The sequence below is a fragment of the Manis javanica genome, chromosome 11, assembly GCF_040802235.1.
Source record: "Manis javanica isolate MJ-LG chromosome 11, MJ_LKY, whole genome shotgun sequence".
NCBI lineage: Eukaryota > Metazoa > Chordata > Mammalia > Pholidota > Manidae > Manis > Manis javanica.
The window spans coordinates 30,303,423-30,435,086 of record NC_133166.1 but is presented as its reverse complement, the minus strand read 5'-3'; the positions used below and the strand labels follow the sequence as shown (position 1 = coordinate 30,435,086).

Genomic DNA, 131,664 nt, shown 5'->3' with positions numbered 1-131,664 from the left:
AAATATCCTGCCTTGCTTTCTCCAGAGGCTCTCACCTTATTCTAAGCCTATGGTCCCTGTCTCATTTTCCCCTCTACAGATAGAGACTCTAGCTGCTGCTAGGAAAAGGGGCGACAACCGCTCTGGCTGCTTCATGCTGAGAGGGGGCACAGTAAAGGGTGCAGCTAGGTCTCCATTACTGGTCAGTGAGAGGGCCTTGGAAGGTTGGCGCTTCCATTCTGGGTTTCATTTCTATTAATATTTGCAGTTTCGTGGCTTCTAGGCAAGATAGAACAAATTGTTGTTAAGTAGCAACATCTGGAGTTGGATTTTCCATTCTGGAAGGACAAACTTGACGAGATTAAGAATGCATGGCTGAATATGAGAACTATAAATATGAAGAGTCTAATTGAGAATCATAGCCAGGTATCATGGGGAAACGAATTCTGGATCGAGTTTACATCTCAATGACTAGTATTAGGATTTAGTATAGATAAGACTGCATTATTGAAACAATACTTTTCTCTAAAATCACCCTCATTTTTATTAGAAGTATCCAGATTAAGAAAACAGTTAACAGTTGGCTTGATTATTTGCATAAGTGCAGCAAGAAGAGCAATTGGTTACATGGGATCTTTTAAATGTGCTTTGCTGGAACTTCTTGTAAGGAATCTCAGATTGAACTTTTAAAGGCTTCTCGAGGCCAGACAGCTAAGCCAGACTTGCTATCAGGTTGTGCCTGCAGTACCTGTAGATTTGGGTGAATTCCTCTCTTCCTGAGGTTCCTGCACCTGCCAGGAAGTGACCTTCCTTACTCACCTAGTAAGGCTGCTGGGAACTATGTAAGCAAGGTACCAGGCCAGTTCTTCCAAGGGGCTTTGTTGGCTTTATAAAATCAATCTTAGTTCCTTAAAGCTGTCGGTTCATATGTGAGTTTACACATGTGTCTCTCAGGTATGACGTTCCAGTCAAAGCCTTGGTAATATAACCAGTGTTTTTAATTAGTCCTCTTACAAGGAAAGCAGATTCTTATTGAACTTGTGCAAATACTGTCATGAAATATAAAAATACTGAAAGCTTTTAAATTCTTGAGGGGTCAGGTAGAAAGATAAATGTTTCAATTCTGCTTAAAGGTATTGTCATTTTACAAAACTGTTGTCAGTCAGCTTAAGAGAAAAAAAAGCTTAAAACACTTTATCAACAACATTTGAAACAAAAATCCACAAAATATCTTCCTTAGTTTACTTAATCCTATGTAACTAATACCTGTTCTGCTGAAATCTAGTTTTTTACTAGTTTAGGAGTAATAAAACAGTGACTACAGACAACAAAAGACTTACAAATGACAATGGTTAAAGATCTGATGAGAACTTACTGTAAGACAGTTGTCATAAGGAAATTTGGATCTTTCTGTAACACAAAACATCCAGTAACAGAGTTTAGCATCATTCTCTGTGACAGTGCCTTCTAGGTAATTAAGCAGGTAAATAATCCAAATTAGCCAAATATTTTCTCCAATGAGAAAAAATTCCTCTGACATGTTCCAGGGGCCCTCTGGAAAATATCAGAGTGAACTAGAGGTAAAAAGCACCTTTTTGAATTTGATTTTGGGAAGCTGTTAAAAGTTTTAAGGCACTTGCTTAAATAGTTACTCGCATTAGACAAAGCTACACTTCACTTCAAGCATTTTTTCTTTGAAAGATTTAATAGATACTATCAACTTAAATGACTTTAGGTAAACTTAGGTAGCTGATAACCATAAGGACATGTCTATTCAGTTCAACTTAAATTAGCATTAATGCTTAATATCTTCTATTAGAATTTTCTGGAAATTTTAGAATGCCCAATTTTTACAAGCGCTTGTCTTTAAATCAGTTTTTATTAATACCATCCGGAGGTAGAAAAATATTTTTCATTTACACACTAAGACACAAACATACAGATTGAGACATAATGATACAGTGAGAGGACAGACAGAGCTCCTGGCATGAGCCAGGAGGGGACAAGAGAGCCCGTGGTGGTGCATTATCTAGGGGTTTTATAGGCAGTTGAGGATATTTGGGAATGTGAAAAAAGCTTAGGGATATGGACTTTAAGGCAAGTAGTAGGTGTTTAGGATTGCAGGGGAGACAGAGAGAAAGCTTGGTTTGGAGGTAGGAGAAAGCCTGGATATATGGGATCTCTTTCCATTTGCCCGTACGCTCACAGAAGTTGTATAAGTCACGGAGAATTTTAGGATCTAAAGAGCCATTTGGAGGCCATTTAGACTGATTGTCTAAGGGATATTGTGGCCAGACCTCATTACAGTAGCGAAAAGGTTTGAGGTTTGGAGTGAGGTGGAGGGGCTTTAGATTATTGAGTAAGCACCCTAGTGGTGAATCTGCGGGAACGGAGGGGCCAGATCCCATGGTGAAAGGAGTCCATTCAGAAGTCGCTGAGGCGTCCCAGAACAATTGAGAAGGTCGCGGAGAAGACCAGGCACAGGTAGGGGGTCGTCACCACCTCTAACTGTGGGGTCGAGGCGAAAACGCCAGGGAGGCCCGGTACCTGGTACCAGGAGTTTTCGAGTCGAATAGAAACATACATAAAGGGAGACCGGGCCTCAGTGGATGAGGATTCTCGCCATGGGGAGGCAGAGAAGGGTCGACTATGGGGATCAACCGTGACTCTGAAAGTCGTGGTTGAGGGTACCCCTGTCCCAGAGGAGCCCTTGGGGGTGCCAGACACTCAATGGTCACTTCCCAGGTTCCAAAGGGACATTTAAGTCGACCATGAAGGGGAGACTCACCAAATCGAAGGCCAGTGTTGGGCGAGAAGACGAGGACTGGGGAAATGGATGGTGAGCCCGTGGAGGAGGATCGGGCAGTGAGGGTTCCCAAAGCAGCTCAGATTCCCGGAGGAAAAGCAAAGTCAATGGGAGAACCTCAGCCGAATCACGGCACCAATGAAAGGGTATCTTACCGCTACCCTCCTTACCCAGAATGACTCAGGAGACACGGGCCCACGCAAGAGATTTTATTATCTTAAGGAGAGAGTGGCTGCCCCCAGAGGGGGTGGTGGGGAGAGAGAGAGAGGGAGCAGCAGAGAGAGCAGTGGGACAGAGAGAGAGCAGGGAGAGCAGGGGGACAGAGACAACGAGAGAGACAGACAGACAGAGGGAGAGAGCAGCAGAGACAGACAGGGGGCAGCAGAGAGAGCAGTGGGACAGAGCAGAGACAGAGAGCTGGGGGACAGAGAGAGACAAAGAGAGACAGAGAGAGGGAGAGAGCAGCAGAGAGACAGACAGAGACACAGAGAGAGGGGGCAGCAGCGTGGTGCCTTTTATTGTGGGGGATCCGCTCAGCCTGTTGCCTTGGGGGAGGGTCGGGATGTTTAGAGATAAAGCCAGGTAAACCCAGGCAAGTCCCAGGTGTAATTCTCACCGGCTTGTGGAGGATAAATTACTATAATCTTACAGTACTTGGTCAAATTGTGATTTAATCTTTCCTTTTTGGTCGCACAGACAAGTTACTAACAGTTTTCCAGTTGCAAATAACCCCGTGATGAATATTCTTCCTTCTATTGTTTTTTTTCTTCTGCGTTGTTTGTGGGAGGGTTTATTCTTCAGGGTACATTTATAAAAGTGAGAATTACCAAGTCAAGGGATATAAATTGCCAAACTGCCCACCAGGGTAAAAAAAAAAGCGATTTAAATTCTCACTAGCAGTGGACACTTCTATGTGAATTCTGGACGTCAGTGGGTATTTGTTTCTTAACCTAGTTTTGTTGTTTTGAGTCATATTGAATGCTTAATCGCCATTTATTTACATTCTGTTTTTCTTAACACTTTATGACTATTAACACTTTGCCATATATATTGTTATTACACTTTTCAAAAGCTAAACTCACGCTGGATTTTTTATAATGGAAACACATTTTGTTTATACACATGGAGACTTCCCTGAAATCACATACCTGAAGAGGTAGTGAAGATTAAACAGCTGCCTTCTCCAAACATTTTACTAACTGATGTATAAATGTGTCTTTTTTGCATGTTAATCCAAATTTAATTTTAAGCTCTTGGGAGACAGGACCTCTACTCTTTTCTGTTTGAAGGAGTGTCATTCTCATTCACTTTCTCACCTTCCCTCCAACACCTCCTCTCCTGATAACAAATAGAATTCTTTGATATGGATAGTTGACATTTTCCCAATTTCATGTGAAATGTAAATAAAAATACCTTTAGGAAACTAATAATCTTAAAGATCTGAGTTGTAAGTAAAACCAACGTCTTTCCTAAGTAAGCAAAAACCCAGAAGACCCCTCTCCCAACTTGACCATTGTTCCTAAGTCCCTCCTACAAAGGAATTCTGTATCCCCTGTTGCTGTCCTTGTAAGCTCATGTCCCCTCCCCCTTCACTCTTCACAACACCCTGCTTTATTTCCTTAACAGACTTATATCTATCAAGCAGCCTGCCTTGGCCCCTGAAAAAGTACTTCGTAAATGTTTCTGGAATAACTGAATAAAGATCAAGTGTTTTTTAAAACCTCATAAATGTTTCTGGAATAATTGAATAAAAATTGAGTGTTTTTTCAAACAAAAGTGTCAAAATAAGTAAGTAACCTAGGCCCTGCTTCCTGCAGCTGAGAACATGGCACAATGTAACGGTTTAACTGTTTATTACTAGCCTCTTCTAAAGTGAAGTCCCTGAATGTAGAGACATTTTCTATTTTATTACAGTATTCTGATGAGTCGTAGGGGCTCAAGATGTTCTGAGTGATAATAGAGCCCTTCATTAAATATTTGTTGATTGGCTTACTTTTCTCTCTCAGTATAAATTCAAGTAGTACAGAAGTCTCCCACCTACCCCTTCAAACCCCAGCCCAAGTTCCCTTCCAGGAGGTAAACACTCTTTTAAACATTCTTTGTTTTTTTTCAACTCAACTTTGCTACCCGTCTGCTTCCCTAAAGTGGGAGGTCCTTGAAGCTGCCTGGGGCAAAAGGGCCTGGATTCTGGATGGAAAGGAAAGAGTTCTTGGTCCATAGCCCCAGTACATTGAATTCTTGGCACCCATATCCTCAAACAGAATGGAACAGGTGAATTCCCAACTAATGTATAGAACGACTAGGGGAAAGAAAGATTTCCTCAAAAGCTGAAAAGAAGACTCAGTGCAAGAACTATTCCCTGTAGATAGCCTTGACTTTCTCCACTTCCAAGTAAGACAAGATTCCCTGCACCAGGTTTTCCATGACACCTGGCTTGGACTGTTCAACACATTTTGTTTATTTGTCTGGCTTCCCTCCCACCCAGGACTGAGATCAAGTTTTATTTGTCTTTAGAGCTCAAGCAGCCAGCCTTGGCCCCTGAGAAGGCACTTCATAAATGTTTTGGAATAATTGAATAAAAATTGAGTGTTTTTTAAAACAAAAGTGCCAAAATGAGTGAGAAACCTAGTTCCTGCTTCCTCCAGCTGAGAACATGGCACAATGTTATGGTTTAACTGCAGCAATGTCCTAACTGAAATTCTAAATGATTGTTCTGATTCTTAAAATTTCATGTTCCCCAGAGTCCAGCACTCATTCTGCTGGAGAGACGGGTTACACCCACCTGTCCAGGACATATCTAATTCAAATATCCTGTTCTTTCCCCATAAAGTGATTCTTACTGTAGTATTGCTAGGCAATTTTTGCAGAATCCACACTTTGTGTTAATGTTGTAATAACAGTAAAAATCTTGCCTCTGGCTGTTGGAAGAACCAGCTTAACCTGTTTTTATCCTCTTTGTAGACAGATGACTTAGCAAGTAAAAGGTTTTAATACCACTATTGTCAGCCCATTCACCTTCCTTAGTTGAGAAATAAGCAAGATCCTGTCCTAAAGATTTATAATTGAGATTCCTAATCATCATCTCAAATACTTCTAATATATACAAGCACATGAATATATATATGCATACTCTTATTAACATAAGCCTTGTGCTTTGGAATTAAAGACTTTCGTCAGTACTAGAAACTAATTTTTCATAATCTGTAGGAATGTTTCATGAGACTAGCCAGGCTTTACCCAAAGCTCAATCTTTTCTAGTTTATGCTTTTGATTCTGGAGAAATAACTTTCTCTAAACAATAACCTACTCTGATAGATTTCTAATTAAAAAAAAAGCCACGTTGATCAAATCTATTTTTTACTTAAAAAACAAATAATATGCCTAAAAAGTTCAACTGTCTTGCTTCATCCTCGTTAAGTTCACCTTTCCCCTTGTGCTGGTTCTCTCAGCAATTGTATCCCTCACCTTACTTCAGCCCACCTCTAACTGTTATCAACTGCCAGTTGGCCCTAGGAATCCAGATCTCAAGCTAGAATGTGGTAACTCCTACCACTGCTCCTGTTTGACTTCTCAGGTATAGAATGGATTTCTCTCTTCTGTCACTTGCCTTAACACCCTCTGACGAACAACATTGTTTTACCATTTCACCACATGCTCAGCAGCTCACCCTGAGAATGCAGTTCAATTAAAATCAATTCCTTCTTAGTTAGTCAATGGATTAAATGAGACCAGCATTGTCCCTTATAAATAGTGTTCAATAAATGTTATATGTGCTTCTTTTTACAAAAGCCAAGATATGGAAGCAACCTAAGTGTCCATCAGTAGATGAATGGCTGAAGAAGATGTGGTACATATACACAATGGAATACTATTCAGCCATAAGAAAGAAACAAATCCTACCATTTGCAACAACATGGATGGAGCTGGAGGACATTATGCTCAGTGAAATAAGCCAGGCAGAGAAAGACAAATGCCAAATGATTTCCCTCATTTGTGGAGTATAACAATGAAGCAAAACTGAAGGAACAAAATAGCAGCAGACTCAGAGACTCCAAGAATGAACTAGTGGTTACCAACGGGGAGGTGTGTGGGAGGGCGGGTGGGGAGAGAGGGAGAAGGGGATTGAGGGGTATTTTGCTTAGTACACATGGTGTGGGGGTTCACGGGGAGAACAGTGTAGCACAGAGAAGGCACATAGTGGATCTGTGGCATCTTGCTGCACTGATGGACAGTGACTGCATTGGGGTATGGGTGGGGACTTGATAATATGGGTAAATGTAGTAACCACATTATTTTTTCATGTGAAACCTTCATAAGAGTGTATATCAATCATACCTTAATAAAAAAAGTTATGTATGCTTTTAATCATAGCAATATTGCTTGAGAATAATCCACACTTGTTAATGGCCTTACTGTCAGTAAATACAACATGTAACCCCTGATGTCCCCAAAATAAGTTTGCTTCATATGGATAGATGGTTGAGTTTGTGTACCAGCAAGGACAATCAAATCAGAACAGAAACAGTAGCAATATAATAAGAACTTTAGAAGTATGGTTCAGGGAAAGTGACCAGTTGAAAGTTTTCATTCAAATGAAATAAACATTATTTCTTGTCATGCCTAACTAATCTTTAAGGACTACTAACATACTATATCTATTTATCCTTCTAACATTTATATAAGGTAGATCAAGGGCAGATTTCATTTTATCCTTTAGGTGTGGACTATATCAGTTACAAGGATTACATGCAAAAAGTTTTGAGGATCTAAGATTCTCATTTAGTTTTTGCCTAGAGCTTTCAGCTTTGAGAAACCATGCTAGGGAACTTAAGACTTGTGTCTGTACATACACAACACCTTAGCTATCACCAGCCTTATTAGTGAAAGAAGCTTTCAGGTCTGCTCCCAGTTATCTCAGCCCATACACAGGCCCTTAATCTTGAAAGACAGAATAGCCTGCTGCAATTAGTCAGGCCTGCAGCAACGATAGTAACTTCAAGACTTTCTCCAAGAGAAAATACTGACCACTGACCATATTATTCCTAGATAACAGAGGAGTTCTCAACCAAGATACTTAAAACTATAGCTCTGTGAAACTGTTAGCCAAAACATCATGCTTCCTATTTGCTATTTTAAAACTCCTTTCTCCTGGAATGGAACCAAGTAGCTTCACTTTCTCCAATATTCATTTTTTCTCTTTACAGAGGCACAAAGGGCTGCTTTTCTGTATATTCTCAGGGAGTTTCAATAACTGAAAAGTTCACTTTACAGAAATGCTATAAACAGGAGAAATTGTGAGTGCCCAACAGAATGCACAATACACCTTCGGGTGATCGATTAATTGCCTCTCCTCTTGGGTTAGTGACATACACAGGAAATGACCTGGATGACCACAAGGACTGCCAGTTGTTTGCTGGCCACACTGTGATTATTTAAACCAGCTTTGTTCAGATTACTGCAGCACAAAAGATGTGATGACTCTTCTCCAGTGAGTCAAGGGGCCCTGTCTCATTAGGAGAGAGAAAGGAGATAAGGCAGACATCCCATGCTGGTCTTTTGTGTAGCAACAGAAGTGTGTTTGGGTATTGCCTATGTATTGATGACTCAGAGGTGAGTCAGTTTTAAAGTTCTGTAAAAGGCCTGGTTCAGTTCAGACAGGACTGAAAGATGAGTTCATCCAGTAGCATATGGTACTCTCAGCTGATTGGTGGTGTAAATACGTACATGGAAAAGTCCTATCAGCGAGGACAAACTAGCTTCTGAATGCACAAATTAGCTGTACTTGGCAGTCAACTATTGAGTGCCTGCTATGTTCAAGCACCATCATGTCCTACCACTCCTTGTTACCTTTATACAGGTCAGAATATGAGAAATGTCCTAAGTGCTACAAAGAGCTGGGGTGCTTTTGAGGGAGTTGGGAAAGGCATAGTGCCAGCCATATGATAGGCACTGAGCCAGATACTTTACATATTTATCTTCCGTAATCTCTACAGGAACTCTCCAAGAAAGAGAGTTCCTGTAGAGAACTGTATATTTTATAATACCAAAAATTTTTATTCACATTTTACAGATGAAGGAAATGAAACCCAGATAGGTTAAATGCTTGCATCACACATTCGTAGAGCTTGTATTACTGAAACTTCTGAGTTTTTGTATTACTGAGACTGTATTACTGGCTTAAAGACTAGCTCTTTCTACCCCAGCAAGAATGGGGTAAAGTGAGATGAGAACTGAGTGACTTGATGGAAACAGGGTCCCGGACCCCACTGGTAGGCCAGAATAGTTATGCAGTGTGAAGCTAGAGTCACCCGGACATAAAGGCATACAGCTCGTACACTGGGAATGAGGGAAGAGGGATCCAGAGACAGGTTTGTGCCTTTTTTTTTGTTTTACCATAAAACCCATGTGTATTTTAAATTCTAAAATCAAAAGAGAAGATTATAAAGATTGGTATTATTGTGTGTTGTGGGGAAATGCATTCTCATCAATGGTGAGGGTGGGTGTAAATTGGTACAATTTTTTTTTAAAGATTGTTTTGATAATTTCTGTTACAATTTAAATATTTTATACGTTAACTAACAATTCTGCTGAAATGTTTGTACAGATTTACAAAAATATAAAAGAATATTTAATCATTTGTTAGTTCATTCATTAAATATTTAAGGAGATTCTCCTGTGAGCTGGGCACCCCTCTAGGCACTGGGAACACAGCAGTGAAGCAAAACAAAGTCCACCCTTTCATGAAACTTTTGAGGCCTCTGACAGGGACAGACAATACTTAAGTAAGCAAATAAATATACAAAAAAAAATCAAATAATGGTAAGTGCTATAAAAAAGCAGGGAGGAGTGACTGGGTAAGAACTGGTGGAGAGCCAGAGGGAAGTGCTGTTTTACATGTGATCTAGGAAGGCCTTTCTGAGGAGGCAGCATTTGAGCAGGAACCTGTATGAATCAAATGGAGATCTTGGGGAAGTGTATTCTATACATTCTTTATAATACCAAAAATCAGGAACTATCCAATGTCCATTAAATACATTAACCACAGTGTGCAAAGTAATGAGACAGTTATATGTACAATATGAAAATTTTCTAAGATATAAAAAAAATTTGCAAGACTGCATAATGATTCCATAAAATTTAAAAAAAAGAATGAAAGAAAGAAAGAAAAGTAACCTAAAGCAAATATATTTACCACAGGGAAGACATCTGGAAAAAGACACAAAATTGTCAAAAACCTCACTTCAGAGGGTTGTAAGGATTGAATGAGAAAATAAGTCAAAGTGCCTTGGTGCCAACAAAGAGAGAACCAGAAGGAAGGCTTTTTCAAATAATTCATGCCTCTACAACAGGATAGGACAGATGGAATTATGACATAATTCCTGAAGACCCATACCCTTGCCTCTTCTGACCTATGTGGAGCTCTCCTCTTCCAGTTACCCATTCATGAGCTCTCCTTCCCTTTCTTCACTTCCCCGTATACACATCTCCCTCTGCAAGCAGTACTCGTGGAAAAGGAGCCCATGCTTCTGTTTTCCTCACCTGGCCACTTCACCCGGACTGGTCTTCCCGCCAGTCTCAGACAGGCAACTCTGTGCTCTGGCTGCAATCTTGTGTTCAGGTACTGATAAGGAAGAGGGCTTCCAGGATCCATCTGATTTATTGTAGGCTCACTTCTAAGTACGGAAGGAAAGCTTCATCCCTGGTTAGCAGCTTCAAAATATTAATTGATCCAGGAACTCAGATTGGGGAATAGGATTGCTCACACTCCTGCCAGTGTTGACTGAATCATCTGCCTTGCCTTCAAGGTTTTTTAAAGCTGCCAAGCCTTAAGTTTTTTTTTTTTTTTTTTGAGAGGGCATCTCTCATATTTATTGATCGAATGGTTGTTAACAACAATAAAATTCTGTATAGGGGACTCAATGCACAATCATTAATCAACCCCAAGCCTAGTTCTCAACAGTCTCCAATCTTCTGAAGCATAACGAACGAGTTCTTAAATGGTGAACAAATTCTTACATAGTGAATAAGTTCTTACATGGTGAACAGTGCAAGGGCAGTCATCACAGCAACTTTCGGTTTTGATCATGCATCATGAACTATAAACAATCAGGTCAAATATGAATATTTGTTTGATTTTTATACTTGATTTATATGTGAATCCCACATTTCTCCCTTATTATTATTGTTATTATTATTATTTTTTTAAATAAAATGCTGAAGTCCAAGCCTTAAGTTTTTGATGCCCACACACACTCCCACCCACCACTACCAAGCTCTGTTGACTTCCATGGCCCTGTGTGTCCATATGCTAGTCAACTAATTATTAGAAACAACACAGAACAAAAAAAGGCCAGGATAAAATAAAATCACAAAAACTGTTACGTGCTCTTACATTGTTTCTAACAATTTTTCAGTTGATTATTTTGGATTTCTAGGTAGAAATCCAAATCATATAATTGATAATAATTCTCTCCTTCTTCCTTATATTTGTAACTCTTAGTTTGTTTTATTGTCTAATTGCATTAACTAGCACTTTCAGAACAACAGGACAGGTGTTCAGTGGCTGGTTAGCTCAGCTAGTTAGAACATGGTGCTAACAATAGGATGGGTAGTGAACATCCTTGTCTTGCTCTTGACTTTAATGGGGATATTAAGAATAATACTGACTGATAAAAGTATATACATGTATGTGCACATATGCATGGGATTTATATTTGTTATATTAAAGAAGTATTCTTTGTTGTATCAGAATATTTATGAGGAATGAATATTAAATTGTATCAAATTTTTAGCATTTAATTATTTTTCCTCTACTTATTTATTTACATGGCAAATTACATTAATGGCTTTGTTTACATTATACCACTCTATCCTTCCTGAAATATACTTACTCGTTTTCAAAATATACTGCAAAATTATGTTCATTATTTCAAGGAATTTTGCATTTATATTCATATATGGGATTGGTCCATAGTTTTTCTATTATACAATTTTTGTAAGATTTTGGCTCCATGAAACACTTGAATGTCTTTCTCTATGCCTTGGAATAGCTTTAAGTGTCTAAGAATGATTGATTCCCTGAAAGTTTGAAAGAAATTGTTCATTAACATATCTAAGTTCAGCATTTCTGAGGTATAGCTTTCAACAGCTTTTGTCCATGATTATTTATCTGTTTAGGTTTTCTACTTCGAGTGCCTATTGATAATTTATACTTTTTTGAGTATTATTCATAGGATCAGACAAAGTATTCCCTTGTATTTTTCATTTCCTCTGTACCCACGGCTACAAACCCTTTCTCATTCTTTATTTGCATATTATGTTTTGTCTCTCTTTTTCATTATGTTAGCTAGTGGTTTATCAGTTTTGTTTGCTTCCTCCCACCCCAAAGAACTGGATCTTAGAATTATTCATCAATTACATTATTTGACTGATTTTTAAAGAATTCATTTTGCTTTTATCTTTATTAACTTCTTCCTTTTGTTTTCTTTAAAGTTTGCTTTGCTATGACTTTTTTCTTCCCTTCTAATTTCTTTAGTTGTCTGCTTTGTTAATGAGCTTTTACTTTTTCTTATTCCTCAATAAAAGTATTTAAGGCCATGCATTTCCCTGGGAATACAACTTTGGCTGCATTCCATTAGCAATGTTTCACTGAGTTATTCTTAAAATAGTCCATAATTCAGGTTTTTAAACTTTGTATTGAAGTATAATACACATACAGAAAAGCAAACATATAAAAATATGAACAATTTCGTGAATGTTCACAAATTACACCCAGATTAAGAAACAGAACATTACTTACACCCAGTACCTGCTACATAATTTACAGGGCCTCATGAGAAATGAAAATTTAATGTTCAAGTTTTATTAAGAACTCTAAGATGGTGACAGCAGAGCATTAAACTACCTACAGGGTCTAAGTTCAGGGCCCTGTGCACACACCCTTGAAGCTGGCCCTGCCAGTATTCCCGTGGGCTCTCTCCTCATCCCTAAACCTACCTCCCCACCAAGGGTATCCACCATCCTGACTTTAAATAGTGAAAATAGTTTTGCCCATACTCTTGTGGCTAGCCTCTTAGGTTCAGCATTATATTTTGAGGATTATCTATAGTTTTACATGTAGGGAAGATCATACATTCTCATTGCTAGATAGTTAAAACTAGTGTGCAATTTGCCCAGTTTGAAAAAGACAGATGCACCCCTATGTTTATCGCAGCACTACTTATAATAGCCAAGAAATGGAAGCAACCTAAGTGTCCATCAGCAGATGAATGGATAAAGAAGATGTGGTACATACACACAATGGAATATTATTCAGCCATAAGAAGAAAACAAATCCTACCATTTGCAACAACATGGATGGAGCTAGAGGGTATTATGCTCAGTGAAATAAGCCAGGTGGAGAAAGACAAATACCAAATGATTTCACTCATATGTGGAGTATAAGAACAAAGAAAAACTGAAGGAACAAAACAGCAGCAGACTCACCAAACCCAAGAATGGACTAACAGTTACCAAAGGGAAAGGGACTGGAGAGAATGGGAGGGTAGGGAGGGATAAGGGTGGGGAAAAAGAAAGGAGGTATTACGATTAGCATGTATAATGTTGGGGGGGGCATGGGAAGGGCTGTGCGACACAAAGAAGACAAGTAGTGATTCTACAACATCTTACTACACTGATGGACAGCAACTGATGGGGTTGGTGGGGGGGACTTGGTGAAGGGGGACCCTAGTAAACATAATGTTCTTCATGTAATTGTAGATTAATATAACAAAATGAAAAAAAATCATCATCCTATTGATTGTGAATGTTAGACACAAAGAGGCCCTGTAGATAGTTTACTCCTCTTTAAAAAAAAAACAAACAAGTGTGCAATTCAGTTTTGATTTGTCACTGAGTTGTTTCAGAGAACTTGAAAACTGTTCCTAGTGCATGAGCTCATTAGCTGACTCAGGACTAACTTCCTGGGTTCAGGTTCTTTTTCCTCTAAATGAGTGGGCCCTTCCTCATAGAACATATAGTATGAGTAAAAAACAGTGAGCTTCATTGCTTCCTCATGTTCGTCTGATACCCAATGAGGAAGAAAGCTAGCCAAGGAGGGTAGCTAAAGGCAATAGTTTGTTTTTTAACCTCTCCAGGCAGAGTTTTTCAAAACTTCTCCAGAGTAGTAGCCCACTCTGACTGTAGACAAAGGGGCTCACGTTGTCCTGTCAGCCTGTGAGTTGCAAGGAAACCAACAAAACTGGGGAGGCACAGCACTTCTGTCCTGTATCTGAACAGGGTCTGGGTCCCTGTGCATGTCCAATACCTCAGGCTGCCCTGGAGAAGGGACCAATGGGCCCTTTCTATTTATAGGGACAGCTGGGTACAATCCTGAAATGAGAATGGCTGGATATTCAGGGATGAGTAGCCCAGAGAAGTGGTCCACCAGTCTTTAAAGAACATATCAGTAAAAGCCAATCACACTTTTACATTTCAAACCTGATGTTGAAGTCTAAATTCAAACTATTTTACTATAATCAACCTGTATCAGCCAGCCTTATATTTAAGGCCTATAGCTCAAATTTGATGACCAAACATAGAAAATCTTTTAACAAAGTGCTATTTGTTTGAGAAAGAGGACCTGTCATTGAGATTCTTTCCTGAAAACAAACAACTTTGTTTTCACATAGATAATAAAAAACTCACAATACAAAATTCAAAGGTGCAAAAAGGTATATAGTGAAAAGGAAGTCTCTTTCTCACTCCAGTTTCCAGTCTATTTCCCAGAGGCTACCAATATTACTGTTTTCTTATATATCCTGTCAGAAATGTCTATGCAAATATATGTAATCTTTCAAATATTTTAACAAGAAATTGTTGCATATTATACAAACTGTTCTGCACTTTGCCTTTTCACTTCATATTTCTTAGAGGTTGCCTCATATTAATGTATATAGGATTGTCTCATTCTTTTTAAAGGCTTCATAGTATTCTAGTCTGGATAAATCACAATTTTTAAAACAAGGTTTCTTTTTTTCTTTGTAAGAGCTTCACTGAAGTACGTTTATGTTAGTAAAACATTCCACAATCCAGCTTTTGGACATTTCTATCACCCTGAAAAAATTTCTTAGGCCCATAATTTATCTTCTATTTATTTAATTAAATTTTGTCTACCCTTTTCCTGGGCAAAGTAATTCCCTTTAAAAGGTATTTCCCTGAGGTCATGATCCTGTGTTTTACAATAGGATTTGGAATGGTGAAGAAGTGTTAGGAGAGCATTTCAAACCTCACATACTATTGGTCCTCTTTTAAAGAGTAGCTATTTTTTTCATTCAAGGCTGCTGTGAATTTGGAGAGTGAGATGTAGGAGATCCTGAATGTTCTGCCCACCAGTGAGCTGCTTGCTTTCCCTCCTCCTTTCTCTCTTCCCCAAAATTAGTAGGGTCACAAGAACAATAGATAGGTTGGAGAAGCTGGGCAAGCATCGGCAAGCATCGGCACTCTTGCTCCAGATGACTGGTTGTGATAAAATGTAGCTAAGTTACTATGGCTGTAGATTGCCCTGAGAGAAGTGTGAAATAGAAGGCAGGTGGTCTCCCCATATTTACTAGCACGCCATTTCGGACAGACGCCCTTCATTTAGCTGATTGTCACCAGGGCTGATCAGAGTGTGTGTGTGTGTGCTGTTTTACCCACAGCCCACGGCAAGCGCACACACGCGCAGTGGAATAGGTGGCAGCAGAAGGCTACATACCTGCAAGAGAACAAAAGATTGGTGGTAGCACTGTTGCCGCACAGTCCTGAATGTGAAGACACTGCAGGGTGGCCCATTGGGAGGGTTTTGCATTTCTTATCTTGCTTCCATTCTACTCATGACTCTCTTGCCTAAGATATAAGGCTGTCCATAATTAGTGCTCCAGAATGGGAAATATCACACTGAAATACATTGAAAATAAAAATTACTTTTTCTGATCCTGTTCTTCCAAAATTAGAGCATCCCCCACCTTCCAGACCTTTTTTTCCTCCTTGTTTTAAAAAGAAGTGTTACGTACCTATCTGTTACTGTTTTAGTTTTATTTTCAAAACCAATAGTTCTCCAGTCAAAAATTAAGTAGGTCGATCCTGTTCTCTTCATCTGTAACAGGAAAGAGAGAAGAGGGCCCCCCACACAAAATAGGGCGCTGGGGGAAGGATGGAAGACAGACTATTGTGCCTTCCTCACATTGTGCTGGTTCTGACTGCGATGTCTGCGTTCCCAGGCTGTCAAGGGAGGCAGAGCGTCTGCAGGAGTAAGTCATTGCCAGCTCGTCCTCGAGTCCTCCTTGTGAGGGTGCCCTCCCTCCTGCCAGGAAGCACTCTGGTGACTCAACTTGCAGAAAAGATGACCATCCAACCAAAGCATCCATATGCTCTAGAAATCTAAACTCAGGGGCCAGAAAGAACGGAAACCTGAGGATGTCTTTGTATAGGTGGAGATGCCAATGGACCACTTCATACAGATCCCTGTGAGAGCTGCTAGTACAGATGGAGGCCTTTTGGTACCTTCTCATGAATTAATCTCTGAGTAGAAAATCCTGGTCGCTGTTTCCTAGGGTCCTGGACATCTGTGGTATGACTTCTTTATAGACTGTCCTGCTCCTTAAAGGAGGTCAAACTCCAGTGCCAATGAATGGATGGGGGTATAGAGAACTAGAGCACAGATGAGATTTCCCGTTCAGTGGGCACTTTCATCAGAAGGTCTCCTGGTCCTTGGGCCAGATGGGAGTGGATCAGTGGCTCTGAACTGTCAAGGCTAGAATACCCTGTGTATTAGTTTCCTGTTGCTACTGCAACAAATTACCACCAACTTGTGATTTAAAATGACACAAATTTATTCCATTACACTTCTGGAGGTCAGAAGTCAGAAATTAGTTTCACTGGGTTAATATCAAGGTGTCAACTAGGCTGGTTCCTTCTGGAAGCCCAGAGGTGATCATCTATTTCCTTGCCTTTTTCAGCTTCTAGTGGCCACACTTCTTTGGCTTCTGGTTCCTTCTTCCTTCTTCAAGGCACATCACTCCCTTCTATCACCACAGCACCTTCTCTTCTGTCTTCTGGCTTCCCAGACTAGGACCACACTAGGTCCACACAGCTAATTCAAGATATTCTCCCCATCTCAGGATCCTTAATCACATCTGCAAAGTCCCTGTTGCCATTTAAAAAAAAATTAACAGATTCTGGGGATTAAGACATGGGGGGTTGTTATTCAGTCTACCACACTGTGTGACCAATCCATCCCAGGACTCCCCAAGGAAGCCCACCCAGAACTGTCCCATACAATGCTGAGGCTTGGATGAAGGAGTCCAAGTCTGCAGGACTCTCTCATAATTTATCTAAGCAGTCCTCCATTAAGTTGTTTTCAAACTTTTGCTGTTATGAGCAATGCTGCAATAAGCACTCTTGATATTTCTCTACAGGTGAGTATATCCTTATGATACATTATTAGGAATAGAATTGCTGGGTCAAATGATTTGTGCACCTTAAACCTATTTCCCTCTATCCATGCAAACAACATACACACAAAATTTTTCTTTATATTTACCAACTTGAAAAAAGGAATCTTGGCTTTTTAAATTTTTTATTTTGAAATAATTCTGGTAGAATTTTTAATTATAATTTTTCTTATTACAAGTGAGGTTGTGTATCTTTTCTTATCTTTAAAATGACATTTCCTAATCAGACAAGACAAAGAGATAAAAGGCATCCAAATTGGTATGGAAGAAGTTAAACTGCCACTATTTGCAGATGACATATTATACACAGAAAACCCTAAAGACTCCACCAAAAACACTATTAGAACTAATAACTGGATTCAGATAAGTTGCAGGATACAAAACTGATACACCAAAATCTGTTGCATTCTTATATACTAACAATGAACTATCAGAAAGAAATCAGGAAAATAATTCCATTTATAATTGCATCAAAAAGAATAAAATACCTAGGAATAAACCTAACCAAGGGGTGAAAGACCTGTACTCTGAAAACTATAAGACACTTATGAGAGAAATTAAAAAAGGGACAAATAAGTGGAAATCTATCCCATGCTCATGGATAGGAAGAAATAATATTGTCAAAATGGCCATCCTGTCCAAAGCAATTTATAGATTCAATGCAATCCTTATCAAAATACCAACAGTATTCTTCAATGAACTAGAACAAATAGTTCTAAAATTCATACAGAACCACAAAAGACCCCAAATAGCCAAAGTAATCCTGAGAAAGAAGAACAAAGCTAGGGGGATTATGCTCCCCGACTTCAAGCTCTATTACAAAGCCACAGTAATCAAAACAATTTGGTGCTGGCACATGAACAGACCATAGATCAAAAGAACAGAATGGAGAGCCCAGATATAAACCCAAGCACATATGGTCAATTAATATACAATAAAGGAGCCACACATATACAATGGGGAAATGACAGCCTCTTCAACAACTGGTGTCGGCAAAACTGTACAGCTACATGTAAGAGAATGAAACTGGATTACTACCTAACTCCATACACAGAAGTAAACTCAAAATGGATCAAAGACCTGAATGTAAGTCATGAAGCCATAAAACTCTTAGAAGAAAACATAGGCAAAAATCTTGAACATAGCATGAGCAATTTTTTCCTGGATACGTCTTCTCTAACAAGGGGAATGAAATAAAAAAATGAACAAGTGGGACTACATCAAACTAGAAAGGTTCTATACAGCAAAGGACACCATCAGCAGAACAAAAAGTCAACCTACAGTATGGGAGAAGATATTCATAAACAAGTCATCCAATAAGGGGTTAACATTCAAAATATATAAAGAACTCATACAATTCAACACCAAAAAAATAAATAACCCAATTAAAGAATGGGTGTAGGACCTGAACAGACATTTCTCCAAAGAAAAAATACAGAGGGCCAACAGGCACATGAAAAGGTGCTCCACATTGCTAATCATCAGAGAGACACAAACCAAAACCACAATGAGATAACCTCATACCAGTTAGAATGGCCACTATAAAGAAATAACAAGTGTTGATGAGGATGTGGGAAATGGGGAAACTCCTACACTGTTGTGTAAACCCTCCTACACTGGGAGTGTAAATTGGTACAACTGCTGTGGAAAGAAGTATAGAGGTTCCACAAAATGTAAAAATAGAAATATCATTTGACCCAGGAATTCCACTCCTAGGAATTTACCCAAAGGAAGCAAAATCCCTGATCCAAAAAGACATATGCACCCCTACGTTTATCGCAGCACTATTCACAATAGCTGAGATATGGAAGCAACCTAACCATCAGTAGATGAATGGATAAAGAAGATGTGGTACATATACATGATGGAATATTATTCAGCCATAAGAAGAAAACAAATCCTACCATTTGCAACAACATGGATAGAACTAGAGGGTATTATGCCCAGTGAAATAAGCCACACAGAGAAAGTCAAGTACCAAATGATTTTACTCATTTGTGGAGTATAACAACAAAGCAAAAACTGAAGGAACAAAACAGAAGCAGATTCACAGACTCCAAGAAGGGACTAGTGGTTACCAAAGGGGAGAGGATGGGGAGAGTGAGTGGGGAGGGATGCAGAAGGGGATTAAGGGACATTATGATTAACATACATAATGTATGGGGTTCACAGGGAAAAGAGTATAGCACAAGAAGACAAGTGACTCTACAGCATCCTACTATGCTGATGGACAGTGACTGCAATGGGATGTGGAGGAGGACTTGATAATACGGGTGAATGTAGTAACCACAATGTTGCTCATGTGAAACCTTCATAGATTGTGTATCAATGATACCTTAAAAAATTAAGGAATGAATGAATACAGACATACATGAATACATAAATAAATAAATAAAATGCCATTTCCATTTCTTTCTTGTGATTCATTGGTCCCTCATGCAAAACGCTGTATCTGAAGGTGGCAATCAGGCAAAGAAGTGGTGTCATAGAACTAAAAAAAGCCCCTCTGGAGGGTGATAATAGGGATGGAAAATTCTGGGGCACACTGAGAGAGGTGAGTCTGTGGGAATAAGACCCCTGCTACCAGGGTGTGTTTCAGTCGCAGAGTCTTGAAGTTCTGCTGAGTTAACCACACAGTTCAAGAAGTCTGGGGGCCAGGAGAGGTCACCAAGACAGATTCAGTTCTCAGGAACAAGGTTAGAGCCCACTTTTTAGATTTGGATCCAAGAACAGGGCAGTCAAGACATTTATCCCTATAGTTGCTAAGGAACATGGGATTGGCACCCTGTTGCCTCAGGTCTTGGGGACACTGGGGCCCTGGACTGGGCTCTGCTTTGGGTGAGCAAGTGGCTTTCCCTGTAGGGATGGAGGAACATGGCCCTGTAGACCTTCCCCTGGAACTATAGAGAGTCATGCAGAATGCCAAATACTGCCAGCAGCCTCCCATCTTTTAGGACAGGGCTTAGGATGGTTGAGTGTTGCTAGGAATAGTGACTAGGGTTTGGGACTCTTTAGTATGGCAGAGATTTTCCCTGTAAATGCATGTGTGAGGATGAAATTTAGTCCTCAGCACCTTCTAATCACAAGGACTGCAACTGGAATTTCAGGACTGAATCTGAGATGTTCTCAGGGGTATTTCTTCGGTCAGCACTGGTTATAAAACCAAAAATGGTTGCCAGATTGGGCAAGGAGAAAAAATGTAGCCTCCCAGGTCTGGTGTGGGCCTGGGCCTTTCCTCCTTAGCATCAGCCCAGTGACCCAGGGAGGTTGTCAGCATCTAGTGACTTTGTTCAAAGTTAGAGAGAAGCCTGTCCTCCCCAGCCCCCCTGCCCCATCCCCTGCTCCTTTCTCCTCCCAGGCACAGTTGGTTGATTTGTTCCAGTGGAGGTGGTGAAGCCCGTGAAGCCAGCACCAGCAGGGTGTGGCTGTGGATTGCACTCTGAACCTACATGGCACCTCCTGCTGGGAACTGACTCCAGGGCTCACAGTGCCTTTTATTCATTAGGTTTTTCCTTTTTGGCTTTGAAATACCCACAGGGTTTCACCAGTTTCACAATAGTGAAGATAACCTTTGCAGAAAATAATGATCCCCATTTCTGTTGTTCCTGATTTTCTGTTTAAAACAACTTATGCAATATTTCAAGATGTTAGAAAAGCCCTAAGGCAGTGGGGGAACCACTTGCCAGATCAGTTCTATCCAGATCAAAAGATCTGGTGAGCTGCCTCCAACTGGGACCTGTTGGACTCCCAGGGTCCTCACTGGCTTGGAGCAAAATTTCTGTTTAGAAAGATAAGGCAACCCCCTTTTGGCAGCAGAGATTTTACCTCTTTGCTTTTTCCATAGAAATAGCAGAATTTGTCTAGAGGGCACTGGGACTGAGTCTGTAACCCAAATGAGAGCTGTTTTCCAAATTCCTTTCTGAGATGGGTGGGGCTTTTAGACAGGTCAGTGAAGGTGCTCAGTCTCGTGGAGAGCTTTGGATGTGTCCTGCCTGTGTCTAGGAACCCTGCAGAGGTGAGGCAAACAGGAAAACACCCGGAATTGACAAGAGAGGAATCCCATTTTCTTTCACCTGAATGCAGAAAAGTGAAAAACAAACAAAAAACACCTTTGGCCAGATGATCTCATTCCAACTATACATGAATCTTGAGCATTACTCTCTTTCCTGTCCTTCAATTTTAGCTGTGCTCTGGAAGCAAAATGAAACCCCTGCATGGAGAACTGAGGATTCTCTGTACCTTTCAAGCCAGCTGAGGGAACAGCAGGAGGTGACCTATTGCTCTGCAAGGCCTCCAGAAGTTTGGGGGAAGTTGAAGTTCCCAGTCATCCCAAGCGAGCCCATAATCTAACAGGAGAAGATAATATATTCCCAAAACACAAGTGTAAGTCTGGGGAGAGGAAATACCGGGGGAAAATACCTCTAAAAACCGAAATCAGTCTAAGGGAGAAATAAAGTTTAAAACCCTTTTATTGCTTACAAACTGCAGTCCGGCGCCATATCTCACCCCTGCTCTGTAAGAAGTAAGCCCCTCCCCTTAACCTCTCAGGTTCAGACACACCCTCCGTTGCCCAGGTTTACCCATTGACATGGAGATGAATTTTTCTACACCCTTGAGAATATGCAAATGAACCAAAGCCAGGCGAGATATTCTGGAAATGTTACAATTTTACCCATAGCAAATCACACCTCGTGTGACAACGAAAGGAGAAGGGCTAGTAGAAGAGCCTCTGTTAGGGCAGGTCAGGGTACATAACCTGGGGCTCAGTGCAAAAAGAAAATGTGGGGCCTCCTGGTGAAAAAGCAGGAAAAAAAGGTTCTGTTAAAGATACATATAAAGTCAGATGCAAAAGGACAAAAAATGTCTTGATTCCACTTCTGTGAGGTATGTAGATGAGTCAAATTCATAGAAAAAGTGGAAAGTTATGAGATGGATTAATGATTGTACATTGAGCATTGGCCCCCCTATACTGAATTTTATTGTTGTTAACAACCATTTGATCAATAAATATGAGAGATGCCCTCTCAAAAAAAAACAAAAAAACAAAAAAACAAAAAAACATCAGTGTATCTCCAGGTGCTTAAAATAGACAACTTCATATGCTTGTCTTCCTCTTGTGGTGTCTGCTTTTAAATGATCTAAAAATTTCCTAACACTAAATAAAATGCAAGGTTTCTTTAAAAAAAAAAAAAAAAAAAAAGTGGAAAGTTAGCTGCCAGACGCTGGAGTGTGGGGATATGGGAGCTAATGTTTAATGGATATAGTTTCAATTTGGGAAGATGAAAAAGTTCTGGAGATGGGTGGTGGTGAAGTTTGCACACTGTGAATGTACTTAATGACACTGAAATGTACACGCAAATATGGTTAAAGCGGTATATTTTATGTGTATTTTACACACACACAAAGCAGTATATAACCTTTTTTTCTTCTTTTGCAGTCTCTCGTGACTTCAGGTGTTTTTTATTTGCTATTTAACATCATTCTAAGTAAAGAAAAATTAAAGTCTTAAATTTTTAGTATGAATTTTACCCTTCATCTTTATATTAGACAGTGCCAACTTTAAATGAAAATATCAGGGTATTTAACTTGTTTTTTGAATCACTGCAATTACACAATTCCAAATTTTATGGTTCATCTCAAGAGAGGATCTTACCTAGCTAGGGGAGACAAACACAAGCCAGGCTCAGGAAAGGTGGAAGGAGAAAGCAAGGATCCCCCCAGGTGGTGTCTGGAGAAAGAGCCCTCCAGGACGTAGGACATCACAGGCATTTGTGGCAGGTGCTCTCTTGGGTGTGAACTGCCAGGTTCCCCTTCCCACGGGCCTGCCACCCTAGTCCACAGAGAACAGGCTACTCCCAGGGATGTTCAACTCAGACCTGGGACACACCCAGTATGGGGAGGGGCAAGAGGCTGGCCCCTATCAGGAACTGGCTAAAGCCAGTTGCTCACCAGGCGCTGTTGCGCTGCCTGCCTGGGGGGAGGATGGCTGCCACCACACCACCCTCCACAGGGTGCATGTGCCTGACATGCCCTACCTGCACTGGCAGCCAGACCCACACCAAAGGTTGGGGACACAGCACAGGTCACAGGGCGAGGGCAAGAAGGGGAGCCCTCAGTGGGTGGGACGGTGTGAGTCCAAGCTCCAAACCTCCAGCACCTGTTCCACTGCTTCCTGAGACTCACAGAACACAAATTCAAAGAGAAATTAAGAATTTCAAGATGCACCACAGTGCATTAAATTCCACGCACAGGGTCCTTTGGAGTGCAGGGTCTTGTTCAACCGCACTGGTTGTATAGCCAATGAAGCTAGCTAGCCCTGTTCCTCAGGCAAAAGAAGGTATGTGCTGGAGTATTTGAAAGATACCCTCATCCCTAAGGAAACCTAAGTTTAGGAAGTGCTTACAGCAGAGGGGCTAATGCAGCCTTTCTCCACTCCCTCTGTGCTCCCTTTCCCTCCTTGACAACAGACACCAGCCGTGGCCCTCTGTACCCTCCTGGCGCACCCCACCCCCAACTCCTGGGTCTGCCCATAGTTGACTGGCTGCAATCTTATCTGAGCCAGGAAATACTGGACAGTAAAGCTCTCGGGATGATACATGGAATCTAGTCCATTTCAGTGCCAAGTGCATGGTTTCCCGTTACGTACCTAGATTTGGGGCTGCCTTACTGGGAGGCAGCATGTGAGACTGTCCAGTTAGTTTGTTCCTGATGGCCTTGGGGCAAGGGGGCCACAGGGGTCTGGCTCTCTGGGAAGCTGCCAGCTGTGGAGGATAAGGAAGCCAAGTCTTTGTCTTACTCTAGTGTGTAAATCCTTATGAGTACAGACAGTAGGCAATGTATTTTTGATTTGTAGTGGCCTCAAGTTGTGTCTGGGATATAACAGGGGTGTTTTTCTTGGACTGACAGGTTTACCTTGAGCATTGTCTAGATCATATTCCAAAGTTTTCCTCCAACCGGCTCCATTTGCTAAAGTGTACTCTTGTTTCAGCAAGTGCCTTTGGGAACTTTGCAACTTTGAGGGCTCCTTTCCGCCTCCTGCGCTATGAAAAAAAACTCAGACCAGCTTTACTAGCACCTGTCAGCACATCAGCTGGAATCCTATCTTGGGGGAAAGACACCTCCCTAGGCTCCTGGAGTCCCTTTCCCAAGAAGGTGGGGAGGGAGGGGACAAACCAGCATGACCCTCTGCTTTTTTCTCTGGTACCAATAGGGGAGGAATAATCATGCCAGGAGCATAGGCCAGCCTGGCCCTCCCCAATTCAGCTGGTGGAGGAGCGGGGAAAGGGAGAAACACCCTGGAAACTGAGCAAATGTACAAATAAGGCACCCAGGGAGGCCAGCAGCCTGAGTTTGGACAATCAGGGAAGACACTAGGGCCCAGCAGAGGAGCTCAGGATCAGCACTGAGGTTGAGCACCACCCTGTGACTCTGCATTCTGCTCCTCCTCTCTCCCAATGGCAGCTCCTTCCTAAGCCTCAGCTAGGAGTTCTGTGTGTGTTTGAATGTCTCTGACAAGAATGAAACTGGATGGGTCGGTTGACTAAGACCTTTTCTAATGTTGACTATCTATGAAGGGCTCTGAAGGGAAAGCAACCAATCCCTGCTCAACTCTGAAGTTTCCCATTTCAAATGACTAAGCCATGACCTTTTTAGTAAGACTTCAAAGAATCTGATCAAAGATAACATTAATATTAAATAAAACAGCACATTTTTTACTTTTTACTGTAAAGCTTGAAATGAGTAACAGCTGCATCCCAGCTCTCTGGCAAACAGAGCGCACTGGATGACAGTGAAAGGAGAGAATATTGCCAGACAACCCTTCATACACACCTTTCCTTTTTTTGACCTTCGTGGACCTATTGCTCAATTTCTGACATTAGAAATGGTTTTTCAAATGCTTTGGTCATTAGACAATCAGAAATCACTACAGCTCATCTTAATCTCTGCCATAAATTATCAACTGAGAAGACAGCTGTGGTATGGTGAAAGAACACACAGGCCTTGGGAGTCACACAGTGTGAGTTCTCAAGTCTTTGCCCTGCCTCTTCATAGCTGTAAGGCCTGGGTAAGACAGTTAACTTCCGCAGACCCTCAGTTTCCTCATGTACAAATGCGGATGGTAAATCCCATGTATGTCACAAAATTGTTATGAGTACACAAAAATGTATGGAAAAGTACTTATTCTGTGCTTGATACACAATATACTCTCAATATTTATGTGTTGGGTTATAATCTATTACATTTGTGGTATTTTCTTCAACATTTCCCCCCCCCACCATTTAATAAAACAAATATAAAGATAACATTTTAAAAATTGCTGTATTCAAAATTAATAATAAACTTTAGGGTAAATAAGCTTTAAAACAAAAGTATAAGCAAAAATAAATAATTTATAGCAACCCACTAACCTAATTTTCAAAGTAAAGCCATTTCCAATTACAGCAGTGTTATCCCGGGCTCCAGCCTGTGGTTAAACTTTGAGATTTCATTATTTTTAAAAAGAAGTAACAAAAATTGAACACTAAGTAAAATCTTTAACAAAACCAAAACACTGGATTTAGCTTTTCAATTTTAAATAACCAAACTTTGTAAATTTATTCATAATCTAATGTAATGCTAATATAATTAGCATTTCAGCTTGAAGAGTTGGTATTTAACAAGGATGGAAAACTATAATGAATAGTCTTCAAACCGTGAGGTACAAATAAAAATAGACAAATATATAGTAGAACAAAAACTGCAGACATTCTACTGACTGGGGAAAATATTTTTATAAGGCTTTACATCCTTTATTATCCATGATGGCTTTTGGAATTATGATTGTTTGGCATATAGAACCTTTGACATTTTAGATACAGCCTTTATTGTCTTTTTTTCACAGTAAGTTAAAAATCCATCATAAGACTCCATAAGACATCACTGGTCTTGCATGTAGACTCTAGGAGTTTGCAATCTGATAGGAGAGTAACATGAAAATTTACTGTTTTGCCCTAATTTCATACTTGTACACAATGAATCAGTTTGGAAATCTATTCCAAGGGTAACATACACAAGTGTCAAGAATAAAATGTTCTCCACTCTTGCATAAAAATGTGTACAGTGCTTTAGAAATGGAAAACTTCTAATTTTCCCGGGCCCGGGATTCGAGGATCTCTGCTGTCTGAAGATGAAAGTTTCCTCTTGTTTTATTGCTTCACTGTTGGGAGGATTAATCATCCACCCCTGGTGTTTCCCCTTGCTGGATCCTAGATGCTATTCTGATAGCTTCTTCCAGAGATGGCTGTTCTCCAAGCTGAAACAGGACCATACACAAAGCCACAGTCAAGATAATGCCAAAGAAATATTATCTGCCAGAAATAAAACTTCTCTGTAACTATGACACCTGGGCCTGTTGAGGTACTACTGCTGATCTAATCATTAAGAGGACAAAAACAAATTCCTGCAGGGGGAGTGTAACACAGTTTCTTTAGGACTTTGATGAACCTTTACACATGCAAGGGACAAAAGATGCTCATTTAGAGAGCTTCCTGAGCCTTTAGCTTCCATGCCCATAAACTTACGTAAACAATGTCTGACATTTTCCTAAGTGTTTTCTAACTCTTTTCCAAGTAAACACAGGCAAAACAACTCTCCCCAAGGAAAGGTAATTGCCCCTAGCATTCTAAATTCTCTGCCTGAAATCTAGTAACTTTCCAGAGAATGGTTTCTTCTTACTCTTCTGACATTCCCCACTGTGAAGCAGAGCTATGCATTCTCCGAGGACTAAGGTAAGGTCTCTGTTTACACTGGATTCATTTCCAAGGAGCAACTCTTCAGTGCTTTATAGAATCTTGCCTAATTATACTTTTATTTTGAGAGTAATGATGGCTGGCTGAGTGCACCCAGGAATATATACTACTATCTTTATTTTTCTTGCTATAAATTCTTCTAGAATATACAGATAGTAGAGAACAAAGTATTGCTCTCTTAAAGTCCACCTCCAACACAGAAATTTCCCTAAAGTAAGTGATACAGATCATTCTGCCTCCTGTAAAGGGCATGCGTACAGCACAGTGTACGAGGCTGTGCACAGCGGAGTGCTTGCTGATGAGTGAAGACAGCAGCCACTGTACCCACCTGAACCGCAATCTGGGTGCCATTGGATGTTGCTACTAAGGTCAAAGGTCTGGTTTCTGTGGTTACTAAGTGATGGCTGTGCTGCTGGTGCCCCATTTCTGATGAGGCTGTATGGAATGCTGCCAAGTCCTGAGCCACAATTGCAACCTTACACAAAAGATAAACAGAAGAATTAAAATTATGATTTAAATAGGTTGAAATCCATTTAATGCAAAGGACTGCCTTCAAACTCAAGAGGAAAAACTCCCTTCTGACCATAGATCTGTAGAAGCCTAAAGCTGGGAGAGACCTTGTGTACTATCTTTCCTGGACTCCTCATTTTTATTTGGGAAAATTGAAGCTCAGAAAGAAAGGACTTACCTAAGATTATGAAGTGAGCCAATGACAAACAAGGTAGAAGCCAGCAGAGGACTGGATCTGCTACCCAGACTCCAGCACCCAGGGAAGCCACGACTGTGCTATGAGCCCTAAGCAGCTGCTTGGGAAATCACATGTGTGCGTGAACTCACATCTCAAATGTCTCTTTATTCTTCAGATTGGATCAACGGTAGACACTGTACTGTTTTCTCCTGTTTATCTGTTCTATTTAAAATAAGATTTCCATTTAACTAGGAAAGCTGAAAGGACCAGTAGCATTACTGACAAATAGCAACGTATCTTGTTATACTCATTTCCTATTTTAGATTCCATGCAATCTTTCTGTATTGTTCCTGAAGCATCTAGCCAGAGTCACTAAAAGTGCTTTTGTGGCTCTGAAACAACAAATGTAGCCTTTCCTGTATAAATAACATAGAAAATAACATCAATTACTTGTGGTCTACGACATTCTAAAATTTTGCTCATACAAACTTGGAAGAAAAATAGGTTAAAAGCTAAAATTCCTATTTTACTTGGCCATTAATTGACTAAAAATGCTAGATTTTTAAGATAATAGATATTTAGCTTGGATCAGTACCAGTAATGTTCCATAAACCTAAAAACAAGATTGCGGTCCAGCAATGGTAGGGTAACTTGTATTGGACTAACCTCTCCTGCAAATAACTATGGACAAAAATGTGAAAAAGCAACTATTGGAAGACATTAGAGAATGATAAAAAGCAGGTAGAAATTGAAGGGGATTCTCAAAAGAAAGCAAGCACACTGGGTCACATCTATGTTTAGCTTTTCCCCTGAGGGCATGCCCCAATTTGAGCAGCAGGGCAACTTAAGATATTAGATAATGGAGTCTAGGGCTGCTGGAATGGCCGTACATTGAGAGGGCTATCTTACAAACGAGGAAACCAGATGGAGAGTCCCTCAAGTCTGTATATAAACACTTCGCAATTTCTTAAGATCCGAGAATTGCCAATGTTGGGGAAAGGTTCCAAATAAATGGTAGAAAGCAGCAGATGAGAGGCTGGAAGAGGTGAGAAGAGATGTCAGTGACACTTACCACAGAAGAGACAGAATTTAGAGTGTCAACTCCACCAAACTAGAGGGGCTTGGTAACCACCTCAGCCTTCCCACTGAAACCTAAAGGGCTTTAGTGGTAAAGATTATGACCCAAGACTAAAGATTCACCCTAAGACCAAGTGGCAAAACTGAAACAGACTTACCTTACTTAATAAGGTATAAAAACCAGCCTCTGTAACTAACTTTACTACCTGACAGGACAAAGCCAATGTTCTTCAGAGGAAGATAACAAAATCATGTTATCATCCACAATGTCCAGAATACAATTAAAAAAAAAATTACAACACATGAGAAGAGGAAAATGTAACTCAGAGTCAAGAGAAAGTGTAGTCAATAAAAAACTCCATGAGATGTCCACAATGTTGGAATTAGCAGACAAGGACTATAAAGCAACTATTTTTCAGTATATGTTAAAGGGTTTAAAGGATAGTCATAATGAATGCACCAAAGGGGAAACCAATAGGTAAATTAAAACTATAAACTATCAATTCCATAATTTAAAATTATCTGAATGGGCATAACAGAAGATGATGATATCAAAAGAAAGGGTCAGTGAACTCAAAGACAGAACAATAGAAATCATCCATCTGAAGAGCTAAGAGAAAAAGATTTTTAAAAAAATGAACAGATCTCCAGTGGGACAACATTTATATACATTAGATAATTATATTCCCAGAGGGAAAAGAAAAACAGAATGAGGCAGAATAAAAACTTCTTAATGAAGTAATGGCCAAACTTACCCTGTATCTGGTTTAAACACACACACATGAAACAAAAAAAACATTAATATGTAATATTTTATAATTATCTATAAGAAGGCTAGCACATAAATGCAAAGAAAATCACACCATAACCAAATTACTAAAAAAGTCTCAAAAAAAGTCAGAGGAAAAATGATGCATTGTACACAAGGGAACAATGACACGAAGATGGCTGACTTCTCATCAGAAACAATGAAGGCCAGACATAATTTAAAGTGAAGAAATAAAAATAAACTGGCAACCAATAATTCTGTATCTAGAAAGACATCCTTCAAAACAAAAATACATTTTAAAAACAAAGGTGAGATATAATATTTTCAAATAAATAAAAACAGAATTTGCCACTACAAACCAATGCTAAAGCATATCCTTCAGGCCAAAGGGATAACTCCATATGGACACTCAAATCTACAAAATGCATGAAGGGCAATGGTAATGATAAATTAGTGTACAAGTATAAAATATTCTTTCCCATCTTCCTGTAACTTACTTAAAAGATTAACTGTTTAATGCTAAAATATAATATTCACTGTGGGCATTATAATATATGTAGATGTAAGAAGGGGGCTCAACGAATGGGAGCATGAATGAAAATATACTGTCTCAAGGTTGTTAGACTTTCTGTAAAATAGAACACATTAAGTCTCAGAAGACTAAGACTTAAGAAAGCACATTATGTAATCCCTGGAACAACCACAAAAAAATCAAGAAGGATATAGTTAGGAAGTCATTTTAGGACTTAAGATGAAATATGTGTATACCTAATAATAAGAGCTGTAAAATACTCAAAGAAAAAAATCCATAACCATAGTTAGAGATATTAATTCTTTTCCTTGGTAAGTGACAGAACAAATTAATGAAGCTATAGGATATTTGAATAACACTATGGACCATGTTAACCTGCTTCCTATCTATAATAGTGCCCTATACCCAACAAGTACAGAATACACATTCTTTTCACATAGATACGGAATTCAATGGGAAATCAATGAGGTACACATGGAAGATAAGTGTCAAATTTCAAAAGAATGAAATCTTACCAAACATAGTCTCTGACCACAACAGAATTAAATTAAAAACCAAGAACAGTAAGATAACTGGAAAGGTACCAGATACTGAGAAATTAAGCAACAGAAGTCTAAATAATCTATGGGTCAAAGAAGAAATGACTATAGAAGCCAGAAATATTTCAACTTGACAGAAAATTTTAAAATAATGTATCAATCTGTGAATTAAAGCTAAAGCAATTCTTGGAAGGAAATTTATTGCTTTAAATGCTTGTATTAGAAGAGAAAGTTTAAAATCAATAGTTTCCATTTTAGGAAGACAGAAAAAAGAAAGTAAAACAAAAGTAAACAGAAGGAAATAATGAGTATGAACAAAAATGAATAAAATGAAAAAAACCTGCAAATTATCAATATCAGAAATGGAAGAGGAAACCACTTCAGATCCTACAGACATAAAGGAAATATTATGCATAACTTTATGTTAATAAATATGTCAACTTGGATGAAATAGACAAATTCCTTCAAAAACAAATTTATCAAAATGGGTACAACAAGAAAGATAACCTGAATAGCACTATATCTATTTAAAAACTTGAATTCACCATTAAAAAACTCCCCACAAAGAAAAATTCAGACCCAGATGGTTTTATTGGTGAATTCTATCAGAATTTTAAGGAAGAAAAAAACACCAATCTTACATAAACCTATCAGAAAATAGTGGAGAATGGAACACTTCCCAACTTGTTTTACAAGGCAAGTATAACCCTAACACTGAAAACAGAGAACCCCTTAAAGAAAAAAATAGTATAGACCAGTATCACTCATGAACATTGACACAAAATATTAAAAAACTGAATCTAGCAATAGATAAAAAGATTATTACATCATAACCAAGTGGGATTATGATGTATTAGCTTTTTATATGTAAAGTAAAAGCACAATCATATACCATTTCACATCCACTAGAATGGCTAAAATTTTAAAACTCACAACTCCAAATTTGATTATATGAAACAAAGAGAACTCATACATTTCTAGTGGGAGCATATGATGGTCTAACCACTTTGGAGAATTGCTTAGCACTTTCATATAATGTTAAATATACCTCTCTCATGACTCAGCAATTCCACTAACAGGTATTTGTCTAAGAGAAATGAGAATTTATGTCTACATATGTCTTTTTTTAAAAATTCTTCTTAAATTTTACTGGCACTGAGTTTGAGCATAAAACCCTCCAAAAACAATTTATTTATTTATTTTATTAAGGTATCATTGATATACACTCTTATGAAGGTTTCACATGAAAAACAATGTGGTTACTATATTCACCCACATTATCAAGTCTCCCCAAAGCCCACTGAAGTCACTGTCCATCACTGTAGTAAGATGCCACAGAGTCACTACTTGTTTTCTCTGTGCTACACTATCTTCCCATGATGCCCCCCAAACCGTGTGTACTAATCATAGTACCTCTCAATCCCCTTCTCTCTCCCTTCCCACCCACCCACCCTCCCCCACCCCTCCTCTTTGGTCACCGCTAGTCTCTTCTTGGAGTCTGTGAGTCTGCTGCTGTTTTGTTCCTTCAGTTTTGCTTCATTGTTATACTCCACAAATGAGGGAAATCATTTGGTACTTGTCTTTCTCTGCCTGGCTTATTTCACTGAGCATAATACCCCCTAGCTCCATCCATGTTATTGCAAATGGTAGGATTTGTTTCTTTCTTATGACTGAATAGTATTCCATTCCAATAGTGTATATGTACCACCTCTTCTTTATCCATTCATCTACTGATGGACACTTAGTTTGCTTCCATATCTTTGCTTTTGTAAATAATGCTGCAATAAACATAGGGGTGCATATGTCTTTTTGAATCTGAGAATTTGTTTTCTTTGGGTAAATTCCTAGGAGTGGAATTCCTGGGACAAATGGTATTTCAATTTTTAGTTTTTTGAGGAACCTCCATACTGCTTTCCACAATGGTTGAACTAACTTACATTCCCACCAGCAGTGGTAGGAGGGTTCCAAAACCAATTTTTATGGGTTGAGCATAAAACCCTCCAAAAACAATTTTTAAAAACCAAAAAAACACACATACAAAAACCTGAATACAAAATCTAACCTTTCTCCCCAGCCTCCCTAGCGGTGGGTTACTGCCCTAAAGGCATCTAGATTGTCTCACAATTCCAGGTTTGAATTTAGCTAATAGAGGGCATATCATCAAGACAGTGTCATTACAATTTACAGCAATGCACATAAGCCTACCCAAAGTCAGGTGAGGGATGAGGGCTAAGGATCAAAGCCATGGGCTCTCCACTAGGAGCACTGCATGGAGGGACAGTATGACCCCTTGGGGACTAAACTCTGGGAAGAAGGCAAAAAAGGGAAGAATAAAACCAAATACCAAGGCCTTTAAGAATGGATTGTATGACCTATATAAACATGTACTAGAATTTTTATTGCTACCTTACAATAAAAAAAAACTGGAAACATCTCAAATGTTCAAGGGAAGAATTTATCAACAAATAATGAAAGGCTTCTACAACAGAATATTGCTCAGCAATAAGAAAAAGAATGAACTGATATTATATACAGTAACATGGGTAAATCTGCAAAATGGCATGCTAAAAAACCCAGATACAAAAGAGTTCTTATTGTGGTTCCATTTATGCAAAGTTCAAAAATAGACAAAAACAAATACAATCAGAAGAGCTGTTGCCTAAAAGAGTGGGGACTGGCTGGAAGGGGTCATGAGGGAACTTTCTGGGGCGATGAAAATGTCCTGTATCTCGTGTGAGATGGTGGTTATATGAGTGAGTGTACGTTCAACAACTCACTGAATTGTAAGCTTAAGAATTTAACTGTAGATTTTAACCTCAATTAAGAAAACGGAGATTGCAGGTTAATATGAAAAATATGTTCAACCTTGTTAGTAGTCATGTGGAAATAAAAATAGAATTTAACCTTTGCTTGTGAATTATGCAAATATAAATAAAACAATCCTCAATGCTACCAAGGCTACAGTGAAACAAAAAAGGTTTTAGATCCATGGTATAATTGTTTAAACTTTCTGGGAAATAATTTGGCAATATGTAGCATATTTGCAATATGAAGCTTAAATAAGTTTATACCATTAACCCAACAATTCCATGTTAAGAATTTGTTTCCTATAAAAATAATCAGAGGCTTGTAGAACAATTTATGTATGTGGAATAAATTAGTAAATTATGGCATCTCATTTGATGGATTATGTTAGTAATATTAAAAATACCTTTAAAAACCATTTAGTTGATATGGGAAAGTGCTCAGAATGTAGTGTTAGGTGGATGACAAGCATAAGAAATTATTATAATCCTAACTTTGTTCACACATACATGCACAGAAAAAAGATAAACAGTCCTAAAGGTTGAAACTAGTAATTTTAACATCAAGGGATTATAGCTGATTTTTAGTTTTAAGTCTCCACTTTCAATTCCTTTGAGCATATACCTCTAAGTGGAATTACTGAATCATATGCAATTGTATGTTTAACTATTTGAAGAACTACTGTACTGTTTCCCACAATAGTTGTACCATTTTATATTCCCATGAACAATGCACAAGAGTTTCAATTTCTCCAACTTGTTATTTTCTGGTTTTTGGATAACAGCCATTCTAATGGAAGTGAAGTAGTGTCACAGTGTGGTTTTGATTTCCCTAATGAGTACTGATGTTGAGCATCTTTTCATGTGCTAAGTGGCCACCTGTAAATCTTGGGCAGGTGTCTTCTCAAATTGCTCAGCAATAAAAAAAAGAATGAAAAAAATTTTTTTTTGCTCATTTTTAAATTGGGTTGCTTGTTTTTTGTTGTTGAGTTATATGAATTATTTATATGTTCTAGATATCAACCCTTATCAGATATATGATTTGTAAATATTTTCTCTCATTCTATAGGTTGTCTTTTTACTCTTTTGGTAGTGGCCTTTGATGCACAAATGTTTTTACTTTTGAAGAAATTCAGTTTATCTATTTTTTATTTCATTGCCTGCGCTTTTGGTGTTATACAAAAGAAATAATTTCCTAATCCAAGGTCATAAAGATTCTCACCTATGTTTTCTTTCAAGACTTTTATAGTTTAGCTGTTAAATCAGGTCTTTAATCTATTTTGAGTCAAACTCAGTTGTACATGGTATAAGGGTCCAACTTCATTCTTTTGCATGTGGATATAAGGTTTTCCCAGAACCATCTGTAGAATAGACTCTCCATTCCCATTGAATAGTGAAATTTTCATTGTCAAATTTAATTGACTATATAGACCTGAGGGCTTATTTCTAGGCTCTCTATTCTACTGGGAATATATAATACTTTTGTAATCTGAAATTAAAATAGATGTATGGACTGTTCCATGTACATTTGCTAACCAAGTTTCTAGAGGCACAGGGAAAATTAAGTCTGAGAAATCCAATTACCTTAATTTAAAAAAAAACAGACTTAGGGAAGGACCAGCTGCTTTTTTCCTACATACATAAAGAAATAGCTATAGCCAACTGAAGTGTTACTGATAATTCACAGGTGGAGTCTGACCACCCCAACTAGATAGTCACTATATGTCCAACGGCCTGCTGTTGCAGCAGGAGGAGCGATGGCAGCAGCTGGTCCTCAAGTGAAACCCCCACCCCTGTTGTGATATCCCTAGTTGCAGGAAGCTGCCTGGCCTCATTCCAGCCCTCAAAGCCTCCTCTCCTGATAATATTCCTAGCCCACAGGCTATAGATAAGCTCTGTGAGAATGTTTGCTTTAAGGTCACTATCTTTCCAGACTTGCAACTATAACTGGTACAAGGTATATTTACCCAAGCTGGGCTATAATCCATCCAGGAATCCTAGAGTCATGGAAACGACTACAAACTGATTAGGTGGGGTCATTCCATAACACAGCCTGAAAGTTAGTAGTTGTTTTATTTTTGTTTTGGCATAAGGTATAATGAACAAACAATAAAAATGCATGAATCTTAGGTATTCTGTTGAGTTCTGACAGAGACAACTGTGAAACCACCACCTAAAAGAAGATATAGAACAGTTCTTTCATATTCCATCCCACCAATTTCCTCCAGTTTCCTTCCCCCAGCCAAGCAGCACTTTCTGATTTCTGTCACCATGAATTTGTTTTGTCTGTTCTTGGATTTCACGTAAGTGGAATCATACAGTATGCATTCTAGTGGAATTGCTAGGTTATAGGTAGAGGTATGTTCATTTTATAAGAAACTACCAAAGAATTCTCCAAAGTGGTTATATCATTTTATACCCCCACCGGTGTGCATGCATGTTCTAGTTGCTCCACATCTTTGCCAACATTTGGTGTTGTTTTAAATAAATTTTCATTTTAAATGAACTTCATTAAATAAATAAAAGTTCATTTTAAATAAAAAAATTTTATTTTAATTAAAAGACTCATTGTATATCTCATTGTGATTTTTAATTCGCATTTCTTCAATGCCTCCTAATGTTGAACACTTCCGTGTGTTACTGCCATTCCTGTTATCTTCTTTTGCGAGGGGTCTGTTCAAGTAACTATTCAAATGATTGGCTCGTTTTTAAAATTTTAATTAATTTTTCTAATTTTTAATGATCTAAGTTCATCTTTTTATTGCTGATTTATTGAAATTTGTTATATATCCTCAATACAAAACTGCTATCTGATATAAATTGTGTGAATATCTTTTTCCCAGTCTGAAGTTTATCTAATCTTTTTCTTAGTGGTATCTTTTGGTGAGCAGAATTAATTTTGATGAAGTCCAATTTATCAGTTTCTTCTTTTATTGTTAGTGCATTTTGTATCTTATCCAAGAAATCTTTACTATAAGGTTGCAAAAATACTCACTTTTCTTCTAGAAACTTTATGATTCTGAATTTGTATTTCAAGGTGTAGAAAGAACTTCGTTCTTTTTTCAATATTGTTTTGGCTTTTATAGGTCTTCTGTATTTTCATGTAAATTTTAGAATCATATCATATATATCTTTAAAAAAGTCTGCTGAAATTTTGAGTGTGATGGTACTGAATCTATAAATGAATTTAGGAAGAATGAGAGCTACTATTTTTGACAGACTCTTTCATTGAACAGGATAAGGCAGCTGCAATGAAACACCACATTGCCTTCAGCACAGCACAAAAACAGTTTTTAAATCTACTAATACGATTTCTTTCAAGGGCAATGAAAAAAGAAAACCACAAAGAGATAGTATGAGACTGGCAAAAATATAAAAATCAATTCATATGTTGACTATGCAGAAGGGAAGATGTTGCTCTCAAATGCTGCAAATGGGAATATAGATTGGCACAATCTTAGAAGGGCAGTTTGGAAACACTGGCCACAATTACAAACATGTATTTCTTTTCACTCAGCAATTCCACTCTAGGGATTTACCTAGCAGATATACTCACACACATACAAAATCACATGTGCATGAGCTTATGCGTTGTTTGAAACAGCAAAAGACTTGAAATCAATTATGGTATGTCCATATAATAGAATATGGTATCACTTTTAAAAAAAGGAATGAGGAAGCTCTCTATATAACGAAATACAGCTCTCCATGTAAAGATTTTCTAGATGTATTATTAAGTTAAAAAAACCCAACCATATGATCTACTATCCTGTGAAAAAGAAATGACATTGGGGGAAGGAGACTTTTTATTTGTCTGTGTTTAATGCGCCACTGGAAGAATACACAAGAAACTAAAGAAGGTGGATTATCTCTGTGGGGGCAAGAACTAGGCTGAGGGAGGCTGAGGTGGGAGGAAAACTTTTCACTGCATACCTGTACATATTTTTTGATTTCTGAACTAGGTGAATATATTTTAAAAAATAAAGGAAATTTTACAACTAATTTTCCTAAGTATCTGAGGATGATGATAGGAAGAGCTACCATTCCTTAATGAATACTTAATATATACCTGGCTGAGTACATTATATGCATTATCCTATTCAATCCTTGTCAACCTTAAGGGGTAGATGCAATAATACTATTTTATAGATGAGGGAAAACTGAGACTCAATCCGAAGTTTCTGTGCTTAACCACTATGTCACACTGTACATCTATGTAACAGGTCTGATACTGATATATATGTACTGATTGATATAAAAGAAAAAAGCAGTTACCTGCTGTCCTTCTGTACCCTCTGCAGTAACCATAGCAACTGAGTGTGTTCCTGCTGAGGAGATGACCGCATCATGAGCAGGCACTGTGATGGGTGTGCCGTCCTGTGTTACCATTGTGATGGTATTGCCAATGGCTTGCATGTCAGCTTGAGATATGTTGACCTGGAATACAATACATTTTACAAATCAGTTGACTTATCTTGATATATTTGATAATCTTTATTAAGGACTAGGCCTAATCCTTGTATAAGTCTATGCTGTAAGAGCAAATAAGCACGTTACAATGAAAGAAAACTCCTTTAGAAAAAGGGCATCAGAAAAATTGAGTATTTCTTGATTGCATTTCCTCCTCTCCATCTCTGTTGCCAATTTAGACCTTTTTTTCTCTCATCCGACTTAACTCTACTAATACAACTTCTTTTCAGGGATCTGTTCTAACTCTTCCCTCACTATCCTCTACTTTGACACCTTTGTAAAAAAAACAAACAAATTTCATTATGTTCTCTGCTTAAAACCCCCGTGACTCCCCATCACTACAGTCCAGACTGCATCGCACTCATGACCTTTCAGAAACTGGCCTTTAACAGCTTTTCCAGACTCATCTTCCACTGCTTCTAAACCAATATCATGTACTCTAGCCATAACTCGTCATGTGCAGCCCTAGAGAGTATCATATTCTCATAGATCTCTGTGACTCTGCCCTTCCCATGACTCTGCCTGGCAAACTCATGAAAATTCTTCAAGATCCAACTGGATGGCCATTCTGTGTGCCTCCAAGATTCCTTCAGGAAGAAGCATTCACTCCTTCCATCAGGTTAGCAGAGCACTTTACATATCCCTCAATTATATCCCTTCATTATGATAAATTATTGTTCATTCTAGGAATATGTCTATTAGACTAAGACATTCTCCCAAACCTCCACCTCCTGTATTCCCACACTAAGTCTACCAAAATGCTTAGCACTGGGTAGATGTTCAATACACTGTTGTTTAAATGACTAAAGGAATAGAATAGAAATCTAATACCTAAAAGAAACAGGAGTCTAGAGAAAGTACAACAATGGAATGGGGAAAATAGCTATTTGGGAACACATGAAGAAGGATTAGACTCATTCTATATGGTCAGACAAGAGCTGTGAGTGGATGCCATACTGGCAGGTTCCAGTCTGATAAATACTAGAATTACCCAACAATGGAACAGGCTGCCTCTTAAAAGAGGAGCTGCCTCATCTGTTTTGGGGCTGCTGCAGAGGGAATTTCTCCTGTATAGGGAAGGAAGTTAGATCAAATGACCTTCACAGGGCCTCTGTCTATAAGGTCTAATTCAAGAAAAAGTCTTGGAGCTAATGCTGAATTTAAACTGGGTTAATAAATTTAACCTTGCATGCCAATTAGTGGACAAAGAATGCTGTGTAGAATTAGTGATGTTAAAAGTGAGGGAGAAGGGGATGAATGGAGTGGGATGGTACCTGTGCTTTATATGTTCCAATCCTGACTATGTCCTACCTCCTAGTTAACATCAGCATGCTAACAGTTATCAACACAAAGGGCTATTTAACCATGGCATTAAAGCTCTGAGAGAGATAGACAGGAGAGAGTTCTCCATGGAAAAGATAGATACAGGAAGATAAAGAATCTCATATGTCTATTTTCCCAAGTACTAAGACAATTTAGCTAGAACTAAAAAATGAAATCAAATCTGAATTATTTCAAGCAAGTGGCATCTAGAAAACAATGACAAGTTTGACTATTAGAAAACATCCATTACATTGCTTTTCCTAAGGGGGTCAAGATTCCCATTCTTTAATTCTGTGTAGCTAGCTCAGTGAACTCCCATGATTCCAGGTAGAGAGCCACACTTTGGAAATTTTACAGGTTTGTCCATTACTGACTTCTCAGAATCTTTATATGATGCCAGCAGATCTTCATCACCTCAACGAAGGCTGTCCTGATTTTTCATCTTACCTCCTGGATCTAATCAGCTATCAAATCCTACCTCTTCTCTGAATTGTGTTGCACATGGATCTTTTACTTTTCAAGCCCGCAGTTTAACAGTGGTTCTGACTTTTACCATGTAACCTTTGAACTGCACTAAGAACACCATCTGAATTCTATAAAGTCACAAAGATTCTGCCTTTATTAATTTCCCTGCACATAGTCTCTTTCGACAGACTACTGAAAAGCCTTCAGGGGATCTTGTACTGCCTACAAGCTGAAGTCCAAACTTTATGATCTGATGTTCAAGGCTTTCTTTAGTTGGGAACCAACTTGCCTTTCAAGCCCAGGTTTAGGGAAATATTACTTAGCTTGTTTGGCTTTCAGTGGATACTTACATGCTGAGTCCCATCCTGAGATATGAGTGTAACTTGTTGACTCAACCCAGACTGGGTTACTGTAGACACAACATCATCCCCTTCTACACCTGTAACATATGTGATCTGGGACCCTTTAAGAACATCTTCACTTTGACCTATTTAAAACAAATGAATCATTTATTTAAGCACCAACCAAGCTGCTTAGAAAACAGAGGATATTTTAAATATTACATGGAAACTTACACAAATTAAAGTGTATAAGAATTATATTCTAAATCATGAAAACCGCGTCCAGCACCTCCTTCAGATTCCTCCGTCTTCACTTTTGCAAAGCCAACCCAGATCCAAGCAGACCAAACTAAACTTCCCACAGCAAATTTAAGTATTCTAATTTGGGGAGGCTGGAGTAATCATGTGATACTATGCAAGTCTATAGGGGCAGGAAGGGGAACTGTACAGGAAAACTGGCAAATAACCCTTCCAATATGGCAATATGCACTAAGTTCTTGCAGTCACTTAAAAAGCCGTTAAAAATGGTAAGACAAAGAAGACTGCATATCAGTGATACTTCAATAAACAAATGATAAGATAATCTTCATAAACATTAACCACAAAACTGGAATGATGTGTAAACACACATACTCATAACTAAATTACTTACTCTTTAACACAAGTGATTGATTTCGAGTGGTCAATACACAATGGCATCATTGTGTAAAGACAGTGTAATGGCAAATTATCTGGGGTAAGGTTAATCATTCAATAAGTGACAGAACAGGAACCCCTATTCACGCTTTATTTCATAAAGAACCAGCAAGTAAACAGCAATTTCAATAGCCCATTACTGCTATACGTGGCAACCAGGAGTATTACTGATCCTTCTTTTTCTTTTATCACTTTCTACCTCCCAAAAAAAGGCTCCCTTTTCTGAAGCCAGAAAGAGGGTAAATGTTTTTTTCTCCTTCAAAGGACTTAATATGGTAATGAGCACTTTTAAAAGTCAGTGGTTGGTACATGCTGACATGGCTACGGTCATTAAAGCGTGATCTCCATGGTGGTCATTATTTCATTTCTTTTTGTTCTGTCCCACAGCTGTGTATAGACCATTATTCCAATGGGTTACAAAACCCAGGGGAGCATATGAGAGAAAAAACAAATCCATCCCTATTCCTGGAAAAACAATCTTAATTTAGTTTTTTTTTTGATGAAAATGTTATTATATTATGCATTATTTTCTAGAATATAAGAAATTTTGACAATCTGAAGTATCAACTTTTAAGGAAAAGAGTGAGGAAGCTTAAGAAAGGAAGTCTTAAAACCTAAGTCTGACATCATAGAGCCCGTTTCCTTAATGCAAGGATTCAGCAGCTGTTATAATATCTAACCCTGCACATTTACAGTGCTTTGGCTAGAACAAAATACAGCATCCAATACTGAAAGGGACTATTGTTTTCTTCCTATAACGTAACAGGTATCTGAAAGGACAAATCAGAACTACAGGAGGTCATTTGAGCAGTAAGTGAATCACCTATTCATTCCCTTATTCTCAACTTCTTTCACCTAAATGTTTTCAACACTTATACAAAAGTTTAAGTTGTTAAGAATGGGAAAAGATGTTTGCTTTTAGTTTTCAAATGTACTTCATTTAGGAAGTACTCAATGAAACAGTAGGACAACCCATGTTTTGTTTTTTGTTTTAGAAAACCTACTTCATTTTACTTAGTTACCTATTGCATATTTAACTGAAACCATAGAATGTAATTCTCTAAAATATTTTTTATAAGAGTTTATTCTTCCTGAAATGAATGTTCTCATCTTCTACAATACTACCAAATAACACATGAATCAAGAGTTACTTGGGAGTGCTTCACCACTCTTATGATTAAGAATAACATCCTTAACACACTCAAATAGTCTAGTTGCTCCTACTTAGCTCTCCAGCTTCTTTTCACACGACCTTCCCAGGCAGAAGTGCTGCACTAGCCAGGCTTCTTTTAGTGTCTCTGACTTACTTTACTCACTCCAAATTCAGGGCACATGCCATTCCCTCTGTTTGGAATGTTTTCTTGCCTTTGCTCCAGGTTTTCCCTCTCCATCAAATTCCTGACTCTGTACCTAGCTAACCCCTGTTTACCCTGTAGATCTCTCCAAAAATTGCTTCTTCAGGAAAACCTTCTCCAACCTTTCAGACTAAACTTAATTCCCCTCTTATATATCCCAGAGCACCAGGTACCTTTCTTTGATAGCACTTATCACAGCTGTAAATTATATGTTTGTATGATTATCTGGCTGAAACATTATGATCTGAGAAAATTCTGTGTCATCAATTCCCATACACACAGATAAATACAGTGGAAAAACCCTTACCTGGGGGAGGCTCAAAGAAGGCTTCCTGCTCCTCCTCAATGGGCTCAGTGTCATTGTGGGCCGTCCGTTTGTGCATGGCCAGCGTGGAGATCTGCTTGTATGTCTTCCCACAGTGGTTACAGTTATATGGTTTAGAATGAGTGTGAACAACATGATGTTTGTACAAACTGGAATATTCTGTAAATCTTTTGTCACAACCAGGGACTGTACAAACATATGGCTTTTCCCCTAAGTAAAGAAGAGCACACACACAACAACAAAAAAACAAACTTTACATATGAAGGCATAATCATTCCAAACCTCCCAGGGTAAAATTAAAAATATCCTCTAATGACAAAAACAGATAGTTTTCTGTCATGAGGCAGCATGCAAGTAAAGACTCCCTAACTATAGTATTGGCTCAAAAGGTGATTGACATCCTGTCTTACCCCATGCCTGAATGTCACTTTTCCCTAATTTCAGGGGATGAGATAAGTAAGGAGGGAGGTATTGCCCAGTTTAACTTTAAGCTTGGATGAAACTATAATTTACTGTTACCTGTAACTACATAATCTAGATACAATTAATGATACTACACTAATACTGACAATAATAAATGCAATCACTACTATAATGCAGCTTACCCTAAGGTTTTTAAAGATACCAAAAAAGGATTTTCTAAAGTCTTTTAGACATGATTTGCATACTTCAGTAAGTCTGAGTACTAAACCTACATACTCAGATAATTTCTAAAATGTACATATGCATGTGTGTACACACACACATATCCTAATTTATTTTCATTTTACACCTTCCTTGGGTAACTGCATTTTTTCCCCATGGTTCTCAACAGTAAAACCACCCACAAATGGCAAAAGACCTTATATTAATGTAATTTAAGTCTTAGATGTAAAGTAATTGGAGATTGCTTCCTGTCCTTTGCCAGGTCCATATTTTCAAAGCAGGGCAGGTTGGAATTATTACCTTGGTGGATGTTTGTTGCAGAGATGTGGTGAGGGCAAGGACAAGCAGAGAAACGACAGGTAATTCCAACTCAAAAACCAGACCTAATGATATTTAGCCTGGAGCACAAACTGCCACTAGGTGGCATCAAACCACAGTCAAGACTTAAATAGATTTGAATTGCACTTTTGAGCTTCCTATTGCCTAGCTGCACAGCCTCAACTGGGTCATCTGACCAGCCTTGCAAGAATGGACTCCATTTTACACTTCACCTACAGCATAATATGGGTATTTACTGTATCATCTACTTGATGATCATTAGCCAGTATTTTCTTCTAGCCCAGGTCTACCATTCTAGAGTCAGACCAACATATGTAACTACATGTTGGATCTCTCTACTTCAATTTACTACTGCCTGCACCTCCTCCCAGTAAAACTGTATCAGAATCTTTGCAGATAAAATCTGGGGAATCAGTCTACTTTAAAAATGAATCCAACGTTCAGCCACATTTGAGAGCACCACTCTACCCGAATGTTCCAAAGATCAATACGGCCAAACTTGATGTAGAGGTCCCTGTTATTAGAATCTAATTTGCCCATAAAACATGTTGAATGGTAAACTTTCTAATACTGAGTCTATATTCCGTTTCTTTAAATGGGAAAAATAATGTTTTCCCAGCCCATCTAAAAATCCCAACCAATTTCCTCAAATATCACAAAAAGGTTCTTAAACACCTATGTTGTAAATCCACCAAGAATGTCTCCATATGAAGCACTGGTCAGGGTCCAAGATGGTGACACAGGAAGAACCCAAACTCACCTTCTCCCATGATACACCTAATGTACACCTACATATAGGTCAATTCTTTCTGAAGAACTGAGGGCTGATTGAAAAGTTTCTGCACAACAAAAGACAGAAGGATGACAGTTCTAGAAGGGTAGGAGAGATGGAGTCAAGGTAATGACAGGAACCTCACCTCTACATGGCGACCTGTAAGGGCTACATGCAGACTAACCCAACCTGGGGCACAGAAAAACAACAGTGGTTTAAAGGGCAATAAGAATATAAGTAAAGAAAATACATTTACTAAACCTAGCCAGTCAGTGGGGGAACTGCTGGAACTGTCTCTGAGGCTGGACATGCTGGCAAGTACCATTGTTTATGTTTCCCCCTCCAACCTGATACTGTAGATGGGAGCTCAGTCTATGCACTCTAGCTGGCCTGCCAGAGCCACTCCAGCAAGACCCAGGCCCGTAGACCACATCAGCTCTAGCATTCCCCCATGTGTGGCCCCAGTGTGGAGCACCCAGCCTGCACCCAACTCAGCTGTCCTGCCAGGACTGACCTGGGACTACATGCACTGGGACAACCCTGACCTGTGCCTATTTTAGCTCTAGCTATCCTGCCAAGGCAGTCAGAGTATGGCACACCAATGCCTGCTCCAGCTCCAGTCATCCCATCAGGGGATGTGCACTGGGACTCCCCCAGATTACACCCACTCAAGCTCCAGCCTGCAGCCAAAGCTGCCAGGAACATGTAGTCTACACAGGGGATGTTCCTAACACAAGGCCATTCCTTCAAGAACAGGAAAGAAAGCTGTTCTACCTAATTTATACAAATAAATTCAAACAAAATGTGCAGGCAGAGGAGTATGTTCTAAATGAAGGAACAAGACAAAACCTCAGGAAAAGATCTTAATGGAATGCTGGTAAGTAATCTATCTGATAATGAGTTCAAAGTAATATTCATAAAGATGATCACCACACTCAGAAGAAGAATGGAAAAACACTGAAAACCTCAAGAAAGTACAAAACAGAAGTCACAGAACTGAAGAATACAATAACTGAAATAAAAAATACACTAGAGGGAATCACTAGTATATTTACACTAGCAGATTAGGAGATGTAGAACAGATCAGCAATCTGGAACAAAAAATAATGTAAATCACCCAATCACAAGAGCAAAAAAGACAAATGAATTTTAAAAAACAAGAACAGATTAGGGACCTCTGGTAAAAAATCAAGTGTACTAATATTCACATTACAGGGCTACCAGAAGAAGAGGGAGAGAAATAGGCAGAACGAAAGACAAAGATGGGCACTACACAGTGTTAAAGGGGTCAATCCAAGAAAGTATATAACATTTGTAAATATGCATTCCAAACAGGAGCATCTAATTACAAAAAGCAAATATTAACAGACAAAGGGAGCAAATGACAGAAATACAAAATAGTAAAGGCCTTATATATCCCATTTATATCAATGGATACATTATCCAGACAGAAAACCAGTAAGGAAATGTTAGCCTTAAACAACATGAGATCAAATGGACTTAATAGATATATGTATATAACAGTTAATCCAAAAGCTATAGAATACACATTCTTTTCAAGTGTGCACAGAACATTCTCTGACATAAATCACAAGTTAGGCCTCAAAACAAATCTCAATAAATTCAAGAAGACTGAAATCATATCAATCGTCTTTCCTAACCATAAGAGTATTAAAATAAAAATCAATTACAAGAAGAAAACTGAAAAACACAAACACATGGAGACTAAACAACATGTTACTGAACAACCAATGGGTCACCAAAGAAATCAAGAGGAAATAATACCTTGAGGTAAATGAAAGCAGAAACACAACTTTACAAAATCTGTGGAATGCAGCAAAAGCAGTTCTAAGAGGGAAGTTCAGTGATACAGGCCTACCTCCAGAAACAAGAAAAAAAATCCCAAATAAACAATTAAATTTTATCCCTAAAAGAACTAGAAAAAGAAGAACAAACAAAGCCAAATTTAGTAGAAGGAAGGAAACAAAAAAGATCAGAGTGGAAATGATTAAAATAGAGACAACAAAAATAGGAAAGACCAATGAAACTAAAAGGTGGCTCTTTGAAAAGCTAAATTGATAAACTTTTACCCAGGATCATCAAGAAAACACAAAAAGAGGGCCAAAATAAATATCAGAAATGAAATAAAAGTTATAAAAGACCACAGAATTACAAAGGGTCATAAGAAATTAAGCACTTACAAATTGGAACACCTAGAAGAAATGGATAAATTCCTAAAAACATATAACCTTCTAAGACTGAATCACAAAGAAACAGAAAATTAGAATAGAACATTTACAAGTAATGAAACTGAATCATTCTCCAAGAAATTCTCCAAGAAAACAAAGGTAGGACCAGAGAGATTCACAGGTGAATGTTAATAAACATTTAAAGAGTTACTACCTATCCTTCTCAAATCATTCCAATAAACTGAAGAGGAAAGAAATTCATTTTAGAAGATTAGCATTGTCCTGACACCAAAACCAGACAAAGACACCATAAAAAAAAGAAAATTATAGGCTAATATCCTTAGTGAATCTAAGTGCAAAAATCCTCAACAAAGTACTAGCAAATCAAATTCAAACATACATTAAGATCATACATCATGATGGAGAAGGACTTTTTCCACAGATTCAAGGATGGCTCAACATTCACAAATCAATGAACACACTACACTACATTAACAAAATGAAGGATAAAAATCATGTTCATCTCAACAGATGCAGAAAAAGCATTTGACAAAATTTAACATCCATTTATGATAAAACCTCTCAACAAATGGGGTAATGAGGGATCTATATATGACATATATAACAAACCCATAACTAACATTACAATCACTGATGAAAAGCTACAAGCCTTAACTCTAAGATCAGGAACAAAGCAAGAATTCCCATTCTTGCCATTTTTATTCAACAAACATATGATTAGAAGTCCTAGCTGCAGCAATTAAACAAGAAAAAGAAATGAAAGGCATCCAAATTGGAAAAGAAAAACTTAAACTCTCACCATTTTTAGATGCCATGATACTATATATAAGAAACCCTGGGAAGGAGGAGCCAATATGGCAGTGTGAGTAGGGCAGCGGAAATCTCCCAAAACCATATATGTTTTTGAAAATACAACAAATACAACTATTCCTAAAAGAGAGACCAGAAGATACAGTACAGTAGCTAGGCTACATCTACACCTGCAAGAACCCAGTGCCTCATGAAGGGGTTAAGATACAAGCTGCAGCCTGGCAGGACCCAAGTGCGACCCTCACCCAAGCTCCCTGGCGGGAGGAAAGGAGTCAGAACGGGGAGGGAGAGGGAGCTCAGGACTGCTAAATAACCAGCCCTAGTCATCCACCCTGGGAGCACAGACACACAGTGCATGGTGTGCTCAATACTAGGGAAATGGAACACTAAAACCTGTGAGAGGGTTCCCACAGCCGGCGCCCCTGGGACAAAAGAAAAGCGAGTGCTTCTTGAAAGTCTTAAAGGGACAGGAGCCTCACAGTTGGACGGAAGCATCCCGGCACACTCAGCCCAGCAGCTGGGAATCCTGGGGAACTCTGGGTGCCCTGACCCCCTGAGCGGCAGGGCAGCTCTGAGGCCCCTCATAGCAATAAACAGCCTTCCACCCGTTCCCCCTCAGGCGCGGCCCCACCATAGCGGAGCAGCAGCCTGAGACTGGCCACACCCACAGCAGTTGTGCAGAACCTCCTCTGCAGCCACTCGGGCCAGACTCAGAGACCCCGTCAGCGCGTAGCTGCCAAGCACAAGGGGCTAGCGGTCACTGTTCTCACAGGAGAGGAGGGCAACGAGCAAGGGGGAAGGGACTTTGTTCTCCCAGCTGACACATGCACCAACTGCCCATGACTACCTCTATCACCATGAAAAGTCAGAAGAATTTGATCCAGACCAGAATCACACAGACATCCCCTGAGAGGGAACCTGGGGAGATAGCTTTAGTTCCTGAAAAAGAAATCAAAATAAAGGTCATAACCATGCTGATGGAGCTGCAGAGAAAAACACAAGAGCTAATGGATAAAGTTGGGAGGGAGAATACAGAAATAAAACAATCTCTGGAAGGACTAAAAAGCAGAATGGATGAGGTGCAAGAGGCCATTAAGGGAATAGAAATCAGAGAACACAAACACAGACAAGCTGACACAGAGAGAAATAAAAGGATCTCCAGGAATGAAAGAATATTAAGAGAACTGTGTGACAAATCCAAATAGAACAATATTTGCATTATAGGGGTACCAGAAGAATAAGAGAGAGAAAAAGGGATAGAAAGTGTATTTGAAGAAATAATTGTTGAAAACTTCCCCAGACTGGGGGAGGAAATAGTCACTCAGACCATGAAGTACACAGAACTCCCAAAAGAAGGGACCAAAGGATGACAACACCACAACACATAATAATTAAAATGGCAAAGATCAAGGACAAGGACGGAGTATTAAAGACAGCCAGAGAGAGTAAAAAGGTCACCTACAAAGGAAAACCGATTAGGCAATCATCAGACTTCTCAACAGAAACCTTACAGGCCAGAAGAGAATGGCATGATATATTTAATGCAATGAAACAGAAAGGCCTTGAACCAAGAATACTGTATCCAGCATGATTATCATTTAAATATGAAGGAGGGATTAAACAATTTCCAGACAGGGTATTTTAAAGGGACTTCTCTAGATGGAGGCACTCCTAAGGCTAAATAGATGTCACCAGAGGAAAAAAAATAAAACAGCAAAGAAAACAGACCAACCAAATACTAACAAAAGGCAAAAAATAAAATCAACTACCCACAAAAGCAGTCAAAGGAAACACAAAAGAGAACAAAATAAAACAGCTAACATATAAATAATGGAGGAGGAGGAATAAGAATGGAGAGAAATAAAGAATCATCAGACTGTGTTTATAATAGCTCAATAAGCGAGTTAAGTTAGACACTTAAATAGTAAAGAAGCTAACCTTGAATCTTTGCTAACCACGTATCTAAAGCCTGCAATGGCAATAAGTACATATCTTTCAATAATCACCCTAAATGTAAATGGACTGAATGCACCAATCAAAAGACACAGAGTAATAGAATGGATAGAAAAGCAAGACCCATCTATATGCTGCTTACAAGAGACTCATCTCAAACCCAAAGACATGCACAGACTCAAAGTCAAGGGATGGAAAAAGATACTTCACGCAAACAACAACGAGAAAAAAGCAGGTGTTGCAACTAGTATCAGACAAAAGAGACTTCAAAACAAAGAAAGTAACAAGAGATAAAGAAGGATATTACATAATGATAAAGGGCTCAGTCCAACAAGAGGATATAACCATTATAAAATATATATGCACCCAATACAGGAGCACCAACATATGTGAAACAAATACTAACAGCATTAAAGGAGGAAATAGAATGCAATGCATTCATTTTAGGAGACTTCAACACACCACTCACTCCAAGGATAGATCCACCAGACAGAAAATAAGTAAGGACACAGAGGCACTGAACAACATTAGAACAGATGGACTTAACAGACATCTATACAACTCTACACCCAAAAGCAGCAGGATACATATTCTTCCCAAGTGCACACGGAACATTCTCCAGAATAGACCACATACTAGGCCACAAAAAGAGCCTCAATAAATTCCAAAAGACTGAAATTCTGCCAACCAACTTCTCAGACCACAAAGGCATAAAACTAGAAATAAATTGTACAAAGAAAGCAACAAAGCTCACAAACACATGGAGGCGTAACAACATGCTACTAAATAATCAATGGATCAACGACCAAATTAAAATACAGATCAAGCAATATATGGAAACAAATGAAAACAACAACACAAAGCCCTAACTTCTGTGGGCTGCAGCAAAAGCAGTTTTAAGAGCAAAGTATATAGCAATCCAGTCATATTTAAAGAAGGAAGAACAATCCCAAATGAATAGTCTAACATCACAATTATCAAAATTGGTAAAAGATGAACAAATGAGGCCTAAAGTCAGCAGAAGGAGGGACATAATAAAGATCAGAGAAGAAATAAATAAAATTGAGAAGAATAAAACAATAGAAAAAATCAATGAAACCAAGAGCTGGTCCTTTGAGAAAATAAACAAAATAGATAAGTCTCTAGCCAGACTTATTAAGAGAAAAAGAGAATCTACACATCAACAGAAACAGAAACGAGAAAGGAAAAATCACGACGGACCCCACAGAAACACAAAGAATTATTAGAGAATACTATGAAAACCTATATGCTAAAAAGCTGGAAAACCTAGGAGAAATGGACAACTTCCTAGAAAAATACAACCTTCCAAGTCTGACCAAGGAAGAAACACAAAATCTACACAGACCAATTACCAGCAACGAAATTGAAGCGGTAATCAAAAAAGTACCAAAGAACAAAACCCATGGGCCAGATGGATTTACCTCGGAATTTTATCAGACATACAGAGAAGACATAGTACCCCTTCTCCTTAAAGTTTTCCAAAAAATAGAAGAGGAGGGAATACTCTCAAACTCATTCTATGAAGCCAGCATCACCCTAATACCAAAACCAGACAAAGACCCCACTAAAAAGAAAATTACAGAACAATATCCCTGAAGAACATAGATGCAAAAATACTCAACAAAATATTAGCAAACCGAATTCAAAAATACATCAAGAGGATCATACACCATGACCAAATGGGATTAATCTCAGGGATGCAAGGAAGGTCCAACATTCAAAAATCCATCAACATCATCCACCACATCAACAAAAAGAAGGACAAAAATCACATGATCATTTCCATAAATGCTGAAAAAGCTTTTGACAAAATTCAACATCCATTCATGATAAAAACTCTCAATAAAATGGGTATAGAGGGCAAGAACCTCAACATATTAAAGGCCGTATATGATAAACTCACAGCCAACATCATACTGACCAATGAGAAGCTGAAAGCTTTTCCTCTAAGATCAGGAACAAGACAGAGATGCCCACTCTCCCCACTGTTATTCAACATAATACTGGAGGTCCTAGCCATGGCAATTAGACAAAAACAAAGAAATACAAGGAATCCAGATTGGTAAAAAAGAAGTCAAACTGTCACTATTTGCAGATGACATGATATTGTACATGAAAAACCCTAAAGACTCCACTCCAAAACTACTAGAACTAATATCGGAATTCAGCAAAGTTGCAGGACACAAAACTAACACACAGATATCTGTGGCTTTCCTATACACTAACAATGAACTAATAGAAAGAGAAATTAGGAAAACAATTTCATTCAGAATTGCATAAAAAAAAATAAAATACCTAGGAATAAACCTAACCAAGGAAGTGAAAGACCTATACCCTGAAAACTACAAGACACTCTTAAGAGAAATTAAAGAGAACACTAACAAATGGAAACTCATCCCATGCTCTTGGCTAGGAAGAATTAATATTGTCAAAATGGTGATCCTGCCTAAAGCAATCTACAGATTCAATGCAATCCCTATCAAAATATTCTAACAGCATTCTTCAACGAACTGGAACAAATAGTTCTAAAATTCATATGGCACCACAAAAGACCCTGAATAGCCAAAGCAATCCTGAGAAGGAAGAATAAAGCAGGGGATCTCGCTTCCCAACTTCAAGCTCTACTAAAAAGCCACAGTAATCAAGGCAATTTGGTACTGGCACAAGAATAGAGTCACAGACCAGTGGAACAGAATAGAGACTCCAGACATTAACCCAAATGTATATGGTCAGTTAATATGTGATAAAGGAGCCATGGACATACAATGGGGAAATGACAGCCTCTTCAACAGCTGGTGTTGGCAAAACTGGACAGCTACACATAAGAGAATGAAACTAGATCACTCTCTAACCCCATACACAAAAGTACATTCAAAATGGATCAAAGACCTGAATGTAAGTCATGAAACCATAAAACTCTTAGAAAAAAACATAGGTAAAAATCTCTTGAACATAAACATGAGCAACTTCTTCATGAACATATCTCCCTAGGCAAGGGAAACAAAAGCAAAAATAAACAAGTGGGACTATATCAAACTGAAAAGTTTCCATACAGCAAAAGACACCACCAACAGAACAAAAAGGCATCCTACAGTATGGGAGAATATATTCATAAATGACAGATCCAATGAAGGGTTGACATCCAAAATATATAAAGAGCTCACGCACCTCAACAAACAAAAAGCAAATAATCCAATTAAAAAATGGGCAGAGGAACTGAACAGACAGTTCTCCGAAGAAGAAATTCAGATGGCCAACAGACACATGAAAAGATGCTCCACATTGCTAGTCATCAGAGAAATGCAAATTAAAACCACAATGAGATATCACCTCACACCAGTAAGGGTCGCCACCATCCAAAACACAAACAACAACAAATATTGGCGAGATTGTGGAGAAAGGAGAACCCTCCTACGATGCTCATGGGAATGTAAATTAGTTCAACCGTTGTGGAAAGCAGTATGGAGGTTCCTCAAAATGCTCAAAATAGAAATACCATTTGACCCAGGAATTCCACTTCTGGGAATTTACCCTAAGAATGAAGCAGTCCAGTTTGAAAAAGACATATGCACTACTATGCTTATTGCAGCACTATTTACAATAGCCAAGAAATGGAAGCAACCTAGTGTCCATCAGTAGATGAATGGATAAAGAAGAGGTGGTACATATACACAGTGGAATATTATTCAGCCATAGAAGAGAACAAACCCTACCATTTGCAACAACATGGATGGAGCTAGAGGGTATTGTGCTCAGTGAAATAAGCCAGGCGGAGAAAGACAAGTCCCAAATGATTTCACCTATATGTGGAGTATAAGAATAAAGAAAAAACTGAAGGGACGAAACAGCAGCAGACTCACAAAACCCAAGAATGGACTATCAGTTACCAAAGGTAAAGGGACTGGGAGGATGGGTGGGAAGGGAGGGATAAGGGTGGGGGGAAAGAAAGGGGGCATTACGATTAGCATGTGTAATGGGGGGTATGGGGAGGGCTGTGCAACACAGATAAGAGAAGTAGTGATTCTACAGCACCTTACTACAGTGTTGGACAGTGACTGTAATGGGGTTTGTGGGGGGGACTTGGTGATGGGGGGAGTCTAGTAAACATAATGTTCCTCATGTCACTGTAGATTAATGATACCAAAATAAAAAAATAAAAAGTTTCTGTACAGCAAAGGACACCATCAACAGAACAAAAAGGAATCCTACAGTATGGGAGAATATATTTGTAAACAACATCTGACAAGGGGTTAACATCCAAGATATATAAAGAACTCACACACCTCAACACCCCAAAATCAAATAACCATATTAAAAAATGGGCGGAGGATATGAAAAGACACTTCTCCAAAGAACAAATTCAGATGGCCAATAGACACATGAAAAGATGTTCCACATTGCTAATTATCAGGGAAATGCAAATTAAAACCACAATGAGATATCACCTCACACCAGTAAGGATCGCCACCATCCAAAAGACAAACAACAACAAATGTTGGCAAGGTTGTGGAGAAAGGGGAACCCTCCTACATTGCTCATGGGAATGTAAATTAGTTCAACCATTGTGGAAAGCAGTATGGAGGTTCCTCAAAATGCTCAAAATAGAAATACCATTTGACCTAGGAATTTCACTTCTAGGAATTTACCCAAAGAAAACAACTTCTCAGATTCAGATTCAAAAAGACATATGTACCCCTATGTTTATTGCAGTAGTATTTGTAATAGCTAAGATATGGAAGCAACCTAAGTGACCATCAGTAGAAGAATGGATAAAGAAGATGTGGCACATATAAATAATAGAATACTATTCAGCCATAAGAAAGAAAGAAATCCTCCCATTTGCAACAACATGGATGGAGCTAGAGGGTGTTATGCTCAGTGAAATAAGCCAGGCAGAAAAAGACAAGTACCAAATGATTTCACTCATATGTGGAGTATAAGAACAAAGAAAAAAACTGAAGGAACAAAACAGCAGCAGACTCACGGAACCCAAGAATGGACTAGCAGTTACCAAAGGGAAAAGGACTGGGGAGGATGGGTGGGAAGGGAGGGATAAGGGGGAAAAAGGGGCATTACAATTAGCACACATAATGTAGTGGGGGGCATGGGGAAGGCAGTATAGCATAGAGAGACAAGTAGTGATTCTATAGAATCTTACTACGCTGATGGACAGTGACTGTAATGGGGTATGTGGTAGGGGACTCAGTGATGGGGGGAGTCCCATCACTGATGTTCCTCATGTAATTGTAGATTAATGATACCAAAATAAAAAAATAAAAAAGAATTATCCTGTATAGCTTTCCCCGAATGCTTCGCCCATTCTCGCTGAGATGGTGCTCCTCTTTCTACTCCAACAGCATCTCCTTCATGTAATGGGAGACACTGCAATAATTATATGTCTGCTATCTCTCTCCAACTCAACTGCTGTTGATAGCGTCTCATCTCCCTCTATATCTCTGATGCCTGACAGGGGAACACAGAGCAGATGCTCAGTAACTGTTTGTTGAATAAATAAATGCATAAATGCTAAGGTGAAGTTTTTTAAATTGCTTAATCCCTATGCACCACGCCAAGTGGCAGCAAGGAGGGAAGAGATTACTTGGAAATGGTTGATGGAAGTCAGGAGTTAAACTAAGTCTTGAAAGACAGAAGACCAAGACCAAGATAAATCAGAGACTGTTACCTGTGTGTATCCTCACATGGTTTTTATAATTGGTTGCACTGGCAAATGCCCTCCCACATCCTGGTTCTGTGCAGTAATAAGGTCTTTCTCCTGTGTGTGTCCTAATATGCACTTTCCTGATATTTGATGTTGTAAAAGACCGACCACAGCCTTCAAAGGGACATTTAAAGGGCCTTTCTCCTGAAAACACAAACAGGAATAAATTAAATGGTACAAAAACACATAGAAAATTAAAATGTCTTCTCTTCAATTCAACCTAGGTCATATGCAAGACTTTAGTCTTCTTGTATTAAGCTTCTCTTTCAGGAGCTTCTTTTTTCCTTCTGTAAACAGCATCTTCTACTTCAAACTTAAATTTACAAAGGAAAACCTGAATAGTATTCAAAACTCATTACTGATTACATGACTTTTCAAGATGGTATCATCCAGATAGGCATATTTAAAAAAGAGTTGAGAAAAACAGAGAAGGAAATATAAAGAAATGCAAGAGAAAAATAGAGTCAAGAATAAAGATTAAGTTAAAACAACCCTAGAATCCCCCAAAAGCTTATCTCCCACTTTACTTATAATACATTGAAGAAAAATAATAATATGTATTTTTCAAATTTAGTGTCTGGTACATAAATACATAAAAAATACTTGAATATTTTACTTTTCTCATCATCTAAGCTTATGAAAAAGTCTACTCTGCCAATTCTTTTTCTCCAAATTTGCTTTATATACAACCCCAGAACCCAAAAGGCTGAACTGTCAAGCAGGAAATAGCCTTTGCTTTTGATTCCCATGTGCCTTCTCTAGAATGAGCTCAAATGAAGCAAACAATTTTTAGCTTAGAAAAAAAAAGTGTGTGTGTGTGTGTGTGTGTGTGTGTATGTAGATAGATAGATACAGATATCTGTATCTATTTATCTATGTATAAGGTTTTAAGTTTGTTTTTCTTCTTTTGATCAAGTGAAATTACAATTTACCTGTTGGTAGAAACCATTCCAAAGATTTCTGCCCTCAAGTATGAAATCACTTAAAAAGGAGCAGGAATCTTTGTTTCACTCTTTAACGAAAAGTTTTTTTCGATATGTTAACATAAGGAGAACAAAATTTATCTTCAGTAGGACCCCTCTCCTTTCTGGACCTAGACAATCTCTAATGTTTTCCAGGTTCTGACATGCTATGATAAGGAACAGAGCACTCTAACAATTTTCACTGTGCTGTATATGCTAATCCTCTGACTCTGTAGCACATTGCTTTGTTTTTGTACCAAAATCATTTACGTTTGTAGTAGAAGTCCCTGAAGCCCCTTGCTCAATCCAACTGTATGCCAATGCAAATACTTATGATTTAAAAACTGGTGCATGAGTATGTGGTTTGCTGAATGAGTACTATCTAAGGACTTACAATTCCCATGTTTTTGATTAAATGTTAATGGAACTAGATTATGGATTTATGTAATCTTTATATAATAAGTTGATATCATATAACAAATCCAAATAGAATTTTCAGGAACTTGGAAACACCTGCCCCTGATAAAATGGATAAAAATAAGTGCAATGAATGAAATAGAAGCAGAGATGTATGGCTTTGTTTCTGAAAAATTATAAAGTAAAGCCAATTTGGGATCATATTTGAACTAAAAGTTAAACCTTAATGACTGACTGATTCTGCCAGGGAAATTTGCTAAAATTTTTCAGAATACTTAGAAGTATTTGGGGACAAAGTTGTCACACTGTCTATAGTAAAACACCTATAGTAAAATCTTAAACTAAATTATCTTATATTACTTATTCAGTAGCTTATTATAGCATCTCTTATCAACAGTTTTGAAATTCTTCCAGCTCTGATCCAAAGCAATTATAATACCAGTTTCACAATCAATCAAATATAAGGAAGGGAAGAGAGGGGAAAGAAGAACAAAGTACTTTTTAAGAAAAGGAGAGAAGGAAATTAAAAGTAGAGGAGAGATGATTACAAGGAAGTAACAACCCTTTCTTTCTGCGAGGCTGTTAGGGGTTCAGACACTTTCCTTAGCAGTAGCTTAATGTAGGAGAAGCAACACCAAATTGAGAAGAAATTGAATTCTTAGGCTCTGGTCTCAGTTGAACTAATAAGTAGGTGTGTAATCCTAGGTAAATTAGCCTGTTGCTCAGGAATACCTGAAAACTGAGAAGGTTTGTGGTCTAGGGTCACTGTTAGTCTTCTGGGGACACAAATCTCTTGGAGAATCTAATAAAGTTGTTTTGGGCTTTCATCCTGGGAAGAAGCATACATGCAGAAACAGCAAACTGCATGGAATCTCAGGAGCTTAAGAAAAGCCCCTAATGCTGACTTCTTGACACTCTTCCAGATACTCTTTCCCCAAGTCCCCACCCTGCAGACTAAGAACTGCTGGCCTAAATATGATAGTTACTCACACCAGTACCTGTATGAGTTCTTATATGTTTCTGTAGATCTCCTGAAGTTTTGAAAGATTTAGTACAGTTATCTTCTGAACACCTATATGGCTTTTCTCCTGTATGAGTTCTGACATGACTTTTTAATCCATAACCTTTAAGAAAAATGTAAAAGAAATTTTATTACACAAGCATGTCCATTGCAAAATATACTAAACACCAAGGATATAATGTTAGGCAAAAACAATTAAGAAGGTATTAAGAGTATGACAGGGAGGGATAAGGGTAAGGAAAAAGAAAGAGGACATTACAATTAGCATGTATAGTGCGTGGGGGGCACGGGGAGGGCTGCGCAACACTGAGAAGACAAGTAGTGATTTTACAGCATCTTGCTGCGCAGATGGACGGTGACTGTGAAGGGGTATGTGGGAGGGACTTGGTGAAGGGGGGAACCTAAACCTAGTAAACATAATGTTCTTTCTGTAATTGTAGATGAATGATACCAAAAAAAAAAAAAAAGAGTATGACAGGTTAGGACTATCATGCTGAAAACTCAACAGTTTCACTTTTGTCCAGAAGAGGTTATGTGTTATTGCTTTTTTAAAGTGCCTGATCTTCTTAGATGTTCACAACTCTTATCCTAAAATCTTGGAGTTGAATCAAAACATGGAATGGGAAGTAGGAAATCAGGAGGCCTTGTACTTGACCTTGGCCCCACCAGACGTGTCCCTTGGGCAGGCCCTGTCCCATTGCTAAGTCCCAGATCCCCACTGTTCCCTAAGGTCTACCCTGATGGTAAGTTCTGTACCAGCTTTCAATGCTCAGTTTTTATTTTGCTAAAAGAAGGGCACATCTTGCTAAAAGAAAGCAGAATGTGGAGTGAAACATCAAATAGTAGGCAGAAACAGGTCTGAGGAGAAAACAACAACAGAGATTGAGAGAACAGAGCAAGCAGGACAAGAGGCCGTTAAGGGAGAGCCTGAAAAACTGGTCATTGTGTGTCCATTAATTCAGATAGGGGCGAGGGGTCAGTTCCTGCCTTTGGTCTCTCTCTGCTTGACCCCTAGATGGAAAAAAACTAAGTTAAAAATTCATGTGTTTACCTGTTGCAAATGCTTTCCCACAGCCTGAATGCTCACACTGATAAGGCCGGTCTCCTGTGTGTGACCTCTCATGGACCTGTCATTAAAACACAGGCATGAATCTACCTACTTTAGGAGATGCTCTCAACACAGACTTTTTCTCAGTGCTGAATTATTATTATTATTTTTTTTTTGAGAGGGCATCTCTCATATTTATTGATCAAATGGTTGTTAACAACAATAAAATTCAGTATAGGGGGGTCAACGCTCAATGTACAATCATTAATCCATCTCAAGCCTAATTCTCGTCAGTCTCCAATCTTCTGAGGCATAACGAACAAGTTCTTACATGGTGAACGAATTCTTACATAGTGAATAAATTCTTACATGGTGAACAGTACAAGGGCAGTCATCACAGAAACTTTCGGTTTTGATCATGCAATATGACATATAAACAATCAGGTCAAATATGAATATTCGTTTGATTTTTGTACTTGATTTATATGTTGATCCCACATTTCTCCTTTTATTATTATTATTTTTATTTTTAATAAAATGCTGAAGTGGTAGGTAGATGCAAGATAAAGGTAGAAAACATAGTTTAGTGCTGTAAGAGGGCAAATGTAGATGATCAGATGATCAGGTGTGTGCCTATGGACTAAGTATTAATCCAGACTAGACAAGGGCAGCAAGACATCCACGGATGCAGAAGATTTCTCTCAAAGCAGGGGGGGTGAGGTTCTGAGCCTCACCTCTGTTGATCCCCAAATTCTCACCTGATGGCCCCCCTGCGACTGTGCCTGTCTTAGGTTGTTCCTCCCTTGAGGAATCTTACCCGTCTCTGGCTAACCAGTCATCTTCCGGGGCCATACAGGGAAATGTAAAGTTGGTAAGTGAGAGAGAAGCCATATTGTTTGCAAAGGTTAGCTTTTTACTTCTTTGCAGATTTATGCCCTGTGGCTTCTATGCCCAGCACTTGTCTCGAGGTATCTTTACCACCTGGAGGAATTATGATACTCGGTAAATTCGATATGAGGCACGAATTCTATTTAAGGGTTGTAATTAGGAAGGAAGAAGAAAAGCTATAGATGTAGCATATGAAGGAAACTTGGGAGGATTGATTATTTCTTTGACATATCTTCTTGTATAGTACCTTAAGTATGTATAGGTTTTAAACTACTAACTAATTTGCACACACATATTAACATAATAGGAATATGGTGACATAAACAAAGCAAATCTATAATTACCATCCATCTCCAGTGAAGCCAAGAAAACCATTTAGGAACCCTAGGCATTTGTGAAAATTTATCTATGATATGATGGATATTGTCCAACTGTACTTGAACCATCAGACAAATTAAAGCAGCCCATTTCTGGGATCTGTTCACATCCCATATGTTCTTTTAACCATAGATAGTCTATAGTCATGAGATTTTGGAGTGCTACAACTTGCACCCCTCCCAACTCCTGGTTGAGTTCCAACAGTACAGATCCGGTCAAATTCGTTGTCTCACTGTATGCACATGCCAGCCTAGACATCTCCCTCCTCATTCTTATGGCAAGTCCAGGAGACAGTGGGCTGGATGCAGCCACAACCGCAGCATCGTCCGGATCCCTGTGGAGGCTTTTTAATGATCATCCCCCGGCACAAGTCCTCCAGAGAGTGCTGATGCCGGAAGCTCCTCCTCATATCGTATCTTAGTTCATTTTCTGGGTATCTAAGCTAGGCCTTGATATTCTGCGTAGAAACAAACAGACCCTTTGCCCACACTTTGACATGCCCTCTATACCACTGTGCAGAACTCATTGGAGGTCAGCACACAGTAACTGCTTTTTTTTTTTTTTAATTAAGAGAAAGGAATATTATCAGAAAAGAGTACCTCCATAGCTGATCATCTGACACCCTTTAAGTGATCAACATTAAGGATATTTAAAGCATGTGTTGATCTTTGATTTACCAATAGTTTTATCCTGTTAAGGAGTAATCCCCCTTTTCTTTCTTTCTTTCTTTTTTTTTTTTTTTTTTTTAAATTTTTAATCTACACTTACATGAAGAATACTATGTTTACTATGCTCTCCCCTATATCAGGTCCCCCCTAACAACCACATTACGGTTACTGTCCATCAGCTTAGCAACATGTTGTAGAGTCACTACTTGTCCTCTCTGTGTTGTGCAGCCCACCCTCCCCTTGCTCCCTCCCCCCCATGCATGCTAATCTTAATACCCCCCTTCTTCTTCCTCCCCCTAATCCCTCCCTGCCCACCCATCCTCCCCAGTTCCTTTCCCTTTGGTACCTGTTAGTCCATTTTTGGGTTCTGTAATTCTGCTGCTGTTTTGTTCCTTCAGTTTTTCCTTTGTTCCTATACTCCTCAGATGAGTGAAATCATTTGGTATTTCTCTTTCTCCGCTTGGCTTATTTCACTGAGCATAATACTCTCCAGCTCCATCCATGTTGCTGCAAATGGTTGGATTTTTCCACTTCTTATGGCTGAGTAGTATTCCATTGTGTATATGTACCACATCTTCTTTATCCATTCATCTACCGATGGACATTTAGGTTGCTTCCAATTCTTGGCTATTGTAAATAGTGCTGCGATAAACATAGGAGTGCATCTGTCTTTCTCAAACTTGATTGCTGCATTCTTAGGGTAAATTCCTAGGAGTGGAATTCCTGGGTCAAATGGTAGGTCTGTTTTGAGAATTTTGATGCACCTCCATACTGCTTTCCACAATGGTTGAACTAATTTACATTCCCACCAGCAGTGTAGGAGGGTTCCCCTTTCTCCACAGCCTCGCCAACATTTGTTGTTGTTTGTCTTTTGGATGGCAGCTATCCTTACTGGTGTGAGGTGATACCTCATTGTAGTTTTAATTTGCATTTCTCTGATAATTAGCGATGTGGAGCATCTTTTCATGTGTCTCTTGGCCATCTGTATTTCTTTTTTGGAGAACTGTCTGTTCAGTTCCTCTGCCCATTTTTTAATTGGGTTATTTGTTTTTTGTTTGTTGAGGCGTGTGAGCTCTTTATATATTCTGGATGTCAAGCCTTTATCGGATCTGTCATTTTCAAATATATTCTCCCATACTGTAGGGTTCCTTTTTGTTCTATTGATGGTGTCTTTTGCTGTACAGAAGCTTTTCAGCTTAATGTAGTCCCACTTGCTCATTTTTGCTGTTGTTTTCCTTGCCCGGGGAGATATGTTCAAGAAGAGATCACTCATGTTTATGTCTAAGAGGTTTTTGTTTTTTTCCAAGAGTTTAATGGTTTCATGACTTACATTCAGGTCTTTGATCCATTTTGAGTTTACCTTTGTATATGGGGTTAGACAATGGTCCAGTTTCATTCTCCTACATGTAGCTGTCCAGTTTTGCCAGCACCATCTGTTGAAGAGACTGTCATTTTGCCATTGTATGTCCATGGCTCCTTTATCAAATATTAATTGACCATATATGTTTGGGTTAATTTCTGGGGTCTCTAATCTGTTCCACTGGTCTGTGGCTCTGTTCTTGTGCCAGTACCAAATTGTCTTGATTACTATGGCTTTGTAGTAGAGCTTGAAGTTGGGGAGTGAGATCCCCCCTACTTTATTCTTCTTTTTCAGGATTGCTTTGGCTATTCGGGGTCTTTGGTGTTTCCATATGAATTTTTGAATTATTTGTTCCAATTCATTGAAGAATGTTGCTGGTAATTTGAGAGGGGTTGCATCAAATCTGTATATTGCTTTGGGCAGGATGGCCATTTTGACGATATTAATTCTTCCTAGCCATGAGCATGGGATGAGTTTCCATTTATTAGTGTCCCCTTTAATTTCTCTTAAGAGTGACTTGTAGTTTTCAGAGTATAAGTCTTTCACTTCTTTGGATAGGTTTATTCCTAGGTATTTTATTCTTTTTGATGCAATGGTGAATGGAATTGTTTTCCTGATTTCTCTTTCTATTGATTCGTTGTTAGTGTATAGGAAAGCTACAGATTTCTGTGTGTTAATTTTGTATCCTGCAACTTTGCTGTATTCCGATATCAGTTCTAGTAGTTTTGGAGTGGAGTCTTTAGGGTTTTTTATGTACAGTATCATATCATCTGCAAATAGTGACAGTTTAACTTCTTCTTTACCAATCTGGATTCCTTGTATTTCTTTGTTTTGTCTGATTGCCGTGGCTAGGACCTCCAGTACTATGTTAAATAACAGTGGGGAGAGTGGGCATCCCTGTCGGGTTCCCAATTTCAGTGGAAATGCTTTCAGCTTCTCGCTGTTCAGTATAATGCTGGCTGTGGGTTTATCATATATGGCCTTTATTATGTTGAGGTACTTGCCCTCTATTCCCATTTTGCTGAGAGTTTTTATCATGAATGGATGTTGAATTTTGTCAAATGCTTTTTCAGCATCTATGGAGATGATCATGTGGTTTTTGTCTTTCTTTTTGTTGATGTGGTGGATGATGTTGATGGATTTTCGAATGTTGTACCATCCTTGCATCCCTGGGATGAACCCCACTTGGTCATGGTGTATGATCCTTTTGATATACTGTTGAATTCTGTTTGCTAATATTTTATTGAGTATTTTTGCATCTGCATTCATCAGGGATATTGGTCTGTAATTTTCTTTTTTGGTGGGGTCTTTGCCTGGTTTTGGTATTAGGGTGATGTTGGCTTCATAGAATGAGTTTGGGAGTATTCCCTCTTCTTCTATTTTGTGGAACACTTTAAGGAGAATGGGTATTATGTCTTCTCTGTGTGTCTGATAAAATTCCGAGGTAAATCCGTCCGGCCCCGAGGTTTTGTTCTTGGGTAGTTTTTTGATTACTGTTTCAATTTCTTTGCTTGTAATTGGTTTGTTTAACTTTTGTGTTTCTTCCTTGGTCAGTCTTGGGAGGTTGTATTTTTCTAGGAAGTTGTCCATTTCTTCTAGGTTTTCCAGCTTGTTGGCATATAGGTTTTCATAGTAGTCTTTAATAATTCTTTGTATTTCTGTGGAGTCTGTCGTGATTTTTCCATTCTCATTTCTGATTATGTTGATTTGTGTTGACTCTGTTTTTCTCTTAATAAGTTGGGCTAGAGGCTTATCTATTTTGTTTATTTTCTCAAAGAACCAGCTCTTGGTTTCGTTGATTTTTGCTATTGTTTTATTCTTCTCAATTTTGTTTATTTCTTCTCTGATCTTTATTATGTCCCTCCTTCTGCTGACTTTAGGCCTCATTTGTTCTTCTTTTTCCAGTTTTAATAATTGTGATGTTAGACTATTCATTTGGGATTGTTCTTCCTTCTTCAAGTGTGCCTGGATTGCTATATACTTTCCTCTTAAGACTGCTTTCGCTGCATCCCACAGAAGTTGGGGCTTAGTGTTGTTGTTGTCATTTGTTTCTATATATTCCTTGATGTCTATTTTGATTTGTTCATTGATCCATTGATTATTTAGTAGCATGTTGTTAAGCCTCCATGTGTTTGTGAGCCTTTTTGTTCTCTTTGTAGAATTTATTTCTACTTTCATACCTTTGTGGTCTGAAAAATTGGTTGGTAGAATTTCAATATTTTGGAATTTACTGAGGCTCTTTTTGTGAGCTAGTATGTGGTCTATTCTGGAGAATGTTCCATGTGCACTTGAGAAGAATGTATATCCTGTTGCTTTTGGATGTAGAGTTCTATAGATGTCTATTAGGTCCATCTGTTCTAGTGTGTTGTTCAGTGCCTGTGTGTCTTTACTTATTTTCTGCCCGGTGGATCTATCCTTTGGGGTGAGTGGTGTGTTGAAGTCTCCTACAATGAATGCATTGCAGTCTATTTCCCTCTTTAGTTCTGTTAGTATTTGCTTCACATATGCTGGTGCTCCTGTATTGGGTGCATATATATTTAGAATGGTTATATCCTCTTGTTGGACTGAGCCCTTTATCATTATGTAGTGGCCTTCGTTATCTCTTGTTACTTTCTTTGTTTTGAAGTCTATTTTGTCTGATATTAGTACTGCAACCCCTGCTTTCTTCTCACTGTTGTTTGCCTGAAATATGTTTTTCCAACCCTTGACTTTTAGTCTATGCTTATCTTTGGGTTTAAGGTGAGTTTCTTGTAAGCAGCATATAGATGGGTCTTGCTTTTTTATCCATTCTATTACTCTATGTCTTTTGATTGGTGCATTAAGTCCATTTACATTTAGGGTGACTATTGAGAGATATGTACTTATTGCCATATCAGGCTTTAGATTTGTGGTTACCAAAGGTTCAAGGTTAGCTTCTTTAGTATCTTACTGCCTAACTTAGCTCGCTTATTGAGCTGTTATATACACTGTCTGGAGATTCTTTTCTTCTCTCCCTTCTTATTCCTCCTCCTCCATTCTTCATATGTTGTGTGTTTTGTTCTGTGCTCTTTTTAGGGGTGCTCCTATCTAGAGCAGTCCCTGTAGGATGCCCTGTAGAGGTGGTTTGTGGGAAGCAAATTCCCTCAGCTTTTGCTTGTCTGGGAATTGTTTGATCCCACCATCATATTTAAATGATAGTCGTGCTGGATACAGTATCCTTGGTTCAAGGCCCTTCTGTTTCATTGCATTAAGTATATCATGCCATTCTCTTCTGGCCTGTAGGGTTTCTGTTGAGAAGTCTGATGTTAGCCTGATTGGTTTTCCTTTATAGGTGACCTTTTTCTCTCTAGCTGCCTTTAAAACTCTTTCCTTGTCCTTGATCCTTGCCATTTTAATTACTATGTGTCTTGGTGTTGTCCTCCTTGGATCCTTTCTGTTGGGGGTTCTGTGTAATTCCATGGTCTGTTCGATTATTTCCTCCCCCAGTTTGGGGAAGTTTTCAGCAATTATTTCTTCAAAGACACTTTCTATCCCTTTTCCTTTTTCTTCCTCTTCTGGTATCCCTATAATACGAATGTTATTCCTTTTGTATTGGTCACATATTTCTCTTAGTGTTGTTTCATTCCTGGAGATCCTTTTATCTCTCTCTATGTCAGCTTCTATACGTTCCTGTTCTCTGGCTTCTATTCCTTCAATGGCCTCTTGCATCTTATCCATTCTGCTTATAAATCCTTCCAGGGATTGTTTCACTTCTGTGACCTCTTTCCTGACATCTGTGATCTCCTTCCGGACTTCATCCCACTGCTCTTGCATTTTTCTCTGCATCTCATCCCATTGCTCTTGCATTTTTCTCTGCATCTCTGTCAGCATGTTCATGATTTTTATTTTGAATTCTTTTTCAGGAGGACTAGTTAGGTCTGTCTCCTTCTCAGGTGTTGTCTCTGTGATCTTTGTCTGCCTGTAGTTTTGCCTTTTCATGGTGATAGAGATAGTTTGCAGAGCTGGTACAAGTGACCGCTGGAAGAGCTTCCCTTCTTGTTGGTTTGTAGCCTTTTCCTGGGAGAATAGCGACCTCTAGTGGCTTGTGCTGGGCAGCTTTGCGCAGACAGGGCTTCTGCTTCCTGCCCAGTTGCTATGGTGTTTATCTCCGCTGTTGCTGTGGGCTTGGCCTGGCTGGGGCTGTTCCTCCAAAATGGTGGAGCCCCGTTGGAGGGGGAGCGGCCAGGAGGCTATTTATCTCCGTAAGGGGTCTCTGTGCTCCCTGGTGCCCAGGGGTTTAGAGTGCCCAGAGATCCCCAGATTCCCTGCCTCTGGTCTAAGTGACCTGTCCTGCCCCTTTAAGACTTCCAAAAAGCACTCCCCTTCGCAAGGCGCTGGGTTCTTGCAGGTGTGGATGTGGTCTGGATGTTGTCCTGTGTCCTGTGGTCTCTATTTTAGGAAGATTTTTCTTTGTTATATTTTCATAGCTCTATGTGTTTTGGGGAGGAGATTTCCACTGCTCTACTCACGCCGCCATCCTGGCTCCGCCCCCCCTCAGTGCTGAATTATTTTGTTGTTTGTATGTTATTTTTGAAAAACAAAAGATAGCTTTTTTCAAAAACTACATTCCAATAATTCTCAGTACAGACTTAAAAGGTATATACGATAAAAAGTACTCATTTTAAATAAGAAACAAGGACAGTGGTGGTTTGAGCCTTTCCAGAGTGATCAAAGGTGTTTGTATGTAACACAGACATGGTGACAGCTGGGAGTAGAGTGTAGGGAAAGATGCACAATGTCCCGTTAAGATTGTGGAGGCTGTTGCTCCAAAGGCCTCACCTCGGTACACCACAGACTAGTGGTGTGGCCAGGGATTTACCTTCTTCAAGCCTCAAGTCCTCTCTGTAAGTGGGGTCATAATAGTACATAATAGCATCTATCAGAGAGGCCTGCTGTGACTAACGAATAATTATGAAAATGGCCAACATTTACTGAACCTTTATCACACACCAGGCCATTCTTTTCAGTACTTTACATGTGCAGTATTAACTTCTTTAATTCTCACAACCACTCTATGAGGGAGGAATTTTTATTATCTGATTTTATAGATAAGGAAAATGAGGTACTATGAGGTCGAGTAACATGTTCAAGTTATATACCGCGAACTGTGGAGATGGGCTCTAGGACTGCTACTCCAAATGTGCTAAAGGCACACTTCCTGACACATTCTGAAATGTTAGCCATGGTTTTTATGAGTCATGGTACATTGTGTTTAGCTGCAATCAAAATATCTGGCCTATATATTTGAAGACAGGACAAACTGACACCAACTTTTACTAGATTTTCAGCAAATCACCGTAACAGAGTGATTATATACACACCTCTCATATAATTAAATAAATTTCACATTTGACAAAAATGTATTCAAATATATAGAACACCTACAGTGTGCCAGGGAGTATGCTGGACATTAAGGAGACAGAGGTGAAGAAAATATAATGCAAACCCTCAAAGTTTTGAGTTTCTAAAATCTGCATGAGCTTTCATGTGTCTGCATAGGAGTGTAAACATGTGTCTGTATCTTGATAAATGGGAGAAAACAATGGTGTTTGAATGCCTCAGATATATCATGTCAGCATTTAACGTCCCAGGTGTTCTCATAACTAGAAACAGCAGTTCCTTTATATATACCTTAAGATGATGAGCTGTTGTATATAATTTTCCACATCCATCATATTCACATCGAAATGTCTTCTCGCCACTCTGTTGAGATTTAGCAGTTACTCTTGTTGCATGTCCTTGTAAGACAATCTAGGGGAAACAAAAAGGATGATTTAAATTATTTATATGGGGTATATAGCACAGAGAAGACATGTAGTGACTCTATAGCATCTTATTACGCTGATGGACAGTGACGGTAATGGGGTATGTGGTGGGGACTTGATAATAGGGAAAATCTAGTAACCACAATGTTGCTTATATGATTGCATATCAATGATACCAAAAGAAAAAAATTATTTATATGGGAATAAAATAGATGACATTACTATTTTCAGAATTAAAAAAATAAAACTGCAATGTGGGTTTCCAGACTTAGGCCATCTTTTTATGAAGATTCTATCACACTGTGCCAGTTAGGTTAATTCAGTTTCATTCAGCAGCTCTGGAAGAAATCAAAAGGAGACCCACAAGAGGCCACAGCTGGAGCTCAAAGATCTATTTCCTCTGTAGAAAAATCAACCCAAAACACCTGCATTGTATGAAGGTATTCTGTGACATACTCAGGGGAAAGAATATATATAGGTATTTTTAGCACATGTCCCCAAAACAATGTAAAAAGTATTTTCAATTTCAAAAGCAATGAAAAAGAGGAGTTAGGTCATCTGAGTCACCTATGGGAGACATTACAATCATTTGATCCTAGTCTGTACTTATATTCAGTAAAAGATCATTTTTCTGGGACTCAATGCTGCATGACTTCAAACAATTACACTGGCAAGAGGCTTTTTAAAGATGATCATCTATTTTAGAAATTAAGATACTATAAAAAGTGGAGAATGTAAATAAAATAGAGAAGAATAAAACAATAGAAAAAAACGAAATGAAGAGGTGGTTCTTTGAGAAAATGAATAAAATAGACAAATTAGACTTATCAAGAAAAAAAGAGAAAGTACACAAGTAAACAAAATCAGAAATGAAAAAGGAATAGTCAATGAATACCACAGAAATACAAGGAATTATTAGAGAATTCTATGAAAAATTATATGCATAAATTAGAAAACCTAGAAGAAAATGACAAATTCCTAGAAACATATAACCTTCCAAGATTGGTTCAGGAAGAAACAGAAAATCTGAACAGACCAATTACCAGCAATGAAATTGGAACTGGTAATCAAAAAACTTTTGTTTGCCAAACAAAAGTCCAGAAACAGCTTCATGGCTGAATTCTACAAAACATTTAAAGAAGAACTAACACCCATTCTTCTTAAAGTATTCCAAAAGGTAGAAGAGGAAGGAATACTTCCAAACTACCAGCATAATTCTAATACCAAAACCAGACAAAGAAACCACAAAAAAAGAAAATTATAGACCAATATCCCTGATGAACATAAGAGGCAAAAATCCTCAACAAAATATTAGCAAACTGAATTTAAAAATACATCAGAAGGACCATCCATCATGACCAAGTGGAATTTACTCCAGGAATGTAAGGATGGTAAAATATTCATAAATCAATCAACATCATACAGCACATTAACAAAAAGGATGAAAACCACATTATCATCTCAGTAGATGCCAAAAAAACATTTGACAAAATTCAACATCCATTCATGCTAAAACTCTCAACAAAATGGGTTAGAGAGGAAGGGTACATACTGAAAGGAAAGGAGCGACACACAGCAGCAATTCACCGGAGAATTCCGCTTTATTAGGGAAAGGTGCTGGGTTATATAGGAAGGGCCATGAGCTGATTGAGGTGTCACTTCTACGGAGCTGGTGTCTATTGGCTAGGTGCTGGGATTAAGGGGGGGCGAGGGGTGAGTTCACCATCTTATGGGTGGGGGCCCTTCATTCCCCCCTTTCTCCTCTATGGGGTTGTGGACGTTGCTTTCTCTCTGACTGCTTCCTGCTGAACGGGGGCGGAGAAGGGAGTGAGGGCTTGAGGATTGGGAGGAAAGGGTTGATAGGACTCCCCACAGTAAGGATGAGTAGATGTGGACTTCTTAAGGTTGGAAATCAATGAAGGTTGCCTGTAAACATAGGTCTAGGACTTGTTGATTCTAATGGTGCCAAGAGGATATGGGTGCCAGAAGCCAGGCGTCTGCAGCCATTGTTTCCAGGAACAGTTTCCAGCGGAGAGAGGGGTCCATCTCAGCGTGTGGTGAGGAGGTCACGTGAGGGTGAGGGATCTTCTGTGGCCAGAAGCTGATAGTTCCTGAGTAAAAGCTGGTTGAAAGTTTCATTAGAGATTTTTCCGACTTGGGATTTGATGAACTTTACTATACAGGGTAAGAAGAGACAGGCAAGAAGAATGATTATTATGGGGCCTGCAATGGGCCAGAGACAGGTGAGGAGGGGGTTTGTTAGTATTGAAGAGAATGGGTTGGAATTGGAAGCAGAGTGGAGGCTGGAGGCAAGGTCGGTGAGTTTGGTAATGTCAGTTTCTACAAGGCCGGATTCATTGATGTAATAGTAGCACTCTTCCTGGAGGAAGACACAGGTGCCTCCCTTCTCGGCTGTAAGCAGATCTAAGGCCCGCCAGTTTTGAAGGTTGACCTTAGCTAGCGAAGTGACCTGTCTTTGGAGAGAGGCCAGGGAATCGGCAGTGGATGTCAGGGCTCCCTCAAGTTTGGCATTGAGATCTCTAATTGCCCATAGAGAGTGACTCAAGGCTCTTCACGAAAACCCTGCCCCAATGGCTGAGGTGGCTAGGGAAATACCGACCATAATGGGAAGGAAAGCAGCCCTTCTTGTGCGCAAGGGCAAAGGAGGTTGGAGCTCAAGGAATTCTGCCATGCTGTAAAGTGTAAGTTGTGGGATTAGGGTGACGAGAATGCAGGGTGTGCTGGAGTTGGGAGGCAGTGAGTTGAAAAGACTGCCATTACACTAAAAGAAGTATCCCGGTTGCATAAAAGTCTTAGAGCCGGAGGTAGGGGTGTAGATAGAGAGGCAGTGAAGTGCACTGTATGGGGGTGGAGTTGGGCTTTCACAGTGGTGGATGGTGAGATTATCTGCATATTCTGGTTCCCATAGGGGTATGTCTGCCAGGGGGCAGAGGGGTTGTCCTTCTGCATGGAAGGAGTAGTTTGAAATATTAAGGGGCACGGTGGCCAGCGGTGTTGAGGGTGTGGTTGAGAAAGATGGTGGTGTCTTGAATGAGCTGTAACCAAGAGTAGCAGAAACTGGAAGAGGGACGGGGATAAGAAGATGAAGAGGCACCGTCAAGAGTTTGGATAATGACTTTTTCGGAATGTCTGATATCTGATGCAACTTGAGAGATCTGGGAGTGAGAGGGAACATAATCTTGAGAGATATGAAGGGTACCATGGGGGATCGAGGACCCCCCGTAGTAAACTGAGGCTGTGACTCCGGCGGCTCATCGAGAGTCCCAGGGATCTGGGATTGATAAGGAGAATGAGCCGTTGGGATATTTCATGAAACAGTTGGAGGAGTAATATTGTGGGTACTGGAAGTTACCCATGTAGTGAATGGCACAAGACCAGTAGGGACATCTCTCGTAGGTGTCTGGCCATCGCCTGCAATAGGCTTGTCTTTGGTCATAGAGGAAGCAGAGGTAGGGAGAATAAAGGTAGCTGTTAGTGAACACTTCGGTGGAGGGAGGAAAGTGGAGGTATAAAGGCTCAGAGCAGCCTTTCAGAGGGCAGTCTGATGTGGCAATGAGGGCAGTAACTTTTGTTTGATGCTGTGTGTAAGTCTGTCTGACTTTGAATCACCATACAAAGGAGGCTGGGGTGGCGGGGAAGACAATAGGAATGAGGAAAAAAAGCGAGAGAGCAGTAAAGGAGGAAAAAGTCATGATTCAGGTATGGATGGCAAAGGGGGTGAACAGGATTTTGGAGGAAAGAGGACAGTAAGGTCAGTAGTCTGGAGGGAGGGAGAGTCTGTAAACTTTTGTAGGTTAAGAGATCTTTTAGGTGATGTGGGGACAGAATGGTAAGGGGCGCCCTGAATGTCACTTTATGAGCTTCCTTCTGCAAGAGCTGTCCAGAGGCTAATGCCCGTAGGCAGGGGGCCCATCCCTGAACTGTGCGGTCTAATTGCTTGGAGAGATAAGCTACTGGGGCAAAGGATGGGCCATAATATTGGCCTAGGACTCCTAGAGCTTGACTGGACCTCTCATGAATGTATAATGAGAAGGGCTTCGACAAATCAGGAAGATGGAGAGCTGGCGCTTCCACAAGGGCTCAACGGAGCTTAATGAAGGAGTGTTGGGGTGAGGAGGATAATGGTTCTTCAGGGGGGCCCTTGCTGAGGTCATATAGGGGTCTTGTTAACAGGGAGAGGTTAGGGATCCACGCTCTAAAATACCCAGCCAGGCCCAGAAAGGAAAGGATTTCTGTCTTGGTTTTGGGAATGGGCAGGTCAGAGAGGAGCCGTTTTCTGTCTAAGGTAATGGACTTTCTTTATTGAGATAGGAGGAATCTGAGGTAAGTGACAGAAGGGGAAGAGATCTGAGCTTTGACGGGGGATGCCCGGTAACTTCTGGAAGCTAGAAGGTTAAGTAGGGAGGCAGTGTCAAGTTGAGACTGTTCCCACGAGGGACTGCAGAGTAGAAGATCGTCCACGTATCGTAATAAGGTGGACTCGGAGTGATCATGATGAAACTGTTTGAGGTCCTGAGCTGGGACCTGTCCAAAAATATGGGTACTATCTCGGAAGCCTTGTGGCAAAACTGTCCAAGTGAGTTGTTCAGAATGTCTTGTGTATGGGTCCATCTAGGTGAAGGCGAAAAAATCTTGGGAGGAGGGGTCCAGAGGGATAGAAAAAATGCGTCCTTGAGATCTAGGACTGAGAAGTGGGATGCAGTGGTGGCTTCTGCGGGAGAGATGGCTTGCAAGCTAGGAGAACTTGGGGGGAGGTGGAGGGAGGAGGAGGTGGCAGCGGTGAGGGTGGCAGGAGAAGAAGGGGGAAGGGAGTGAACGGGAGGCTTCTGTGGGGCAGACGGCTTGCAGACTAGGAGAACTTGGGGGGAGGCGGAGGGAGGAGGAGGTGGAAAGCTTCAATATAGGGAATCTCCTTCCATTTTTTCAGGCGCTGGCAGTAGTTAAAGAGATCACGAGTGATGTTAGGATCAAGAGTTCCCCCTGCGGGCCACTGGTTGTTATTGTCTAGGGGGTATATCGGCCAATCTTGGGAGCAGTATTTACGGAGAAGTTTTGGTTTTATATCAGGTGTCAGGGAGAGGGTAGCTAGATGCTTGAGCAGGCATTCAAGAGGTGAATATTTAGGGAGGGATGAGGAGGCTCCCATGACTAAAGGACAGAGAAGGAGACAAACAGAGATCCTCGGACTGGGAGCAGACCGCAAGGAGACAAAGGGCATCTCCAATGATCCTTGGTGGTCTGCGGAAACTCGTATACGAGTCGGAATTTCTTAGGAAGTGTGGGTCATCACCCAGACTTCTCTAAGAAGGCAGAGTGCCACAGTCACGAGGTACCTAGTACTAGGAATTTTCGGTGGAAGGAATTTCGGCGGAAGGAATGGAAGGAGGAGGGGGGGAAAAAGGGAGCGTTCTCATCCGCAAAGGAGTCACCTCATTTATGGCTGTCGGAGGAGGGGCCTGAGGGTCCGTGGCAGCCGTGAAAGCCTGAGGCGGGGAGAGTTCCCTCCTCATCCCCGAGCATCAGGGCCTTGCCAGACAATCATGGTCAATAGCGCTGCGGTAGCTTGGGGAAGAGCGGCCCGCTCCAGGGGAAAACTTACCCAAAGGCCAAAGAGGAGTGGTGAGTGTGAGGAGCCAGCGCCAGAAAAAGAGGATGAGGGCAAGCTGCTGCTGGTGTCAGGGGAAGACGGGGCCCAGTTGGGGTGTCCTGTCTCCCGGGTTTTGGCACCAATGAAAGGAAAGGAGCGACACACAGCAGCAATTCACCGGAAAATTCCGCTTTATTAGGGAAAGGTGCTGGGTTATATAGGAAGGGGCATGAGCTGATTGAGGTGTCACTTCTACAGGGCTAGTGGCTATTGGCTAGGTGCTGGGATTGGGGGGCGGTGAGGAGTGAGTTCGCCATCTTATGGGTGGGGGCCCTTCACATACCTCAACATAATAAAGGCCATATATGACAAACCCACAGCTAACATTATACTCAGTGGTGAAAAGCTGAAAGCTTTTCCTCTAAGATCAAAAAACAAGACAAGAATGCCCAATTTCACCACTTTTATTCAACATAGTACTGGAGATCCTAGCCACAGCAATCAGACAAGACTAAGAGATAAAAGGCATCCATATTAGCAAGGAAGAAGTTAAACTATCACTATTTGCAAATGGCATGATAATAGATGTAGAAAACCCTAAAGACTCCAACACAAAACTATTAGAACTAATTGAATTCAGCAAAGTTGCAGGATACCAAATTAATACACCAAAATCAGTTGCATTCCTATATAACAACAAAAGAGAAATCAGGAAAATAATTCTATTTACAACTGAATCAACAAAGATTAAAATACATAGGAATAAACCTAACCAAGGAGGTAAAAGACCTATACTCTGAAAATTAAAAGACACTCATGAGAGATGTTCAAGAAGACACCAGTAAGTGAAAATCTATCCCATGCTAACAGACAGGAACAATTAATATTGTCAAAATGCCCATCCTGCCAAAACAATTTACAGATTCAATGCAATCCCTATCAAAATACCAACATCATTCTTCAGTGAACTAGAATAGTTCTAAAATTCATATGGAACCACAAAAAGACCCTGAATAGCCAAAGCAATCCTGAGAAGGAAAAACAAACCTGGGGTTATTACACTCTCTAACTTCAAGCTATACTACAAAGCTACAGTAATCAAAACAATATGGTTCAGGCACAAGAACAGACCCAAAGATAAATAGAACAGAACAGAAAGCCCACATGTAAACTCAGTCTTATATGGTCAATTAATATATGATAAAGGATCCATACAGAGAGTGAAACTGGATTATACTGTCTAAATACATACATAAAAGTGAACTCAAAATGGACCAAAGACCTACATGTAAGACATGAAACCATAAAATTCTTAGAAGAAAACATAGGCAAAAATCTCTTAAACATAAGCATGAGCAATTTTTTCCTGGATACATGTCCTTGGGCAAGGAAACAAAATAAAAAATGAACAAGTGTGACTACAGCAAACTAAAAAGATTCTGTACAGCAAAAGACACCATCAGCACAACAAAAAGGTAACCTACAATATGGGAGAATATATTCATAAATTATTTATCTGATAAGGAGTTGACATCCCAAATATATAAAGACCTCACACACCTAAAAACCAAAAAAACAAATAACCCAAATAAAAAATGGGCAGAGGATCTGAACAGACATTTCTCTAAAAAGGAAATACAGATGGCCAACAAGCACTTGAAAAGATGCTCCACATCACTTAATCATCAGGCAACTGCAAATTAAAACCACAGTGAGATATCACCTCACATCAGTTAGAATGGCCACTATTCAAAAGACAAGAAATAACAAGTGTTGGCAAGGATGTGGAGAAAAGGGAACAATCCTATGCTGTTGGTGCAAATGTCAATTGTTACAATTGCTGTGGAAAGCAGTACAGAGATTCCACAAAAACTAAAAACAGAAATACCATTTGACCCAGTGATTCCATGTCTAAGAATGTACCCGAAGGAAACAAAATCCTTGATTCAGAAAGATATATGCACCCCTATGTTTATCACTGCATTATTTACAATAGCCAAGTTATGGAAGCAATCTAAATATCCATCAATAGATGAATGGATAAAGATGTGGTATATATAAACAATGGATTATTATTCAGCCATTAAAAAAAAAAAGAATTCCTGCTGTTTGTAAGAACATGGATAAAACTAGAGAGTATTATGCTAAGTGAAATAAGCCAGGTGGAGAAAGACAAATACTGTATGATTTCACTTATTTGTGGAATCTAAAAACAAAGCAAAACCAAATGAACAAAACAGCAGTGGACTCATAGACCCTGAGAAGTGCCTGGTGGTTTCCATGGCAGAGGGGGTTGGGGTGGGTGGGTGCAGAGGGTGAGAGAATAGAGGGGCACAAAAATTCTCAACCATAAGTTGGTCACAGAGATGGTACAGCATGGAGGATATAGCCAGTGATTCTGTAACATTTTCCTATGTTGACAGATAGTAACTGCACTAGATTGTGTATCAAAGATACTTCAACTAAAAAAATTAGTTAACAACAAAAAACTGAAGAATGATTTCCTAGTCTGTTGGCCATGTAGTAACAATGCTGCAACATCCTATCTGTACAGATTGTTGCACATGGCTCAAAAATGACTTGTTAAAAACTTTTCACATTATAGAAATTTCAAAATAATGGAGCAAAGATAAACATGACTACGGAGATACTACTGATGCTAAAGGCTGAAGGAGGAATCTGAAAATATAAGGCATAACAAAATTAAGATGACCCTGATGACTTTTTCCAAAGAGCTATTAGAATCTCTTTGGTTTCTATTAAAAATAACTCTCCTATTTCCAAAAGAGATTCTGTCATACCCCACCACTTGCAGATTAACATGGAGTTTTGGGTAAATAAAAATTTTATAAATCTGTTTTTAATTTTCTGATGCCTTTTTATCCCCACTTTCAAAAAAATGAAGATGCTTTACAGAATCTGATTCTGGTATATGAGAATAAAAATTACTTTTACTTATATTACTAAATATTTAGGTTTTTGAGTAAAGAGTGTTTTCTCCATTTTCAGGTAAACTCAGATATTTTCAATTAGCACAAAACTATGACTTCATACATCTAATTCATTTACATGATATATCTATATTAAATAAAATGCTTTTTAAGATATATATTTTTTTAATAAAGTACCACTAATATACAATTTTATGTTGGTTTCGAATACACAAGACAGTAGTTCAACAGTTACCCATGTTATTAAATCCTCAACCCTCTAGTGCAGTTACTATCTATCAACATAGTAAGATGTTACAGAACCAGACTATTATTCTCCATGCTCTACTACTGTCCCAGTGACCAACTTATATTGTGATTGAGAATTACTGTGCTCCTTTATCCCGTTCATGCTCCCCCAACACCCACCCCAATCCTTCCCCCTTGGTAACCACTAGTTAGAGTGTATATATTTTTAAAACTTTTTTACTTTTTACCATACTGCACCTGACAAACTAACTTTTAAAAATCATTCCGCTCTTTTGGAATAGAGCTACTTAAAACTCTAGGAATGGGTCAGGTCATCAACATTCTGGTAACGATCTACTACAGTAATACACATGTCTAAATGGTAAAGGGAGAGACGGGAGGAATTACTGAAGCTAGAATGAGGATGGGGGACTAAGAGAGGCCCAAACGTGATGATAACAGGATAGAAGACAGTGGTTCAGTATGCCAACATGGACACTATAGCTATACAGAATCCACCTTAGGCTTTTTCCTTATAACTATTAAATCAACTAAAAAATAAGCAACAGATCTCAATATAATTGCTAATTTTTAAACCATTAATTCAGCTATAGTGTATCCATTCAATGTTGTAGACTAAATTCTCTGAATAAAGGTAGGCCTATGTTGATAAAACATTTAGATAAAATGTGGGCACGATTCCCAGGCCTAAGGGACATGCTTATAGACTTATAAGAATGATATATAAAGAATACATAATAAAAAACCTTAAACACCATGGGAAAAATACATTGCAAAATGCAAAATAAACAAACCAAGGAAAGGAAACTTTGAACCTGATATACCAAGCAAATGCCAGGTCTAGCAAACATAATGCTAGTCCTAGAATACTTACTGATTTAAAAACAACAAAAACACACAAAAATAGTAAAATATTTTTAAAAATTAATGTTTTATAGACTCTGAGAAAAAGAATTTTCAGCAAAGTACAAAAGTTTAAAGCATTTCTTTAATTTTGTTGTTCTTTATTGTGGAATAGCTCAAAATGTCATTTTCTGTTTCAAATAACAGAATTGATAACTGAGCAAGGAAATATAACTTGGATTATAAAACTCTTGCTTTAATAAAAATCCCTTAAACAGAAAAAAAAAGGATAAATAATTTACATATATGGACCTAGCTTACAGGCATTCTCACAGAAGTCCAGTACGATAAGCACCTATAGTAACATCCAACTAGCAAAAGGAACGTCTTGAAAGAAATCCACTAAAATAGTAACATCCTACAACATACAAAACTTGGAAAAATTTGCCAACAGACAGCAGAGACAGTCAAAATGCCAGTTTGCTTTTATCCAATACATAAAATGCTTGAATGGGGTGGGATTCTCTCCCGTTTCATTGCAAATGTTTCCTTGGAAAGCCTTTCTCTCTCATTCTTGGCTAATATTTATCTTCTCAATTCTCAAACATTTGATTCTACTTAGAACCTGCTTTGTGTTCACCATCTTCCTCTTTTCCTTTTTCCAATCTAACCTTCCCTTCTATCCACCCCTTATCCCACTCTCACCCCTACCATGGCAAAAATTCTGAAATAAATGTTTAACAACTGACTGGTAAAGTGCCTATTTCATACAATGATAAATAAGATATGGTCTCTGCCTTAGTAGGGCTCTCATTCTAGCCAGTGAACCTGTCCTATAAATGAAGGATTATAATTGAATATAATAACTGCTACCACAACAGTCCATGCAAAGTTCTATGGAGGACAAACTTTGAAAGTGAGGAGAGCTGCATGGTAGGGTCAGCTGTCCAGAGATGAAGTGTGGAGGCTGAAGACAAGAATGAGAAGAGCTGACCATGTAGAAGGAATAATACGACCAAAAGGATGGAAGTGTGTCTGGAAGAAATGGAAACACTATGAAAGTACCATGTCTGTATAATAGCACAAACAATTCGAAAAAGACAGGAAAGTGTAGGACCACACTGAGAAGGTCTTTAGATGCCATTCTGAAGTGTAAGCCTTGATAGTGAAAGCAAAAGGAAGACATTAAAAATTTTTAAGTCTGGAATTACCCAAGATAAGCCTGTGTTTTAGAAAGATAAATCTGGTAATGGTGTGGAATAGAGTGGAAGACAAAAGGGGCAAGGGGACCAAAAGAAGTCTGTATAAGCATAAATACAGACTGAAGAAGTGATAAAAACCAGCCTAGGACAATGACTTTGAACAGAAAGCAGCAGATGATTCTGCAGATATTTAAGGGCAAACACAGAAAGAATGCAAAATTCAAAAGCTTAATTAATAGGCTAAAGCTATAACAGGTATTTCAGGGTTATACAGTATTGGCTATATGTAGTCTTTGTCAATAAAACAACCTGATACATTACAACAAGGGAAGTGTCTCAAGGGCAATTTAGAAGCTAATACCCATGAAATACTAACCAGCTTCTAAAACCATCTGCAGAAAATGACTTTGTTACTATTTATGATTAATTTATGTTCTAATAATTAAGAGATTCTTAACTCTGCCATAAATTCATACCAAAACTCATAAATTGTGCAAGTCATGTAGGGCCTGTTTGCTTATCTGTATAAAGAACATATTGTACTAAGTCAGTGATGTTTTGTCTTTTTTAAATAGTCAATTTCCTTTGCCAGATGAACTCTTACACAGCATTCCATTGTGCAAAACAAGTAAAAACATTCCTGCTGCTGCTGGTCCAGACAGGTGTGGGTGGCTTAGAGCTCTGCCAGTCCCTGAAGGACCTCAAAAAAATCCCAGGACCCCTAAAAATCACAGTTTGAAAACCACTATACAAGAAGATAATGCTAGGTCCCTTCTAGCTTTAACATTCTAGGATTTCAAGGAGGTGCAAATCCCAGTGATAAATAAAGGGCTGTTTCTCTAAGACTGAATTCCAAAGTGACTTCAATGATAAAGCAGTTAACTACCATTTACTGAAGAGTTGCATTTATGTGATGCAATTTGCATGTGCTGTCTTACTGGTCCTCCATGACTATACAGCAAATTAAATAATATCCATGATTTACAAATAAAAATGAGGATCAGAGTGCTTAAGTAATACCATACGCCCACGGTCAAAGGCTGGAAAGTAGTATTTGAAGCAGATTGGTTCAAGAGCTCAAGCTATTAACCCACCAGGCTTCAAGATGCTGTAGCCTAGTGGTACTAACTGGCAGAGCTTCCATGGTCACACTGAGAGACCTGATAGGGTTGAGGATAACTTGTGTATTTTACTGCCTGGCTCAGTACCTAAAATGCCATTTATTATACTGGCTTAATGTCATGCAAATAAAACTTTTGTTATTTGATGTATGTAAATTGTGTATTAGGATGTAAATAATTTCTATTCTTATGGGGAACATAAAATGAAAGCAGCTTAAAGAATTCTTTAAAGTATGTTATCTTCAAGAAAGGAATCATAGAAGTGGCAATAGGGGGTACCTTTAGGGAACCATGTGACACATCAGCATTGCCAAGAATATTTTAGAAACAAACAGAAAATCGCCACAAATTTCTAACAAGGATTACTACTAGACAGTGGTCCTTCACTTTTTATTTTTGACCCTCTGTATCATTTGGATTTTTTAAATATAAAAATGATTACCTTTTCTCTTTAAAAAAGCATACAAAAGGGGCTGGTGCTGGCAGCCACTGGCAGCTGCAGCGGCTGGTCCCCTTTAAAAAAATAAAATAATAAAATAAAATAAAAAATATACAAATATACAAATAGCTATGCATATATAAGGTAATTGGTCATCTTGGGTTTTTTTCTTTTACTTCTCTGAATTGAAAAAAAAAACAAACTACTAACTGTATTGGTTTTTTTAAAAAGCGTGTGGTTCCATCTCAGACCTCCTGACTGAATCTCTGGAAGTTGGTTTTAGTCGTGGATTATTTTTTAAAAGCTCTATAGTTCAACCTTATGTTTGCCCCTGATTAATAACCACTAATCTGATAGCTTTTTTTAAAGAGATTTCAAAAAAAGAGACTTAAAAAAGCAAGGTTCACTTGCTCAAGATCACATAGCTAGATAAAAGTACAGAAAATATACATGAAATATAATCCACATTCAAACTGCCTACACTAAAAAGGTTTTGGAATAATTATCCAACCCATGTTCTAGGAGAATCTGCCACCCCAGCCAAAGACTCTGATAACCAGAGAAGATGGTATATATAAGGCTGCCCAGTGATCTATGCCTTATGTGGCCAGGTTAAAAAGTCAAACAGTCCACAAATTGTCCTTCCCTAGTGAAGGGTCCCCACCAGTAAGATGGCAAACTTCCGGCTTCTCTTCGGGGTCCTCAGTTCCCGCCGGCGCCACCTGAAGCCCAATCACCTCTCGCCCCCCTCCCAATCCCAGCACCTAGCCAACAGCCACCAGCCCCGTAGAAGTGACACCTCAATCAATTCATGCCCCTTCCTATATAACCCAGCACCTTTCCCTAATAAAGCGGAACTCTCCGGTCAATTGCTGCTGCTATGTGTCGCTCCTTTCCTTTCACCTAGAATTTGACCTAAGAAATTAAAAGGAAATCTTAAGTTGGTTGGGGGTGAGAAAACTGAGAAAGCAAGGCTGTGATGAGCCATATAGCAAACTCAGTGAATATGCAGAGGAAGCCAAACTGCAGAGAAAAGGGAACAGAAATGCCAGGAAGATGGGAGGAGGACAAAAAAGAAGTGAAATTAGCCTCCAGTTCTGATTCTTTTGCATTTCTGGTTCCTGTGAAGCCAGCTGTTCAGCAATTTCTGTTCTTGGCTTCTTACAATCTCTGCTGTATCCTTATAATCTTTCTCTTTTCTTGAACTAATTGCCTCCCCACGAACATGGATGCTTTAGATATCCTTAGATCTTTCTTGTCCTGTGATATCTGGATTCGTGTAAGAGATCAGCTCAGCGGCACAACTAGTGCATTTATGTTAAAGACGAAAGATAAAGCTCTCAACTCTAGGCATTCCAATGAAAAAAATTTAGAGCTTTGAAACAAGACTATTTACAAAAAATCTAATGTATTAGCTTCAGCTCTCTAAACTCAGCCAAAGTTACAACTTAAGCAATTCTGACAGAAGTATAAGTACCAAGAGACAAGCCAAGAAGTTAAAGGTGCTACTTATTTGCAGTGGTTCTTTAAGGATATTTGGACCTTTTAATATCATGTAGTGGGCCCTCAACCTCAAATATGGTACTCAATTGTTTTAGAAGCTGGAGGATTCATAAACTTCTGGTCCAGCACTAATGAAGAGAAATATAATGAGCCACATATATAATTAAAAATGCCCTACTAACCACATCTGAAAAGTAAAAGGTAACAGGTAAAATTAATTTTAGTAATTATTTTATATAACCCACTATGTCCAAAATACTATCATTTCAGCATGTACTCAGTATGATAAATGATTAATGAAATATTTTACATTCTTTTTCATAATGAGACTTTGAAATTCTGTATGTGTTTCATACTCAGCACATCTCAATTCTGACTAACCACATTTCAAGTGTTCAACAGCCACATGTGGCTACCATAAGCACAACACAGATCTACTCTGTAAGGGAGAAGTACAAAGGGCAAAGGAGAAAAAGCTATGTTAAAAAAAAATCCTATTCGACTTGTATTGCTTTGTCTACTGGTACCAATACCAAATGACCACATGTCTGCAGATAAAGAGCAATGAGGCTTCTAACAGTATTTTGCTTCAGCAGTTCTGAATTCCTAGTTATGTTTCAGGGTTCATAAAGTAATTATTGATGACAATAGACTTTTATGATAATAGTATATTATAATGTCATATGGCCCCAATGGTAAATTCTCTCATTTTTGTTAAGATCCATTCTATATTAGTTTATTACAACTATAGTTACAACTATCTTTCTTTAAAGTATTCTATTATTTAAAACTTAACTGTTAGTTACTAATGAGACAGAATCCTATTGGGCCACTTCGAGACCTCCATCTCTTCTATATATTTACATTGTACCTGCAATTTAGAAGAGTTTGACTTAGGTGTATTTGACATACTGCAGTATAAAAAATACTACAATCTCATTTTACGAATTCAAAGACTTCAAAATTTTGCCAAGAATCACAAGGCTTTAGAGCTGATGGGCTTACAGACTACAAACTGTGTTTCTACTACTGCCACCTGATGGCACCACTTCACTGGGTAAACAGAAATAGTGGCTGTTTGGCAATGTTTAGAAGCAAATTTCTACCAGTCATATCAGTGATTCCTGTTATTTTATCATTTACTATTATTATAAATGTAAAAACGTCTTGATAATCCCTAATAATATCACTCAGTATCATTAAGTTATGACGTTAATGCTCAAGTTAAAAAGTGTGGCTCTGAAGCAAAACTTTAGGAGTTAAATATGATAAAACTCTCAGAAGAATGCAAAAAACTGCTATGAGGGAGCAGTCAGTAAAATATTAGAGATAACTGCTAAGAAAATAAGGAGGAGCATTAAAGCAAGAATATGCTATAATGACTTTATAAGCTCCAAGTACACCCACTCACCCAAACACATAATTCAAAACAGAATCTTGGAATTATGGAGGTTTTGAATTTTTGATTTGTAGATCTCCCAGAATGCACCTGTGACTACTTTGTACTTAGTACAAAACTTCTGGAGGCACTGCTGCTCTAAGTTGTTATCTGGATACAAATGACTGGACCCAGGGGAACATCTGAATCAAGGGCAGTCAACCCGTGGTCACATGCAGCCCAGGGAGCAATCTGGTACAAAAAGTACAAACAGCTTTGCCCAGTAGGAACAATGATAAACAGCTAGGCCGGGCCTTCTCTCCAGAAGCTGAAAAGGAAAGTGTGGAGGAAATCAGCTAGAAACTGAAGAAACAAAAACATATAAAAACCAAAGTGGTGAGGGCTAGTTAGCATAGCAATGATGGAGTCGCAGAAGAAGGAAACATAGACTGTCATTGATAGGAGTAGTCAGAGACCACATGGTCTCCAAAATTACCTTGGATTCCAGAACACAAACTTCATCTGCATTTCTGGGATATTTTGATGGCTTTAGTGTCACTTTGAATCCATATAATGAATCCTGAGACCTGAGGTAGTTCAAGAAAGCTACTACCTACTACATACACTGTTTATCTGAATTGGTTGAAATTTTCCTAACGAGGTAGTGAGTTCCCAATTCTTGCTTTCATCCATAGAAGAGCGTACAAATGCTAAGAGAAAGAGTCTTATATAGAAAAGTAGCTTTACAGACCTGCATTTTTTTCTCTTGCTCATTTTCTCCAACCATTCCAGTACCTGTTACGCTTTCACTTCCATCAATGGACACCTATAAGAATAAAAGTTCCACATTTCGATAATTGTTTAGGCTGGGTGGTAAGTACATGGGGATTCATTATTGTTTATCTTTGTGTATGTCTGAAAATTTCCATTATAAAAAGTGGGAAAACTTTTAAATTATATGAAAGATACATATTTAATGCAGGGGAAAAAACCCAGTCTTTCTGTTGTAAAACTTAACTCTCCTTCAACCTTTTCCAATCTCAAATTTCTACTTCTTAATTCATAGGCGGTTCAAGCTACACTTCATTATTTCTTTTATGGTACTCATCCTTGAATGTATCTGCTTGTGAGTCATCTGTGAGTTATACCCTTTTCTATAAGCTCTTACTACATTCCCTTATTTTTCTTCAAATATTTATTTCTACAAATCACTCTTTTAAGATAAATGGTCTTATCCTTAATGTTGATTTTGACTTTGAATGGCTAGTTTCTTATTTCATAAAGTATACTTTTTTATTTTCTTTTCCTTTAATGAAAAATGAAGATACTGGTATAACATGGAAAAGACAAGTAGTGTCTCTATAGCATCTTACTACACTGAGGGACAGTGACTGCAGTAGAGTGTGGGGGGTTACTTGATAATATGAATGAATGTTGTAACTACAATATTGCTCATGCGAAACCTTCATGAGATTGTGCATCAATGATACTTTAATAAAAATAAATAAAAACAAAGATGCTGTTATCTAGGAACATTCTTGACATTGTAAAATGCTGTACCTTTGCTGCATACTGTTCCAAAGCACTGATGGTGTCAGGGTCAATTGTGGCATCCCCAGTGTGCAGACCTGCCACTGTCCCATCAGCCTGAATTGCCAAGATGGTGTCAGACTGCGGGACTTGCACTGTATGGTGGATGTAAGCTGTAGTGCCATCTTCCAACTGAACTGCCTGTAATGCACTCTGGTCGTAACTATCTGAGGGAGTAGAAGAGCATGGCATTAAATTAAAAGTAGTCTGATAAACGTTACATATTTAGAGAAGCAAGGGAATGACTCAATCCTCAACAATTCTATGAGGTGGGTATATTTATCACCCTTACTGTACTATTTATCACCCTTACTGTACAAATGGGAAACAGGTTTAGGGAAGTAACATCACTCTCCTTAGAAACCAATAAATAAAAAGAAAAACTAAAAAACTAACAATTAACAGTCAAAATCAGTATGTAGAGAAATCAGGATCTGAATTCATGTTGGTATGACTCCTAAGTCCATAGTTTTTTTTAACTGTCTATATAACCATACCACAATATATATAGTATGTGAAATAAATCTAGCTAATTACAATGAACCCTAATTAACACCTACTGATAAAGAAAAAAATTCAGATTTAGTTTTTCTTAACTCTAAATTTACTTACAAATTTTAGTGTAAATTTTAAAAAATTTTCTCCTTTGCAACTAAACAATCTTTCTAAAACACATTATGTCATTCTAGTAATAATAATGGCTGACATTTATTGAGCATTGCTAGGTGACACATATATTCTAAATGCTTTACATATGTTTGCACATTTTGTACTCACAAGTACCATATGATGTGGATCTTTACTATAACCCTCATTCTACAGATGAAACTGAAGCACAAGGAGGTAAAATAATTTGCTCAGGTCACAAAGCTAAAGGACACCAGACCCACATTTGAACCCAGATAGTCTGGCTACAGAGCTGTACTCATTACTCCTGTGCATTCTACCTCAAGCCCATTCCATCTCCTCCCTACACAAAGTTAAAAACATTAATACTTTGCTGTATTTGCCTCTGATAGTTTTAAGTTTGTTTGTTTTTTTTAAAGACCAACACAACAGGCAAAGGACGTTGCTAAAGAAATTAATTTAAGAGAAAAAAAAATCAGCAATTTAACTTTCAAATGTTCAATTTCATATTTTAAAGGCAGTCTCTATCTGAAGTCTTCAGGGACCAGGGGTCTGCTATTCCAACCTGTTACTGGACAGCTCAAATTATTAGAAACTTTTTCCTTTGACTGTGCCAAAATCTGTCATCTTATATTTCAGAGAACAAACACAATTCTTCTCGATTTATGAGCACTTCAGCAACTAAAGGCAGGTCGTATTTTGCCCACACCCCCACCTATCTCTTATTTTATTTATATTTCCAAAGCTATTTTACCTTTGGAGGTATGGTGAATAAACGCTGTAGTTCCATCTTCTAACTGTACTGCTTGACCATCTTCTAAACGCAAACTGTCCCCTGCTCAAAAACAATGCTTACATTTAGATCCCATGTTTCCCAAGTATATTCTAACAACTCAACAGTAAGAGTCAATAAACCATTAAACACATTATAAAACCCATACGTGCTTTATGGGTCCTTAAACATTTAAGTAATCTCAGTAAAGCTGCTGTGAAAAAGCGTTTGAAGGTAAAAAGAGAATAGCTGTTTTAGGAATATGTATCAAGGGATAAGAAGAGTTGAAAGAAGAGAAAAACAAACAAAATGAGATATTAAGATTTAGTTCAAATAAAAGAACTATTCACTTAACACTGTTGCCTATTTATCTATAGAGTTCAATCCAGTAACTTTTTTCTATTATTTAAGAAGATCTCAGTTAAGTTAAAATGGTCTTTAGATCCTCTCTTCGACATCTACCTATCTCCCTCTCAGAAGGAGGACTAGCGATCAGGACCAAGTTTAGGCAGTAAGAGGCAGCTGCAGGCACCAAATACTGAAGGAGATTAAGTATCAAATACTTACTACTTTTAGGTATAGGTACATGTTGAACGTAGGCAGCAGAACCATCTTCCAACTGAATGACCTGGCCATCTATGAGTTTTCCATCTGGCACAAGAAGATTTAAGCCAATGTATTAGCACAAGAAAAAATCTGTAAACTATACAATTTCAAAATGATTTCAACTATAAAAACATACACTACTTAAGATCATGTTCATCTTGATTCTTCCCTCAATGTTCTGAGGCAATTCAATAACACATCCAGTGATCCTACAGAAAGCAGAAAATCCTCCCTCAGCCATCCTTCTTCCCCTCCAATTCTCAAGATAAGTTTAAGAGGAAGAGTGGCTCATCACAGCAAGCTACATCAGTCGAACCTCTATGTACCTTTCAGAGCCACGTAGGGACGGTGACCCTGACTGTGGGAAAGCTGGAATGGGGAAGATATATAGGTATGTCAGTGTATGTGAGGCCACATGTCATTCTCATCCCTGGGGCAGTAAGTCTCCTGAATACATAAACGTGAGCTCTGTAGGTTTCCATAAAAGTTAAGTTTGAGAACTGGGCTGTTTCTTGGAACAAAATGAACACTGATTTAGAGATGTTATATAAGCAAAACCTAATGTCCTTATTTTTATGCATGTTTTGTAAAAACATTAATAACTTAAAGTAAAAAAAGCAAGAAAGGTCTTACTAGAAATAGGATGAGAACACTCCCCACTCCCCTTTTCACTACTAGCTTTGAAATCTCAGAGTATATTCCAAATTATCGCCAAAGGTGTCCCCAAATTATCAAAACAAAACTTAAATGGGAGCTTTTTAAAAATAACATGCAATACAGCATCTCTAGAAGGAAAGGGGTTATAGTTACTAGGTGCTCAACTATGAGGTTATGAATTGTTCACATTAACCAATGAGATGCACATGAGGTACATACCTTTAGAATTGTGTTGTATGTAAGCGGTAGAACCATCTGCAAGTGTTACTGCTTGTAAGCTTACACCTTCCATATTTTCTAAATTGTCACCATCTATTACAAAAAAAAAGTTATTTTCTATAGATAACTATCATATGTGCATACTGTTTAATTTTTTAATGAAAATTAGGCAAAGGGCAGATTGCTTAACTTAGACTCAAGTAGGATTGCTTCCAGCATTTTCAAAGAATATTTCCCTGCCCTACTGTACCCACCACACCAGGTAAAAATGCTCATAAAAGCTTAGCCTTAAATTCTGGCTCTGCAAAATAAATAAATAAAATAACAATAAATAAAAATAATAATAAAATCCTGAAGAAAAAAAAAGGCTTAGCCTTGTGTTACCCTTAGCAAAACAAGGAAGAGGGAAGTGAACACTTTTTGAGTTTTCATTTTCCCTTAAGATAAATGATACTTCCAAACCCACATGACCCCTCCAAACAAATCTGCTCACCTGCCACAGTTACTGCCTCTGTCAGGCACAGGGTAACATGCTGAGCCTCCATCCCTCCTCCAGGAAACTCTGTCATGCCCTGAGAATCTCGATTTATTTGAGCTAACAACATTTTCTACCTTGAAGAAAAATACAGGCACTTGAGAAGAAAGAATAATACATATGCAATAAAAGCTACAAAGAATATTTATGAGCCACAAAAAATTCCTGAGGAAGAAAACTGTTTTGAAATAAGCTGAAATTTCACTTAATATGCAGGGTAAGAGTATTAACCCCAAAGTACAAGGCATGTTTTTCATTAATTCATCAGTAAACTATTGGGCACTAACAAGACTTGCCTATTGATTTTGTACCATGTTTAAAATTTCTATACTTAGAATTCCAATTTTAAATGGAATCCATTTACAATCCATCAGCAATTCTGTTGACTCAATCTTCAGAATCTATCCAGGTCTCACAACCTTCAACATTACTTCCCTGATCCAATCCACTACCATCTCTCACCCACGTTACTGCAGTAGCATCGTAACTGGTCTCCTTGCTTCTACTGTGACCTCCCCAGAGTCTCCTTTCAACAGAGCAGTCAGAATGCCCTTTTGAAAGGAAAGGTTAGATCATGTCCTTCTTCTGCTAAAAATCTTCTCATCAGGGTAAATCCAGAAGTCTTTAACACTGGCCCATGAGGCCAGTGATCATCCCCTCACTTCCTACTACTCTCTGTCTCATTTATTCCATTTCAGCACACTAGTGTCCCTGTGTTTCCTCAAACATACTGGGTGTTCTGCTGCCTCAGGACCTTTAACTTTGATGTTCATTCTACCTGGAATATTCTTCCCAATATCTTCATTATTATTCCCTCTTCAAGTCTTGAAGAATGTCACCTCAATGACAGCTTCCTTGTTCACCTCATTTCAAACTGCACTTCCCACCCCCCAACCATGATATACACTATCCCTCTCTCCTCCTTTATATTTCTATACTTATTATTTGATATATGACATGTATTTACTTATTTATCTGTATTTTCCCTCCACTAGAATGGTCAAGGATTTTTATCTGCCCCCTGCTGACTCTGGTGCCTGAAAAGTACCTGGCACACAGTAGACACACAATAGGTGCTGAATAAATGATTGAATTAATGGCTCTTCCAATTACCACCACAACCCACCCCCCTTCCTCCCTTCTCCCACCTCCAGGTCCCATTACTTCTGTGGACCTTGAGTTGTCTCAAAACAGGAGTTAGGATTAGCTGCATTGAGCCAGGGAAGTGGACCAGAGGATCTCTTGGGGACCTTTTCAGATATAAAGATTTGATTTTTGGATCAATATTTAAAAGAGCAACACACAGATAGCAGTAATAATTTGCTATGTATATGTTAAGGACTATTTGAAGATTTGTTTTATTAACACTATAAATTGTACTCTCTTTGGATTAAAGCCAGGAAATGTGGTTCAGACTCACAGAAATATCAGTGCTGTGATGAAAGTCCATCAGGGGCTGACTTTTCAGGAATTCCTGAAAGATTCATAATCTACAACTGTTCACAGAGCAAACTAACACTTTCTTACTACCTCTAAGGACTAAAAGAGAAGCCTCAAAGTAACACTGGTACTCTGCAGTTAAGACTCCTGTAGGTATACGATTGGGACAGGCTAATTTTCAAAAGAGTACTGTCACTATGTAACAGAACTAAGATAAGGAAATGGAAGGGAAAACACCTAAAAGCATGTAGTCAGCACTGCATTTTTTGCAGTACTCACCTAGGAGATGAATTCTGAAAAAGGCAGGTTATAAGGTAATTTGGGTCATGATGTTAAGAAATGTCTAAGATTTGACCATAACTCAAGCATTTGTCCTTTTCATTCAATTAGTTGTAAATCTCCAAATAACTATAATATACAGCATCAACAGGTAACTGATGTATCTGCAATAAATAAAAGTTCTCTCTTGTCTGAACGCTGGTTCACTCTTAAATTTCTTCAGGAAGGCTTCAATACTTGTAGTTTTGATCCTAACAGAAAAAAATCTACACTACCTGCAAGATAACACAAACTGCTGGCAAGTACATGGGGTAGTAAAGGGAGAAAGGACTCAGAAAATAGGCACTACAATTACCAGAGATAATAAGTGATAGCAGGTACACAGCCCATCTTATTATCAAAAAGAAGAGCCCAGATATAAACCCAAGTATATATGGTCAATTAATATATGATAAAGGAGCTAAGGATATACAATGGGGAAATGACAGCCTCTTCAGCAACTGGTGTTGGCAAAACTGGACAGCTACATGCAAGAGAATAAAATTGGATTATTGTCAACCCCATACACAAAAGTAAACTCAAAATGGATCAAAGACCTGAATGTAAATCTTGAAACCCTAAAACTCTTAGAAGAAAACATAGGCAAAAATCTATTGAATGAGTAACTTTTTCCTGAACGCATCTCCTCGTGCAAGGGAAACAAAAGCAAAAGTGAATAAATGGAACTACATCATGCTAAAAAGCTTCTGTACAGCAAAGGACACCATCAGCAGAACAAAAAGGCTTAACATCCAAAATATATAAAGAACTCACACACCTCAACACCCCAAAATCAAATAACTCTATTAAAAAATGGGCAGAGGATATGAAAAGACACTTCCAAAGAAGAAATTCAGATGGCCAACAGCACATGAAAAGATGCTCCACATCGTTAATTATCAGGGAATTGCAAATTAAAACCACAATGAGATATCACCTTACAGCAGTTAGGATGGCCAACATAGAAAAGACTAGGAACAACAAATGCTGGCGAGGACGCAGAGAAAGGGGAACCCTCCTACACTGCTTGTGGGAATGTAAATTAGTTCAACCATTGTGGAAAGCAGTATGAGGTTCCTCAAAAAACTAAAAATAGAAATACCATTTGACCCAGAAATTCCACTCCTAGGAATTTACCCTAAGAATGCAGCAGCCCAGTTTGAAAAAGACATATGCACCCCTATGTTTATCGCAGCACTATTTACAGTAGTCAAGAAATGGAAGCAACCTAAGTGTCCATCAGTAGATGAACGGATAAATAAGAGGTGGTACATATACACAATGGAATATTACTCAGCCATAAGAGGAAAACAAATCCTACCATTTGCAACAACATGGATGGAGCTAAAGGGCACTATGCTCAGTGAAATAGGCCAGGCAGAGAAAGACAAATACCAAATGATTTCACTCATCTGTGAAGCATAAGAACAAAGCAAAAACTGAAGGAACAAAATAGTCACAGACTCATAGAACCCAAGAATGGACTAACAGTTACCAAAGGGAAAGGCACTGGGGAGGATGGGTGGGAAGGGAGGGAGAAGGGTAATAAGGGGCATTATGATTAGCATATGTAACATAGGGTCTCATGGGGAAGGCAGCATAGCACAGAGAAGACAAGTAGTGACTCTATAGCATCTTATTATGCTGATGGACAGTGACTGTAATGGGGTGCGTAGTGGGGACTTGATAATGGAGGGAATCTAGTAACCACAATGTTGTTCATGTGATTGTATATTACTGATACCAAAAAAAAAAGTCTGTGATGCAATTAATGACCTTTGTTAGAAAATGATCAAATGGGTAAAATATGATAGTGAAGAAAAGGAATAAACAAGTCAGAAAGCAAATACCCTACAGTTGCTCATACCATATCCATCATCACATCTTGATCATTTCTGTCACCAACATTTTCAGGTTGTGTGAAAATGAGCATGTAAGAGACATACAACATCTTCAGAAAGGGCCATTTGGTGAAAGGCAGTCACTTTCATGGGTTTTAATAATGAATTTAATGGGCTGAACTCAGACACAGAGGAGGCTGTCCTGAAGCACTATAGTAATCTCCAAATGAAGACATATGTGTGCAATAAAGTTCCTGTCTTTCTGGAAGATGATAATAGCATAAGGAAAAAAGCCACACTATAGAAATGTAGCAATGTTATATCCAGAATATATAAAGAACTTCTAGAGCTCAACAATAAAAACAAACCAATTAGAAACTGGACAAAGGATTTAGATATTTCTCCAGAAAAGATATACAAATGGACAAGCATATGAAAAGATGCTTAATATCACTGATCAAGGAAATATAAATCAAAACTATAACAAGATATTACCTCATATCCATCAGAATAGTCACTATAAAAGAAAAAAGAAAATAACAAGTGTTGACAAAAATACGGAGAAATTACAACCCTGTGTGCTGTTGGTGGGAATGGAGAATGGTGCAGCTACTACTGAAAATAGTATGGAGAGTCCTCAAAAAATTAAAAGTAGAAATACCATATGATCCAGAATTATGAGTCAGCAATCCAACTCCTGAGTATATATCCAGAAGAACTGAAAACAGGATCTCAAAAAGATACATGCACGCCCTTATTCACTGCAGCATTATTCACAACAGACAAAGAATGGAAGCAACCTAAATGTCCAACAATGGATGAATGGATAAAGAAAATATGGCAAAAATGCACAGTGGAATATTATTCAACCTTAAAAAGGCAGGAAATTCGGTCATATGCTACAACATTGGATGAACCTTGAGGATATTATGTTCAATGAAATAAACTAGTGACAAAAAGACACATACTGTAAGGTTCCACTTATGTGAGGTATCTAAAGTAGTCAAACTCTTAGAAAGTAGTATGATGGTTGCCAGGGACTAGAGAGAGGGGGAGGGAAGTTTTTGTTTAATGCGTATAGAGTTTGTTTTGCAAAATGAAAGAGTTCTAGAGATCTTTTGCACAACAATATGCATATAGATAATATTTCTATATTATATATTTAAAAATGGTTAAGATGGTAAATGTTATGTTGTGGGTTTTTTTTACCATAATTAAGAAAAAGATATGAACATATATGGCAAAATGTTAGGATCTATTAAGACCTGAATGGGCAGATGTGTGCTCATTCCATTACTTATACTTATCTTTAGGTTTGACAGATTTCATAATTTTAAAAGTGAAAAACATCCACAACTACTGGCAAGATGAAAAAGAAAGTCTAAAAATTGATGGTTATAATTAGTAACTAAATATTAGCAGACTTCATTCCTTCCAAAAAAAAAATCACAAAAAGTGTTTCTTCAGTGCTTTGAATCTACCTCAGACTAATATTTTAAGTATGAAGCCCTAAGATATTTCAAGTTTGGTCTAATTTATGACAGACAATTATTACCATAAATTATTACAAAAACATAAATCTAATGGTCCAGGTACAAAGGCAAGAACTTCAACTGCAAATACCTTTATTGTGATAAGAAATGATACAGAAAGAAATCTACATTAACAAATTTGAGAGGTCAATTTACAAGGAGCCACATAAACCACACCTTCAGAAATTGTCAAGGTCCTAACCTCAGCCTGGTTTCACCTAAACATCTAACAGCAAAGCTAGATCTTCCGATTACCTTTTCTCAATTCCCAATTTTCCGTATACATTTACTACTATAAAAAGTGCTTATCCATTAAGCCTGGTCATTCATGCTGCATTTTAGGACATCACCTACCTGAGAATGAAAGTTCCTCACAATAACATAACAACCATGGCTATCCTCTACATTTGCAGTTTGCTGGTTCAGTAACACTGTTTTAATTAGCATTTGTGGAAAATGGTCTTTCAAATCTCTCCAGTTTTATTTAAATACACCCAGGGACTTAGCATGTTCCATTGATGAAATGTAACTCAGTTGTATATAGTAGTTAGAATTTGCTGGCAAATAAGGCAGAGTTTTCATAGGCCCCACAGGAGCTAACAGGTAACAGTTTATTAATACCAGTGTTAACTGGGCAGTAGAATATCCTATAGGATGGGTGAAATGTTGAAATTTGAAGGCTTTGTCAAGTTCCAGGACCATTCAGAAACTGAACATTTGAAAATGACTGGCAGGTAGTTGAGATAAGACTTTCGGGGCCTAAAACTAAATAAAAATACTTGTAAGAAAAAGATGTGAGAGCAGAGACAAGAATTTAGAAATAAACATCTAGGCGGAGCCAGGATGGCGGTGTGAGTAGAGCAGTGGAAATCTCCTCCCAAAAACACATAGAGCTATGAAAATATAACAAAGAAAAATCTTCCTAAAATAGAGACCACAGGACACAGGACAACATCCAGACCACATCCACACCTGCAAGGAACCAGCGCCTTGCGAAGGGGGTAAGATACAAGCCCCGGCCCGGCGGGACCCGAGCGCCCCTCCCCCCGGCTCCCGGCGGGTGGAGAGAAACCGGAGCGGTTTTTTTTTTTTTTTTTTTTTGGCGAGCGCTTTTTGGAAGCCTTAGAGGGACGGGCCCCCGTTGCTGGGGAGGTAGGGTGGCGGGACCGGTGAGCAGGTGCCTGGGAACGGCGCTGGAGGACAAAGAACACCCCGCGTTTCCCCCTGCGGGACCGGCGGGCGGGTGCCTGAGACCGGTGCCTGAGGACGGAGGAGGTCGCGCGTTTTTCCCCTTTTTTTTTTTTTCTCTTTTTGGCGAGCGCTTTTTGGAAGCCTTGAAGGGACGGGGACCCCAGTGCTAGGGAGGCAGGGTGGCGGGACTGGTGAGCGGGTGCCTGGGACCGGCGCCTGAGGACAAAGAATATCCCACGTTTTTCCCTGCGGGACCGGTGGGCGGGTGCCTGAGACCGGCACTTGAGGACAGAGGAAATCGCGCGTTTTTCCCCTTTTTTTTTCTGTTTTCTGCGAGTGCTTTTTGGAAGCCTAAAAGGGACAGGGACCCCGGTGCTAGGGAGGCAGGGCGACGGGACTGGTGAGCGGGTGCCTGGGACCGGCACCTGAGGACAAAGAATATCCCGCGTTTTTCCCTGTGGGACCGGTGGGTGGGTGCCTGAGACCGGCACCTGAGGACGGAAGAAATCGCGCGTTTTTCCCCTTTTTTTCTCTCTTTTTGGCGAGTGCTTTTTGGAAGCCTTGAAGGGACAGGGACCCCGGTGCTAGGGAGGCAGGGCGGCGGGACTGGTGAGCGGGTGCCTGGGACCAGTGCCTGAGGACAAAGAATATCGAGCGTTCCTTCCCTGCGGGACCGGTGGGTGGGTGCTTTTTGGAAGCCTTGAAAGGACAGGGACCCTGGTGCTAGGGAGACAGGGCAGCAGGACCAGTGAGCGGGTGCCTGGGACCGGCACCTGAGGACAAAAAAAAAAAAAAAAAAAAAAAAAAATCGCTTGTTTTTTCCTTTTTGTTGCTGTTGTTGTTTTGGTTTGGAGAGTGCTTTTTGGAAGTCTTAAAGGGGCAGGACAGGTCACTTAGACCAGAGGCAGGGAATCTGGGGATCTCTGGGCACTCTAACCCCCTGGGCAGCAGGGAGCACAGAGGCCCCTTACGGAGATAAATAGTCTCCTGGCTGCTCCCCCTCCAACGGGGCTCCACCATTTTGGAGGAACAGCCCCAGCCAGGCCAAGCCCACAGCAACAGCAGAGATAAACCCCAAAGCAACTGGGCAGGAAGCAGAAGCCCTGTCTGCGCACAGCTGCCCAGCACAAGCCACTAGAGGTCGCTATTCTCCCAGGAAAAGGCTACAAACCAACAAGAAGGGAAGCTCTTCCAGCGGTCACTTGTACCAGCTCTGCAAACTATCTCTATCACCATGAAAAGGCAAAACTACAGGCAGACAAAGATCACAGAGACAACACCTGAGAAGGAGACAGACCTAACTAGTCTTCCTGAAAAAGAATTCAAAATAAAAATCATGAACATGCTGACAGAGATGCAGAAAAAAATGCAAGAGCAATGGGATGAGATGCAGAGAAAAATGCAAGAGCAGTGGGATGAAGTCCGGAAGGAGATCACAGATGTCAGGAAAGAGATCACAGAAGTGAAACAATCCCTGGAAGGATTTATAAGCAGAATGGATAAGATGCAAGAGGCCATTGAAGGAATAGAAGCCAGAGAACAGGAACGTATAGAAGCTGACATAGAGAGAGATAAAAGGATCTCCAGGAATGAAACAACACTAAGAGAAATATGTGACCAATACAAAAGGAAAAACATTCGTATTATAGGGATACCAGAAGAGGAAGAAAGAGGAAAAGGGATAGAAAGTGTCTTTGAAGAAATAATTGCTGAAAACTTCCCCAAACTGGGGGAGGAAATAATCGAACAGACCATGGAATTATACAGAACCCCCAACAGAAAGGATCCAAGGAGGACAACACCAAGACACATAATAATTAAAATGGCAAGGATCAAGGACAAGGAAAGAATTTTAAAGGCAGCTAGAGAGAAAAAGGTCACCTATAAAGGAAAACCAATCAGGCTAACATCAGACTTCTCAACAGAAACCCTACAGGCCAGAAGAGAATGGCATGATATACTTAATGCAATGAAACAGAAGGGCCTTGAACCAAGGATACTGTATCCAGCACGACTATCATTTAAATATGATGGTGGGATCAAACAATTCCCAGACAAGCAAAAGCTGAGGGAATTTGCTTCCCACAAACCACCTCTACAGGGCATCCTACAGGGACTGCTCTAGATGGGAGCACCCCTAAAAAGAGCACAGAACAAAACACACAACATATGAAGAATGGAGGAGGAGGAATAAGAAGGGAGAGAAGAAAAGAATCTCCAGACAGTGTATATAACAGCTCAATAAGCGAGCTAAGTTAGGCAGTAAGATACTAAAGAAGCTAACCTTGAACCTTTGGTAACCACGAATCTAAAGCCTGCAATGGCAATAAGTACATATCTTTCAATAGTCACCCTAAATGTAAATGGACTTAATGCACCAATCAAAAGACATAGAGTAATAGAATGGATAAAAAAGCAAGACCCATCTATATGCTGCTTACAAGAAACTCACCTTAAACCCAAAGATAAGCATAGACTAAAAGTCAAGGGATGGAAAAACATATTTCAGGCAAACAACAGTGAGAAGAAAGCAGGGGTTGCAGTACTAATATCAGACAAAATAGACTTCAAAACAAAGAAAGTAACAAGAGATAAAGAAGGCCACTACATAATGATAAAGGGCTCAGTCCAACAAGAGGATATAACCATTCTAAATATATATGCACCCAATACAGGAGCACCAGCATATGTGAAGCAAATACTAACAGAACTAAAGAGGGAAATAGACTGCAATGCATTCATTGTAGGAGACTTCAACACACCACTCACCCCAAAGGATAGATCCACCGGGCAGAAAATAAGTAAAGACACACAGGCACTGAACAACACACTAGAACAGATGGACCTAATAGACATCTATAGAACTTTACATCCAAAAGCAACAGGATATACATTCTTCTCAAGTGCACATGGAACATTCTCCAGAATAGACCACATACTAGCTCACAAAAAGAGCCTCAGTAAATTCCACAATATTGAAATTCTACCAACCAATTTTTCAGACCACAAAGGTATGAAAGTAGAAATAAATTCTACAAAGAAAACAAAAAGGCTCACAAACACATGGAGGCTTAACAACATGCTACTAAATAATCAATGGATCAATGAACAAATCAAAATAGAGATCAAGGAATATATAGAAACAAATGACAACAACAACACTAAGCCCCAACTTCTGTGGGATGCAGCGAAAGCAGTCTTAAGAGGAAAGTATATAGCAATCCAGGCACACTTGAAGAAGGAAGAACAATCCCAAATGAATAGTCTAACATCACAATTATTAAAACTGGAAAAAGAAGAACAAATGAGGCCTAAAGTCAGCAGAAGGAGGGACATAATAAAGATCAGAGAAGAAATAAACAAAATTGAGAAGAATAAAACAATAGCAAAAATCAACGAAACCAAGAGCTGGTTCTTTGAGAAAATAAACAAAATAGATAAGCCTCTAGCCCAACTTATTAAGAGAAAAAGAGAGTCAACACAAATCAACATAATCAGAAATGAGAATGGAAAAATCACGACAGACTCCACAGAAATACAAAGAATTATTAAAGACTACTATGAAAACCTATATGCCAACAAGCTGGAAAACCTAGAAGAAATGGACAACTTCCTAGAAAAATACAACCTCCCAAGACTGACCAAGGAAGAAACACAAAAGTTAAACAAACCAATTACAAGCAAAGAAATTGAAACAGTAATCAAAAAACTACCCAAGAACAAAACCCCGGGGCCGGACGGATTTACCTCGGAATTTTATCAGACACACAGAGAAGACATAATACCCATTCTCCTTAAAGTGTTCCACAAAATAGAAGAAGAGGGAATACTCCCAAACTCATTCTATGAAGCCAACATCACCCTAATACCAAAACCAGGAAAAGACCCCACCAAAAAAGAAAATTACAGACCAATATCCCTGATGAATGTAGATGCAAAAATACTCAATAAAATATTAGCAAACAGAATTCAACAGTATATCAAAAGGATCATACACCATGACCAAGTGGGGTTCATCCCAGGGATGCAAGGATGGTACAACATTCGAAAATCCATCAACATCATCCACCACATCAACAAAAAGAAAGACAAAAACCACATGATCATCTCCATAGATGCTGAAAAAGCATTTGACAAAATTCAACATCCATTCATGATAAAAACTCTCAGCAAAATGGGAATAGAGGGCAAGTACCTCAACATAATAAAGGCCATATATGATAAACCCACAGCCAGCATTATACTGAACAGCGAGAAGCTGAAAGCATTTCCACTGAGATCGGGAACCAGACAGGGATGCCCACTCTCCCCACTGTTATTTAACATAGTACTGGAGGTCCTAGCCACGGCAATCAGACAAAACAAAGAAATACAAGGAATCCAGATTGGTAAAGAAGAAGTTAAACTGTCACTATTTGCAGATGATATGATACTGTACATAAAAAACCCTAAAGACTCCACTCCAAAACTACTAGAACTGATATCGGAATACAGCAAAGTTGCAGGATACAAAATCAACACACAGAAATCTGTAGCTTTCCTATACACTAACAACGAATCAATAGAAAGAGAAATCAGGAAAACAATTCCATTCACCATTGCATCAAAAAGAATAAAATACCTAGGAATAAACCTAACCAAGGAAGTGAAAGACTTATACTCTGAAAACTACAAGTCACTCTTAAGAGAAATTAAAGGGGACACTAATAAATGGAAACTCATCCCATGCTCATGGCTAGGAAGAATTAATATCGTCAAAATGGCCATCCTGCCCAAAGCAATATACAGATTTGATGCAATCCCTCTCAAATTACCAGCAACATTCTTCAATGAATTGGAACAAATAATTCAAAAATTCATATGGAAACACCAAAGACCCCGAATAGCCAAAGCAATCCTGAAAAAGAAGAATAAAGTAGGGGGGATCTCACTCCCCAACTTCAAGCTCTACTACAAAGCCATAGTAATCAAGACAATTTGGTACTGGCACAAGAATAGAGCCACAGACCAGTGGAACAGATTAGAGACCCCAGAAATTAACCCAAACATATATGGTCAATTAATATTTGATAAAGGAGCCATGGACATACAATGGCAAAATGACAGTCTCTTCAACAGATGGTGCTGGCAAAACTGGACAGCTACATGTAGGAGAATGAAACTGGACCATTGTCTAACCCCATATACAAAGGTAAACTCAAAATGGATCAAAGACCTGAATGTAAGGCATGAAACCATTAAACTCTTGGAAAAAAACATAGGCAAAAACCTCTTAGACATAAACATGAGTGATCTCTTCTTGAACATATCTCCCCGGGCAAGGAAAACAACAGCAAAAATGAGCAAGTGGGACTACATTAAGCTGAAAAGCTTCTGTACAGCGAAAGACACCATCAATAGAACAAAAAGGAACCCTACAGTATGGGAGAATATATTTGAAAATGACAGATCCGATAAAGGCTTGACGTCCAGAATATATAAAGAGCTCACACGCCTCAACAAACAAAAAACAAATAACCCAATTAAAAAATGGGCAGAGGAACTGAACAGACAGTTCTCCAAAAAAGAAATACAGATGGCCAAGAGACACATGAAAAGATGCTCCACATCGCTAATTATCAGAGAAATGCAAATTAAAACTACAATGAGGTATCACCTCACACCAGTAAGGATAGCTGCCATCCAAAAGACAAACAACAACAAATGTTGGCGAGGCTGTGGAGAAAGGGGAACCCTCCTACACTGCTGGTGGGAATGTAAATTAGTTCAACCATTGTGGAAAGCAGTTTGGAGGTTCATCAAAATGCTCAAAACAGACCTACCTTTTGACCCAGGAATCCCACTCCTAGGAATTTACCCTAAGAACGCAGCAATCAAGTTTGAGAAAGACAGATGCACCCCTATGTTTATCGCAGCACTATTTACAATAGCCAAGAATTGGAAGCAACCTAAATGTCCATCGGTAGATGAATGGATAAAGAAGATGTGGTACATATACACAATGGAATACTACTCAGCCATAAGAAGTGGAAAAATCCAACCATTTGCAGCAACATGGATGGAGCTGGAGAGTATTATGCTCAGTGAAATAAGCCAAGCGGAGAAAGAGAAATACCAAATGATGTCACTCATCTGAGGAGTATAGGAACAAAGGAAAAACTGAAGGAACAAAACAGCAGTGAAGTTACAGAACCCAAAAATGGACTAACAGGTACCAAAGGGAAAGGAACTGGGGAGGATGGGTGGGCAGGGAGGGATAAGGGGGGGGAAGAAAAAGGGGGTTATTAAGATTAGCATGCATGGGGGGGAGGGAGCAAGGGGAGGGTGGGCTGCACAACACAGAGAGGACAAGTAGTGACTCTACAACATTTTGCTAAGCTGATGGACAGTAACCGTAATGTGGTTGTTAGGGGGGACCTGATATAGGGGAGAGCATAGTAAACATAGTATTCTTCATGTAAGTGTAGATTAAAAATTTAAAAAAAAAAAAAAAAAAAAAAAAAGAAAGAAAGAAAGAAAGAAGGAAAAGGGGGATTACTCCTTAACAGGATAAAACTATTGGTAAATCAAAGATCAACGCATGCTTTAAATATCCTTAATGTTGATCACTTAAAGGGTGTCAGATGATCAGCTATGGAGGTACTCTTTTCTGATAATATTCCTTTCTCTTAATTTAAAAAAAAAAAAAAAAAAAGCAGTTACTGTGTGCTGACCTCCAATGAGTTCTGCACAGTGGTATAGAGGGCATGTCAAAGTGTGGGCAAAGGGTCTGTTTGTTTCTATGCAGGAGATCAAGGCCTAGCTTGGATACCCAGAAAATGAACTAAGATACGATATGAGGAGGAGCTTCCGGCATCAGCACTCTCTGGAGGACTAGTGCCGGGGGATGATCATCAAAAAGCCTCCACAGGGATTCGGACGATGCTGCGGTTGTGGCTGCATCCAGCCCACCATCTCCTGGACTTGCCATAAGAATGAGGAGGGAGATGTCTAGGCTGGCATGTGCATACAGTGAGACAACGAATTTGACCGGATCTGTACTGTTGGAACTCAACCAGGAGTTGGGAGGGGTGCAAGTTGTAGCACTCCAAAATCTCATGACTATAGACTATCTATGGTTAAAAGAACATATGGGATGTGAACAGATCCCAGAAATGGGCTGCTTTAATTTGTCTGATGGTTCAAGTACAGTTGGACAATATCCATCATATCATAGATAAATTTTCACAAATGCCTAGGGTGCCTAAATGGTTTTCTTGGCTTCACTGGAGATGGATGGTAATTATAGATTTGCTTTGTTTATGTCACCGTATTCCTATTATGTTAATATATGTGTGCAAATTAGTTAGTAGTTTAAAACCTATACATACTTAAGGTACTATACAAGAAGATATGTCAAAGAAATAATCAATCCTCCCAAGTTTCCTTCGTATGCTACATCTATAGCTTTTCTTCTTCCTTCCTAATTACAACCCTTAAATAGAATTCGTGCCTCATATCGAATTTACCGAGTATCATAATTCCTCCAGGTGGTAAAGATACCTTGAGACAAGTGCTGGGCATAGAAGCCACAGGGCATAAATCTGCAAAGAAGTAAAAAGCTAACCTTTGCAAACAATATGGCTTCTCTCTCACTTACCAACTTTACATTTCCCTGTATGGCCCCGGAAGATGACTGGTTAGCCAGAGACGGGTAAGATTCCTCAAGGGAGGAACAACCTAAGACAGGCACAGTCGCAGGGGGGCCATCAGGTGAGAATTTGGGGATCAACAGAGGTGAGGCTCAGAACCTCACCCCCCCTGCTTTGAGAGAAATCTTCTGCATCCGTGGATGTCTTGCTGCCCTTGTCTAGCCTGGATTAATACTTAGTCCATAGGCACACACCTGATCATCTGATCATCTACATTTGCCTTCTTACAGCACTAAACTATGTTTTCTACCTTTATCTTGCATCTACCTACCACTTCAGCATTTTATTAAAAATAAAAATAATAATAATAGTAGGAGAAATGGGGGATCAACATATAGATCAAGTACAAAAATCAAACGAATATTCATATTTGACCTGATTGTTTATAGGTCATATTGCATGATCAAAACCGAAAGTTTCTGTGATGACTGCCCTTGTACTGTTCACCATGTAAGAATTTATTCACTATGTAAGAATTCGTTCACCATGTAAGAACTTGTTCGTTATGCTTCAGAAGATTGGAGACTGACGAGAATTAGGCTTGAGATGGATTAATGATTGTACATTGAGCGTTGACCCCCCTATACTGAATTTTACTGTTGTTAACAACCATTTGATCAATAAATATGAGAGATGCCCTCTCAAAAAATAAATAAATAAATAAATAAATAAATAAAAATCTCTCACAAACTTCAACAAATTACCATTAATAACATGGGTGATAACGGCACACATGAACAGAGCTGTTTGCTAAGCATATCCTGGGTTTGTTCTCACTAAGACTAGGGAGTTTAAGGAATAGAAACACAGCAGGACAGAGATGCTCTGACATACTCAAGTACCAATTCTGACATAGCTCCATTAAAAAAGCAAAAGTCATTATCAAAACTATGGTGCTAGACTCTATTTCCCCTAAGATAAACAACACTGTATATGTAAATATATTATTACCCAAATCATTCATGCTGTCATAGGTAAGGGAAGCAAAGCATTGTTAGACAATTATGAAAGTTTCAGAGGACTTTCGTGATGTACAACTCTTTTTTTTTTCTTTCTGGATTTATTTATTTATTTATTATTTTAGAAAATTTTTAATTAAGGTATGACTGATATACACTCTTATGAAGGTTTCACATGAAAAAACAATGTGGTTACTACATTCACCCATACTATCAAGTCCCCACCCATACCCCAATGCAGTCACTGTCCATCAGTGTAGCAAGTTGTCAGAGATCCACTATGTCCCTTCACTGTGATACACTGTTCTCCCCATGATCCCCCACACCGTGTGTACTAAACATAATACCCCTCAGTCCCCTTCTCCCTCCCTCCCCACCCACCCTCCCACACCCCTCCCCTTTGATAACCACTAGTTTATTCTTGGAGTCTCTGAGTCTGCTGCCATTTTGTTCCTTCGGTTTTGCCTCATTGTTATACTACACAAATGAGGGAAATCATTCGGCATTTGTCTTTCTCCGCCTGGCTTATTTCACTGAGCATAATGTCCTCCAACTCCATCCATGTTGTTGCAAATGGTAGGATTGTTTCTTTCTTACGGCTGAATAGTATTCCATTGTATATATGTACCACATCTTCCTTATCCATTCGTCTACAGATGGACACTTAGGTTGCTTCCATATATTGGCTATTGTAAAAAAGTGCTGCGATGAACATAGGGGTGCATATGTCTTTTCAAATCTGAGAAGTTGTATTCTTTGGGTATATTCCAAGGAGTGGGATTCCAGGGTCAAATGGTATTTATATTTTTAGTTTTTGAGGAACTTCCATATTGCTTTCCACAATGGTTGAACTACCTTATATTCCCACCAGCAGTGCAGGAGAGTTCCCTTTTCTCCGCATCCTCACCAACATTTGCTGTTCTTAGTCTTTTTGATGCTGGCCATCCTTACTGGTGTGAGGTGATATCTCATTGTGGTTTTAATTTGCATTTCCCTGATGATTAGTGATGTGGAGCATCTTCTCATGTGTCTCTTGGCCATGTGAATTTCTTCTTTGGAGAACCGTCTCTTCATAACCTTTGCCCATTTGTTAATTGGGTTATTTGCTTTTTGGGTGCTGAGGTGTGTAAGTTCTTTATATATTTTGGATGTTAACCCCTTGTCAGATATGTCATTTACAAATATATTCTCCCGTACTGTAGGATGCCTTTTTGTTTTTTGATGATGTCCTTTGCCGTACAAAAACTTTATAGTTTGATGTAGTCCCATGAGTTCACTTTTGCTTTTGTTTCCCTTTCTCGAGGAGATGGGTTCAGGAAGAAGTTGCTAATGCTTATATTCAAGAGATGTTTGCCCATGTTGTCTTCTAAGAGTTTTTTATGGTTTCATGACACATACAAGTCTTTAGTCCATTTTGAGTTTACTTTTGTATATCGGGTTAAACAGCAATCCAGCTTCATTCTCTTGCATGTAGCTGTCCAGTTTCACCAACACCAACTGTTGAAGAGGCTGTCATTTCCCCACTGTATGTCCATGGCTCCTTTACCATATATTAATTGACCATATATGGTTGGGTTTATATCAGGGCTCTCTAGTCTGTTCCATTGGTCTGTGGGTCTGTTCTTGTGCCAGTACCAAATTGTCTTGATTACTGTGGCTTTATAGTAGAGCTTGAAGTTGGGGAGCATAATTCCCCCTGCTTTATTCTTCCTTCTCAGGATTGCTTTGGCTATTCGAGGTCTTTTGTGGTTCCATATGAATTTTAGGAAGATTTTCTCTAGTTCATTGAAGAATGCTGTTGGTATTTTGATAGGAATTGCATTGAATCTATAGATTGCTTTAGGCAGGATGGCCATTTTGACAATATTAATTCTTCCTATCCATGAGTACAGGATGTGTTTCCATTTATTGGTATCTTCTTTTATTTCTCTTAAGAGTGTCTTGCAGTTTTCAGGGTATAGGTCTTTCACTTCCTTGGTTAGGTTTATTCCTAGGTATTTTATTCTTTTTGATGCAATTGTGAATAGAATTGTTTTCCTGATTTCTCTCTGCTAGTTCATTGTTAGTGTATAGGAATACCACAGATTTCTGTGTATTAATTTTATATCCTGCAACTTTGCTGAATTCAGATATTAGATCTAGTAGTTTTGGAGTGAATTCTTCAGGGTTCTTTATGTACAAATATCATGTCATCTGCAAACAGGGGCAGTTTAACTTCTTCCTTGCCAATCTGGATGCCTTTTATTTCTTTGTGTTGTCTAATTGCTGTGGCTAGAACCTCCAGTACTATGTTGAATAGAAGGGGGGAGAGTGGGCATCCTTGTCTTGTTCCTGATCTTAAAGGAAAAGCTTTCAGCTTCTCGCTGTGAGGTATAATGTTGGTTATGAGTTTGTCATGTATGGCCTTTATTATGTTGAGGTACTTGCCCTCTATACCCATTTCGTTGAGAGTTTTTATCATGAATGGATGTTGAATTTTGTCAACTGCTTTTTCAGCATCTATGGAGATGATCATGTGGGTTTTGTCCTTTTTGTTGATGTGGTGGGTGATGTTGATGGATTTTCGAATGTTGTAGCATCCTTGCATCCTTGGCATAAATCCAACTTGATCATGATGGATGATCTTTTTGATGTGTTTTTGAATTTGGTTTGCTAATATTTTGTTGAGTATTTTTGCATCTACTTTCATCAGGGATATTGGTCTGTAATTTTCTTTTTTTGTGGTGTCTTCGCCTGGTTTTGTTATTAGAGTGATGCTGGTCTCATAGAATGAGTTTGGAAGTATTCCCTCCTCTTTCATTTTTTGGAAAACTTTAAGGAGAATGGGTATTAGGTCTTCACTAAATGTTTGATAAAATTTTGTTCTTAGGCAGGTTTTTGATTACCAGTTCAATTTCATTGCTGGTAATTGGTCTGTTCAGATTTTCTGTTTCTTCCTTGGTCAGCCTTGGAAGGTTGTATTTTTCTAGGAAGTTGTCCATTTCTTCTAGGTTATCCAGTTTGTTAGCATATAATTTTTCATAGTATTTTCTAATAATTCTCTGTATTTCTGTGGTGTCTGTAGTGATTTTTCCTTTCTCATTTCTGATTCTCTTTATGTGTGTAGACTCTCTTTTTTTCTTGATAAGTCTGGCTAGGGGGGTATCTATTTTGTTTATTTTCTCAAAGAACCAGCTCTTGCTTTCATCGATTCTTTCTATTGTTTTATTCTTCTCAATTTTATCTGTTTCTGCTCTAATCTTTATTATGTCCCGCCTTCTACTGACTTTGGGACTCATTTGTTGTTCTTTTTCTAGTTTCATTCATTGTGAGTTTAGATTGCTTATATGAGATTGTTCTTCATTCTTGAGGTAGGCCTGTATTGCAATATACTTTCCTCTTAGCAGTCTTGGCTGCGTCCCACAGATTTTGCGGTGTTGAATTATTGTTGTCATTTGTCTCCATATATTGCTTAATCTGTTTTTATTTGGTCATTGATCCATTGGTTATTTAGGAGCATGTTGTGAAGCCTCCATGTGCTTGTGGGATTTTTCATTTTCTTTGTGTAATTTATTTCTAGTTTCATAGCTTTATGATCAGAGAAACTGGTTGGTACAATTTCAATATTTTTGAATTTACTGAGGCTCTTTTTGTGGCCTAGTATATGATCTGTTCTTGAAAATGTTCCATGTGCACTTTAGAAGAATGTGTATTCTGTTGCTTTTGGGTGTAGATTACTGTAGATGTCTATTAGGTCCATCTGTTATATTGTGTTGTTTAGTGCCTCTGTCTTCTTATTTATCTTCTGTCTGGTTGATCTGTCCTTCAGAGTGAGTGGAGTGTTGAAGTCTCCTAGAATGAATGTATTGCATTCTATTTCCCTTTTAATTCTGTTAGTATTTGTTTCACATATGTGGGTGCTTCTGTGTTGGGACCATAGATATTTATAATGGTTATATCTTCTTGTTGGATTGACCCCTTTATCATTATGTAATGTCCTTCTTTGTCTCGTTACTTTCTCTGTTTTGAAGTCTATTTTGCCTGATACAAATACTGCAACACCTGCTTTTTTCTCTCTGTTAGTTGCATGAAATATCTTTTTCCATCCCTTCACTTTCAGTCTGTGTATGTCTTTGGGTTTAACATGAGTCTTTTGCAGGCAGCATATAGATGGGTCTTGCTTTTTTATCCATTCTATTACTCTGTGTCTTTTGATTGGTGCATTCAGTCCATCTACATTTAGGGTGATTATCGATAGGTATGTACTTATTGCCATTGCAGTCTTTAGATTCATGGTTACCAAAGGTTCAAGGTTAATTTCCTTACTATCTAAGAGTCTAACTTAACTCACTTAAGATGCTCTTACAAACACAATCTAAAGGTTCTTTCCTTTTTCTCCTCCATTTTCTTCCTCCTCCATTCTTTATATATTAGGTATCATATTCTGTATTCTTTGTCTATCCCTTGATTGACTTTGGGGATAGTTAATTTAATTTTTCATTTGCTTAGTAATTAGCTGTTCTACTTTCTTTACTGTGGTTTTATTTCCTCTGGTGACAGCTATTAAACCTTAGGAACACTTCCATCTGTAGCAGTCCCTCCAAAATAGACTATAGAGATGGTTTGTGGGAGGTAAATTCTCTCAGCTTTTGCTTATCTGGAAATTGTTTAATCCCTCCTTTAAATTTAAATGGTAATCTTGCCGGATAAAGTAATCTTGGTTCCAGGTCCTTCTGCTTCATTGCATTAAATACATCATGCCACTCCCTTTTGGCCTGTAAGGTTTCTGCTGAGAAGTCTGATGTTAGCCTGATGGGCTTTCCTCAGTATGTGATCTTATTTCTCTCTCTTGCTGCTTTTAATAGTCTGTCCTTATCCTTGGTCTTTGCCAATTTTATTACTATGTCTTGGTGTTGTCTTCCTTAGGTCCCTTGTGTTGGGAGATCTGTGGATCTCCGTGGCCTGAGAGACTATCTCCTTCCCCAGACTGGGGAAGTTTTCAGCAACTACCTCCTCAAAGACACTTTCTATCCCTTTCTCTTTCTCTTCTTCTTCTGGTATCCCTATAATGCAAATATTGTTCCGTTTGGATTGGTCACACAATTCTCTCAATATTCTTTCATTCTTAGAGATCCTTTTTTCTCTCTGTACCTCAGCTTCTTTGTATTCCTCTTCTCTAGTTTCTATTTCATTTATTGTCTCCTCCACTGTATCCAACCTGCTTTTAATACCCTCCATCGTGCTCTTCAGCGATTGGATCTCCAACCTGAATTCATTCCTGAGTTCTTGGATATCTTTCCATACCTCCATTAGCATGTTGATGATTTTTATTTTGAACTCCCTTTCAGGAAGAGTCATTAGGTCCATAGCATTTAAATCTTTCTCCGGAGTTATATTAATTTCACTCTGGACCAGGTTCCTTTCGCGTTTCATATTTGTATATGGCGCCCTCTACTCTCCAGAAGCTCTACTCTGGAGCTGCTCAGCTCCTGAAGCAATGTTGGGGGTCGCAGGGGAGTGATATCGGTGCCTGGGGGGAGGAATGAGCTGTTTCCTGCTTCCCGGCTGCTGTGCCTGTTTCCACTGCCTTAACCAGTGGGACAAGCACACAGGTATAAGTTTTTGTCCCAAAGCAGCTAGATATGGATCCCTGCTTTCCACAAGTGGCTGGAATCTCAGTCTCTCTGGGAATTCTGCCTGTATTTGCTTTCCAACCCAGTAATCATGCGAGTATCATGAAAGCACCATGAAATGTAGGTTTGTGCTCCCAGAGCAGATCTCCGGAGCTAGGTATTCAGCAGTCCCAGGCCTTCCACTCCCTTCCTCTCCATTTCTCTTCCTCCCTCTGGTGAGCTGGAGTGGGGGAAGGGCTTGGGTCCTGCCTGGCCACAGCTTTGGTACGTTACCCTGTTCCTTGAGGTCTGCTGTTTTCTCCAGGTGTATGCAGTCTGGCGCCGTCCTCTTGGTCTCTCAGGATTAGTTGCGCCAACTATATTTTCTAATTGTATACAGTTTTAGGAGGAAGCCTCTGTCTCTCCTCTCATGCCACCATCTTTAATCCATTCTTGTGTCTGATGTACAACTCTTTAACGGAATAGATCCTTTGTCCAAAAAGTACAGTAAATAGGACACTAAACATAAAGAGTTAAAACATGTATCTCTAGTCAGAAATAACCACTTTTGTGGGTCTCATATTTACAAAGTACTTTTCAGATCTAACAATTTCTTTGACGAACAGCACTGAAGGGCTATAAACATTCTCAGGCTCTTCCAATCTCCCCTGCACCCCCAACACTGTCCATCAAACATGTTTTTTCTTTATGGTACCAATTAAAATATTTTCCATTTGCCTCAAACCTCCTACTCTCCACTCTGTCACCGGCCATTCCCCCACTTTTCCCCACCACCTGATTTTCAGCAAACTAATCAGCCCCCAACATCACAGAAAATACAGAAGTCATCAGAGAGGAACTCTCTGCCAACAAATCTATCACTTGCCTGCATTTCCATGCATTTTTTCCTTCTCTCCTACTGTACTACCTTCCAACAAGGTACAACTTATCCCTTCAACCCGTACTTGGCCTTTCATTTGTCGTTCCTCCTCAGGGATCTCAGCTTTCTCCCCCAGTTCCTTTCCTTCCCATCAATAACTTAAACACAAATCAAGCAAAATCTTACATCTGACTCAGATAGTAGTCTTTCTTCCTTATCCTTATCTTCCTAACTGCTAGATTTCCTTAGCAGATGTTATTAAGAATACTTCTGATTTCCCACTGCCATACATCTAGTTTCTGTTTCTATCTTTATTAAAGCTGCTTTGGCTGGTCATTAATTTTCACTTTAACATAAAGTTTAATGGCCATTACTAGGTATTTATCCAAGAGAAAAGAAAATATATATCCACAAAACAACTTCTATGTAAGAATTGTCACAAACAACAACAAATGTTGGCAAGGTTGTAGAGAAAGGGGAACCCTCCTACACTACTGGTAGGAATGAAATTAGTTCAACCATCGTGGAAAGCAGTATGGAGGTTCCTCCAAAACCTCAAAATAGAAATACCACTTGACCCAGGAATCCCACTCCTAGGAGTTTACCCTAAGAATGCAGCAGCCCAATTTGAAAAAGAGAGATGTACCCCTATGTTTATTGCAGCACTGTTTACAATAGCCAAGAAATGGAAGCAACCTAAGTGTCCATCAGTAGATGAATGGATAAAGAAGATGTGGTACATATACACAATGGAATATTATTCAGCCATAAGAAGAAAACAAATCCCACCATTTGCAACAACATGGATGGAGCTAGAGGGTATTATGCTCAGTGAAATAAGCCAGGTGGAGAAAGACAAGTACCAAATGATTTCACTGATATGTGGAATATAAGAACAAAGGAAAAACTGAAGGAACAAAACAGCAGCAGAATCACAGAACCCAAGAAAGGACTAACAGTTACCAAAGGGAAAGGGACTGAGGAGGATGGGTGGGAAGGGAGGGAGAGGCAGGGGTAAGAAGAAAGGGGGTCTTATGATTAACATGTATAATGTGGGGTGGGGCAGGGGGAGGGCTGTGCAACACAGAGAAGACAAGTAGTGATTTTACAGCATCTTACTACATGGGTGGACAGTGACTAATGGGGTATGCGGGGGGAACTTGGTGAAGGGTTCAAAAATCTAGTAGACATAATGTTCCTCATGTAATTGTAGATTAATGATAACAAAAAAAATTGTATACTTTTTACTTAATTAAAAATTAAATTTGAATATTCAGTAAAAAAAAGAATTGTCCATAGCAGTTTTATTCACAACAGTTCCAAACTAGAAAGACATCAAATGTTCATCAATAAAAGAATGGATAATGAAGTTTGTGATAAATTCATACAATGAAATATTACCTACTGATAAGGAGGAATAGATTAACTATACATACAATAAGATACCTAACAAAAATAATGACTCTCAAAAATATTATGCTGAGAGAAATAAGCCAAATATAAAATATTATATATCAGATTATTCCATTAATATAACTTCTTTTTTTTTAATCTTGGTATCATTAATCTACAATTACATGAAAGACATTATGTTTACTAGGCTCCTCCCTTCACCAAGTCCCCCCCACCATTAATATAACTTCCAAGAACAGACAAAATTCATCTACCGTAGTAGAAATCAAAATGTTGCAAGGTTGGGGTATTGACTAGAATGGAAAGGAGGGAATTTTCTGTGATGATGGAAATGTTCTATACTTTCTTTTGAGTGATGATATTCTGAATGCAGACAACTCATCAAATGAAACAACTCAAGTTGTACATTGTGTGAACATTATACATGAATTTTTTTTAAGTTTTAAAAATGACCAAATGTGACAGCAGTTAAAAACTAAAAAATTACATTACAGAGAATTTTCAGTCTTATCATACTTGATTTGGATCACTGACTCTTATGTCTTGTTTGGAACAGCATTATCCTGGCTTGGCTTCTGTGACATCCACATACTCTCTCCTACTTCCTCCTTTAAGCCTTTTTAGTTTCTCCTATGGGTTCTTAAATATTGAGGATCCTCAAGTTTCTGTCCCAGTTTGTTCTTCCATTTTTATGCACTTCCTTCCTGAGTAATCACAAAGATTTTACACAATTTATAAATTCTGTAAAATCTATTTCTCTTAAAAGCTCCTGATCGATGTATTTAATCACTTACTGGCCTCAATAACCTCTATGGACTAGTCACCTCCATCTCAACAGTTTTCCACAAAATTCTCCTTCTGTATTTTCTACCTCAGTGATAAATGCAATCGCCAACCAGTAGCTTAACTCTTCCTTATTCTCCAACCAATCACTAGGAACTATCACCCATTTCCTAAATATCTGTCAGATCCATTCACTTCTATTAGACTGTCTTAATTCAGGCTACCATCATCCACTTGATTACATCAACCTTCTAAAATCCCATCCTTCTCCAATCTGTCTTCAGAGCACAATCCAAATGCTCACAAATCCAACCACAGCATTTCTCTGTCTCAAAACCTTTAATACTTTCCCATTTCCTCATATAGTCCAAATATCATGATTTGGACTCCACTATCTTCTCCAGTAGGGTGGACAACCATCTCGGTTTGCCTAAGACCACGGAGGTTCGTGGGTCATGGAACTTTCAGTTTTGTTTTGTTTTCTTTGATGGGGACTTTGTTTTAAAAGGGGATAGTCTTGGGCAAATCAAGACAAGTTAGTTGCTCTATCCTCCAGTCTTGTTCTAGCGACAATCTCTTCATATTCTACACTTCAGCAACACTGATTAATATTCTAGCAGTTAATGATACTAATAACAATTAATAATATTAATACAAATATTAATAATACCAATGAACAAAATGGATAATTTTTTTAATTTGTCTTTATAAAAGGGAAAATCTCCAGCCTCTATCTTGTCTCTCACCTTAAAATCTGAGATAGACACTATGCAAGAGTTGGGCAGATCTCCTGTGAGTATACTATCTTGTCATTTACTTTATGTCAAAATACACCATTTTCTGTCTGAACACAACATATTCCATATCATTAAGATGTACCAATTTATCTTTCCTTTCTAATTGGTTTGCCATCTGGACTTGCCTGTTTTCACCAAACCCAGACATCTAGCATAAGAGTGATCAAGAATCATCCTTGTGAAAAGCCTCTTTTTAAAATTCACAACAGGGCAACTGCCAACTCCATTTTTATCCTTCAAAACCTTTCTTTTGCATCTCTTCACACATTAACTATTGCAATAACTTACACTGCTTTATGTTTCAGCCTCTCATTGAGTCTAATAACACTATCTTTTGTCTTATATACCATTAATATTTTTTATTGCACATAATATTGTAAAATTTAAAAATAAGCATAATAATTCCCAATAGCTTAACAAATCAAATCTTTTCATTTTCCCTGGTTTTCTTCTCTAATTCTTGCTATCCATATACACATACAACTTTTATAGCACTGTAATTATAGTATAGATGAGATCTTGTTTTCCAGCTTTTTTTCATTTCTATGGTTGTCCAAGTTGCCAAACAGTCTTCATAACAATGACTTTAATTCACATTTAATGAATTAATCTCCCTTATAGAACATTAAGCATTTTCTCACTAAGTATTTGGCACATATCATTTTCTCATGAAAAAATCATTTATTAATTAACATGCTTGTAAATATAGCTTTTTAGGGTGGGGAGGTGGAGTAGATTACATCCTTAAAATAAATTCCTAGGATTAAGATTACTAGCTCCAATAACATGAACATTTTTATGATTATTACAATTAGCTACCATTACCTTTTGAAAGTGTGCTAACTGCACTGCTGTCAGTGACATAACAAGTATGCTAGCTTTACATCTTTACTGGCACTGGATGTTACACTAGAAGTTCTATTAAAAGACAGAGGATTAGTCAAAAAGATTAAAAAAGAAGCATAAAAATGAAAAATATCCTAAATATTTTCATTTAAACATATAAACATACATTTTTTTGCCAATTTTTGATGAAAGACCAAGATCTTTTCTCCAAGAATTAGTCTGCAGATTAGTTCGGCATCACCTTTTTGCAAAAATCACTAGCACGATACCTTCCAGTCTGGGTTACTTTCAAGTGCAAGAAATTAAGACACTTGCAAATGAACCATAGACAGAAGCAGATCTAAATACTTTCCCCCTCTCTGATCTTTTATAATTGTACTATTCACAGTATTAAGTCCAATTCCTTAGTCTGACATTCAAGCTACTCTCCATTTGGCCCCTACCTACTTTTCTAATTTCATCTCCTATTATTCTCCTTCTGGTCTTTATATTTACCACAATCGAACTACTAAAAAATATACATCCTTATTGGGTAAGTATCAGGACTGGTATTTTGAGTAGTATATGTATACATGTACAACATACACATCAGACAATGTGCATGCTTTTAGGGAGAATTAGAGAGGTAAGAAAGTGGTCTTGCTTTTAAGAAACTCCTTCCATAGTGGAATAAAGTGAAAACAGGTAATTAAAATACAATGTGGGAAAAAAAACCTGTAACAATTAGGCACTACCTATTAAAATTTTGAATACATATCTTTAACCAAGTAATTCTTGGACATTAAACTGACACTCTCTTAACTGTGTAAAATACACAGTATAATTGCAAAAAACAGCTGACAATCTAAAAGTCCATCAATAAAGATAGGTTAAATAAATTACAAGATATCCATAAATGAAACATACAGACATTAAAAAGAATGGGATAAATCTATATGAAATGGGGGAGCTATGGCCAAGATATTTTAAGTGGGAAAAAGCAAATTGTAGAAGAGTACATATGTATGACCTCATTCTGTTTTAAAATATATATATAAATATCTGTATAATCTTCTATATATATTTAAAAATTCAAGTGCCTACCTCTCAGAAATGGGACTAGGAGATGGGGGGGTGGGGAGTAGGGAATGGATTTTAATTTTTACTGTATACATTTTATAAGTTAAAAAAATTTTTACCATCATTTTTAAGGTTTTAAAAACTAAAACTAGTTACTTTTTTAAAAAGATACTATAAACAGAAGGTTTAACACAGTAAGAAGAGCTAACTGCCTCAGGTATGCAAACAATGAATGAATTTGGGCATAAAAAGAAAAGCAAGTGTTTCCTAGGTGGAAAGAATAGGAGGGGCAGTGCAGCACAGAGAACCAGCCTTTGTCACTGGCTCTTTCACCAGGACTTTCACCCTCACCACCCAGATCTCAGTCCAGTAATCCTACAGTACTTGCTGTTATTTGGCTGGTAGCCCAGGTCACTTTGAATTACTAATCATGTTTTCATTGTCATAGATTTCATCTGTATATAGCTTTATTATTTGCTGGCATTGTATGCATTTGAATCCTGCTCAGTGCCTGGGCAGTTAACTTGCTGCTGAGCTACCATTTCCTCTTTTGAAAAACTGGGAGAACACCTACCAGACAGATCTGTTGTAAGAATTAAGTGAAACAACGTATGTAAAGCTCTTAGCACTCAAGATGTACTCAAACACATGCCAGTTTTCTTTCTGGTGAGGAAAGTGAGGTTTTCAGAACCTTGCTTAAGGCCGAAAGGATTCTGATTCCTGATATCTAACACTCCTCTCTCCTCCCCTATATCCAGTCTGCCCAATTAGACTATAAGCTTCTAAGGTAGGTACTGAGTCCTATGAGTCTGTTATTTCAACACCTAAGATTCTATGTTCAATGCTTATCTAGTAAGTTTAACATAACTCATGTGCAGAGTGCTTTGTAATTGTCTTCCATTATATACATCCAGCTATGCTAACATAATTCCTACAGCACAACTAACTCTTCCTGCTTTTGCACATACTGTCTAGTATCACCTCCTACCTAAATTATCCATTCTACCACCAAACCCTCCCATAATGCCCAATTAGATTTATGGTAAAGTATGGAGAAAGTGTATCATCATTTTTGAAAAATCACACAACTCTATCTCCATAGCACTTACCAGAAATTTCTAAGTGAACTCTATAAGTTCCATTATGGCAGGGCCCCCATCCATCCTGTTCACCCATGAATTCCCAGTGCCTACAAGAATGCCTGGCACATGGTATATGACCTTGCTAAATATTTGTTTAACAAATGAATACAATTTGTATGAGGTCATGACTAGTTAACTGCCTGAGACAGGATTAAAGATTAGGTCTTCTTTTATCCCAATGCTCTTTTCATTGTGCCTCACTTTTTATAACATGCTATTTTACTGTGTGAATACAACATGTATGAACTGCCTTAATTTCAATGATTCCAACTTCTTGTGACCATTACATCCATACCATATAAATCTCTGTATTTTCAATACAAGACCAAATGCATTCATTGTTTTTTAGTTAAAGATGAATAGAAATAGTACAATCATTCCTGCTATGCCATATTATGTATAGTACTCAAGATAGGGTATCATTCTAGGAACTAAGACATCTTGTATTTTAAAAGTTCACAAGGTGGGCACTTGGTAAGTTATTGAGTAACTCAGTTGAAATACTGGGCTTTTGAGCAAATCTTAGGTTCAAGTACCAGCTTTGCCACGTAATAATTGGACAAGTTGTTCTAAATTTCAGTTGATTCACCTGCAGAATAGGGATAACTCTGTACCTGATAAATAGTTTGTAGGGAAGATATTAAGTTTCTGTATATATGCAAACCACTCAAAAATTCATTTAACTCAGTGCCTAGCCAAAGTTAAGTGCTGAGTAAAGCAGTATTTTAAGTAGAAAAAAACATAGTTTGGAGTTAAATGTCTGTGTCTACACACTAATGGACAAATTATTTACACAGGGTGCAGAGTTTCCACTACAGGACAGTCTTGTTTTTTTGTGTGTGTATGACTTTTTTTTTTTGCTATCAATATACACTTACATGAGCAACATTGTGGTTACTAGATTCCCCCCATTATCAAGTCCCCATCACATACCTCATTACAGTCACTGTCCATCAGTGTAGTAAAATGCTATAGAATCACTATTTGCCTTCCCCGTGGCTCCCCCTACATTATGTGTGCTAATCATAATGCCCCTTTCTCCCCCTTGTCCCTCTCTTCCCACCCATCCTCCCCAGTCCCTTTCCCTTTGGTAACTGTTAGTCCATTCTTGGATTCTGTGAGTCTGCTGCTGTTTCCTGCCTTCAGTTTTTTCTTTGTTCTTATACTCCACAGATGAGTGAAATCATTTGATACTTTTCTTTCACTGCCTAGCTTATTTCACTGATCATAATACCCTTGAGCTCCATCCATGTTGTTGCAAATGGTAGGATTTGTTTTCTTCTTATGGTACAGCACAGTTTTAAGATGGGATTAGATTTATGGGAAAGTATGAAGAAAATGCATCATCATTTTTGAAAAATTTTTTTTCTGTAAGGTTAAGGGAGATTTCTCAGTCTGAATCAGTCTTGAAACCCAAACCATTTTGGTTAGCATAATAAAGCTTAAAACACTATCTCACAAAAACCATCACTTGAAGTGCAAATAAGCATAGAAAGGAGCAATGACCTATGCAAACCAACTCTTTAAGACTAAAATAAAGCCAGAAACAAAGACTCAGAACTAGGTAAAACCTCAGATTAAAAAAACAAAAACTAGGTAAGAACTTCAAAATTAAGTAATGATGAACACTTTAGGCCTCAGAGTTCTCTTGACATGATCATAAACTGCATATACATTATAATTAATAACAGCTGAAGTAATAATAGAGGCACAATCCCCCATCCAGGTCATCTTTCCATGAAGAGCACAATAATCCTACCTTCACAACAATATACCAACTTGCAGGAAAGGACTATGAACATTTTGTAAATCATGTCTCTTATAAGAGACTTTTATTAAAGAACTCTTACAACTCAATAATAAATAATCCAATTTTAAAAGGGGGATAATTTCCAGACATTTCTACAAAAGAAAATACACAAATGGCTAATAAGCACATGAAAAAAAAGTGCTCAACAACATTACCAATTGGGAAATGCAAATCAAAATCACAAGAGACACCCACTAGGATGACTTCCATTAAAACAGCTGATTAACAAGTGCAGGCTAGGATTTGGAGAAATGGGAACTCTCCTACACTGCTGGTAGAAATGTAAAACGGTGCAGCCATTTTGGAAACAGTTTGATAGTTCCCTCAAAAGGTTGAACACAGAGTTCCCAGATGACCAAGAAATTCTACTCCTAGGTATACATATATACATATCCTAGAGAAATGAAACTGTATGTCCATACAAAAACTTGTTAGCTAATGTTTATAGCAGCATTATGCATAATAGACAAAAAATGTAAGTAACCCAAATGACCATCAACAGATGAATGAAAAAATTAAACGTGTTATGTCCATACAATGAAATATTACTCAGCAATAAAAAGAAATGAAGTACTAACACATGCTTCAACATGAAGGAACCTTGCAACTATGCTAAGTGGAAAAACCCATTTACGAAAGTCCACAAACTTGTGATTCCATTTATATGAAATGTTAAGAGCCCACAAATCTGTAGATCAGTGGTTGGGGAAGAGGGTGCGGTTAAGGAGCAATAGGGAGTAACTTAATGGGTAGTTTCTTTTTGGGGTGATGAGTATGCGTTAAAATTGTGACGGCTGTGCAACTGTTAACATATTAAACCTACTTTATTGCATACTTTCAGTGGGTGAACTGTAAGGTCTGTGAATTGTATCAATAACTTTTTTTTTTAAGAATAAGGTGGAGCTATGGAAAAAATAAGCACTCAAATAAATACTTGTAGACTGCCAAATAATTAATGAATTTCCAAGTAGTCAAAATACACCTGAGTAAAATTAATCTTTGGATGATCTCATCATCTAGCCTCTTAACTAAACACTTAATCAACTTACACTACTCACTCAACAAGAGAAGATATGGAGTATTAGTTTTGCCGTCAACCACAGCAACACGTTTTTAGGAAGATTCAGGACAAAATTGGTCAGAACCTCAAATATACATACGATTGTGATTTAAACAAATTACTGGTTTAACAGTAGTGTTTTTCTTTTTGCTTAACTTAGTTAATGCGGGAGAAAAAAGTTATAAAAGTAAAAAAGGTGGGAATAAAAATTGGTTCGAGTTTTACAATAAAGTGTTACAAAGCAACTCAAAAGATTCCTTGACGCTTTGGTCAAAATGGAGAAAAAAAGGATGATAAAACTTATTAATTTCTAGTATTTGATTAGCCTCAGTGACCTAAAAATTAAAAAAAAAGAAAGTGAGGGAAACGAGAAATCTGTGCACGATCTGGGTGGGAAAAAATTCTGGGTGCGATGTGCAGGGGGGATCCCGAACGGGCCCTCGGCCAGTACTGCGGGAGGCGACCCAGCTGGGCCTGCTGCGGCCCGCGGCCCGGCATCCCAGCCGGAGGAGCTTCGCCTCGGCAGCGCCTGGGGACTCTTCGGCGTGGAGGTCAGGCCGAGAAGCGCCGCCAGGCTCCCGAGGGCTCCACCCTACCCTTCTTCACTCCCTCCCCTCGGCGGTCCCTTGAGGGAAACAGGCAAGGCGCGGCGCGGAGACAAGGGGGAGGGGGGGCGTCCTCAGCGAGAAAAGCTCAACCGCCCCAGAGAGGCGGCCGCGGGTTATTAATAAACTTCGCTTCTGCCCAGGCGCCACTACCACGGCCGGCCGTAGGATCTACAGGGCCTGCAGCGGAAGCTAAGCAGCCGGAGTCACAGCCCGGGCCCGAGCTGGCCCGCGCCGTCGCGCTGAGGGCGGCGGCCGGGCGGAGAATAATGCACACTGGGTAAAAACACATTTATATACGAACCTCCGAGAAAATTTTCCAACAATTCCTTCGTCCGACCACCATGCACCAGGACAGGAAACAGTCGTCCGGCCCCCAGGCCCCGCAACCCGCATAGCCAGTCTGAGGCCCGCCCCCGGCCTCCAATGGGCTGTCCTTACGTCACTCACTGCACGCTTCCTGCATGCCATTGGCTCAAATTTAAGTGACACGAAAGGAGACCGCCTTGTCCTCGCCCCCTTTTCGTGACGTTAGCCGGGCACTGACTTACAGCCGGCGCTTTAGTGGCTTGAGCGAAGTGCGGAATCGAAGATCCTGTGTCTGACTGGTTGGCAGAACCGCTCATCTCAGACTGACACAGCACTGCTGACAAGGGAATTATGCCGATTCTGGGGCCCCAGCGGGAGGCGCCATTTTGCAACGGGGAGGGAGGCTAGTTCTTGTGACTAGACGAGAGGGAGACGGGGTGGCAGGCGCCATTTTCCCCACAGGGGCTAGGAGTTGGCTCTCCCTGTGGGCTTGCTGGAGCGCGTTCTGAAGACTGGTTGGGCTTCGCGTAGAGATTGTTGAGTGTCGCCCCTTTGGGAGGGAAGGGGTTCGGAGGGGTAGGAAAGACTAGGACGCCGGGCCGTTCCCTGGGGGCTCTCGGTGCCAGCTGAGGCCTTTGGTCTTGGGCGAGGTCTCTGCTTTCCCGAAAGCTGCTGTATGCACGTCACTGGCTGCCAAGCTTGCTTGCGCTTTTGCAGTCGCCGGGGCACCACCGTTCGGTAGGAGAGTGACCCTCCAGCCTCTGCTGACGCTCTGGCATAGCTTGGCAGCTGGGAGGTGGTCTTGGACTCCAGGGAGACGCTGCGGATGGATGCCTTTGCGCTTTTCTTGTTTAGGTTCAGATTTTGAAATTGTGTGTGATGTCGACACCTTTCTTACTTGCCCATTTGTGTGTATCGCGAGTTAAAGAAAAGTGAAAAGGATGGGAAAGGCGTTGACTCGGGCTCCCCAAACCTATTAAGAATGAATACAAATTGTGAAACTTAAGTAATCTTTAGCTCTCTACCGAAACCTTTTATACTGTTGAAAATACTAAGCACTTCTGGAGTGTTCAGTAAGTATTCATTTGCTTTGGCAACCAGGCTGGTTAAGTAGAGATGAGATAAAATGTATAGACCCAGGATTTGTTAAATCAGACATGCCAGGTATAGAATTGAGGAGTTACTAAGATAATGACCCTGGCCTGCTAGCTGTAATAGATTTGTGTTCTGCTTAACGAAAACTGGATAGAGCTGGATGAAGCTTGATTTAATATTTGAATTGTGGTTATAGAATAGCCAAAGGATTAAATAAAAAGGATGTTAAAGATAGCCAGCATTATAAGTAAGGAGGATTTAAATGTTTTCATTTACAATTGAGTCTAGTTTGAGATTTTAACATTACGTTTTTGGTGGCTGAGAAGTCCAAATTATTTTTTATGCCCTTATAAAAATGAAAAGTGACAAGTAAAACTGGATCAGGTTACTTGAAACTGAAGGAATTGGCTTACTTAAAACTACTCTGGATAAATTCCTTTGTCACAGGAAGTAGAGAATTCAGATGAAAAACAAGGTGTTTTAATTCATTCTTTACATTTCAGATGTTATATCTGTATTTTATAATCAGAAATGTCACTAAAAGAGTCACAATAACTCTGCAATTTAGCTATTTCTAGCTAACTCCCAGGCCTTTAGTCTATTTGTTAAAATACTAATACAGAATCTCAAGAGAAATTTTCAGTCACCCTGTAATTGTAGATTGCAGTTACAGGTCATCTTTGTATTCACAGAACCGCTGAATGGTTGTAAAAATGGAATACTGGTGGTAGGTAAGATGCCATAATTCTACCCCGATTCTGAGAGAAACCTTGATTCTGATTTTGTCACAGGTAATGGCCTTCGTGTTTACAGTATTCACCAGTGACTAAAGAAGAGTTCAAATGCACATAGTATTCAGAGCCACCCATAATCCTAATTTTCCCTAAATCTCTTATCCCTTACATCTTACTACATTTTTTCAAATTAAAGACTTGAAAATATCTCACTTCTAATCTGTCCTAGTCCAGGCTCTTACCTAAAGATGGACTGCTTCCCCAGTTTTCTAAATAGTTTAACTTATTTCTAGCCCTTTTGAAAAACTGTTTCCGTCATGTTATTAAGAAGACTTCTTTCAGTAACACAAGTTTCTGGAGAATTGGTTGATGTTGGCATATTTATACAATGATATAACCATTAAATATGTATAGAAAAAATGATGCATTAAACTATTAAAAGTATCTCTGGGAGACGACATTAAAGGTGGCTTTACTATTTCTGTAATAAATCTGAATTTTTTATGAATTTGTGGGATATTTTTAATACTAAAGAATTTTAAACCAAACTAGTAGCTTTCTCTCCATTGGGAGCTGTGGCTGTAGCTGTATCACTTGCCTCAGAATCTGTTGCCTCCTCTGCAAAGTAAACCACACTTTCTTCACAGAGTCATTGGGAGGACATGAGAATGTAAATAAATGTAGCACAGTGCCTATCAGAGATGCTTTTCAAGCATTTAAATGTTAGTCCATCTCCAGTTCTCACTTAATGGTCTACAGTAGTGGTTCTTAAAGCCCCTGAACTGCTTTGAGATTCAGATGAAAACTACAATAAATGTACTAAAAAGTTTGCAATTTGATAGGGCTTACGGACCCAGAGTCCTTGGTTTGTAGACTAAATTCATTCAGTTAATCTCACTAAGCTTCTACACTGAAAGCAGTAGTCAGGGCTTAATTAGAACACTTTTAGAAGTATATGAATAGGATATTTAGAATATTCCTTTCCAATCTGATAAAATAGTTCTTGGAAACAAATCCTACCATTTGCAACAACATGGATGGAGCTAGAGGGTATTACGCTCAGTGAAATAAGCCAGGCAGAGAAAGTCAAGTACCAATGATTTCCCTCATTTGTGGAGTATAACAAAGAAGCAAAACCGAAGGAACAAAACAGCAGCAGACTCACAGACTCCAAAGGACTAGCCGTTATCAAAGGGGAGGGGTGGGGGACTATGGGTGGGGAGGGAGGGAGAAGGAGATTGAAGGGTATTATGATTGGTACACATGGTGTGTGGGGGGGTCACAGGGAAGACAGAGTAGTACAGAGAAGCCAAGTAGTGACTGTGGCATCTTACATCTTACACTGATGGTCTGTGACTTCAATGGGGTATGGGGGGGGGACTTGATAATATGGGTGAATGTAGTAACAACAATATTTTTCATGTGAAACCTTTTCATAAAAGAGTATATCAATGATACCTTAATTTTAAAAATTAGCTCTTGGTATATATATGCTGACACAGCCTAGGTAATAAATCAACTGATGTTAGGAGCAAAAAAAAAAATTTTTTTTCAGTAGCAAACCAAGAGGAAAATACATTCTTCATTTACAAAATGTTACAAATTTTCTAAAGCACCTGAAAATTCCAGGTGTCTCTTTGAAACTGGCTACCTCCACCAGCTGTCATTCTGGTTTCTAGTTAGATTTGCTAAATCTGAAGTAGAGCACTCCAGACCAAAGGAAAATCAAGTTTCATTAATACACATAGTAGGTCTACAGTGTTTCAACAATAGAATTAAGTAGTGGGCAGTTGTAAGTCCAGGGAAAGGAAAGCCCGGGACAAAATACCTCTAAAAACCGAAAGCAGCCAAAGGGAGAAATAAAGTTTAAAACCTGTTTATTGCTTACAAACTGCAGTCCAGCACCGTCTCTCTCCAGCTCCTGAAGGAAGCAAGCAAGCCAGCACCTCCCCTTAAACTCTCAGGTTCAGACACACCCTTGGTTAACCAGGTAATTACCCATTGACATGGAGATGAACTTCTCTCCACCCCTGAGAATATGCAAATGCACTAAAGCCAGGCCAGATACTCTGGAAATGTTACAATTTTACCCAAAGGCCACCCTTCCAGAAATCTTGCCTTAAAATCTATTTGTTCCCCCTTTTCTGCAATGGTCCCTGGGCAAGAAAACTAGAGCATTGTGACTAGAATAATGGCATAACAATAGCAACAGCAATAAAGTCATGATAATCCTCAAGCCAGAGGATTCAGCCTATGCAGCACAAAATATGTTTCTACATTTGCTTACTTATTCCTAACAACCATGTTACCAAACATCAGACAAAGTCAAGCATCTCTTTAAGCATTTTTTTCTTGACAACACAATCATAATTCTCAAGCCAGGATTCAGCTAGGTTCAAAGTTCCATGCAGATTAAGTCCATAGCTCATCCATTCCATAGACAGGCAGTAGCTGAGGGTTCAGAGCAATCATCACGAGGTAGCTGCACCCAGGGGGCGCATTCAGGCCACAAGGACTGTAGGAGAAAATAACCTTAAGGTCAATAAGATATGTTTTAATGACACCAGCATAGGCACATCTTGTCCATCAGGTAGGGTACATGAAAGAGAGTGGTCTTGTGATGAAACAGTGGCAGGAATGGGACCTCGTCCTGGTCTAGTATACCAGAGCTTCACCCCTCTCCCTGTGGGAGTTACAGATGGGTCGATAATATAGGGCCATGGGAGGTACATGCAGTGGTCATCAAGATAAAACAAAACTTCCCCACAAGATGCTTATACATTCTGGACGTTTTGGGTACACTACCATGACCTTTGGGAGCCATTCAGCTGTTATTCTAGGAATACACAGGAGGCCAGCTTCCAGGCCTTTCCCCCAAGGTGCCAAAAGGGCCAGCCATTGCTGGTCCATATGTCGAAATGTCCAGGGCCAGGTCCATTCAGCAGTGTCCCCAGGGCTTAATGCAGTAGGGGCTGGCAGCAGGAGGTTGCTCTGCTGGCCATATCTTGACTTCAATAACTCTTCTTTGGTTTTGACATACAATTGTATAGGAGAGGCAGCAAGGTGTGTGAGCATATCCACAGGGCTCAAAGCTCCTTTACGTGGCTTCTCACTCAAACACTGCATCACTGTCCATAGGTGAACTGACTAACCCTGCAGACTATTGGTGTCTGACTTCAAGCCAGATTTCAACAAACTGTTGTACCTCTCTATCATGCCTGCTCTGGTAGGATTACATGGTACATGAAATTTCCATTTTATTCTTAATTGCTGCACCCATTCTTGTAATGTATGCCCAGTAGAGTGGGTGTCTTGATTGCTCTCAGTCACCTGCACTGGCTGTAGGCTGCAAAAAGATGCTCCAGGCCCCTCTTGGTGGTTTGCTGATCTACACGTGGAGGAAAAGCAACCAATAGTCCAGTAGCTGTGTCCACACAAGTCATGGCATACCGATATCCTTTTGATATGGGTAGAGGCCCAATATAGTCTATTTGCCATCTGACAAGAGGTATTGGACCCCTTACTATTGTCCCATGTTGCTGTGGGACTCAGTGTAAGCCCCTCTTAGAGCATACAAGGCACTCCTTCCAGGCTCTTCAAAGGTCAATGGCAAGCCCCACTGACAGGCTACGGCCCACATTGTCTTTTGCCCCAAATGCTGATATAGCCATTGGGCCACATCAGAGGCAGGCTTTCCTTCTAGCCAGCACATCTGGGCCAATGTGTCTGCTTCCTCATTCCCTGGATGCCAAAGGCAAATGGTCAGTCACATGATATATGGTAACAGCCATAGTCTGACCAGAGGCCCATAGGTCTTGCCATAACTTTTGCTCCCAAAGGGGTGAGTGACCAACCATCCAGTTGGCATGATACCATGTCAGCAGCCTCAGGGTCAAGCCCCAATAGATGGTCCAGCTGTCAGTGCAGACAACTATGGGGGAGGGCTCCTGGGTGATCACAAGCCGGACTGCCCGCAACTTAGCCCACTGACTGCTCTTCCCCTCTCCATTCTCCATCCATATAGTCTGTCTTAGGATGGAAAGTCACAGCCCTCCACTTTGGGGGCTGCCCACGACTGGAGCCGTCTGTGTACCAAGCACCTTCAGGTATAGGGGCTTTCTCCTTCTGATAATGGAGTCTCAGCTACCAATGACTCAAAAGCAAGTTCTTTCTGCTTTCCACTGGTATAGGTCACTGGCCCCAATAAGCATTGGAGTTCTCCACTTAAGGGGCTAGTAGAGAGAGCACTGCGCTGCTGTAAATATGCACCTCATTTGGCCAGTGTAGGTGTCTGTGCTATGCCAATTCATGGCCTTTGGGTCCAGTCTCGCACCCACCCCGCAATGGGATAGGTCGTTATTACCTTGGTTGGAGCTGTTCTGGAGATGGGCTCTGTAGCCAGCAAGGCATGGTACACAGCAGTCAGTTACTTCTCTATCAAGGTGTACCCGACCTCTGTGCCAAGTGCAGGATAAACACTCTCCAGTAGCCCAAAAGACCCAAAAACTCTTGTAATACTGCCACAGTGGTAGGGGTGGGGAGAGCCTGGACCTTGTCTGTAACTGCTTCAGGAACAACTTCAGTTTTACCCGACCAGACAACCCCCAAGAATTTCACAGCCAAACCAGGTCCCTGAACTTCGGTGCTGTTCACAGCCCATCCTTCTTCCTGTAGGTGTTTTAACAGTCTAGGAACTGCCCCTTCTAAACCTGAAAGAGAATCAGATGTGAGCATAATATCATCAATGTAGTAATAAAACTGTACTATTTGCAGTTTCTTCCATGTGGCCAGGTCCTGGGCTACAAGCCCATGACAGATGGTGCGATGTGGAGGTACCCCTGTGGAAGGGCAGTGAATGTCCATTGCCGGCCTTCCCGTATGAAGGCAAACTGTTACTGATTTTCCTGTGTTATGTCAATAGAGAAGAAAGCATTAGCAAGGTCTACTACATAATGGTATATTCCCAATTCATGGCTGAGGGTGTCCAGAATGTCTCCTATAGAGGGAACAGCAGTGTGCAAAGGGGGTGTGACTTTATTCAATCCCCTGTAGTCCACAGTCATATGCCAGGAGCCGTCTGGCTTTCTCACTGGCCACACTGGGAAATTAAAAGGACTATGACTGGGCTTTATGATGCCCATCCTCTCCAACTCCTGTAGAGTTTCTCCAATTTCCTTGTGCCCCCCAGGCAATTTATACTGCTTAATATTTGTCACCCGCCAAGGTACAGGCAGAGCTACAGGAGGGTGCTTAGCATGTCCCCTCAGAACTGCCTTTAGCTCATGTACCCTCAGTTTGAACTCACCTGCAATGGTCTGTAACTACAGGCCCTGTGGGATATTTACCCAGAAAATATATTCAGGGATGGGAGAAATGTACACGGTATACTTGTTTGGGGGTAAACATCCTACCCCCAATGAGATTTGGGCTTTCCTCACTCTAATTGCCTTACCCCCATAGCCATCTATCACCAGGGATCCCAAGAAATTGCTCAGGGTTGCCATGAATCAAAGAACACTCAGCTCCTGTGTCCACCAGCACCAGGGCACGTTGTACATTCACAGGGGACCAATGAATTGCTAATTCTACGTGTGGCCTCTGGTACTCACCATGTCCCTCAAGGTGGGGACCTTGATCCTCCCCTCAGTCGAACTGCAATGCCCAATCATCCTCCTGTGGAGGTGAGGGCTCAGGCAAACCCTGAGTACTGTCTCCCATGAAGTTTTACAGGGACACAGGACAGGCATGAGGCCTTGACTCTGGTTTCCGTCGTGGACCTCAGTGGTTTGAACTGCTGCTCTGGCTTTAATTGGTGCCACAGTTCTAACAATATTCTGTTGGGTTGCCCATTGAGTTTTTCTTTCACTACGCCGGTCTTTATCAAATCAACCCACATCTGGATCCTCCAGACTTTCATGGGGCCTTTTGCACCTCTCCTTTTAGTCGTGGCCTGTACTTCCCTCTGTGCCCTTATTGTTTCAACCTTCCCCAGATCTGCCAAAGTACAAGTAGCCTCACTTATGGGTTGCCCTAAGTGGGGGGCAAGAGTATTCATTAGGGGCTCAAAGATAGATGTGGGAGCTGTATGCAGCACAAGATTTCTCATTTCTATAGTGAACACCTCTTCATCAGGGCCCTGGGGGTCCATATTCTAGATGATATTTTTCATACCCAGTACCTGTTGGAGCTCTGCATACATTTTCCAACTACTGGGAAAATATGGTAAATTACCCTGATTAGGCCAAACTATCCTGACGGCAGCAGTCAGCCATTCCAGGAGTGTCTGATTTCCTGAGGCATGACGGGAATTTTGCAACTGTTGCTGGAAGGAAGGGTGAGTCTTCAGGGAAGCCAGTCTACTCAATTCTGTACCTGACACAACAGTATTCTCCACCCCCATATCCCAGAGACATAAAAGCCATGTACGCAGAGATTCCGATGGCCTTTGCCTATACCGGACGCTCATGTCATCCAGCTCATCCTGCGTATAGGGGCGGAGAATGGAGTGCTCCACAACCTGGGGCCGCGGTTGTTTCATTTTTATTTTCTTAATTACAGCTGGGCGGGCCTTTAAGTGGTGACCTGGGTAGCAGATCCTCCAATGGTCCCGCCTCCTCCTCTTCTCCCTTGGGCTTCTCTACTAAAGGCTCCTCCTCCACCATTTCTGGGGCTGAAGGCACTCTTTCCTCCCCATCCCCAGTGGCCTCCTGCAACGCGGCTTTCCCTACTGTCTCCCCACTTGCCGTTAAGGAGTCTTCTAGGAGCGTGACCTGTTTTTTCAGTAACTGTCTCCTTTAATAGCATCCCATAGGTTATCGCCCAGCTTCTCCGGGCGATGCTGAAGTCCCTCTTCCACCTAAGTCCCTCTTTCTCCTTGCTAACTCTCAATAATCCTCATTTTCTCCTGCATAACATTTCCCACTATCTGGTGGAAAACAGAACCTACAATGCCAGCTGCTACATGGCCCCCTAAGGTCTCCAAGCAGTCTTCCTACTCAAGAGGGCTAATTTGCAGCTTCTGATGTTTCCACCGTTCCCCAGTTTTGGGGAATGCCCCACCCCTCTAGGAGGTACTTAACCCTAGACCAGTTCCCCACTAGGGTTTCCCAAATTGGAAGCCCCACAGCTCAGGGGATAACAACAGGTGAAGCAGCACCTTCTGCCACTGCATCCACTGGGGCCTCCCCACCATCCACAGGAGCCGCCCTTCCAAAGGTCGCACCCATTATGACAGATTTCAGGTTCAGAGGAACCCTGCCGACTTCCATCAGGTGTAAGTCCGGGGAAAGGAAATCCCGAGACAAAATACCTCTAAAAACCGAAATCAGTCAAAGGGAAAAATAAAGTTTTAAGACCTGTTTATTGCTTAGAAACTGCAGTCCAGCGCCGTCTCTCTCCTCTGCTCTGAAAGGAAGCAAGCCAGCCAGCCCCTCCCCTTAAACTCAGGTTCAGACATATCCTCCATTGCCCAGGTAATTACCCATTGACATGGACATGAACTCTCCACCTGAGGATATGCAAATGCACTAAAAATGTTACAATTTTACGCACAGCAGTCTAGAAATGCAACCATTGTTTTTAACATCTTATTTTTCTGGGAAAATATATTCTTGAGATGTGTTTTTTTGTTTTTAAGATGAAGCTCATGTCTCCAAATAAGCAGTAAGATTGATACATTTTGTAGAAAAACACAAAGTGCTGTAATTTGAGGGGAAAATGTGGCTCAACCTTAATTCCTAATGCTACGTATTACGTTGAAAGATGTAATAGATGCAACAATTACAGAAAAAAAGAATTTTAGGATCCCTCTCCCCTAACTGGCACCAGTGAGGACTGTTTAGTTTAATAGGGTGATGGGATTTAAACAACAAATTAGCAGAACAAAATATTGGAAAAATACAACCACTAAGACTAATTCCCCCCTAATAAAGGGATGGCTGCATAACCATGAGTAAAAGTGTTTGTATTAAATGCATAAACATTTCATGTTACTTTTTAGAGCTTTAACCACATTTAAGACTTAAATCTGAAAATTGATACCCATACCACAAAATTCACCAAATGGCAGTCATTTTTATGTTCACAAAGCTTTGCAACCATCACCACTCTAATCCAGAACATTTTCATCATCCCCAAAAGAAACCCTGTACCTACTAGCAGTCACTCTTCATTCCCTCCTCCCCATTGCCCCGGTGACCAACGTCCTTTGGCAAATCCCAATCTTTTTATGCATTCGCCAATTATGTTTCATATAAATGAAACCTTTTGTCTGCTTTCAACTTTTCAAAGCTCATCCATATTGTAGTATGTAACAAAATATTCTTTTTTTACTGCCAAATATGCAACTGTGCAGATATGCCACATTTTGTCTACCCAACAATTATGGCTATTTGGGTTGTTTCTTTAGGCTATGTTAATACGACAATTGTGTACAAGTTCTTTGGTGGGTATGTTTCATTTCTCTTGCATATCTAGGAGTGGAATTTTCAATGTTCTTAAGAACTGCCACTGTTTTCCACAACAGATAAGCATTTCACAGCAATGTATGAGGGTTTCAGTCTCTTCACATCCTAATACTTCTGTCCACCTTTATTATAGACATACTAGGTGTGAAGTGCTATCTCATTGTGATATTGATATGAATTTTCCTAATGAGTACATGTCGAGCTTTTTTTCCTGATACTGGCCACTTACTTACCTTTGAAGAAGAGTCTGCTTGGATTCTTTAAATTGTTTGTTGTTGATTTGTGTGAGTTCTCTACTCAGGATTTGCAAATATTTTCTCCCATTCTGAGTTGTTTTCACTTTCTGCAGTGTCCTTTGAAATAGTTTTAAATTTTGGTTAAGTCCAAGTCGTCTATTTTTCTTTTTGCTGTCTGTGCTTTGGTTTGTATCTAAGAAGCTGTTGACTAATTCATGATCACAAAGATTTAGGCCTGTATTTTTCTTCCTAACGATTTTATTATAGATTTTGAGTTTACATTTAAATCTATGAACCACTTTAATTTTTGTATATGTAGGGTTGGGTCCAATTTCATGCTTTTGCCTGTAGATACCCAGCTGTCTGGAAACCATTTGTTGTAAATATTCTTTCCTACCTATGTCAGATTGTCTTGGCATCCTTTGAAAATCAATTGCCCTTTTAAATATGAAGTTTTTTTTCTGGTCTCACTTTTATTCTATTGATAAGAGTGATGTCTGTCTGTATAACCACTACTACTATTGTGATTACTAAATCATACTTGCTTTCAAGATTGTTTTGGCTATTCTGAGTCCCTTGTATTTCCAAATGTTAGGATCAGTTTGTCAATTCCTGCAGAGATGTAGCTGGGATTTTACAGGGACTGTGCTGAATCTGTAGATTTGAGAAGTATTGCCATCTTCCCGGTACTGTCTTCTAATTCATGTACATGGGATTAATTTCCATTTTTTTAGGCCTTTCAATTGTTTTGTAGTTTTCTGAACAAGTTTTTCATTTTTTGGTAAATTTACTTTTGAGGTCTGTTTAATGCTATTGTAAATGAAATTTTCTTAACATCATTTTCATTTCTTTGCTGCTCTATAGAGATACAACTGACCTTTGATTTTGATCTTATATACCACAACATTGAAGTCATTAGCTCTTTGTGTTTATCCTTGGGGTTTTCTGTGAGATCATGTCATCTGTGAATATAGTTTAACTTTTTCCTTTCCAATCTGGATGCCTTTATTACTTTTCTTAACTGCACTACCTAAAACTTTATGTACAATGTTGAAAAGAAATGGCAACAGGGAGCATGCTCGTCAGGTTCTTGATCTTAGGGGTTAAAGTTTTTAGGCTTTCATCATTACATTAGCTTTTAGGTTCTGGTAGACGTCTTTTTTCCAGGTTGAGGTTCCCTTGTATTTCTAGTTTGAGTTTATTAAAAGGGTTTAAAAAGAAACCTTAAAAGACTCTGAGAGGCATTTAAATAGAGGATTCAAATGTTGAGTATAATTGGCAATTTCAATCTATATATGAAAGTCAAATATATAAGTATACAAAGTAACTATCACCTGTGCTTTAAAAAACCTAGCAGAGGTATTACCTCACCAAAAGTTACTTTAAAGGCATTTATTTTTCTCACAGTGATAAAATCCTGTCTTTTATTAGCTGGGTACTTAGTTTGTCTTTGTAAGAACCACATGCACCAAAGTGTGTGAAGTGCTATTACGAGGGTGGCCAACCTCTTCAAGAGTCAAAACCGTAATTCAGGAAGGAAGCTGATAGTCACAGACAATCTTCACCAAAACTTAAATTATATAGAACAGAACTGACATTTTTGTAACTTTTATGTTTTAATGTAATTTAATTATTCATTTTACAAACACTTAAGGAATGCCAGCTATGCTTAAGTTATTGTGCAAATCTTCCCAAAGACATGGTTTAGACATGTTAATGCAATTTTTAATGGCTTTTTCTTCATGCTTGCTTCAGGGGCTACATCTGGGGCTGAATAGCAGCATATAGTCATTGGGCTGTGGTTTGGCCACCCTAGCTCTATACTCTGGTCTCTCCCAGAAGTGAGTATAGCAGTCTATCTTGACAGGGTGTATAGATTAGCAATCACCATTTTATTACCTGCAGAGAAACAGATTAATTTCCTTTATTTAATACTGATAGTTTTTTTTAAAGGATGGTTTAAGCTTACAAAAAAGTGAAAATTTTATGTTGATATCAGCCATTTAAAAAGACAAATATTGAAACCCAAACAAAATCTGAATTAACTTCCATAAATTAAAAAATAAGTTATAGGACAGTGAAATTTCAGGAAACGATGTATATTAAATAAATAAAGTCTACAGGCAACTAATTACAAGTTTGTAA

At 39.1% G+C, this 131,664-nt stretch overlaps 1 protein-coding gene across 3 annotated transcripts; it reads right to left on the bottom strand.

Moving 5' to 3' along the window:
- Positions 1 to 25,556: 25,556 nt before the first annotated feature.
- On the bottom strand, positions 25,557 to 119,085 carry ZNF143 (zinc finger protein 143). Of its 3 annotated transcripts, none has more exons than XM_037026401.2 (16): positions 118,985 to 119,085; positions 87,681 to 87,799; positions 87,188 to 87,280; positions 86,273 to 86,356; positions 85,688 to 85,771; positions 84,277 to 84,473; positions 83,468 to 83,542; positions 67,289 to 67,408; positions 58,349 to 58,424; positions 57,275 to 57,400; positions 54,862 to 55,041; positions 42,411 to 42,638; positions 40,062 to 40,198; positions 37,729 to 37,890; positions 27,373 to 27,519; positions 25,557 to 26,548 (listed from the first exon to the last, which is right to left on the bottom strand). In XM_037026401.2, exons 2-16 carry the CDS (start codon positions 87,790 to 87,792, stop codon positions 26,465 to 26,467), a joined length of 1,905 nt encoding a protein of 634 aa, XP_036882296.1. In that variant the 5' UTR covers positions 87,793 to 87,799; positions 118,985 to 119,085; the 3' UTR covers positions 25,557 to 26,464. The 3 variants fall into 3 exon arrangements, with proteins under 3 accessions (XP_036882296.1, XP_036882294.1, XP_036882295.1); XM_037026399.2 differs by having other exon boundaries at positions 87,681 to 87,795; positions 118,985 to 119,052; XM_037026400.2 differs by having other exon boundaries at positions 85,688 to 85,768; positions 87,681 to 87,795; positions 118,985 to 119,052.
- Positions 119,086 to 131,664: the final 12,579 nt, after the last annotated feature.

What these genes read in the sequence shown, in the direction of transcription:
- ZNF143 (XM_037026399.2), bottom strand. Translation starts at nt 119,026, where the DNA reads ATGGTGGTCGGACGAAGGAATTGTTGGAAAATTTTCTCGGAG. An exon ending in CATACAACACAATTCTAAAG is followed by an intron (nt 86,357 to 87,187) that starts GTATGTACCTCA and finishes TTCTTGTGCCAG; the next exon opens with ATGGAAAACTCATAGATGGC. An exon ending in TGGGAAAGCATTTGCAACAG is followed by an intron (nt 57,401 to 58,348) that starts GTAAACACATGA and finishes TTTTTCTTAAAG; the next exon opens with GTTATGGATTAAAAAGTCAT.